The 141,549-nt window shown below is 41.4% G+C and overlaps 14 protein-coding genes and 2 non-coding genes across 33 annotated transcripts in view; 9 read left to right on the top strand and 7 right to left on the bottom strand.

Moving 5' to 3' along the window:
• Positions 1-4,853: 4,853 nt before the first annotated feature.
• On the bottom strand, positions 4,854-5,998 carry LOC108602399 (probable palmitoyltransferase ZDHHC24). Its single transcript, XM_017990510.1, has one exon. The coding sequence runs from the start codon at positions 5,945-5,947 to the stop codon at positions 5,000-5,002; it is 948 nt and encodes a 315-aa protein (XP_017845999.1). The 5' UTR covers positions 5,948-5,998; the 3' UTR covers positions 4,854-4,999.
• Positions 5,999-14,678: 8,680 nt separating this feature from the next.
• Positions 14,679-15,412, bottom strand: LOC108602611. Its single transcript, XM_017990748.2, has 2 exons — positions 15,290-15,412; positions 14,679-15,226 (listed from the first exon to the last, which is right to left on the bottom strand). The coding sequence occupies exons 1-2, from the start codon at positions 15,330-15,332 to the stop codon at positions 14,853-14,855; spliced, it is 417 nt and encodes a 138-aa protein (XP_017846237.1). The 5' UTR covers positions 15,333-15,412; the 3' UTR covers positions 14,679-14,852.
• A 13,937-nt stretch (positions 15,413-29,349) lies between these two features.
• On the top strand, positions 29,350-29,807 carry LOC108602716 (maker216). The gene is made up of 2 exons (XM_017990871.1): positions 29,350-29,430; positions 29,493-29,807. Exons 1-2 carry the CDS (start codon positions 29,370-29,372, stop codon positions 29,777-29,779), a joined length of 348 nt encoding a protein of 115 aa, XP_017846360.1. The 5' UTR covers positions 29,350-29,369; the 3' UTR covers positions 29,780-29,807.
• Positions 29,808-32,971: 3,164 nt separating this feature from the next.
• LOC108604265 (calmodulin) lies at positions 32,972-33,574 on the top strand. Its single transcript, XM_017993659.2, has one exon. The coding sequence runs from the start codon at positions 33,048-33,050 to the stop codon at positions 33,549-33,551; it is 504 nt and encodes a 167-aa protein (XP_017849148.1). The 5' UTR covers positions 32,972-33,047; the 3' UTR covers positions 33,552-33,574.
• On the top strand, positions 33,565-34,308 carry LOC108604263 (calmodulin-A). Its single transcript, XM_017993658.2, has one exon. The coding sequence runs from the start codon at positions 33,688-33,690 to the stop codon at positions 34,189-34,191; it is 504 nt and encodes a 167-aa protein (XP_017849147.1). The 5' UTR covers positions 33,565-33,687; the 3' UTR covers positions 34,192-34,308.
• Positions 34,309-36,556: 2,248 nt separating this feature from the next.
• Positions 36,557-37,150, top strand: LOC108601485. Its single transcript, XM_017989383.2, has one exon. The coding sequence runs from the start codon at positions 36,557-36,559 to the stop codon at positions 37,148-37,150; it is 594 nt and encodes a 197-aa protein (XP_017844872.2).
• A 20,239-nt stretch (positions 37,151-57,389) lies between these two features.
• LOC108602640 lies at positions 57,390-58,211 on the bottom strand. Its single transcript, XM_017990785.1, has one exon. The coding sequence runs from the start codon at positions 58,170-58,172 to the stop codon at positions 57,732-57,734; it is 441 nt and encodes a 146-aa protein (XP_017846274.1). The 5' UTR covers positions 58,173-58,211; the 3' UTR covers positions 57,390-57,731.
• A 226-nt stretch (positions 58,212-58,437) lies between these two features.
• LOC108604648 (nuclear pore complex protein Nup58) lies at positions 58,438-60,227 on the top strand. Its single transcript, XM_017994198.2, has 2 exons — positions 58,438-59,373; positions 59,434-60,227. The coding sequence occupies exons 1-2, from the start codon at positions 58,537-58,539 to the stop codon at positions 60,160-60,162; spliced, it is 1,566 nt and encodes a 521-aa protein (XP_017849687.1). The 5' UTR covers positions 58,438-58,536; the 3' UTR covers positions 60,163-60,227.
• On the bottom strand, positions 60,220-61,767 carry LOC108604649 (developmentally-regulated GTP-binding protein 2). The gene is made up of 4 exons (XM_017994199.2): positions 61,595-61,767; positions 61,282-61,482; positions 60,557-61,221; positions 60,220-60,500 (listed from the first exon to the last, which is right to left on the bottom strand). Exons 1-4 carry the CDS (start codon positions 61,656-61,658, stop codon positions 60,339-60,341), a joined length of 1,092 nt encoding a protein of 363 aa, XP_017849688.1. The 5' UTR covers positions 61,659-61,767; the 3' UTR covers positions 60,220-60,338.
• A 362-nt stretch (positions 61,768-62,129) lies between these two features.
• LOC108604243 lies at positions 62,130-65,423 on the bottom strand. Its single transcript, XM_017993617.1, has 5 exons — positions 65,189-65,423; positions 64,472-65,122; positions 63,153-64,415; positions 62,538-63,093; positions 62,130-62,478 (listed from the first exon to the last, which is right to left on the bottom strand). The coding sequence occupies exons 1-5, from the start codon at positions 65,306-65,308 to the stop codon at positions 62,231-62,233; spliced, it is 2,838 nt and encodes a 945-aa protein (XP_017849106.1). The 5' UTR covers positions 65,309-65,423; the 3' UTR covers positions 62,130-62,230.
• A 2,756-nt stretch (positions 65,424-68,179) lies between these two features.
• On the top strand, positions 68,180-71,469 carry LOC108604244 (glycine receptor subunit alpha-4). Of its 2 annotated transcripts, XM_017993618.1 has the most exons (5): positions 68,180-68,301; positions 69,536-69,635; positions 69,689-70,143; positions 70,200-70,849; positions 70,904-71,191. In XM_017993618.1, exons 2-5 carry the CDS (start codon positions 69,565-69,567, stop codon positions 71,189-71,191), a joined length of 1,464 nt encoding a protein of 487 aa, XP_017849107.1. In that variant the 5' UTR covers positions 68,180-68,301; positions 69,536-69,564. The 2 variants fall into 2 exon arrangements, with proteins under 2 accessions (XP_017849107.1, XP_017849108.1); XM_017993619.1 differs by lacking the exon at positions 68,180-68,301 and having other exon boundaries at positions 69,006-69,635; positions 70,904-71,469.
• A 4,450-nt stretch (positions 71,470-75,919) lies between these two features.
• On the top strand, positions 75,920-78,350 carry LOC108602017 (serine proteinase stubble). The gene is made up of 5 exons (XM_017990020.1): positions 75,920-75,987; positions 76,069-77,483; positions 77,543-77,653; positions 77,708-78,020; positions 78,083-78,350. The coding sequence occupies exons 1-5, from the start codon at positions 75,982-75,984 to the stop codon at positions 78,239-78,241; spliced, it is 2,004 nt and encodes a 667-aa protein (XP_017845509.1). The 5' UTR covers positions 75,920-75,981; the 3' UTR covers positions 78,242-78,350.
• Positions 78,351-79,052: 702 nt separating this feature from the next.
• Positions 79,053-102,084, top strand: LOC108604743 (nicotinamidase). The gene is made up of 7 exons (XM_017994330.1): positions 79,053-79,286; positions 91,753-91,948; positions 92,819-93,005; positions 100,046-100,150; positions 100,886-101,020; positions 101,087-101,527; positions 101,588-102,084. The coding sequence occupies exons 2-7, from the start codon at positions 91,863-91,865 to the stop codon at positions 101,705-101,707; spliced, it is 1,074 nt and encodes a 357-aa protein (XP_017849819.1). The 5' UTR covers positions 79,053-79,286; positions 91,753-91,862; the 3' UTR covers positions 101,708-102,084.
• On the bottom strand, positions 79,675-79,747 carry Trnav-cac. Its single transcript has one exon. It is a non-coding gene; the product is annotated as a tRNA-Val (tRNA).
• Positions 79,909-79,981, bottom strand: Trnav-cac. The gene has a single exon. It is a non-coding gene; the product is annotated as a tRNA-Val (tRNA).
• Positions 102,085-121,339: 19,255 nt separating the features above from the next.
• Positions 121,340-141,549, top strand: part of LOC108603309 (glutamate-gated chloride channel) — a 30,647-nt gene continuing 10,437 nt past the window's right edge. For 10 of the 17 annotated variants that reach the window (XR_001915290.2, XM_017991994.2, XM_017992001.2 and 7 more), the window contains exons 1-4: positions 121,340-121,379; positions 135,516-135,642; positions 136,556-136,668; positions 137,015-137,082. Coding sequence is in view for 16 of the 17 variants with exons in the window: in XM_017991994.2 (XP_017847483.1) it covers positions 135,578-135,642; positions 136,556-136,668; positions 137,015-137,082 (246 nt within the window). In the remaining variant the exon portion in view is untranslated. Of the gene's footprint in view, positions 121,380-135,515; positions 135,643-136,555; positions 136,669-137,014; positions 137,083-139,229; positions 139,298-141,549 lie in introns of all 17 variants that reach the window. The other 7 variants (XM_017991993.2, XM_017991996.2, XM_017992002.2 and 4 more) reach the window with 1 other exon arrangement.

A 141,549-nucleotide genomic window follows, 5' to 3' on the forward strand; every position in this document is an offset into this window, starting at 1 on the left:
CAAAAAGGACAAAACAATGACAGCAGCCATCCGTAAAACGTTCGCTTCTGTTTGCTTCTATTTGGTTTTGCTCTGTGCGTGGTAAGTCGGCATATGAAAATCAAGCAGCTAACAGTTCCCAGCTCCCAGCTCCGAGCTCCCAGCTAGCAATCAGCAGGCACAGCACAGTCAGCGAGGCATAAATCAGCTTTGGCAAAGTGGCTGCTGATGCTTCTACTGCTGCTCCACAGCCTAAAAGGGCCTGCAGCTTGAGCGTGGGAGTCAAGGCTCAACAGCAAGATAAACGATTTCCGCGCTCGCACACACACACGCATATACACACAGACTAACACACACCAACGCATTTTGATTTTGTGCTTGCATGCTAGCGAAAAGAGAAAAAGGTTTCTATTCAAAACAATAACAAAAGTCGCCAACAAAAACTTTATTTGTGCAAAATTTTACATTTATTTTGTAACGAATTCCAATTGAATTTTTCCATCAAGTGGTCCTAAAATACATTCAAGTATTTTCATACGCTTCTTCTTATTGTATACTTGAGCATTGTAAAAAGCAAGAAAGATACCCTCTTTAGCTTGAAGCAAGATCCCAATAAAGTTGAGCGCAGCCAAGTTTCTAATACACTTTGATTAGAATATCGCATACTTTTCGCTAAAATTTGAATTTGTTTTCATTTACTTATTGATTTGCTGAGGAAGATGGAAAAATCAAAAATTCAGCTAGCAAATGTTGTGTCTGTAGCTCATACATATAATCTTTGAGTTCCTCATACAAACGGACAGACAGACAGACGGATGGATAAACAAGCCATAATAAACTCAATTTGTTTTGCTGATCAAATATTTTTTATGGCTCCCCCTTTTGACATTTGCACAGCTTCTTGTTACCCCATTCAATGTTTTATACAAATGCCAAAGTGTATAAAAATATATAACAAACATATGTATATAGACTTAGGACACAAATGTAAAATTTATTATACACACTTTACATATTCATCACCCAGTTTAAATTGAAAATAATTTAAGCTGGTGACAAAAATTCAGTTAGTTAGAAAAACTTTGCGAAAAGCAGAGCAAGCTATTTAAGTTTGAACTGCTTTAAGACTTTTGGCGCATGCTTGACAATTTTTAAAATTTTTTTTTGTTTATTTTCGAATTACAGTATGCCGCTGCTTTAAGCAAATAAATGTTAATGAAATATATTATGCGCATGTATTAGTGACACTGCGCGTTGTTCATAGTAAATCAACAGGATTATTGTCGCAGCATAAACAGCTGCAAATCCATTCAACTTATTGCTGTATACACATACATATATCAATGTGTGTATGTTTGTGTGTGTCTGTGTTCTGCGCGTTGTTGTATAATTAATGCGCTGAGGGCTTAAACAAATGCTGTTCAATTTATAACGTGGGCGCATTTAAAATTAAATAATCAATTCGAATTACTAAATAATATTGGTTTCAATTTGTGGCACTTTAATTTGCTGGCTGGCATAATTTATTCAAATATGTGCGCGATTTGTTATTATTTTTTTGTTGTTTAATTATCAAACAAACCATTGCATAATTTAAGGCCATAGCCTTGCTCATGCTCTGACTCTTGAACTTGTCGTGTTGTTATTTGTTGCCTTAAAGTTGGCAATTTGTATGCGCTGCTATTCAAGGATGGGAGAAATTAATTTACGAGGTGAAACTTATTTGCGAGTAAACCCTTTTTGGCGCAGCGGGCCAGGGCCAAGACCATTGAAGCGTCCAAATTGCTGTCAACAAAAGACAAACAAATAAATAAAAGCCAGAGCCAGAGCCAGAGCCAGCGCCATTGACGCTGTGTTTACGGCCAAGGGTGTAGTACCTAGAAATGTTTTCTGCAAATGTCACAAACAAGGGCTGCAGTGTCAAATGACCCATGGCAACCGAGACAAGACGTGCGCGCAGACAAAATGATTAACACGTCGCCTACAAAGTCAAAAGCTGCAGACAGGCAAATGAGCGCTTTAATTATGTTTAGTTTTTGCTTAAACACTCGACAAATCCCCGATACAGATCTAAGCGACAAAGCACGCACCGTCATAGCATTTTCCCTTTTCTTTTTCTTTAAAGAAAACCTGAAATGAAATTGGCAAACGTGTGAGCAGCAGCTGTGCGGTAGGCCATCTATGGAATGGAAATGGACATTGGCATCGTCGTCGTGTGTGCATGCAAATGGCCAATATAGCAAACGGCATTCAATACACTACGACCCGCATGTTTAATGCATGCCAAAGCCGTCAGCATGCCAAACTCTGAGCAAGAAAAAAAGCAACAGAAGATGCAGATACAGATACAGCTACAGTCTGTGGTAGATGGAGCTACACATATAAAAACACAAGTTGCTAATCCATTGGCACTTTACCCACAACTCGCCAAACACATTTGGGGTTCAATCGACTGTGTGTCTGTGTGTGTGTGTGTGTGTGTGTGTGTGTGTGTGTGTGTGTGCGGCCTTAGGTAATCGCTTGTTGATCCTTTATAAATACCAAACAGCAGCCCGCGTGTCGGGCAAGTACTTTTGACCAGCAACAGCTGCTGATGTTTCGGCCACGGGTGCCATAATCAAATCAATAATTTATGAGTTCACTTTGCTCTAAGCGGATTTACATCGCCTGCACTTCAGCACGTGTCGTTTGGCGGGTGGTGCGGGGTGCTGTTCACAGCATGCGAAATCGAAAGTGAAACTGATATCAATTAGCTGGAAAGTGATAAGTTGCCGGCTGTTGGTGTCTGTCAGTTGTTTGTCTAACTTTTGACTGCCAATCGAATTGTCACTTGGGTTAGAGCATTCGACTCGTCGATGCGCACACTCCACGTGCTGTGGACGCCATTCGCTGGTGGATGCTAAGGCTCGCTGCTAATACGAATCAGCGAAGCGTGGAATCTGCCAAATATATTGCCTGCAGCAGTAACAGCAGCAGCAGTAGGTAGCAGCAACCCTCAGTCACAGCAGCAACATACAATCCAACTACAGCAGGGGAAATAATTGCAAAGCAAACAAACGAAAAGTGACAAAAAGAACATCATTCTCGTAAAAACTGTCGCGGCTTGCTTAGCTGTCCATCAGCCAGCGTCGGCGGCAGCAGCAGCTGCGACTGAGACTGCGACTGCGACTGCGACAGCGACTGAGCAGCTGCAGCCTTTGCCTTGGCGTCACAGCATCTTGGCTAAACCAACAACAGCAGCAACTTCAGTCAATTGCTTTTGTTAAGCTGCCAACAATGGGGCAGCCGTAGACTGCGGCCTGAGACACCCTGTATATTGCCATAATGCGATTTGACTAATTTGGCGTGCTTTCGGCGCACTTTTTGCAGTTATCTCGCCATTTCCCCTTTCAAACTTCAACAGCAACTCACAAAACAAACATTCATTCATTCGCATTCGCAAAGAGGCCAACATTACCGTTATGATTACAATGACCCCCATGATCCCGGCCAGCATCGTCATCTCAGTCTGTTTGTCATGTCCTTTGTGCAGCAGCAGCAGCAGCGACAGTCGCTGTTGGCAAATGCTTAGCGGTAAATTTTCTACTGAAACCCAAAAGGGAAACAAAACAAGCGACTAACCAACCAACTCACTGGGCAGCATCCTCACGGCCCAGTACACAGTACACTGTACACAGCTTGCTTGCTTGGTTGCTATCAGGGACGCACTCTCGACTCTCCAGCAGGCCCGCAGTTTGAAGTTCCCATTTTTCCATACCCGAACGCCAGTCTCACTTCTGATATGCAACGTTTTGAAATAAACGAGTACACAACAGTTGCCTTGCCTTGCCTGCCGCCTGCCTGTCATCAAAGTACTCCACTCCACTCCACTCTGTGTCTTGTCTAGGCTTGGAACAATGCGGCGTATGATTATTTGGCTGCTGCTCGTAATGTGAGGGCAGTTACCAGCCGGTTTGTGGTTAGTTCTTAGCGCCACTGAACCCTTTGCCGCTGACTCATGCCTTTGCCTCTGCCTCTGTCTGCACTTGTGTTTGACTTTAAAGTTGCAGTCCACGTAGCAGGCGGAAGAGTCGCTATGGCTATTGACAGGCGAACGGAAGTTGTTCAATTGACTGTGACGCGCTGCAATCAGCGCTTGCCATTTTGAGAGTATTCTCAGCTGAGAGAAGGTCTAAGCCGGTAATGAAAGCTAAACGCTGCTTAGATTTTTTCGATGCTTGGTGGGTTGATGGGTTGGTAGGCACGCCCATAAGCAAAGCTGCTGATTGGCCCAAAGTGTTGACAGCGCATTTTTTTATTGGAGTCTGGCAATATTTTTTTCCGAAGCCGCAGTTTTGATTAATGGTCAAGCTTAGAGCGAGCGCCATCGACACCGCAGCGCCGGCGGCAACTTTTTTATTTGGCAATTATGTTGTTTAGACCTCGCACAGATTTCGCACCTCGAACATATTTCATACAACGGGCAAACGCCCACTGTGGACTTTGATTTCATGTTTGGGGGCATGTCAGTGACAAGCGGCGTCATTAATTCTGCACCCGCATCCGCTCCCAACGCGCTGCTCTTGTCATTTTTCAACCGATTTTTGGGAGGTTTTTCTGACGTTTGACAAGTGTTTCTGCCGGCGACAAAAGGTGGCCAAAGGTCCAGGCAGTGAGTGAGGCCAAACAATAAACAGAGCCAGAAACAGCGAGCGGAAGCTTGAACTAATTTTATGTAGATGAATTTATTGTCTATGCCTTAAACAAAAATAAATTTCATTGAAAGTAAATAAATTTTAATTAATTTAGCTACGCAACTCATGCATTAAGCTTTAACGTCAGATAATGTGTTGACGCGTATGAGAAACAAGCAAAACGTCTATTGCCCCACCCCGGACACATAACTACGGTCAACTGCTAATCCGGGTAATTAGCACAGGCAGTAGAGAGAGCCATAGTAGGATTAAATGATGTGAAAAACTCAATTTTGTTGAATGCATTAAATATACGTGCGCAAATTAAATATACATATGTGTGTGTGTTAAGCTATCTCTAGCTGCTTGCTCGCCAGCTGCCATTTGGTGCCATCGTGCGGCAGCGGACTGGAAATTGTTGGCGATAGCAGCACCCAGAACATGCGCCGGCCCAGCACTAGACGAAAATTGCGAAGTGGCCCCAGGCTATAGCTGCGATCCCGCATGGTGAACATGGTGGCGCCACGCCAGATGAAAAGATTTTGCATAGTAAAGTGCACGCCGGCGAGAGTTAACGCAGCTATGTTGAGCTTGATGACACTGCTGTTGACCACAAGCCACTCCGTGCTGGTCTCCACATCAAAGGGCATGCCCACAAGCGTCGAGGCCATGGCCACAGCATTCACTTGGCTATTCTGCCACATGGGATGGTGAATGATATGCAGCACATTGTAGATCAGACAGACTAAGCTGCTGGCGGATAAATGAAACAGCAGCGCCAGGAAGTAGCGTTGATTGTTGTGACCAATGCAGGAGCCGGTGAAGACGCAATGATGATCGCGCTTTAGTATGCAGCAGTTGCACAAGCGGCAGTGCCACGCCCTGGGCGGCACCAGCACTTGACAGTGCGTGCATAAATGCCACAAGGCTGCAGCTGCTGGTTCCAACTGCTGCTGCTGCTGTGGCACAAACTTGGAGTGCCGCAGGTGGCAGCTCAGCATGTTGCCAAATATATTGAAGCCAAAGAAAATGGGCAGCAGCCAGTGCAGCTTGTAGCTCAATCCCGCTGCGTCCAGCAGCTCGGGCAGTATAAACATCATCTCATAGTAGATAAACAGCAGCACAACTGCAATCAGCGCGCACGCAGCCAGCGGATGCATCCAGTGCTTGATTTTTGTGCGATGTCGCTTCAGCAGCCGCAAGCCCTCGGCCTCGCCCATAACGAAGCCATTGCGTATGAGTCGCTTCAAGCAAATCCGTAAACGAATTGCAGCAGTCCTGCAGCTAATCCTCATTTTGAATTTACACTAAATTAATTATATATCAAAAAAAAGTTGCCTGTCTGTATTGAGTGTAAACCGAGGGTTGCTATGTTCAGCATATTGCGCAGCTGAATAGAAAATTGTTTTCAAGTGAGCCAGAAAAAAAGGCTGAGCTTAGGAAATGAAAACCAATTTAATATTATGCCTAAGCCGCTTGCCAAATTGATTCATTACACTCAAAGCAGCTCAAAATAAAATAAGCAAACATAAATGCGTACACTTCAAATGCTTTAATTACAGCAATTTGAATTACTTGACGTATACGTTATACACACGCTGCAGCTATTGTCATATTTTTACAACTATTTGCCACAAGCTGCTTATGCTGAGTAATAAGAATTCTCTTATTTATGCAGCATTGTTGTTGCTAAGCTTCGTGTATGTTTTGTTATTTAAACAGCCAACAGTCGTTGCTGCTATGATGGGGCAGCTGTGATGCAGACGTTGTCTATTTCGCATAAATTTTTATGAATTATTAATATGAACTAAGCGCTTTGTTTGCGTACGCCGCTTGTCGTTGACTCGCAGCCAAGCTGTGGCTTTTACCTGCCAGCAAGCCACATTGGCATGATGGCAGTAACTTTACATAGGACTGACTGACTGACTGACTGACTGACTGTCTGTAGTGGCTTGGGTGGTGCGTAATGTGTTTGCGTTGTTCGCAAACACCGGAAGCAAACAAACAGCCATTTTAGCTTGGCAACTTGCCGCTTCGCCATTTCCGGCGTGTCACTCGAATCGCGCGCCCGACTTTGACTCTGACTCTGGCTCTGACTTTGATTGCGCCATGTTTGTCAACCTGTGGCTTTTACCAGCATTCTTTGTCTTGAGTTCATGTCATTTACATACAAAGTTAGTCTCACCCAAAAAAAGGCGAAAAAAGCAGCTGCCGCTCGCATAATTGCAGCAGCAGTTGCTGCTAATTTAAAGGCGCATACAACTTCAACTTGAGCCACGCAACTTGCTGTCGTTGCCTTTGTTGATTTCATTAGCCTGCGTAATGTGAGACGCGCAGCCAGCGCCAAACGAAAAGCTTCTACGCACTGAGACTGAGACGCGCTCTCCTGCTCATTTGCAAGCAATTACTTCGCTACCTGACGGTCTGTCCTGCTGTCTGTGCCGTCCTCAGTTGTAATTGAGTTTGAGAAATGTTTAAAATTAGATGCAAGCAATGAAAAATTTTCGTAGCAGGCGACGCTACTGCGTGTGCAGCATTAAAAATTAATAAAAATACAAGAAATTTAACATGCCCTCAACACACACACACACACATACATGCGTGTCAAATATCTTGCTGGCTTATAAATTCCATGTAAAGCTCAAAACTTTTTAAGCAAAACTTTTTATTAAACAGAATTTTATTTTAAACTTATATTATGCTTAATTGATAAACAATTGAATGGTTTTGTGCCAAAAATAAAGACGCTTTTTATGCTTATTTTGTATGCAAGTAATTGTTTGTTATTATTATTTCAGCGCTGCTCTTGTGTACGCTTTATTTTTGGCTTGATGTGTTTGCGTATTATGCTTTAATTTATATTGCAATTTATCTTGGCCTGCGGTAGACATTAATTCATGGCTGAGATACTTAGCAGCAACTGCTTGCATCATTTATTTCAATGCTATGCACCTGTGCGCAATTTATTGTGCTTCAACTGTTTCGATAACCAATTTGTCGATGCTCTGCTTGCAATCGACGCTTGCGCTACGGCTCAGCGTTGCGTATGAGTGATTTGGCAAAGCAACCCAACAGCAGCTGCTGTGTGACACACAAATATGTTTGTGGCATGTAAAATATTTTGGCACACAATCGTCATTTGAGCAAAATGTTTTCAAAAGTTTCTCGCGCCCAAAAGTTGAGCGCACATTTTTTCATTTCAATCAAGCGTGACACACACACAAATACACTCACAATCAGCTGCATAATATACATTTCCAGCGTATATGTGTGTGTGTCTGTTGTTACATTTATGTTTTCATAAATTTTTCATTTTGTTTGGCAATGGCTTGTGCCTTCGACATGTGTTCGACATTTGCATAAGCTAAGTGACAGCAACGTGACGGAAAATCTTCAATTGGCTGCAGCTATTTTTAAATTGAAGCCACGCCAAAGCGAAACAAGAAAGGTGTAAATAAATAAATGTAAAGTGAGCTTTATATAAACAATGCTAAGCGCTGCTGCCAGCCATTAAAGTGTATAGCGCAGTCGTGTGTGTGCTCATAAATATTTCACAGCTGAAAACTGCAAACTGTAATATTCACTTTGACATCGATAAGAGCCGTGGCTTTTATGGGCTCCCACTACGCATTGGCCTTTTCATTATGTTCATAGATTTATTGGAAAACTTTTTGTGATTACTTTCTCTCTTTTTTTGCTGTGTGTTGGCACTGGTCATATTTAAATATGCCACTGTCGCCGGCAGGCTCGATTGCTGATTGACTTTTGCACGTGGCACAGCTGCGCTTACGAGCGAGCGAAAAAAAAACGGAAAATATTGAAGTGGTAAATGGAAAGTGGCAAGTACATAAGTAGTGTGTGGCAAGTGGGCCAGTCCGCAAAAGGGGCTGCTGCTATTGCTATTTACAGCACTGAGGTCGCATAGTTGCAAACTGAAAAGCAATTAAAAACTAATTACAGTAGCCTTCACATAAGCAGCAGCAGCAGCAACAACAGCCGCAGCGCAGCGCAGTTTGGGGCAGAACGTAAGCGCACAAAAATGCGCAAAACATTTAATAAAAATTTAAAACTTAATTCAGTAAATACCTGGCGAAAGCACAAGGACAACAGCTAGCTGGGTGACAACGCGGATAATTACGAGCAGAGCTAAAGCAAAAGCAAAAGCAACAGCAACAGCAAAAGCAAAAACCAAGGTGCAATGAAAAGCCATTACAATATTTGATAAAGGCGAGTGAGCAGCATAGGGGAGAGAACACAGAGCAGGGCTGAGCTCATAGACTGTTGTTGCTAGTGTTGGCAGGCAACGTCGCGTATGAGCAATTAGTAGTTAATTGTAAAGTTACCTGAGGCAATGCCAGTAAAATGGAAGTTTCCACGCTGCAGCACTTGCGACATTGATGTTGCTGCTGCTCCTGCTGCAAGCAAGATGCATGGCTTGCTAAGCATGGCAAGGGGGGGATTGCGGATGCCAATGCCGTGTAATTAAGTAGCAATTTTTGCTACTGCAGCAGCAGCATTCTTATTAGTCAGCGACACGTACTTTGAACGCGCATGTGTGCGCATGTGATAAATTATCGCAACTAATTAGCGTATCAATAGCGCCAGCTAAAGTGATTAATTACACAGATTAGTAAAAAAAATATTTGAAATAAGTTGTTGGGGCATTAAGTGATTTGAATAATTGTTATTGGTTAGGCGCACACTTTGCTGCAATTATTTAAGCGCTTACTAAGTTGAAATAAATAGATCAATGACAATGCTTAACTAATTGAAACTGAGTGTGCGGACAAAAGTTACAACAGCAACAGCAACATTATCGCAGACAAAGACGATTAAAAGACCAACTAACCGAAAAATAAACAATGCTAAAGCAATATGAAACAAAAAATACAAGTAAGCCAGCCAAACAAGTAAAATGCTGAAATAAATGGCAGAGCTTTTGCAGCTGCTGCTGCTGCAGAGTTTCAGTTTCCTCAGCAGGGCCACTTATGTAAGTAAGATGAAGCGACCAGCTAAACAAGCAACAACAGCAACAATAAAGGACTTCTAGTCGATAGCAAAATGATTCGAATAAATACAAAAAAAAAAAGAAAAGGGCAACGGCCATGGCAAGCAGCGTTGACAAAAATCAAACAATGAAAATGCTGTTCAATAAAAAGCACAGATAAGCAGTGCGAGCAGTGTATACGTTGAAATCCAAGGCGCAGCAGGCAGCAGGCAGCAGGCAGAGTAATGTTGCCAAGATAAAAACAAAGCGAAGCAAAAATGGAAAGTGTGTGTGCCGAAATGAAGTGGCGACAAAAAAGAAAAGGCAAACACATAGCGGGCAAACCCCAATCGAAGCAAAATTGTTCGAGGCAATATTTTGGGCACAGCTCAGCTCGCTAACGAAAACATAACAAAGCAGTAAAGAGTAGCACACGCTATGGCACAAGGACCTGAGGCAGCCAGGCATTCAGCAAGTAGTAGCGACAAATCAAGTGCGAACACTTGACTCAATGGCCACTCAATGCCTATGCGACAAAGTTGTTGTTGCTACTGCTGCTGCTGCAAACTCAACTTAATGCTTAGCTGAGAGAGCGAGAGCGCATGGATATGATTTGAGTGAGTTGTGCATAACATTCAAACGCTCAGCATCCGCAGTGAGAGCATCAGAGCTTGCTGAGCGAGCTTTTGTGCAGCGCCGAAAAGTATGCTCTGCGCGCTCTTTGCTCTGCTCTTAAATGTCTTGCGGCAATTGCTTGTTATTATTGCTGCTTTCAAATGCTAGAAATAATTTCTAGATACGCTGCTAGCGCGAATTTCTTTGCACTGCAAGTTTAACAAATGAGTTAATTATAAAAAGCTATTTGCGTTTAAGCTTGTGTTTTACAATATTTGTTACAATTATTTGAAACAATTGAATTGCCTTGTTTGTTCTGCCTTCAATAAGTTTTCAATAAACGCTGAGCAAATAATTTTATGCTTTTGCTCATTTCATGGCCAACCCAAGTTAATGCAATTGTAGGTCTATTCCTTTTGCACTATCATGGACATACTGAGCTATGGCTGGCTGACTGACTGACTGGGCTCCATGTCCCTAGACTAATCCGTTTTAATTTTGTGCGCGTACTTTGAACTTAGCAGCTGCGCAGCATACACAAACACACACGCACACACACACATATGTGAGCTTGCTGCTTATCAGGGGCACACTCCAACACGCTCGACGACTGAGCAGTAGCAGCTATAATGCCTAAAAGAACGCTTTGTTAGCTTTTCATTATGTGGCAGCGAGCTGGCGTCTAGTCTAGCAGCTAAGCCCCTTGGCCCCGTTTTGCGCCTTTGCCCTGCAGCTTGATTTAGTTTGCTCTCATTTTGGCGTTTGTCTTGCCTCGCTGCCTGCCACTGCATTTTTTTTATTGTTGAAATGAAATTGTATTTCTGTTGTCATGTCATTGACGCCGTCCCTTAGGTCGTGCACTTTGCTTTTGACTTCTTCTGTCCAGGCGACAGTTCACTGTAGCATAAATTAGAATAGCAAAATATCAGTTTTCAATTATAACTTAATGCCGGCCATTATGAGCGCAAATAAGCTGGCAGTGCTTACAGCTAATTATGCCATTGTGTCTTCGCAAGCAGGCGTGAGGCGCGTGGCTTGTGGCGTGTGGCATGTGGCAAGTGGCATGATTAAAAAGTTTATTGTTTGCACAAGTCTTGATAAGTTTATCGATTGGGCGAGCGAGCGAGATGTGTGCGCTGCTAATGAAATCATTTCGCACGCAACGCGTCAAGCCAATATCAAGTATACGCCATATGTCCAAAAAACCATTGACTTCTGACTGCTCACACACACTCAGCGGCATATACATACACTTAAGCGAAATTAAAATGTTTAGTCAACTGTAGCTGACCTCAACAGTCGCCCGCTGGCTGCTCTGCCGCTCTGTTGCCTTCGCCACTGCCATTCCCACTCCACTCCACTCCCACTTCAGCTGTATATGCGCAGTATTAGCAATAGCAAGTGAAACAACAACAATAAGCAGTGGTGCAAAAATAGCACACAACGAAAACCCATTTCTCGTCTATTTTTAGAGTATCCATGGAATCTGGGCACTTCTCTCATGGAAATTTCATTGGCCATAGCTGCAGCAGCAGCCGAGCAGTTCGCAATGGAGAGCTCAGGTTTTTGCAGTTATCTAGCTGCCGCAATTACTCACACTTGACCAAGGCCTCAGCTTGATAACCTGGCCTGTGGCTCTCTGGCCAAGCTGTTTGGCCAGATAAATTGCAATTTGGCCAGCTTGACTAGCAATCGAGCGCACTGTACGAGTTCGAAAGCCCTAAACTATTTGTCAACTGATTTCAACTTTAAGGCTCAGCTACGCTCAGTAATAAGTCAAGCAGTTTAAAATCAATAACTCAGTTTTCGAAGAAATGAGCTGCATGTGCACTAACCAAAGTAACCAAATTAAGTACACAGCATAATACAAGCCAAGAGTTAATTGCAATAGCTACAGGCATTTGCGGTTTCAAGTGTCACAGCTTGATGTGTCTCTGTCTGTGTGTGTGTTACCAAAATTAACGCCAATAAATAAGCAGCGGGCCAATTTTATTGCAGTTCATTGATTAAGTTCTGGTCTGTTTATGGTCAGTTGGAGTCATAATGTCATTAAATGGCTTCCCTGGCTGCTGACCTATAAAGATGCCCACACATTGGGCGCTGGATTATTAAGTAAATGTAACTGGCACAGTTTGTACACACACAAGGATACACACACATACAAACAATACCTTATTTACACTGTAATGGCATATAAAATGGCTGCCGTTGCCATTTCTCGCTCTCCGTACTGATGTTTTTCTTTTTGGGGTTTATTTGCCAGTTTGGTCAGTTGTTTAATTTCTACGCTTTTATTTTTGCCACATTTCTGTTTGCTGCATTCCCACTTAATGGGCGTGGCACACTGCCTGACGCCCCATGCTACGCTGCTCGTTGTTGCTGCCTTATTTATTTTCGTAATAACAATAAATAACATTTTTCTTCGGTTTTGCGCTGTACGTACGTACGTATGTGTGAATGCGATTGTGTGTGTGTGTGTATATGTGTGTGTGGCGCTCATTTGCTAAGTTGTTTTATGCGGCTGTCGCTTGTTTGTGGCTTTTTGACATTATTTGGATTAAGAAAATAAATCCTTGTCAGTGAGCTCTACGTACTGAACTTTTTTAATATGCTTTCTTTATTATTATTTTACTTTTACACACACACACACCGACACAAAGCAACGAATTCGAACTTTACTTTATGACTTCTCTTGTGGTTTATCAAGATAAATGGCAGCTGCAACTATTTTTGGTTTTCAGCAACAAAATGTATTTAAAATTGAAAGCGCCCGAGCAACAACAATTTGGCTAACAAAGCAAAAGGCCGGAAAAATGTAAAAACATAATTAAAATGCTATGCAATCTGTCCAGCTGTGCATGTCGAAGCATTTTGTTTGAGCCAAGAGTCAGCTTAGGGCTGACATTGCAGCAGTTGCTGTAATTTATTTCATATGAGAAATTGAGTTTAATTAAGCAACTAGATAGGCTCGCCCAAATCAAAAGATTTACCACTTGCAAAAGTGAGATAGCTACAAATGCGTATTTTAAAATCACAAATCACAGTCGATGCCAAAAGTTAGCAAATTCAAAAATATTTCTATTTCTTGCTAAAAGCTGCAATTTTCTTGCCACAAGCAAATGCAGTGTGTTGTTGCATAAACAAAAACTGTCAGACAAATAAATTTTTTGTGCGTCTGTCAGTGGCTGCTGCTGCTTTTAGCGCAAGACACTTGTGTGTGTGTGTGTGTGTCACATAACAAGCCACAAACTGTTGTGTGTGCATTAAGCTTAGTTGTCATTTACGAAAAGTGTTGCCTACTTTTGAGGTATGGCAGCATATGGAAAATGCTTAGACTAATAGCTCGTCATGCATTAAAACGCAATTTCAATGCTGCTGCATAGAGTTGCATAGGATTCTGCTGCTGCAGCGAATTTTCGCATTTAACCGCGTGCGCTCTGGCAATTTTGTTAATTTTCCAACTGCTTTGCGCACATTACGCGCACGCGAAAGTTTTAATTAAGCTAAAGCCAAAAGCCATAGCAGTGCAAACGCACGCACGCACACACACACATACACACATACATTTGCAAAAAATTTTCTATTCATTCACACTGCCACACAGTTGTGTGTTGCGCCATTCATTCAGCTCGACAAACAATTCAAAAAATGTGTTACTTTATTCGCTTCTCTCGTTTGCTTTCATCCAATTCGCCCATTTGGCTCACTCTTGCTTTCAATTGCGTTTGTTGGTTGGGCTCTCTGCTCTCAAAGCTAAATATGTTGCGCTTTTCTAAGACCCGATGAATGTGTTTTGCCACATTTTACGCTGCTACTGCTGCTAATATTTCAAAAAAGCGCGACTAGACTAGCTCTGGCCCCACACTCATAATGTGGCTGACTGGCAACGCAATTTAAATGCCGGCGGCCTGTATGCCTAACCGCCATGTTTTATGTTTTATTAGCCTGTCTAATTGAAATATGCGCGTTATGCGAAGCTCATGCGAGCAGCTGTCGACACGCTAAGCACAAACTCAGTTCATTAGGCGGCCATTTTGATGATGCTCTGGTGTCCATTAAGAGCCACGTCACATGAGTAGCCTGCAAAAGAAAAAGGATGAGCTGTATGCAAGCAGCAACTTAATTAAGAATGAAACTTGGCTATAACTATATGTTGCAGTTATTAATAAAACTAATCTATAAACTAAACTAAAATATGTCGCTCGAGTCACTTTTAAGTTTTCAAGTGTCCCCTGTTTTTAGACTTATGTCACTCTATTAATAAATGAGCAATCTATTAAATTATAAATTATACAAATATATTTAACTTACGTATACATTAGCTATGGCGCAGAATTGTTCGCTGTTATTTTCTACGTTATACGCAAATTCAAGTAAAATGTTTTTTTATATTTAAATTATTACAATATAAAATATATTTCCCAATTATAAATTATACAAATATAAACGCTTGACTTATTCGTCTATTATGGCTAAGAATTCTTCGCTAATATTTGTAGCATGACTTGTTTGTTGCTCGCGCATTCAATACGAGCTAAAATATATTTTGAATGCTAAATTATATAAATATATATGTCTGGCTTAGCTAACGACTATGGCTAAGAATTGTTTGCTGATATTTGTTGCACAACTTGCGCTACTTTCTTCGTTGTCTGCGTATTCACGTTGCATTTGCTTATGTTGCGCTTAGATGAAGCTGTTGCGCGCTTGGTGGCGCACTGATAGACATAGTTGGCCACATACTCAGCGGGTGGACTGGCAGTTGTTGCGTATCCTTTATTGTGTGGCGCCACATGGCAGTCAGTTGCTGTTGTTGCTGCTGCTGCTGCTGCTTCAATCGCTGGTCGATGGCAGGCGCTTGCGTCAGCGTCAGCGTCAGCGGGCTGCTGCCACATGTGGTGTGCGCTGACTGACGGGGCTGTGTCAACAGTGGGTGGTGGCGCTCTAAGGCAATGGCCGTTTAGCTGCAACACTGTTGTGGTTGTTGTTTTGGAGTTAGCTGCAGGCTTAGCTTAAGGTACAAGCGGCCACTTACCAAGACAGTTGCACAACCAAATGCAAAGTTGCAGCTTCATCATGCAAAATGCTTACAGTTTATAAATTTGTTCAAGCTGAGCTCGCTTTTATTTTATTTTGGTTTCAGTTTTTTTCTCTCAAGTTGTCACTCATATAAAATTGTATACAAGTTTGTGTAACAACTTTCGACAGTTGTCAGTTGTTGTTTGCACAACTAAATCCATTTCAATTGACGCATTGACAATTGTTTTAGCAATTTTCATTTCGTTTGTTCGCAGTGGGCAGAAGTTTTTTGCCAATGCCTCAGCAGCTTAGTCTATTTATTTGATTCTGTGTTTTTATTTTCAGTTGCTGCTGACAACTGCTATTGTTGCAGCTGCGTGGCATTTGGCTTAAAGTTTGTCTTGCTGCTGCTGCTCTTGATGGTGCTCTGCGTTTTTATATGCTTCTTTACTCTGCTGCTGCTGCTGCTGCAGTGTTTGCTGCTTTGCATAGCTCGAGCGAGCTAGTTTATCAAAACATTTTCAAGTTGAAGTGCGGCTGGAAAAACAATGCGCTCGTGGCATCGATTTTCCCTCAACAAGCAAAGGAAAATTCAACAGAGTTTAGTCAGCGGCGGCGGCAGGGACGCAACAACAAAAGGAAGACAAGGAAAACAACTCAATGCATGGCACTTAAGCAGCTCAAACAACACAACTGCTGCTGCAGCCATCAGAAGCGTCAGCCACTTGCAACGTATTTGGTTCAAGGTGCAGAAACTTTCATGACAGCAAAATGCAATTTGTGTGTGCGTGTGTGTGTGTGTGTGTGTGTGTGTGCATGTGTTCATCAAAGTTTATGCAGCATTTGCTTGCTTCACCGCATCTCATCGCTTGCAACAATTTGCGCAAGGCAGTCAGAGTAAGCGCAACAAAACAACTTAAGAATTACTGAAGTACACACACACAATCACACATGCATACACACACACACACACATGTTAAGTTGCAGCTAACTAGCACTGAGCTTAATTTATTGAAATATAAGCCGCACTTAACTTACATGCAACTGTATCTCTCTATCTCTATATGCTAACTTATATGTTAAATAGACTTAGCTGCGAGCTGTGCGCCTAAATTAAAGCTGGGCCAACATGAAACTCATTAGGCGCACCTCGCGTACGTGTTACTGCATATATATATATATATATATATATCGTACGCTTACTATATCACATGGCCGTAGTGCTGGCGTACTTATCGAGCATCGAGCTCATGTTGGCACGGAAGCAGCGCTTGGCAAACGCCAGGCACGTGCATTTCATATGATAAATGTTGTCGGTGTCTGTTGTCATTGCCGCGCAGTCGCGACTCGCGACGACGCTGATTATGCAACGCCGAAAACTTGCCGCAACTTCCTTTACGCTTAGGTATATCTTTTTATTGCACTCGCAAGCGCTAAAATAAACCACAAAATGCGTTGCCACGAGCCTTGGCAAATGCGAATTTGCTATGAGTCTCGCTCTGCTCCCTTCGGCGTGTACTTTTAGTTTGTATGCGGCATCAGGTAGCTAAAATTTACGCTGACATGAGCTAACTAGCTGTATGTGTATGTGTGTGTGTGCTTGCCACACGTTGTCGTTGTAACTTGCAACTTAAATTCGCACGTGCTGCTGCCGCCGCCGTTGACTGCGCTGCTTTATTGCGTGCACATTGCTGGAAATTAACAAAATCTTGTCGCTCTACCATTTGTCGTTGTTGTATTTGTCGCTGCAGGTGAAACACACAATATGCATAAAGATGTGACGCAGCTAGAACGTAAACAACACAATACAGCCAGACAACACGCATACGCCGCGTTGCCGCACTTAGTTCTAGTTTTGTTGGACAGCGCAATCAACTCGAGCCTCGTGCCATAGCCAAGCAATCAACTGAGAGCGCACTTTTGACTTTCAAGGACAACGGGAAATTGTCAGCAAAAGCATTTTCGACAACTTCAAATCGAAATTGTGCACACAAGAAAACAAAAAAAAAAGAATTGAAAAATGGCAAGAGCAAGCAAATGCGTTCGCTGGCGCCAACATTGCGTCGTCAACATTGGAATTATAATCAGAAAACTGCGCGCAAACAGAAATTGAAAGTCAACACGAGCATGAGAAGTGTGCACTGGTGCTAGCGAACGAAAGAGAGAGCGAGATAGAGAGAGAGATAGCGGTATATCGAAATCAAATCACAGCATCGTCAAATGCATTTAGAGCTATTTGCATTGCATTCCTAGCTGTTGAACTCTGTCAAAGTTGTCGCTGCTGCTGTTGCTGTCGTTGTTGCTATAGCTTTGCGCCTGACTGCTCGCGCTGCTTTGCTATCAGGCATGTGTCTCTTAATTTCACCGCGCTGTCCTCCTCCCAGTCAATAGTGTTGTCGCCGTTGTCATTGCTCTGCTATTTGCATGTCTGGCTAAGAAAATTGATTTTTATTGCTCTGGGGGCGTGCATACGATTCGACTGTCAGTCTGTCAGTTCGTCAGTCACAACAACGTTGAGAACTCTTGTAGCTGCTAAGGACATGCATTTAAATAAATAAATACACAAATAAACGCTAGCGTTTATATCACTTGCTGCTTAACATTATTTTATTAAAACATAAGCCTCAACATTGCAATTTAAGCTGCAAAGCAGTCTGATTATCGCCATTAATGCATATTTTATTATTTCATTTATTTGACATTTAATGCGTTTTAATGTGCTGCAGCTCGTTTGCTTATTTACGAACAATTCATGCGCAGCCTTCATGCTCTTACATTGGATATTAATAAACCCGTTGCCGTTGCCGTTGCCGTTGCATTCAACGCTCTTGTTAATAAATAAATAGCATCAATATTAATGCTTCACACATTTGCAATAACAACAAATAAATAATTAAAAACAATGCAATAATAAACAAAAATAAATATAAATAAAAGGAGCTTATCCAGGCTTATTAAACATAATTAGCTAGCAAGCTAAAATTCTTAGAAAAATTAAGTATACTAAGCTGCTCTAGTGGCTCAACATACTTCAATTTTATATTTGCTATTCACAGCTAAGTCAATTTTAGAAATATGTCGCACTTATTTATTTTTTATACACATAACAATTACATGCATAATATCATTTGCCTCAATATGCCACAACACTTGATAATTAACAGTTGACTGGCGGCCGCAAATAATAAATTAATATTTTTTAATTGCATGCAATTGTGTTATAAATAGACATTTATATTATACAATAACAAGTGTACAGCTCGCATAACTTTGCATTTAATATGCTGCCAACGCTTTACAAAGATTGCGCATACGCTACAGCGTGCAGCGTTTTTTGCTTGAGCAAGTAATTTTGTTTTTCCCAAAAACCTTCGTAGAAAATTTCATAACCCTTTTAATTGTAAATTTTTAATTTATGCATCGTAAAAACAGATTTACCGCCAGCTAGCCCCACAACAAAAAAAAAAAATAAAAGGTATAAACTTTTATGAAAACTTTTTGACTTTTACGAGTGACCCAAAAAATAAAAATTGGTTGCTACAAGAGTGCACAAGGTGTGTGCTCTATATTATCTATGTGTATGTACTGGACTCACTAGTGGGCGAGTAGCATAAACGTAAAGCTTTGTAGCGTGGCGCAACTTTTGAATTTTAGTGCCGGCTGTTTGGTCTATTTTATAGCATTTAAGTGGCCATGAATTTCCTGGTCAGTGAGCAGCGGCTAATTGAACCTCTTGGCCGGCTACAGAGGCAGAGTCTGATGAAAAAATATTCATTCCTAGCACAGGTGCTGCACCCACGTGCCGTAGTAACAACAAGTTTGTTGTTGTTGTTGTTGCTTCGACAATTGAGATTGTTGTGCTCAAAGCCGATAAGATTTTGTAAAAGCCAAACAGAAAAAAACTTGCTGAGAGATTAAATTTGATATGCTTGAAAGCTTGAGCTTAAAACTTTAATATGCTGTAGAATTTACAATCAATTGCAAATACATAAAGTGAATTTATAAACTATAAAATTGCTATTGCATACTTTGCAGGGCGTAGAAAAGAAAAATAATTAAAGAGCTGTAAGCAAAGAGCAGAGTTATTGTAGATTAAATTTTAACTCATATGCTGAGCTGACACAGCCCCTAAATTATATGCTAACTACGCCCATGCTGTAGCTGCTGCATGCATATATAATTAGTCTGCTTGTGTAGAGTGCAAGTTTTATTTGCTCGAGTGCCTTATTTTTCATTCGATTACAAATGATGTGTGTATTCAAATGTAGTGCCTAACAATGCATCAGTCAAGGCAGAAGGCAAAGGAGCGCAGTGGAGCGCAGGCAGGCAGGAAGCTTAGACAGCCAGTTTGCATTGCATGGCCCGACAAGTATTATGAAATGACGAAGATGCATGACTGTCAAGTGCGGAAAAAGGGCGCTGGGCATGTTGCAGTTGTGCAGTTGACAACACAGCCAGACACATGTGTGTGTGTGTATGTGTCCTGTTGCTTGGTGGCAGCTCTCTGTGGATGTCCTGGGCAGCTGCATCAGCTTGTTTGGGATTTTCACATTTGCTTGTTACACTACGGCCTGACGTTGATGTTGATGCGACATGCAACACATTAGACTAATGAAATTTCTTCGTTTTTTGTTTCTTTTACATTCCCCACAGGCTGTGTCAAAGGTGCTCCCTGATCCTGACAAAACATGCTGCTTCAAGCTTAAGCAATGCACTATAAACTCTTCACCTTCAAAATATGTTGATTGCTATGCTTAGGCTCTCACATTAAACTGTAATTGCTGCCATAAATATTTTACCTCACATTAAATTACAAGACTACGCAAACAATTTTCGGCGAGCGTAATTAAATTTTTCACCCTTTAAGCAAAATAATTTCAGAAAGCGTATTCAATGCGCTGCATGCCAATGCTATAGCCTGCGATATTTTGATTTCGTTTCCGTGTCAGCTTACAGCCACGTGCCGACAGCTTGCAAGCCAAGTTGGCCAGCATTGAAAATTAATTTCGCTTTTAAATGGCTTCTCTAATTAAAATTGCGCTCTGTACTTCACAACATAAAGCAGCAAGTGAGTTGCTGAGTGCTCTACGTGTGGCAGCTCTAATATAGGCACTTTGAAGATTTTGTTGCAATGCGGCGTCAATTGTTTGTTCAAGCGCTTTCCAAACTGTCACACTGACTTACTGACTCACTGACTGACTGACTAACTGATGAAGTGCAGCTGTCGCAGTGTTTTGAGATTCGTTTTGCAGGCTTTTTGGCTCAAACTTCAAACTCAACAATTTTAGAAAAAAAAATTTCTTGCTGTCAATTGCTGTTGTACTGAGCGTTGTCTCCAGAGCTTAGCTCAAGCAATTTGGCTTTGTATTATGCAAAGTCTGCCAGCATACACGACGTATGTGTGTGTGTGTGTGTGTGTGGGTCTTACCTGTCCCATTGGGTTCGTTTTGCTACGCTTTGCTGTGGCTATAAATCAACTCAAGTGCCTACGCCCCAGCTGATTTATTTTTGCGCTGCCAAGTATTTCCTTTTTACTGACAATGCGGCAGGCAGGAGGCAGCAAGCGACAGACGAGCAGGGGCGGTTGAGGGCAGAGAGCACGCATTTTGCCTAAAAAATTTAACCGGCACTTGTGCACAACAATTCGAGTTACCATTCGTTCGTTCAGACTGCCTCACTCTCGCCGCTGATGGTGCTGCTGCTGTCGGCCCTTGGCCCTCTTTCCTGCTCTCTGCCTTTTATTTTTATTAAATTCTCAAGTGGCATTCGCAGGCGGATTTCCATTTCTTGTGCCTGCCTTTTCTTTTGCTATTTTCCAGCCAAAAAGTTTCTTTGTCAATATCCCATATAATGCACAATAATGATACCAAAAAGTTAAAGTCGAGCTCTGTAGCATTCAAGTTGAACTTGAATTTACGTTTTGCGGCTCTTTCGCTGGCACAATAGCACAATAATAACAACAACAACAACAACAATAACAAAAACAACAACAATTTGCGGCAAGTGATTACCTAAGGCATTTTGCGGCTCGCAAATTGCGCTGAGCTCAAGGGGATATGCTGTTGTTGTTGTTGTCGTTGTTCAGCCTCTGCCTGCTCTGCCGCTTGTTGTTTACTGTAGTTAAGATTCGTGAACTGGGGGGCTACCCATGCATAACTATAGCTGCTGAAAGATCAGCTACCCACATTCCATGCAGCTGTGAGACGAGCAGAAATTTTAATTTTTAATTTCGTTGCGCATAATAAAAATTACAGCTAAAGGCAATCAGAGTGTGAGAATTGTTTGCAGGCGCAGTTTGGACATTAAATAGGCAAACGCCTACTCCAGCCGTTTAATATGTAAATATGCGAATCCAAACACAAAGTGAAAGCATCGCTTTCAATGTTGTGTTAAAGCCTGTGAGAGAGAAAGCCCATGACCCCTTCATTAGCAATTTCAGAACAAATATAATTGAAATTCAATTTCACACACAGCATTTGTTGCTACTTTGTGTAGCTGCAATTAGCAGCGACATACTAGAGTTTAAATAGATCTGTAAATACGGCAACATGTGTGCTTAGGCTTTGTAGTGGGTGTGTGGTGTGTCTGGTTTCTATTGTAATAACATGGCAGGCAGTTCAATTAGAAAAGCTGTTTACTCTGCTATTCAATGCTAATCACACTGCACAACAAGTAACGCGATAAAGTGAGTGCAGTCCAACTTTACTTAGTAGTTGTCAAATAAGCTTCATGCCGCACAGCTTTGCGGCAACTAGGGACAGAGAGACAGACAGACAGCTTTAAACACATTTTTCGACTAAATAAATAGCTCGGCTTTAGCTGCTAGAGTTGCCTTTGCATATTACTTTACGAAATACTTGCAACCACTTGAAGAAAATAACATAAATATCCGCCTGCTGCTGTTGCACTCACTCTATCTCTCTCTCTCTCTCTCTCTCTCTCTCTCTCTCTCTCTCTCTCTCTCTCTCTCTCTCTGTCAGCCCTTGGCATTTACTCTTGCTTTCTTTGCTTTACTTTTTGCCACACAAACACTTAACTTATTATATGTTTTGCTTTAGCGCTCAGTCTTTGCCTAGCAACAAATGCCAGCACTACTAGCGACTGACTGTTGCAACTGACACAGTTTAGTTGCTGCCCAAGTTGTTGCAGTCGCCGCTCCTCACTCCACTGACAAGCATTGTTTGGCCTTTGTCTTGGCTGCTGCTCAAAGTCTTGGCACAGTGCTCGGGGCGCTCGACGCATTGAAATAAATCTGAGACGCTTCTTTACTGCTAACTTTGGCAAGTAGTCGCAAATCGCTGGCACAAGCAGCATGCAGCGGCAAGTCCGCAATGTTATTTACCTTTTCTCTTTGTACCAGCACCGAGCACGAGCGCCGCCTGGAGACATCGACTGACTGCGTTAAGCTTACAGCAGCCGCCGCCGCCGCTACTGCGTGCAATTGCAACAAAAACAGCAACAACAACAACAGTTGCTCAATGTGTTGCATAATTAAACGATTGTCTGTCGAACTGCAGGCAAGTGCAAAGAAATTTTAATACAATTGTTGAAGATGCTACAGGTTTGTAAGCTGCTGCAAATTGGTTTTGAAATTCAAATAAATGTTGTTGCAACTTCAAGCTTACAGCTTAGTCTTTATAAATGGCATAAGGCATAGCTGTTAAATATCAATTAACAGGCTGAAGCGTAAACTATTTTTAATTATTGATGTTTAGAATAACAATCAATTAAAAAATAATGTGTAATTTTTAGATGTTTAATTTTTAGATTGCACTCTAGCAATTCAATTTTTTTCTTTCTTTATTCAACCAACATTTTCTTCGAAACGACACGAACCTCTTACATTTATATATAATCAATTGATAAACAGACATTTACATCAAAGCCTTATTTTTAACTATATGCAAGCCAAAGCTAAGCAATCACCAAAATAATTGCAGTTTAATTATAAGTACACTTTGAAGATAAAATTAAGACAATTACTCATAGTTATTTATTATGCATTTTAATCGGCAGTATTTCTATATTCATTAGAATATAAGCTATCATTATTATTAATACAAGTTTGACACTAAAACTTAACAAATCGAAATATATACAGTTGCAATAAATAAGTTAACATTGGATTATTTATAGTCTGAGCAATGCAACAGACACGTTCAGTTAAAGCAGCAGCTGCAACGTGTGCTAGCTAAAATTTGAGGCAAGTGTTAGATGCAAAGCAGTTATTCATGCTATGCCACACTCACACACACACACAAACAGATAAATCACAAATGCATGTTGCATGCAAAAGTGCGAGAGAGAGAGTGAGTGAGCGAGAGTTGCGAGTAGTATACAAAACATAGCACGAAATGCAGTTTCAATTGCATTGACGCATTTCCGGTCTGCGTACGGATGTTCCGGTGATCAATTTTCAAATGCGCTGTGTCAGAGCGACTGCACACACTATGCTGTGTGTGTGTGTGTGTGTCTGTCTATGTTGCAAATATAGTAACTATAACTCTGCGAGGGATGGACAGCATGGTCAAACTCCGACCTGTCGCTGTCTCTGGCTTATTCACTTGGCAACAGTTTGTGGCACATTGCAAAATCGAATACAAATTTACAGTTTTGTCGTTTATTCGTTTACTGCTGGCAATATTCTTCGCACACACACACACACATGCGCGCTTATATATGTTGCAGCCATTTTTTTGCGTTAGTTGCTGCTGGCTGCGCGTTGTAGTTGCAATTCTGTTGTTTGGTCAATTGCTAGCCGCACCAAATAAAAAAAAGGATAAAAACAAATACCGTTACCGCAGACATATTAGGGCAGCGTCAGCTACAAAAAGCGAATGCGTCAGCTTTGTGTTAGCTTTGTGGTTTGTGTGAAAATTATCAACAAATAAATGAGTGAATAATAAACATTTATTTGGGTTTACATATCGCACGTGCAACAGCAAATTATTTACACATGGGCCAGGATATTGTGCGCTCCTGACAGCTTTAAGCTGTCAATTTCTGGCAATTTCCGCACACAGCTGTCGACAGTTCAGTTCAGTTTTGTGAACTAAACTTTGCTTGCAAGCTGGTCTCAATTAATGAAATTAATTAGCTGCTAATCAAATTTGCAAACTACAAGCAGCCAACTGCCATTGATGTGATGCCTGCCTAGCTCCCGTTGCTCTGGCATGCTTTCTTGCCTCTCTCTCTGTGTGTGTGTGTGTGTGTGCGAGTGTTTGCCTGTCAATGTCTTGATGCCAGCTAAATTGTTCAAAGTAACCTAATTAGCTTCATTTGGTTAGCTACTTTTAGTTGCTTCTAAAACAATTTGACAGCAGCTTGGCTATTAAATAGCATTGCACTTAAGTCTAGTACTTTGACTTTGAATTCGTATTGCGTATACGCAGCATTGCAGTCATAATAACAATAGACGACACTGTGACTGTCTTCACTTCTGTTTCACTGTTCAAGCAACGCGTTCGGCAGCGTAGCTGTTAGTCAGCTTTGCTAACTTATTTATTTTGCTACTGGCCTTATCTATTTAATGGCAGAACATGTGAAGCTGTGTGACAGACAATTTGGCACCGTTGTACATTAGTTTGGCTTAAGCTCTGCTCGTGTTGCATTCATTTCTAGCCCAATGGATTTTGGCTGTCGGATTTATATCCTCGCTGTGGCAAGTTGCCTAATAGAAAGATTTGAACGTTTGCTTGCTGTCGATTTTGAGTTTATAGCATTTGACAGCTGCACTGCCATTTGGAGTATCTGAGCCAGCGCGTTCTCACTTGCTCTCACTACGAACAAAAGTTTAAGTTCAATTGCTTGAAAGTTGTGGCAAACTTGGACAGCAGCAGCTCGCCCGGCTTGCCTTGCTTACTTGGCTGACAGCTGACAGCGACTATCAGCAAGTAAACATTAATTATATTGCTGTAAGTGCCAACTTTCGATTGCCAATTTAACTTGTATAAACAACTAGCAAACAGACACACACACACCCACCCACACATATGACAAACAATTATAAATTAATTACGCGTGAAATGCGCGGCGAATTTAGTGCATCAGAGCCTCGGGCAATGCACAACCAAAAAGCAAATTAAGCGCATTTATTTCCTAATTGCAGTTGTCATATGATAATCAAAAAATTCCAAACACACACACACACAGGTGAATGCTGCAAGTGAATTGCTAAATAATTTTGGGTCAATATTGACCAAACTGGCAACAGCAGCTGTAATAGAATATTTTACAAAATGTTTCATTATCAAATTGTTATTGGGCATTTATGAAAATTTAAGCTGATTTAAGCTTTTAATTTATTGAGCTCATGGCAGCAGCTTACAATGAATTACAATATAAATTTCTAGAGAAATCAAATTCCAGTTAGGTAAGTTCACTCTAAATTTAATGCCTGAAAATTTAAGAAGCCAACTACAGACGTATACACTTCAGTAAAACGCTGACAATTCAATTGAAATGCAGCAACGCAGTAAAAAATACAAAAACCAAATTAAAAAGAAAACGGCAAGCTGCAATTTTGCAACGCTGTCATCAAAGCCGAAAAAATACCCACAAAATGCCAACAAAACGAAATTAAAACCAGCCACGCCTGTAAAGGAAGCGGGGCCATGCTACGTAGACGTTGCTGTGAAAAAAATGCAAATATATATACGTGTGTGTGTGTGTGTGTGCATGTAAAACAGAAGTTGTAGTTGGAACTGTAGCTGCAGCTCTGGCCTGCAATCCAAAAATCATCATCAACATCATCATCCATTGCAAGCGAGGGAACACAGAAATGGCGCAACAAAAAGCTAAAGCGGAAAAAAAGAATGACAGAGCACCAAATGGAAATGCACTGCAATAAGCTTAACTGAAAAGAAAAGCAAAACAAAAGCGGCTAAGGAGCGTCATAAAACGGATAATATGGATAAACAGATAAATTGCATAAAAAATTTGTTTGTTGTGTTCAAAAAAATAAACAAGATTTTTAATTGAATATTACACAGGACAGTTGATGTAGTAAAAATATTATTTTTTATTTAATTGTGCAATATACAAAAGCTTGTGTTTATATTTTTATGCGCAGAATGGTATGAAATAAATTGTAAACTGCATAAGCTAGCCAATGAAATATATTGATTGTGAGCTCAGCATGCACTCGTGGCGTATGAGTGATGTGTTTTTTTGCACAGGCTTATAAGGCTTATCTACTATAGCAGCAACAATAAAAGGTTAAAGCAAACAAGCCAGGTCAACAATTTATCGTATACCTGCCATATTTACTGTATTGCAGTCTATCTACCTGAAAAAAATCTGCTATAGACAGGCATTATTCAAAGCGTACAAGCGCTGACAGACAGACAGGCGCAGTTCATGCAACATTTAGCCGTTAATTGGCAGCTACACAGCGTGCATAATAAATGCAACATTATTAACATTTTGTAATTATTTGCCTTGTGGCTGGCTTTGCTACATTTTTTTTCCCTAACTTAGCTTAGTGCAGTTTTTTGTGTTCACTTTTGATTAAAACTTGGCCCTTCAACTAGCAACATTTCTCTCGCTCTCGCTTGGCGGCCACACACCTGCGGCGCCATTTTCTATACTTTTTTATTTTTGTTGCCATTGCCGTTACTTGGCATCTTATCATTTATCAGGCGTTTGCAGAGATCAAAAGCAATGCCAGGCAGCCATCAAAATCAGACGCCAACGCATTACTTTTCACGCCCAGCGGTAAGGGGCGGGGGACAAAGCAGCTCAGACGTTGCTGCCATTGGCCCCAGCGTCTTTTTGTAGAGAGATAACGTTAACAGCAAGCTCAAAGCGCAGTTTGTTATGTGGGCTGCTGTCGACTCGAACTGCCAGCGTCATTTGCCTCGAACTGAAACTAATTTTGTTGATTGTGGCAGCCAGCGCGCATTGTTGCCATTGACGATTGATATCCATCGATATAAAACATTCAGGCAAGGCAAATGGGGGCAGGCAATTGTAATTGGAAATTTTAGTCCAAATATTTAAGGTTTGAAAACTAGTGTGCATAGAACTTTAAGTTATGGTTAGAAATGCCAAAGAATGAAAAATTAAAGCGCATTTATTTGCCTGACGTAATCTGTGCCTGGGCAGTCCTTTCAATTCGATGCACCTTTAAAATCTATCAGCAGCTTTAGCTCCACGCTCTCTCACTTGCTGCCTGCTGGGCTGTGGACCATTTGTAATGCTCTTTCCTTTTATGACATTTTATTATACCAATTAGACTGGCGCCTTGGGCCACGTGCATTGTTTCGCTGGCTAGGCTAGGCTAAGTAGAGCGCTCCTTTGTTCACATTGCTATTTCCTTTATTTTTTCAGCTCACACCTGCAGCTCAGCTGCCGACTGCTTTGGAATTTACGGCTCTCGATTGTGTTTTAACATTTATTCATACAATGCGGCAGCATCAGAGGCGGAGAGGCTGAGAGCGAGAGAGACCATTTGGTTGACTTTGCTGCTCTAGTGTGCTGCTTTGCTCGGGCTGCTCTGGGGCCTGTGGCAGCGTTGGGTTGGCTGCTGGCACTTCAGTTGTAGCACATTTTTCAAATGTGCAACACTTGCTATCAGCTCTTGCAGTTGTTGTTGCTGCTGCTGCTCCTGCTTGGCACACAAATGACATTTACATTTCGAGCACATAATGCTGTAGTTGCTGTTGTTGTTGTTGTTGCTAGTGCTGCTGTGAACGTAGAAGTCTAGGTGATAATTGCACACGGCGTCAAGCACAGAGCAGCAACAATACCAACAACTGTGACAACAAGCACTTCAATTTCAACTGAATGTTGGACTACTCTTGCTGCTGTTGTTGTTGTTGTTGTTGTTGTTGCTGCTGTTGAACATTTTGCCAACTAACAACTTCCTGCACTTGCTGGCACCAACAGCCTGCACTTTATGGCTTTAATTTTGCAGCGCTGGCAAACCAATTTGTAATAAATGACTGAGGACAATTGCAATCATAGCACGAAATGAAATCTTGAATCTCTTAGAGCCAAGCGACTTAAAGCCAACTGGCTTAACCTTTTAACAAATAAAAGAGCCCACAACACAGCCAATAGATAAATATAACCCAACCAACAAGCTAGCACTGGGCTCTCGACGTTTAATACACAATGCAAAGGCCTCAAAGCCCTTTACTACAGGTGGCCAACAAACGTTGAACTTATCTAAATTGAAACCCATTGTTAATGTCCTTTTGTTGTGGATCAAAACAAGCTAACAGGATTTTAAATTGACTTACACAAAGCCTAAGGAACCAATATATAAAATAAAGTAAATACCAATGGAAAATTGCATATGCTGTGGAAAGTGTTGGCTTGCAAATTGGCTACAAAATATTTTAGTCTTTAATATTTTACAGTTCTAACGTTGATTTTTCTAAGAATTGCCCAATGTTGGGAATCAGTAATTAAATAAATGAATTTGAATTTATATCAATATGTAGCCCTATTTCAATTAAATAATTTGACAAAGTGACAGTCAGCGCACAATCGATCAGTTTATATAAAGTTATATGTATTATGAGCGTTACTTTAAGACTAATAAAGCAGCTTGACTAATTTATACATTTTACTTCCAACCAGATGTGCTTAAGTATTCTATGCTGCTGAATTAGTCATGCTATTGGCAACTTAAGGCATATATATAAAAACAATAATTGAACTTCAAGCATGGCACTAAAAGCCTTATTTTAAGTCGAATTACGACATGTGCTGCCAATTAAGCTTTTTATTTAATATATATCAGATTATTTTAAAGCTGCATCAAACAGAAATTAATGCTTTTTCAGTTTATTTACAGTACTTGTATTTACATGTTAAAAAACTGCCATTGGTTATATATTTTTATATATGCAATGCAGCTATTAAAATGCTAAATAAAATTGCTTAAGCGGCTTTTTAATATTGAACAAAAAAATGCCAGCAAATTAAAAACTTTACTTATTATTGTGTTATTTTGCTTTTGATTTTTGAGTTCGACCTAGCGTTTTGTTATCCCTGACTATGACCAATTAGCTTTAGGTTTGTTGTAAACAATTCTATAGAAAAATGTGTATTAGTTGGAAAATCAGAACAGTTGCTTGTTAAACGTCATGGGATACTCTACGCTGAAATTATTGCTGTTGATTGCATTGGCAATAACTGTAACTGCAGGTAAGAGTTAAATATTTTAGTACATATATATACATTTAACTGATGCATATTAAATAATATAGACGATACGTGTCCAAGTCAAAGCAGCAAGCAGCGTAAAGCTCCTGAAGCAAAGCCAGTAAATGAGCATAAGCAACTAAATGAAGCACAACCAAAACAACAGGATAAGCAAGTAAATGAAGATAAGCAGAAAGACGCAGAGAAGCTACAAAATGAGGAAAAGCAGGACAGTGAAGAAAAGCCACAAACGAATATTATGAGCAGCATTAGCTCAGTAATATTTCCAGTTTTAAAGATCCTATGGCTAGCAATTAAGGAATTTTTTTTACATTATTTTAGAAGCGTTTAAAACATTTAAAATGTAAAGGTTCAAAATGCACCCGAAGCGTTATTTCTAATTATTTTACTTCAGCCACAGTTACTGTTGTATTTGCATTTGCCCATGTGTGTGTGTGTGTTTGTATGTGATCAAAGTCAACTCGAGTTTTTTTTGTTGGTGTTGAGTTGGCGCTTTGTGTTGATTTTCCAGTCAGTCGCACTTGCTGCATGCTGCAATTTAAGTTATGAAAAACGATTCGCTTTGTTTCGTTATGGTTTGGTTTGCTTAAAGCCCTAACCAACATTGGGCTACTTGGCTTAGCAACAGCTGTAGCCAATTTGAACATAACCAAATCCATAGATTAGCTTAATAAAATGCCAATCAAGACTTGCTAGCTTTATGGGCAATGTGCAATATATGAAAACAATATAGTGTATTACTATTAGTGCACTAGCTTAAATTTACATATTCCTTGCAATTTTGTGCTTTTGTTTTTGTTGTTGTTGCTGCTGTTGTTGTTTTTATTGTTGCTCGTTTGCAATTGCTTTGTTTGGGGCTTGCTTGCAGGCATTGCTCAGCTGCATGCAGATTTACATTGCTGGTGCCGCTTTCCATTTGGTTTATTGCGAATTTTATTGTTTTGCGGTGGTTTATGGCACTGCCAACGTAGCGTATAAATGTTTGCTGAGCACTTGGTTCAGCTCACAGTCCAGTCAACAGCCAATTTTCGCAGACACGCTTAAACATGCAGCAGATTGCAATATGCGCTCGACTATTTCAATCAACGATCCCAGGGCCTAAATTAGTTTCGGCCAGCATAGCATGCACACATTTTTGGCAGTCACTATCAGCGCCCAAAAGCGTTGCAGCTAATTGCGCCGGACCAGTGATTAGCACAGCATTTGGCGTTACTTTGGCAGCAGCGCAACTTTGTCAAAATATTTGCTAAATGGCATGCTTAAAATTTATAAATATACAAACAAAACTTAATTACACTACAGTCGAGTCGAGCCTGCTGCATTGGATGACTGTTTAGCCTATTAGGCAAATGGGCTTTTCAGAGAACTTTGCCAGTTAGCCCCAAGCGCATGAAATGTTGAAGGGTTGGGGGGGGGGGGGGGTGGTCAACAACACTGCAGCTTAACAAGCGTGTAGATATAATGGCTTAATGAACAAAGCGTTGTGTGGGCGTTTGTTGCTCTACGGCCATAGCAAACACAAATAAAATTAACTAAACTCAAAACAAATACTCAGACCCGTGCTCTCTCTCTCTCTCTCTCTCTCGCTGCCCAACGCTCAAGAGCGTGGTACAAAAAAAATCTAAATAAAGTTGAACTGAAAAATAATTAAAAACTAATTAAACGAGCTGCTCAAGTGGGCATGTGGGCGTGTGGGCGTGCGCTTGTTTGTCTGGAGTGGGAAGTGCCAAGGTTTATGTAGGGCGTGTGCCAGGCGTTGGCCAAGCTGTTGTAAAACTTAATTAACTAAATGCCGAAGCAACAAAAACTAACAAAACAATAACAATAACTTTACACAACTTGTCCCTGCCACGACGCACGGGGCGTATGTGTAATTTAATCTTGTTGGCACGAGCAAACGCTTGCTTGTTGTCATCTACAAATGCAATTTGTGTCGTAAATAAACAGCATAAAACTAACATGACTAAAAGCCAATGAGCAATGAGCACACTTGTGTCTCTGAGCGTGCAAACACTTGACAACGCTGAAGTAATGCAATTGACTATAAAACTTGGCTTAGATAAACTTAATTTATTTTAGGCAATAAATATTATAGCTAAGCTCAGCTCGTAGTTTAAATTGTACTCTAGTTAACTTAAGTTGCGTTCAGCACACTCTTCAGTTCCTGTTTCAAGCCATCAATGTGTTTGTCATTTCACTTTGAGCAATTGCTTGCAGTTTTATGGTGCCAACCACCCTTGAAAGGCTTCGTGTCAAGCACTCGCACTCAAAGAGAGAGAGAAGCAAACAAAAATGTCATTGAAATTAAAAGTAGCAACAGCTATAGTAACACAGGTACTGCTCGAATATGCTGGCAGGGGCTTTATGCTGGTTTCGTTTTGCCAAAGGACAATATGCATTGACTTAGGCTTGGCGAGAATGAAGTGCGCGACCAACATTGTGTACCAACAAAGAAAGACACACAGAGTAGAGAAACAAAGCAAAAGCAAAATGGACAAAGTCCATATGCGTTGCTTACCATGATTGGCTATTTTGCTGGGCTCCATTTCATTGTCTGCTCTGCTGCTGCTGCTGCAATTCAAATGAGCACAAAAGCTTCATATTCAATGCGCTTTGGCAGTTAAAATTGCGTTCATGAGCGACTGCTCTGTTGCGAACTGATAGCAGCTGATCAATTCAGTCCATGGTAGCAATGAAGTGCACAACTTGATGAATCACATTATGTTGCATTGAAGCCAGCATAAGTTGAAGTACTAATTTACTCATGAAGCTTAAGAGCTTAAGGGCTTTAGGCTTTATTTTCACACATATGTATGTTGCATTAAATTCTTAGTTTAAATGCTAAACATTTGATCATAGCTGCATATTGAATAAAAATACTGAAAAGTTGTAACTAACAGCTGCTGTTTGCTCAGCCACATTGGGTAATCTTTTCTTTCAGTTCCAGTCTAAATACACCTTGAATCAATATGCGTATGTATCTGCCTTCTCTGTGGGCACGCACAAACCAAATAGCACAATTTATATTATTACCACACTGACTTAAATTCCCACAATCCTTACGCTTGCATACAAACCACAACAACAACAGCAACAATTGCTAATGAGCAGCAAATTCAGTAAATTCGATTGCAGTGCTACGCTCAGTGCTGACAGTTTAGCTTTTTTCCCGACATATTGGGCTCTTTTAAAAATATAGTTTGGCAGCTTTTAAACCAATCTAAGCTAAAGTTAAGTAATTGTTTATATATAAACCATTAGCTTTTAAGCCTTTTGTTGCTTACATTGTAAGCAGCAAATTAGCAGCACAGCTCAAACCTAAAACTTGGTCAGCAGCTTAACACAGTAAACATTTCCAAGCATAGATTATGGTTTGCTTTGTGTAGCGCTTTGGCTTGTGCACAATGAGACAGCAACACAATTATTCCAAGAAAACAGCATTAATGGAATTACTCTGAATAAACATAAACAAAAGCGAAGCATATGTACTTGACTTAAGCTAAGCAGGCCATGCATTTAAATTATTGAGTTGCTTTTACAAAACGTTGAAAAAAACCTTTAGCTTTAAAATTTTACGTTTAGTTTACTTTTGCTAGATCATGGATGATTTTGATTTTGGCACGCCACCGCCGGAAGAGCGCGTTACCATACAAAGGACACACTCGCTGAACGCTGAGCAGGAAAAAGATTTAACGGAAGCATTTTCGCTATTTGATCAAGAGGGCACGGGCGTTATACCCATTAAGCAGTTGGGCGAGCTTATGCATGCCGTTGCGCATAATCCACCAGAGCATGAGATGCAAGAACTGTTTGCTGAATACGATCCCTATAACACTGAGGAGATCAGCCTCAATGACTTTCTGCATATTATGAGCGAGCGCTACAAGGAGCAGACACCTGAGGATGAAGTCATCTTGGCCTTCAAGGTGTTTGACAAAGAACAAAGCGGTTTCATACATGAGAACGAGTTGCGCCAAATTATGACAACCTACGGCGATGTGATGGACGAAGACGAAGTCGAGCAATTTATATTGGACGGCAACTCTAACACTGAGTGCAAAGTAAACTTTGCCGAGTTTGTCATGATGATGGCCGAACGTTAAGCATAAGCAGGCGTCCACACTTAACATTCAAGCGTTAACAATTTAGTTGCTTCACAAAAACTACAAACACATTCGGCAAGTTCAAGTCAAACTAGAAACGCAAAATCTGCTTTAGGGAATTAACTAGTTGGGCATAATGTCTCAGTTGCATCGGCAGAGTGAGTTCCCACCGGAGCGCCAATCGAAAATGAAAAGGTCGGAGCTGACTGATGAGCAAATAGCCGAGTACAAGGAGGCCTTCGCCTTGTTCGATAAGGCGGGCGAGGGCACAATTAATAGCACAGAGCTGGGCACGCTTATGAAGTCGCTGGGCCAGAATCCCACCGAAGCTGAGCTCAAGGATCTGGTTAACGAAGTGGATGTAAATGGCGATGGCCTGATTGACTTCAGTGAGTTCTGCACGCTGATGAACAAGCACAGCAGCGAAGGTGACAGCGATGAGGAGCTGCGCGAAGCATTCAAGATCTTTGACAAGGACGAGGACGGCTTTATATCGCCCGCCGAGCTGCGCTTTGTCATGGTCAATCTGGGCGAGAAGCTAACCGACGAAGAGATCGACGACATGATACGTGAAGCAGACTTCGATGGCGATGGCCTTATTAACTATGATGAGTTTGTCTATATGATCACCCAGCGATAAGCCAGAGAGGCAGAGCAAATTTCAAAACAAACATAACTTGCAGTTGCAATAGTTCAAATTAAAGTTTTAACAGTTCAAGTGGTTCTGCACATTTCTGTGGCTACTTCCATTAACAAAGTTATGCAAACGATGTGTGTTACTTGCTGTGGCTGTTGCCTTGCTTTGAGCTGTAGCAATGTCCGCCTGCTGCCAAGTGGGCGTGTCTCTGGCTAGCCAACACCCATTGTGGCAACTTTGCTGCTTCTAATTTCTATTTGGGCTTGCATTAAAAATTTAATTTCCATTTTTTCGGCTTGCTTTGCTGCAGTTTACGAAACAGCAGACTCGCTTAATTGAAAGTTGACAAAACATTAAAACGAGCAAGCGAGCTGCAGGGCTGCTGTAAAAAAAATAGCAGCAAACACATTCACAGATTTCAATTTCAGATGCGACATCAATAAGCACTTGCAATGGCATAAATATAATATATGTGCACGCATACACAGACAGACGAAGGCACAGGCACATAGGCAATGCTGTTAGCACTACTAGTGGCCCATGTCCTGATTCAGTGCTATGACAACAGCTGCTGCTGCTGCTGTTGCTGTTGCTGTTGGCCGAATGACTGCAGAGGAAATTGAATTTGTGTTCATGTGGCTTTCGCCACTGCCTGCTGTTGTATTGTGCAAATGTTTTCAGTATGCCCCATACATAAGCTAAATTAATTTCAAAAATATATATTTTGTCTGTAGAGCAAATTTAAAGAGCATGGCCAGTTCGTCTCAGCAATTACAGGTGTGTGTGTGTGAGTTTTTTAGCGAGCACTTGACTCGGCATGCTCATGCACATCGATTTCAGGCTGGGTTTCTTTTGCGGCTTGTGGGGGAGGGGCGCACACATGTTACGCCCACACGTAGTGTCATTTGAAACACTTCAGCACATGCACTTGGCCACGCAAAAGTGTGCATGGAACTGACAGCAGCAAGGACGACAGCCAGGCAGCCAGCCACAAGGACAACGCGGCGCTGCAAATGTGCAAATGCTGTGGGCAAAAAGAACAGAAAAGGAAATGTGGCAAGCAAATGAATTTGACAACTACAGCTGCCAATGGCTGCAACTCTGGCTCGGTTGCGGTTGCTCAATGTCCATTTGGCAGTGGCTCAAAGCAAGCCAAAAATTTAAGCTACTCGCTCGGCTTCTAATTGATAGACAGGTAAGCCTTTGAATCGATTTACTCGCAAGACCATCTACACTTTATTAATGCTGCATAACAGTTGCGGTTCAATCAAGACCAAAGCAAGCCCGAGAACCCTTTTGGATTAGCAGATCAACGCATAAGCGCTCCTAAAGCTTTTGAAGCATAAAGGAAAACAAAAGAGCTTAGGCGGCCAGCTAGCAAGGCAAACTAATCTTACTACAATCTAATTGCTGTCTATATTCAAAATATGTGAAATATTTATAACATACAGAAACTGCAAATTGATTTTAAGGTACATGCATAATTAATTTTTCGATTGCTTTTGATTTTTGCCTTTGATCTTAGCTATCGAGTGCTTAAATTTAGATTAAAGCTGAATGAAATGAAACTTAAACATGGTTAAGCAATTTATTATTTAATATTTGTACTGCTCATTAATCTTTATGGCATTTGTTATTAAAAATCTCTAACAAATATAACAAAGACTCAAGCATTAAAATTTATTTTGTAGCAATGTTGTATATTGATTGAAATTGAAGTTCATTTCAAAAATATAACAAAGAAACCTTTTGAAATTCATTAGCTATTCATTTGCTCGTTAGGCTAACAATACAATTTCGTAGAAAATCAATTTAATACGAATTGCATTTGAATTTTGAGCGCAGCACTCATACGCAACGTAGTCCTAGTTGCAATTGTTAAAAGAGTTTTCTTTGAGCACCGCATGCCACTTGGGAGCTCAAAAGCGCAAACTCTTCAAATTGTTACGTTAAATTGCGTGGAAAAGTTATGCGTGAGGACTTGGCATTGCCATTATGCTTTTTGTAGCGCCATTGCTAACAACTTTGTTAAACAATTTTTATTTTATTTTTTATTCTACTCAACAAAGTTGACTTAGCAAACTACTTTAAATGTAAAAAATGCTCAAGCGCCAACTGGAAAAAGAAACTTGCTGCAACTTTGAAGGCTCACGTAATTATGCGCTTTGCACAGCTGACCCAGGCACTCAACCCGATATACCCAGCGCTGTTGCTAACTCTGACGCTAATGCTGCCGCTAAATTCTGCGGCGCAGCCAAATGCAAAGCGAACTTGCAATGACAACAACAGCGACAACGACAACTGCAATCAGGAAGCAACAGCAGCGCCTTGCGGTGTCAACAAACTCAGTTCGGCCAAAGATATTGCTATGGAGGCGGCACAGGTGGCCCAACAGGCGTATGAGCAACAGCAACCAGCCGCAGCGAGTGCAGCGCGTTGGGTCAAGGCCAAGCTGGCGGATCAGGCAGCAAGTGCGGCAATGACAGCTGAAGCGGCGCTGAGCAGCAAAGAGGAAGCGCTGCAGCAAGTGCTAGCTGAAATTTGTGAGGCCAAGAAGACGCTGCGCATGGAAAAGGATTCCGTGCAATGCTATCAAAGCAATTACGAGGCTGCCAAACTGGGCGTAGACCAGGGACGGCAGGTGGTCTGCAGCTTGAAAACAGCAGCTCAGCTAGCAAAACGCTATGAGCACTACGCCAAGAACTCTGAGCATAGCATAAACCTGGCTCTGCAACAGAAGCAACAGCTATTGGCTACTGCCCGAAAATATATTAAACTGCTTAGCAAAAAATTAAATATCGCCCGCCAAGAGCTTTGTGATACCAAAAGAGCAGCCTACAGAGCACTTGTTACAGCCGCAGAGGCGCGTCGAAAAGTGGATGAATATGTTTCGAGGCAAACGAGACAAAGAAGCAACAACGATCGATGTCACAAAAAGCGAGAAAAACTAAGAAGCAATTAGCATCTATTTTGATAGTTGATATTTTAATTAGAATAAATATTTATATATTTGATATTCAAACAAAGCATGATAAGCTTTTCTTTATTTATTATTACTGCCATCAAAGCGGAAGCCTTGGCTGTGAGCAATAAAAACTGCAAATAACACTTAGAACACATCTGTGCTGATTGGATTGGATTTTCTCAAATTACCTAACAAATGTTAGTTATAATTTTCTTTTTAAATAAATAATTGACATTTAAAAAATAATGAAGGCCGCATTCAAAGGTCAAATCAAACAAAGAATTTAATACATTTTTCTTTTCCAACAGTTTACGCTATGTCCTTAAACTTGAAGGGCATTGCTTTGTCGCATACTTTTGAAATATTTGTATTGTTTGCATTTATTTTTTATGTAACTTCTTTGCTAAAACTTTGCACGATTTCAATGATTAGTTTCGAATGGCTTTCGGTTATGCTGGCCAGAAGTGTTGGCCCATAATGACTGCTGGGAAATGTGCAAAGCATTGGGATTATAGATTGAAAGAGCAATAAAGGAATTCTGACGCCACTTAATTGGGTCATCAAATGCGAAATACGACAAGCAAACCGAAACGAAACGAAAGTTCTTGGCAGCACTTAACGGTGTGTGGCGCGAGAAAAACCTTTTGAGAAAATCTTGGGTCATTTGTGCCCTGATCTGTTAATCCCCCTCGAGCTCCATGACCATGGCCAGCCAATGCATAGTGAGTGAAAAAAGAAAAGGGTTGCAGCAAATGCTGGATTTAGCATTTTGATTGAGAGGCAAGTTTTGTTTTCGGCTTTGCTTTTATGCTATGCGTAGCTTTTGTTTTTGGCCCAGTGGCATTGGCATTGGTAGGCAGGCTGAGCATTAAGTCGCTTGTGGCCCAAATCACTAACGGCCACATAAGCCTCCCCAAACCAACCGAAAAATATTTATTTGCTGACACTTAAAGCCCACACAGCTGCCAAGTGTTGATCGCTCAATTGCCAACAGCAGAAGCAGCAGCAGCAGCATCAACAGCAACGAAAACTACTAAAAGTCAGTTCGGGCTTAAATGTTTGGGTTTTGTGGGTGGTGCTGTAGGGTGGTGCGTTCTTGTCAGTCAACAGTATCAGCATAGACCGCAACACGCCCCGTTGTCAACGCCCGCAACCGCCAACGCCTCAACAGTCGTCGAGTCGGGCTCAAATCTCAACGATTTGACCAAAATGTATTCATTTCAGCAAATGCTAACGCACTCATTGTGTGTTGACTGTGTATTTATGCATAGTGCGTGCGTCTGTGTGTGCTTGTGTGTGTGTGTGTGTGTGTGTACGTTAGTGGGTTGTATTTTGGTTTCGCATCCAATTTGCGTATTTTCGGCAACAAATCAAAACAAATGAAATCAATTCGATGAAGCAAATCTAATTTCAGTCGCATTTCCTCGCTTCTTGCTGGACAATAAAAACCCGAACAAAAAAACACACACTCACACACACAAATAGAGCGAATATATGCTTAAATTTGAGCGGCGAAATTGAACCAAATCGAATTCTAGCTCATAGGCTCATATTGCGTATACGCACAGACATTTATTTATGAGCATATTAAAGCGATTTGAAATGTAAGCTGGCGCCAAGAGTTCAGCCCTGAGGTCATGCCACTCATAAAATTTACAGCCACACTCAATACTTGCGTTTCACTGATAATTATTTAATATATATAACATATATATGTGTTAAGCTACTTCAACAATGCCTGCCCAGCATTAATGAACTTCGAACGAAAGGTAAACTGAACAAAGCTGCCGTAGAGAGCGTTTTATCATGACTGCATTGTTGTTTGTTGCTTGAATATTTGCGCATTAATTTCAACTCATTAATCGCTTGGCCTGCATTACAATTCCCCCAGCTGCATGTAGAGATCGTTGTGCTAATTGGAATTGCCGGCCACATTCACCTTTGTGGCCATATTGATATTTATGTGCGCTGGCAAACAACAACAGCAGCAGCAGCAGCAAATGTCGAGAACATAACATTAAATGAATTCTGTTTGTTTAGTTTAATGGCGGTTATTACATTGGCGCCTGATTAATTATGCTTGTGTTGTCATTGTTATTATTGATGCCGCTTAATGATGGCGCCGGAAATTGCTGTTACCAATGCTATTAGCTTGATTAAAGCCTCTGCCAATAATTTCCATTAACAGCCCAGCTAATTAATATATACAGCATAAGCTGTATTAATTTAATGCTGTTTGCTTTGCCTTCAAAACTTTGCGAGCTGCTGCTGCCTCAGCTCAGTTTACCTAGCAATATTTTCTTGGTTGCTGCGCACTGAGCAAACATTATTTGGCTTGGCTTTCGTAGCGCGTATATTACTAACTTTCTTTGCTAAAATTGCGACTGTGCTTGTTTGTAAATTTTAATAAAATCAGCCAACATAAAATGCCAAAACTTTTACCACACCAAAAGCGCCCACAGCGGCGAGTTTATAAAACTAAAAGCAACAAAAAGAAATAATAAAAAATAAAAAAAAAAATTTGTGTAGAAGAGTGGAATTAATTTACACGCTGCTTGAAGACCAACATGGTTCGTTGGTGGCAAGCTGGGGCGGGTGCTTGCCAAATGGCGCCACACTATGAAAACTAATTTAACTACTTAAAAGATATGCAATGTACGCAGCAGCAGCAGCAGCAGCAAAAGAAAACGAAAGAGTGGGAGAGAAACACAATAGAAAATGCAAAACTTGTGTTGACATGACACAGACGCCAGTGCCTGCCAAGATCAGTTTTTACTCCTTTTGTTGCAATACAAAATGCAGTTTGCCTGGCAGCTTACAGTGCGTATACTTTATATAGGGCAAATGCCATTACCTGTGTGTGTGTGTGTGTGCGTCGCGAACGCAGTCACACAAACTTGGCACACACACCAACTTGACGCAACTCCCACTGACAGTCATTCTTAGCCTGATGACGCTTCTTGCGCTAGCTGAGCTGAGCTCTGGCTCTGGGCTCTGTGGCTGCGTTTTTATGTCTGTAACACAAACCTGGTACTTAGTGAAAAGTGAAAAACCAGTGTTACAATGTTGAGCTTTTAACGCTAAATTGTTGCGCTAGACACAAAACTTTTCGCCTTCTTTTCTTCTTTTGCTGCCCTACGTCTTGTTGTTGCGCATGAACAAGAACAAAGCGCAACCGAAGCTGTAAATGGAACCAAACAGCGGTGTGTGCCACGCTGGCTGCGCCATTCGAACCAAAATGTGTCAAGTAAGTGCAATGCTTCAGCTCAAATTTATGCAAAGTGCGCCAGTTTAGATGGATTGAGTTAGGAACGAGCGAAGAGTGAGAGACTGAGACTGAGACTGTCGAGAGAACTCTAAACGCTTCAAGTACATTGTAATTTCAATGGGGCTGTGCAAATTCTCAAGTGTAAACTAAAATTATATAACAAAACTTTTATAAACTAACAAAAATAAAAAATAAGGTATAGCCGAACAGCAATTGTTGGGCTTGCAATTTGTCGCTTGAAGAGTTGCACAACTTAGACATATTATAAATATTTGTTTTAACTCGAACTTCTTTCATATTAAAATTAAAATACATATTAACATTGTAAATAAAACAAACTCTCGCTAAACTGCATAATATAAATAATACAGCCACACATATATTTCTGATATATTATATATTATTTTATTGCTAGTTTAACCTAAAGGGTATAAAGCGTTAAGCGCTTGTCAAGCTTCTTTTTCTATAATATTTTTAAAATATTTATTTTTACACTGAGCAACTTTTAATGGCAGCCAAACGTATCTAGTTGCAGCTCAGCACTTGATATTAAATTTATTTTAAAAGCAGCTGCAAAGTTTAAGTTAAATAGTTGGCGAATTGGCTCAGGCACACGAATGATATTTTTCAAACAGCAGCCAAACTGTTCAGCTGAGTTGAGAGTCCGTTGCCTCTGATGCTTGATGCTTGCAGCTTGAGCTTGAAGAGCGACGTCTTGAATGACATACACGTAAAAGCAAAGTTCATTGTGTGCGTGGTCCGCAGGCCCAACGTTCGATTCATGTAATCGCAGTCGTGAGTGGCAGCAAGAGCAACACCACACCACATCCTGCCAGGATGCCGCCAGCAGCTATAGCAAACTTCTATGAGTAAAGGGCGCGCCAGCTGCCATGACTGTTGCTGCTGCTGCTGTTAGTGTTGGTGTTGTCAAGTGGCAACAAGAATGACGCTGCCTGGCGGGGAGTATTGGGCTCTGTAGCGTTGTCACTTCAGCTTGGGCAATTGACTGTAAGTCACAAGAAGCAGCTCCACTTGGCTGGCTGGCTGGACGTCCATTCGTTTGCGGACGCTGGGATTAGAAGTGTTTATGCAAATGCGGACAACGTTGAGGGATTCAGCGATGGGTGGGCAGCTTTAAATACCGGAAGTCCGCTTGGCTGCAGCTCAAAATTGCGATTTCAAACTAAAAAAATATTTAAACGCTTAACAATATAAAAAACATGTCATAGGGCATGTAAAATGTTAATTGCTTAACAGTCGTTTGTATTGGAAATTCAATTGGTTTTGGTTCATAGCGAATTGCATTGAGAAATTGGCATTGAGTTAATGAACATTCTTTGTTCGATTGTATTAACGCCACACACGCTGCGTATACGTAATGTGTGCTTTATTTATTTTTGTTTTAATTTGTTGTCTCTGGCGTCAATAAAATGTATTTGCGGTCATCCAATTTACTTGCAATTGCAATTAATTTCTCGCGCTTTTAAGTGCCGCTGCAGCTTTTGTCTGCCTTACAAAAGGTTAATTTACCGCCTGACGTTTAAATTAAAAAATACCTTAAAGCAGCAGCAGCTGCTGCTATTGCCAAAATCAAAATGCAACAGAATGCTTGACACGTTTCCCTATCAACAGCAACAATAAGAGAGAGCAAAGCAACACTGAAGCCAAACCGCAACAATGAAAGTCCTTGGCAAAAGTATTTCACTTTCACGCCACAGCCGCAAGAGTCGAGGCTTTGCCTAAGGCTTCAAGCTGCTGCTGTTGCAAGCCAAGTGCGCCCACAGATTTCCAGTAAGTAATTGCTGCAGTTCTTGTATCAATTTTCACATGCCTGCGCCCCTGGCCAAAGTTTGTTGTTTCTTGCTTCGTTTGCTTAATTGTCTGCAGTTTTCTTTTCGCCTGCTAGGCTCAAACAGATTTCTTTCGGTTTTTTTTTTTTTTGCTGTTAGCTGGCTAAAGCTTTAAAGCAAATCAATTAAACTCTAACCACAAGTAAACGAAGCGCAAACAAAAGAGCAGCGCTCAGCTCAGAAGACTGTGGGCGATGTGTGTCAAGCAATTAGAAATTGTTTGTTTTGCTGCTGCTGCTGCCAACATGACTGCTAAGCAAAGTCGTTTAAACGGCAAATATAAGTGAGCAAAAGTGTTTTTCATTAGCTGTCAGCAAATTCAATAAATCATTAGTAAAAATCATTTATAGATTTTATGGACGAGCAACTTTAAATCAAAGTTCAACATTCAATTGCTATGAATTTGTAATTGCCAATCAGCAGACATTTTCTTGGATTTAAAATATGTATGTGTGTGTTGCCTACTGGGAATTCAGTCTGTCAGCAGTCAGCTGTGTGTTGCCATGGATGAGGGCAGGGTGAGGGTGGATAACGCTGACGCTGACGTCGCTGCTGCTGATTAATTTGTGCCAATATGCAATTTTCACACCAACGGGCATGGGCAATGACAGCTCAAGCGTATAATTGCATGGCCAGCGCTTATTTATGTTGCTGTTGCAAGGGCCAAGGGCACATTAAGTATACGAGCCGTATAGCCAACGTTGAGGCAGCGACTTTAAGTGCATGTGTGTGTGTTTGCTGTGTGGTCAGAAATTGAGCTGTCCGTCGGCAAATAAGTTGCATAATTTCATTAAAAGTCATGCATAGTGTTTTTCCATTAATTGCCAGCAGCTTGTGGCAAGTTTTTTGCACAGCACTGCAAAAAATTAAGAATTATGATAAAAACTCAAGCTCTACAAAATGTTATGCAAATTGCTAGAGAATGCTAAGCATTGAAGTTGACTTGAAGCACACACACAACTCTCACTATCTTATGCAGAGTCTATGCACGTGTGCGCTTTATGGCGCACACCAAAAAAGAAAGAGAGAAAAGAAACAAACCCAAAGTAAAATCCCCGCCACGTGTGGCAGCTGCTTTAGCTCGCATTTTGATTAAGTCAACACACACACACGCACGCAGATAGACTCACACACACATACATGCATGCATGCATACATAAGTACATGGCTGTAGTCAACCAAAAACTATAGCATACATATAAGCAGTAGCTGGCAATATTACGTATACGCCGACTGTGTGCGGCTAAGAAATGAAAAGCAAGCGAACGGACAATGCGCAACAACACAGACTGTCAGTTGCAAATTTAACCAGAGACGTGGACAATTTGCCAAGGCGTAAGCAACGCTCTTTGGCTGCGGGCCAATCAACGTCAGTCGACGTCAGTTAGCCCGGATACTCATAGTCTGCTGTCTGCTGCCGTCCTGATGCCTGATGCCTGCTGCCTGATGTCTGATGGATTGCGCGGCATGTGAGTAACGCGCTAATAAGTATAACACCCAGCAACGTCTGCTTATGACAGTCTGCGGCTTCTGCGGTTTGGGCGGCGCTTCCGCATTTGATTACGAAATTTCAACATATTTTTTTGGTTTTTCTTTTTTTGGGTTTTCATTCGGCTGCCTGCTAAAAGAGCCATGAAAACACACGGCTTGACAAATGTTATTTACAGCCAAAGTTAAGCGGCTCGTTTTGTGCGTTCACTTTTTTGTTGAAATGTATAAATTTATTTGTATTGTGGCATGACAACCAAAAAGCAAAGAAAAAAAGGGTTCAGCTGAGAGTGTCCCTTTTTTAGCTGCTGGTATCCTTTTCAACGTGGGGCATAATGAATAATTGTGAGCACTGTGTAGCATAATTTATGCACGCTGAAATAAGTGCCAGCGCTGACAAGGAGTCAAGTGTTTATCCTCTCAAGTTAAAGGCAACTGCACAAGCAGCAGCAGCAATGGCCTTGAGTCTTTGCACTTGACTTTTGCTTTGGACAGCAGCTCGCCATAAATTGTGTGCAACATCTACATGAATGCGTTGTATGTATGTGTCTGCGTGTGTGTGTGTGTGCCAAGGACTCTCGCTCGTTGCCATGCATATTAGCGCAGTTTAACGCATATTTATAACACCTACAGTCTAATGATCAAAACGTGCCACACTCTCATGCACGTAGTGCCCATAGACGATGCCAAGCTGGTAGCCTCAGATTTTTGGTTGCAGCTTTTGGCCAGCGCGCGCAGAATAATTTTGGGTAACATGAATATGCGAAAACACGAAGAAAACACATTAATTAAATTTTCTTTTGAGACCAGCAGCAGCTAAATTCAACTCTTATTTACGACGATGCTGTAGCAAAGAAATGCTGCAAGGCAAATGAGGCAGGAACATAAAGAGAATCATGCGCCACATGGCCCACTCTACAAGCGTTTTGCACCTTTGCCAGTAAATGGGGCATGTGTGGCAGCGACTTTAACAAACTGATTGAAAATTACGAGTAGAGAGCGAGACAGAGATGGGCTGATGGGCGGCCATTAAAGCAGCGTGAAAATCAAATGCGTTGTCTGAATTATTTATCAAGGCTCGGCTCACTCCACAGACCGCAAATAATCAAGGCTCATCAAAATGCCAAGGCGGCGACGGCGACGCCGGCTCAACAATATTGCGGATATAACAAACAAAAGATGATAATGTAATGAGGAAAAAGGCGCAACGCAAATAATAAAAGCAACAAAATACAATTATGTGCGTTAAACAGCAGTCATTAAATATTAAAGTGCTAATGGATAAGAAATAAACAGCATGAAAGGCAAATGGATAAGCGGCGCCCAAGTAGAACGCGTCAAAAGGCAACGGGCAACGGCAACGTCGACGGCAACGGCAACCGCAAAAGCCCATCAAAAATGAAAGAGCAGAAGCTAAAAGGCAGCAACAGTACCAAAGCAAATATAAATACAAATACAATACATAGGCATACATATCTGTGTGTATGTAAGTTGGTAAATTGCTTGCGGTTGTAATCCGGCTGGCCAGGCCGGCAACCAGGACACTTTAACTACAACTATAACAACAACAACAACAACAACAACAGCAGCAGCAAGCATTAATAGCTGGCATACTAACCACACTAGTGATGAACGTAGGCGTTGGTTGGCTCGTGACTTGCGGCTGTACTCACACAATAGATATTTGTTCCTTCGCCAGCTTTTCTCAGAATTAGTCACCCAACTCCTGGGCTGCTTTTGTTTGTTCATGCCCTCCCCGTCTCACAAAAAAAAAAGTACTTACCAGCCATATGAATATACATATATGTGTTTACCGTTAGCGTTACCTTATTTGCAACCACATGACACATCAGGCCATATGCGTTATGTGCTTTTGTCTGCACATCTTTGTGTCCTACCTGATAGCTCTGGCAATGCCTTCAGGTGTTCGCTGCTTGCTGTAGGCGTCAACAAAAGCGCAAAACACACACACACATGCAAACCCATAAACATGCAACTGTTTGCTGCTAGTTTGGGGGTTGGGGGGGTCTTTAAGTTGTTGTCGCGTTAACTTGAGGCAAATTTTACAGCACTTTGATTTCAGCATATGCCACATTCCACATTTTATTACGTCAAAGCTTTTATGCTGCCCTCTGTATGGGTGTGGGACACACACATGTTGTGCTAATTTTACATACGTACATATGTTATGTATAAACATTTCATCAAATTCAATATTATGCGGCTTTGTGTGTTTATTTGAGAGTTTTGAATGCTGTGGTTTGGGTGCTTAAGCTTTAAAGATGCCTTGCTTATAATTTGTGGTTTGACACTCACTTGCACCACTAAGCAGCTTTTAAGACTAATTTGAGTCGTCACTGTAGACAGAGTAAAACTTTTTATACTAATTTTGGTAATTTACTTTATTAAGTTAAGCAAAGTAAAGCATATTTTGTATATTTTATGTATGTAAACATTTGCAGCACGGATTTAAAACAGTAATAAGACTCATAGAGATTTTATTGATTGGTTCTACGATCTACGTATTAGGCACATTTATGTCAAACTACAAAGACACATTCATTAGCTAAGATTAACTTAGGCACCTACGTGCGCTTAAAACAATTCCCGCCTACATCGTATGATGCGCTCTGTCAGCAACAAAGCTGCGACGCTCTCGTCTAGCGATCGAGCGCATACGCAAGAGAGCGGTGAGCAGCACTCCTTTCGCTATAAAGCGATAAGCTAATAACAAAAGCAATGGCCGTCGCTCATGTTCTCTGAGAGGGTTGCGCTCTCACCTTCTTTCTTGCACTGTGATCAATGTGAGGCTGGCAGTTAAGCCAGCAAGAACGAGCTGCTATCGTTCACTCTCTCCAATGACCTCGTGCTCTCAGCTTCTTATTGCATTTTGGAAATGTGTGGGAGGCTGCTTGGTAATGCAGCTAGCGAAGCGCGCTCAGTAGTGTCTGGACTGTTGGCGACACAATTCGCTGTCGCTCACGCTCTCAGAAGGGTTTGTGCTCTCACTTTTTATTCTCACACTGTGATCAATGTGAGGCTGGCAGGTAAGCGAGCAAGCGAGGCCACTTATAGGTCAGTACTGTTTGGAGTGTTGGCGACTACGCACGCAATGAAGGAGCAGCTAGCATAGTGATAATAATAATATTTTACTTAAAAGTAATCTATTGAGCAAGTTGAAACTAGCAAATTTATTCAAATTTCGACATATATTAAATTTGGTAAGTTGTCTGATTATTATGCTAAGCAGTTCACATTATATATTTTATGTTTTTACACAACTGCTGTAAATAAATTGGGTTCAGCAAACTATTATACAAATCTACAATTAAGTTAAACTTCAAATAAGAACATTTTCTTTTATGGTAGCTATCGAGACCACTTGAATAGGGTAGCCTAGGATAATAATAAATAGTTCCAGTATATTTATATGTATGTATATATTTAAGCAACAAGTATTATGTTGACTTTTATAAACAATAACATATATTTTTCGTGAATTTTAATCTTTGTGCTGAGCTGCCAACTTTATTTTTACACATTACAGTTGCTTTTCAGAATTTTTCATAAGCCTCTAGGAAAAAAAAAATATAAACAGCTGTTCGTTGAATTAGCATCCTGCCAATGTATTTACCAATTTCGCTAATTCTCAGTACGCACACGTAATTTTTTGATAAATAACTGAACCTTATCTGCCATTGGTTTGCATTTGCATTGAAGCAATTAAATGCACATCACAAGCAGCGACCGCAGCATAAACTACTCCAAATCAACTGATGTGCAATGTCGAAACCACAGACAGCCAGCCAGCTGGCCATAGCTAAAACAGATTTAAATATGTACAACATGTATTTATAATTGCAATAGTTTTAGTGTGGCAGCAGGTGTTGGCTTAAAAATGGGTCCAGCTGGCCGGCAAATTGTGTGGGCAGCAACACACTCTAAGCTTGCCACATGCTGTAAGCCATTGTCGCAACTTTTTAGCGTAGGTCAGCGCAAATTCAACATTGCCTATATACATATATGACACGGTTTTTGTCAGATTAAAATTTTTTTGTTTCCCTTTTGGTGGCGTAGGTGGCCCACGTTGCGCTATATGCTTTATTTATGCCATGAATAAATGCAAATTCGCCCAACATTGGCGCAGATTTTGCAGGCATCCCTCGCAACGCGTGTCCTTTGCATAATAATAACTTGTAAATGTCATGTAGTACACCAGAAAAAAATAAAAGAAGAAACTTCCAGGTCCCAGTTGTTGTTACACTTTTGGTTTCGGTCTGGTTTTGCTTTAAGATTTTGGGCGAGCGTCGTCTGGCAGCAACATTAGCATTTAATATGTGCCATAAGGCCAAGTGCATTAAAATTGCTAATATACCAGAGCTTCGATAATTTATGAAGCACTCTATTCTATATCCATGAGTGGAGTGCAGTGCAAATGCGTCGAGCTTAGTAAACAAATTACAATGGCAATAATAAAAGCAGACAGCAGACAAATATTTAAATAGCAGCAATGTAGGGCTTGTGTACTAACAATATTTATTATTGATGTGCGCACAAATTGAAGTTAAATTAAATAAGACTAAAGTCTTATTCAAAAACGTACGATCTTTACTCTCTGCTAAAACTGCTGCTGCTTTTTATTGAATATTAAGCTACCTACAACAGCATAAATTCTAAGCCTACTGTCCAACTCATTCCACAAAAATTTATTTTTTTATTTGTCTCTAAAGTTTTAGCATTTATTTGTTTTTGCCTTAAGCAGCTTTAACTTTTGAACAGTCAATCAAATCTTTAAGTAATGAAGTTGTATTTATTTTGTTTATGCCACTAATTGAGCGGAAGCGCCAGCACTTGGGCGTGGGTGTCAATAATGCGCATAAACAAAATGAAAAAATCGCTTTTCTGCCCACTTAATCTATTATCAAGGCTTACAGCTTGATTGGCATTTGCAATAAAAAAAATGTCCACAGCTTGGCATTGAACTGAAGGACGCGCATTAATTTAAGTTAAAGCTGCATCATTTCTGATTACGCATTTGTGCACAAAATTAACTTTGCCTTGAATTCTAATAAAACTTGCTTAGCAAATTTATCTAAGCAGTTGAGTTAGCAACTGCTTAGCCATGTTTAAAGCGCCGTCTGTGGCTGTGGCTGTGTGCCCACAAACTGCATAAACCAGCAATTTGTTGCTTATACACTCACTGATTCGGCAGGCAAGCGTGTTTGCCAGCCGACTGACTGCGTTGGACAGTCGGAACAGTCGGACGCGGCAGCAGCCACTTGTGTGCAATAGTTTTTGTCGAGGCGCACACGCAACAGACGAGAGCGAGAGCGAGAGAGAGATGGAGGCTAGATAAAAGCCATTTGAAAACTATTACGCCCATGAGATTCATTCAAGTTGTACCGCATTTATAACTCAAATGTTGCCTAAAAAGAAAAGCGCAGCGGCTAGAGCCAAAGCCAAGCCAAAGCTGCGGCCAGTGTTGAGTTACAGCAAAGAGCTGAGCATATGTAGCAACGCTTACAAGCACTGAGCATATAATGGCTGTGATTTCTAACGAAAATTTCGCATCTCTAGTCCTTGCAGGAAGCACCGCAAAAAAGGCAACACAAAATGCCGTTCTCAATGCTTGCTTTTTATTAGAATGTGTCCATGGAGACGTGGGCGCCTGCCATTGTCTGCTTAACGCTCTCTACTCGTGCCTCCATTTCTTATTGTATATAGATGTGTATGTGTGTGTGAGTGTGTGTAGTTTGCTGCACATTTCTTAGCACGTAGTTATCTGTATACAAGCGAGGCACAAGCAACACTTGAAACAATAATAAAAAGCTTGAGTAACTACAACAAAAAGTTGGCAGCTCCCAGCCCAAGCATAAAACTTGAAGACCCAATGGCAAAGAAAGGACATTCGATTGGCGCATTTGGGAGACATTCAGCCAAAAAAAAGGAAGTAGAATCTGCTTCAAAAGATACAAAGAGATTAGTGCAACTTATCTTTATGTAAAAAATAAAGCGCATTCAACTGAAACTGAGCGTGAGTAAGCTGGGGGAAAACTCTTTTGCCGCTGCTTAAAGCGAATGTTACTGCTTTAATTTAATTACTTTTTAAGTAATTGAACGTTTTTCGCGAGCGCATGCAAAGCCGCCAAAGCATAATTAGCAACTAATTAATTTTCTTATTAAAAACAAGCCAAATAACCAGCGGCAACTTGAGCCTGCTGCTTCTGCTGCTGTCTGCTGCTCCTCAAGCATTTTGAGCGCAAATATTCTTGCGGCAAACGCACTGTTTATATTTTATTTATGCATAATTTTCTTTTCTTTGCTTTTGGGTGCGTACGCGTTGCACGAACTGCGAACTGGGCGCCAGCTGTGGGCTAAACCGAGTTTCAGCTAATGCACAAATTTATTGTGACTTTTGGCACTGCCGGCAACAGCTGCTGCACATTATGTGAGACTAAACTAACAAGGTTTTTTCTTCTTCTTCTCTGCTTTTTTTTGCGCACAGTAAGGGACTGCAGACTGCTACTGCTGCTGGCTGGAGTAGCTGCCAAAAAAAATAAAAGCAACACTCACACATGCGACTCCTGCCCAATTTTATCTGCTGCGCTGCACGCGGCACATTTGCATAGTTGCAACAGTGGCAGCGGCAGCAGCTCACTTGGATTTTTTTTTTTGCTTTTTATTAATGTGAAAAATGTAATTTCAAGCACTTGCACGATGCAATGCAAACGGGCCCCAACAAAATTGGCATGTGGAAAATTGCACAGCTGCAGCATAATTCAATAAGACTGCAATTGAAATTTATCAATTTAAGCTTTGTTAGACAATATATTTTATTTAATAAATCAAAAGTTTACAATATATACACATCGTCTTAATTAAGCTTATGTATCCCTTGTTGTTGTTGTTTATAGTCTTCCTCATGCTGTTGCTATCGATATGACATAAATTCGTAGACAAATTGGCCAAACGCTTCGTTGCTTCTATTTGCATTTGTCACGCTCGTTAGAGTTTCTTAATTCCCATTAGACAGACCGAATATGCGATATGTTATGGCAGTCACGTGACTGTGGAAACTTCCACTGCCATAGCCATTTCCATTTCTATTTCTATGCCAACTGCAATAACTCGTGCAACTTTAAGTTGAAGTGTATGCTCACCAACTTTTCCACTTGAAAATCGCATACGCTTTAAGCCAACAACTGCACACAGTTTACCAAAGACGCTAAGCTCACAAATAGCATAACATGTGTGTGCGTGTGATTGTGTGTGTGTGTCTGGCTGTAGTTCCATTACGCTTGGCAACGCTTAGCATATAAATTGCTCAGCAAAATGTGCCTTAAACCAAATCCCTTAACTCATCTAAGTAGTCACAAACATATAAAAATGATTTTTTAAAGTGTTTTCTTCAGCGCATGCATTCGAATTTCGAATTGTAAATGCTCGGCACATAGGCTCTTAGCCATGCATAGTTTAGTTTCGAATACAGAAACAATTTTTCTTAATGTGCGCAGCTTCTTTTTTTATGGCTCAAGTAGAAAAGAAATAAAAACAAACCCAAGCGACTTTGGAATACACTAAGGGCAAGAAATTCACGAAGTGGTATTTAAAAAATAAAAAATCTGGTCCAGAGGTTAAGGATTCTTCTATAAAACATGCAAAAATATTGTCATGAAATAAAACAGAAGATAAATAAATTTTCTAAAGAGTTTTATGCTGCGTAAAAAGATAAAAATCTTTGATAATCATTATCTGTTTTTTTTTTTTTTGCTCACAGCTAATGATAATAAGCTTTATAAAATTATTTAGGATTTATTATTTAAATTGAAGAATAAAGTAATCAATTAGAACTTATATTACACATTAGTCTTATTTTTATAATAAAAATTATAACGATTGTGATTCTTAATTCTGTTTGTCTCACTACATTTCCTAACTATAGTAAGTCTACTATCAAATTATTTAGTAGAACTTTAGGTACGGTGTGTGATTTTCACATTTGCAATTATTTTGTGGCAAGCAGAACTAATTGCAAGTCAAAATTAATAAGAAGTGACTGCCAATTATTAAATATATTTAAGCTCACTGCTTATTTTGCAGCATTTATTTATATAACTTGCTAATATTTAAATTGATTAAATATTTAAAGCTTTTTCCAAAGCTTTTTACACGCTAAATGCCCTGGCGCTTATATTTATTTATGCTATTGTTGTAATTGTTATGGTTTGAGCGAAAAAAAGCGAAATATTTAGCGGATGCTAAGGATGTGGTAGTGACTGTGGCTGTGGCTCTGTGGCAGCAACGTTTCACAATCTTTTGGCATTTTATGGTTTAGTCGACTGCAGAAATTCAAATGAATAGTAAATTGTAAGCAGCAGTCCGAATGAAGGCAGGAAACAGTTGTTTCCGTTCATTTTTTTGACCTAAGCGCAGCACGTTGAGCTAAAATTTGTACGTTTAATGCGAATTCAACGAGTTTAGTGTGTGTGCGCTGTATAAACAGCAAGGGCAACTACATATATAGAGCTCGTCAGGTGATGCTAAAAAGCTGCGCACTGTATGTCTTTGGCCTTAGTGCGCTGCTTGGCTAATTTGCTTAATTAACGCCAGCAAAAAAGAATCAAAAGCAAGCGAAAGAAAAAACGCCACATAAATTTAAAGTGCTAAAGTTGGCGCCATACAGTGTGCAAAGTGTAAACGAAATAAATATGTATAAGTTGCCATAAGAATGTGTTGTTAAAACCTATACCCATGCAGTGTGTGCTAAGCGGCGTATGCGTGATAAATAATTTTCAGCAAACTGCATTTTCAATATGCAATGCAGTTATTTAACTAATAGCAAACATTTCCATTTTACTACAAACTACAGGATATATTTTAGTCTTCCCACCCTACACATACAGCATAAAGCACATTATTATTATAATTTTTTTTTGTTTTTTGGGTGCCTGCAACGGAAGTTAATATTTTTACAATTTGCGCTTGGTTTTAATTAAAAACAAACTCGCGTTTGCGTTCACTGTTCAGTGCAAAATTAATGAGCGGCAACATTAAAATTTCGAGTCTGGCAACGCCAAGCGCCCGCCGGCAGCCACGTTGGGCTAATTTCGTATGCGGCCCACACAAATCTCGTCGTCATTATTAAGGCACAAGCCCAAGCCCCAGCCACGCCCAACAGCAAACTCACAATGCGAGCCGCTGCCGCTGCCAAATTGTAACTCTGACTGTAACTGTAGCGGCAACTTTAGCTGCTAAAGTCGGTTAGCGTCTGTTTTTTTGGCTCGTTTGATTTGCTCCATTAATTTTGAGCGGTCCATGGCTCGTCCACTGCAGCAGCAGCAGCCACCAGCAGACTCCCAGCCAGCCCCTTGGCCACTCGTTAAATTTCTGTGACAAGCGCTTTGGCCAAACGCTGTTTGCTTGTTGATTTGTATGGTCGCTTTTCTGGATGATTAAGTCATCCATCAGGGACAGTGGCAGTGGCATTCGCAGTAAAAAGTGCGTTGCTTTTTTCTGCAGCTTCTTGTTGTTGTTGTATTTTAATGAAGCGCAGCGTTGCGGGCGGCCGCATTTACAAAATAATTAGAGGCCTGCGCTGTTAATGCCACCAAAGGGAGTTCGACTGCCAGCCAGCTAGCTCAATATGGCTATTCATTGTAGTAATATTTGCAATTAAAAACGTTTTTTCTTTCACTGGCATTTGTCGTTGTCATTGTGAGACAATTTTGTGCGACGCGTCGTATGCGTAATGTGACATGCATGACTGTACAGCTAGTACGTTGAAGTAGTTGCCTTCCACACTGCGTTTACTCAATTTAAGCAGCCCAGACAGATTTACTAATAAGCCAGCAGCTTTGCTTAATTGGGGTTAATCATCAAGTGTCGCAGACTTAGTCAGAGCAAAGCAATTCGAGCCTCGAGGGAGTCTACGGAGCTGCCTCTGTGGGCGATTTAATGATGAGTGACATAGGTATACTCAGGTATACTTTATGCTATGAATTTATTTTTGTTTGGCTTTTGCCCATATCTATATCTTTTGAAAGTTTGCAGTTTATTCCAAATCGTGCCTACTGCGGCAGTCACAGCTCACAACAAAAAAATTGTTTGAGCAAAGTTTATAGAAATTGTGCAGCAGTTGGCAAAGTTAAAATGTTGCACGGTAAAAGGATTACGACACGTACACGTGCCACACACTTGCACACACATAAATCCTAACGTTGCACGTAGTCTATGTGTGTTTGCATGTATGTGTGCTTGTATTAATTTCAAGCTGCTTGTTGATTCCTTAGCGCTTTTTTCTCTTGTTGTTGTTTTTGTTGCTATTGTACGTGCTTGTGGCAGTTTGTTCATGTGTTGCTGTTACTTTAGATTTTGTTTGTTTGTCTGTGTCCTGTTTTCATAATTAATATGCTTGCCGCTTTTGTTGTTGTCCTTTTTTTTCGTGTTTGTCATCTTTTCTTTTCTTTTTGGCGTGTGTCTTCGTGTTTGTTTTAGTGACACAAATTATTCTTGTTGACACATAAAAATGGTGAACCCTTTTTTGTAATTTTCATCTGCTGCTGCTGCTGCTTCGAATGAATGATGACAACAGATGACAAAATGCGCTTAGTTTTTGCTCAACAAATACACGCACACGTACACTAGTAATATATCCTGCATGTGTGTGTGTGTGTGTGCGCTAGTGCGTGCCAAATATTTGGCAATATACATGCATATCTATATATTTGGCAGACATTGATGTATTTGGGTCAAATTGTGCGAAAACAAGCTGCAATTCGCTCAACAGCTGCCAATACAAATACAAATAGCCATACAAATTATAAACTGCTAGAGAGCTAGCCATAGAGCGAAATTATATAATTAAGCCCGATATATATATAACGACTCAGTTGCATTTCATAAATATAATGCACTAAATGCTAATTGTTATTTTATTTATTCTCAGAGCTCTTTGCATTTTGTTTGCTTTTATATTTTGCAGTTTTGAAGCACATTAATAATATTTAAAACAATTTGTTCTGACTAGTTTTCTAAATAGAATTTTATGTTTAGTTCTTTTACAAATATGCAGCACGGACTAAAAGCAAACCACAATTTTATTGAATTGTTCTACAAAATCGAAGGCATCTCTTTTGGTTATAATTTGTGTATGGACTATTTGCATTTAAGCAAGTAAACAAATTGCTAGAATAATAATAATAAAATTCCAATAGAATGTTTACTTATAATCAATGAACATGTTAGTGTATACCATTTTTTAATTAAATGCATTTTAATTATTTCCAGCGAATGCTTCAGCAATCGCTACGACTCAAATGTACTTACATATTTATTTGGCTCGCTTAAAATTCGTAAGCTTCATTTATTAATGCGCTTAGTGCTGCCTAATTGCTTTTTAATTGTTGAAATTCTTTTGTAGTAACATCAATTTTCGTGCTATTTAGGACAACACATTTTTATGGCACTTGCAAAGTTAAAAGCAATCAATAAAAAGAACTTTGCGCTTCAACAGCCGCCTTATTAGCCTAATAGCATTAAGCATTAATAGCCATGCTAATGAAGCATAGTTCATAACTTGCAGCAGCTTCAATTAGTCCAGGCAGCTGCCTCATGCACTCGTGGCAATTTGGCTTTAAATTTTGGCCCTTTCGGTCAACGTTTGAATAGTGGCCAGTCGGATATATCATTTAACCAACAAGCCAGCCAGGCAGCATAAAAAACGAAAGAGCAACAAAGTTTTTTTTGGATTGCATGCTGGTCAAAACCTGCGGTCACACACAAGAGCTGTAAATTAAAATTTACTCGACATGAAATTGAAGCGTTGTGTCCAGCAGTGAGCAAAGAGCTTAACTTGCAGCCATTTTGTGTGCTCACTTTTTGTCCGACTATGCTCTTTTTTTGCGTGTGTGTGTGTGTGTGTGTCTGTTCCTTTGGCATTGGCGAGTGATACCCCTAACGAGAGGATTGCAGTGGTATGAACTCAGTTTTCTTTTGAATTTTGAGATGTACATAAGTCTAAGCCCACAAAGAATTTTCATAGAAACTTGAAAATTGTTATAGAAAAAAGAGCCTTTGACATTTAAAAGGAAATGATGCATTATGCTAAATATTTCCAAGAAGCAGAACAAACATTTATTTTTAAATTATAGTTAAATAACAAACACAGTTGTTTTATTCTGCAATCACAGTCAAGAAGTAAATAACCATATAGAAACCATAAGCATAAGCAACCAGACAGTAAAAGTAAGAACATTGAGCTATTCGCGTAGCTTGCCTGTAATTCATACCAGTCCCCTTAACCTATTTGTAATCCTTGCCTTTTTGCGCTGTACTATATTTCGACTGCAATTCGGTGCTCTTGTTTTGCTTTTTATACACTTTAACACTTTGTTAAAGGGTATCGAAAGCATGTGCAAATAGGGAGAAGAGATCTTCGATTTAATTAACGTTTTCCATTTTAAACATATTCTGCTTGAAATACAAATAAACTTTGGCGTACCAACTTGCGTGTTTTTGTTTCAGCTACATAGTACAAGTGTATTATAAAGTTGGCAGCGCTTAACTTTACTGCAAGCTTGTTCTATTTTGTGCATGGCTTGTATTGCGGCTGCAGCTGCCCAACGGGCTCGTATTTTATGTGGTTAAAGTTTTACGCTACAACAGACTGACAACCAAAGCTGATTTTTACGCCATGCAGCCAAAACCTTGCTCCTGGGCTTGAATCCTAGCACTGGCACGCATTCAGATTAGGCGCCCCAATATATCGTATATATACATAGATAGACCAGGCAGCAAGGCTCACAATTCAAATATTGCGTTTGTTTTAGTTTTAGCTTGAATAGCAGTTGCCAGCATTTATGATTAATTACAAGCTTAAAATTTCAGCAAGAGCAAGCAAATAAAACATTTTCGAATTTCTATAACTAACTGGCAAATTTAGAGAGAAATAAAATATTTATTATGCTATTTTCATGCATGTAGCTCTTTTCAGCATAAATAATTGCCTTAAAGCTATTGTCTGTGTACAACAATATATTAATTCAATCAATAGATACGTTACCATGTTTAGTTTTTTTCTTTGGCCAGCAATTTGCGTTAAACGGCAATTTTCGCAGCGATTAATCAATGCCAAAATGTAAACCATAAAAAAAAACTACACTAGAAAAAAGCAGCTACTAGACTAGCACAAAAAACTACAACTACTACTACTAAAAAATAAACAAACAAGCACAGTTGAAATAACAGCAGCAGCCACGCCTACACGCTGCGCCCTCCCACACCAGATGCTATCTATGTGTGTGTGTATGTGTGTGTTGTCTATTTAAGTGCATGTGGGAAAAATCTGTTTTGTTTTTACTGCAAATATTTATGTATGCATGTCAACTAGACTGCAGTTTATTTATCAAAGGGACATGCAACTGTCGCCTAGAGCCCATTCCCACCACCCACCGTGGATTAGATGGATTTATTGCGCCAGCAGCAAATAAATTGTGATAACTTTACTTTTATTTTAAGTGCAGCCGTATTATTAAACGTAAAATACACTATAAAAATATTTATTTGTATTTATTTTTACAAAATATTTAAATGGAATGCAAATCAAAAGTAACAATATTTAAACTTAAGCGTATGCTGATAGGCTATGCTACTCTCTCTCGCTCTAGTGAATATGTAAGGTGTACATGATGCCGTTAACCCATTTACATGTGCAACATGTTTGGCTTAATTGAATTTGGTTTGAGAGCACAGCAACAAGGCAGCGAGAGAGCGAGTGATATTTCAAATTAGTTATTGATTTCCCCACAGGGGTCTATTCACCTCAAGTGCATTCACATGCATTTATTTGTTCAAAACAAGCTCATAATGTTCATTAATACGAAGACTTAAAGTGCTTCAAATGCAGCTACTATGTAATTAATACATAATGCAAAAACTTACAACTAATTGTGCGAGTGCAGCTCGACTTTTCATCTTAATGCTGCGACTTTTCCTCTTTCTTAACGAGCTTTGCACCAGTCAGAAGGTATGGGACTGGCGATGCACATGGAGACTGATCTGGATTGTAGACACCTGACTCTAGCGCGTAAAGCTGCGCCACACCCGAACGTGTGCCCACTACGCCTACATACTCGTCTTCATCGGTGTCGCTGTCGTAGAGATCATTCCGTCCGCCAATATTGATAAGCACGCGGCGCAAGTAACGCAGTTCATCTTGAGCATGGGAAACTTCTCGCTCCAGCGCCTTTATTTGGGCTTGCGGTATAAGCGGGCAGCCCAACGCGTGCAATATCTCCATCAATGGATCAACCGGCAGCGGATCTATTTCCACTAAATGCTCCAATATTTCAACTAAGCGCTTCATAACGCCAGTCTTATTTAAATAATCACTGTACTCTTCCGCGACTGAAGACATTTTCAATTTAAACGGGTAGCGAAATGCAAAACATGAAAAACGTGCGTAAATAATTTCCGAAGAAAGATAAAAACATATGATACAAATAACTGTAAATATTCCGCCAATTTAATACAACGTTGCCACTATGTTGAACTATAAACGACGCCATCTGGAGATCGTTACTACGACTCGATAACGATGTATGATTTTTTGTTTTGGTATTTTGCAGCAGCTCTGTGTGTGGTATTTTTTTAATTTCAGTTTTCGGTCACACTGCACTCCGCTGCAGACGTTTATTAATATTTTTAACAATTTACCTGTGTTTTTGTTTTACTCACAGCTTTAAATTTATTGTTAATTAGTGAAGCTCAAGTATTTCACCATGTCCTTTTTCTTCAATACACCCACAACAAACACTGGTCTACCTGCAGCGGCTCCAGGAGCAAATGTGTTTGGTGGTTTTGGCGCGAAGACAGCAGCGCCGCCAAATGCCTCAACTCTTGGCGGCTTGGCGGCCTCAGCAGCGCCCAGCTTCAGCTTTCCAGGCACAGTGAGTGCGGCGCCAACACTTAGCTTTGGCTCTCCAGCGACTGCTGCTCCAACATCCTTAGGATTGCCTGCGTTTGGTGCGTCTACGATGCCATTTGGATCAACAGCACCATCTGCATTTGGAACAACAGCACCATCTGCTTTTGGAACAACAGCACCATCTGCTTTTGGCACAACAGCACCATCTGCTTTTGGAACAACGGCACCATCTGCATTCGGAGCAGCAGCACCATCTGCTTTCGGAGCAGCAGCACCATCTGCTTTTGGTGCACCCCCTCTTGGAACAACAACCGCTACTGTGGCGCCAACGTTTAGCTTTGCGACGCCTGCAACGAGTGCGCCAACCACAGCTCCACCCGCCTTCGGAGCACCAATGACTGGAGCACTAGGTGGCGCTGTAGGAACATTTTCCTTTGCCAAGCCGCAGCCCACAGCCGGAGCTAGTCTTAATTTTAAAACCACCACAACGACGGCAACCGCCCAGCCCTTCACCAGTATGCCACTTGGTGGCTCTGTTTTCGCTGGGGGCACCAGTGGCGGCGTGTTTGGCAAGCCATTAACCGCTGGTGGACAGCCGGCCGCAGCACCACCGGCTTTTGTTGGTCTAGGTGGCATTGATGTGACGGCTATGCAACCCAAGCTAGGCGACAACAAACAGGATGGCATTAAGGTGCGCTAATAAATTGAGAATATTATTGGTAGTTAGTCAACTATGGATTTCTTTCAACAGATTAAGGAGACACAAGTGCCTGATGAGATTGTTAAAACTGTGGACGCGCTGAAAACTTACATAAAGCAACAGAAGACCATATCCTCCGACATTGGACGCACTTCGACGTCCAAGCTAAGCAATGTAAGCCATGAGATTACAAATCTACGTTGGGTGCTACAGAATGTGGCCAATTCGGTGGATGCGAATCATCAGCAAATCAAACAGATACGCAGTGAAACGGCGAAAGCCATACAATCGTTGGAGATGGCACAGCGAACACAAGACACGCCTGCCGCCCTGCAGTTTGAGAACAATGCTCCATTCCAGTACTTCCAGTGCCTGGTGGCCAAGTACGAGGAGGATCTGATATCGTTCCGACAGCAGATAACGTTAACTGAACGCCACATGCATGCACTGGCCAATCCACAGAATATTTCGCCAGACGATCTGAAGCGTGGTTTTCGTCAGCTCAACGAATCGTTCATCTCGCTGGCTGGACGCTTGCATGAGGTGCATCAGCGCGTAGAGGAGCAAAAGGAGCACTATTTGAATCTGCGACGGTATCGACTACGCGATGCAACTAACGTATTTGCCAAGCTCGATAGCTCCCCAGATCAACTGGTAGAACCTTCGCGCATCACCAGTGGCCCCACGCCCTTCTACAATATTTCTGGCATGAGAGCGTTGAACAAAAGTTATGCGTCTGCCACGGCGTCCAGCGCAAACAACACGACTGGCGCCAAATGATTATGGTTATGGTGGAATTATTGTTAGTTGTTATCAAGTAAAGTCTCAATAAACTCTTTTTACCAACCTAGTAGTAGTTTAATAATCAGCATAGGCAGATATAGGTATGTGTATTTCAACTGAACTTGAACACTAGCTTTAGATTAACAAACATGCATTTGCATTTGCGCCTCGCATTATTTTTTGACCACTTGAATCACATCCTCATCGGCCATTATATGAGCTATGCCCACACGCTGCGGCGAGTATTTCGTTGAGGTGCCCCACACCAGGCCGTATTTAAATTGAGCAGCAAGCGTCCGATGTATAGCGTGACACACATGCTCCACACTGACGCCCTAAATGAAAAGACGCTTTTAAAATGATGTTGTTTTCAATAAATTGAGAGACGTACCTTTCTCAGAATAAGGCCATCATCGAAATCTGGCGGTGCGCCAGGCTTCTTAGTGTATACTCTTATCAGCTGCAGTGCCTCCCATAGGGCCTCCAGCATGTAGTCTAGATTTAGCTTCATGTTGCAGCTGACCACAATTGAGTTTGGCTGTCGCGCTAGGCGATCCACCTCCTCTATGGATATTTGATCTATTTTGTTGTAAACATACAAACAAGGCAAGTAGACACGATTGGCAGTCACAACGTCGATGAACTCATCCTCTGTGCAGTCCTCTCGGAAGAGCACTTCCGCATTAAAGATCTTAAACGAATGCAAAATCATTTGAACCATTTTCTCACTACAGCGCGTCAGTGCACACGTGGAGTTGAAGCTTAGGCCGCCGCCCTTTTTTTGCTTGAAGTAAATGTTCGGCTTGCGTTTGTTAAGCCGTATGCCCACTGATTCCAGCTCACGCTCTAACAGCTCGCGATGAACATTGGGTTTGGTGGCGTCCAGCATCATCAGCACAAGATCGGCGGTACGTGCAACAGCAATGACCTGACGACCACGTCCCTTACCCTGTGCGGCACCTTCAATAATACCCGGCAAATCCAGCAGCTGTATATTGGCGCCCTGGTACTCAATCACACCCGGAATGCATGTCAACGTAGTGAACTCATAGTTGGCTAAAAACATAAATATGCATAAGTCATTTACTTTTCCCAAACATACAGTTAGTAGCTTACCTGCTTCCGATTCAGTTTTGGTCAGAGTCGATAACATAGTGGACTTGCCCACACTAGGGAAGCCTATAAGCGCCACACGCGCATCTCCACTTTTCAAAACATCAAAACCTTCACCCTTCTCACCTTTTTTCGCCGGCTCTAACAATTGGGAGCGGTATTTGGCTAACTTGGCCTTCAGCAGACCCAAATGATACTCGGTAGCTATGGAATGAAAATATCAAGTGCATTCTAACCATAAATTCCATTGCCAGCGTTGCGGATTTCGACGCCGCGTTGTCTCTTGCCGGCTTTGCACCTGCCACCAGCAGCTTACCTTTGTTCTTCTGAGTGCGGGCAATTTCCCTCTCAATTTCAGCAATCTTCTCTAGAATTCCCATGCTGACAGCTGTGTGGTTGCTTTTATTGTTCCCAGCATTAAATTAATAACAATATCAGGGCAGCAACCGATGTTTTTTTTGTTGTTTTATGAAGGCACTGCTAATAATTAGTAATGCGTCGCAGCATCGATTTCTATTCAAATAGGTATCGATACCTATCGATGCTTGGAGGCACAATATTTGCACTATACAAAATAAGACCGCAGAATTATTTCTTAATATTTGGATCTGTACATGTATTGTATATTGTATCCTAAAATGTATTCAAAATATTCTGTTTTTCTCTTTTGAATAGTTATCGATACATCTTTAAATAGTCTAACAGTTCAAAAAGAGAGCTGCCACCTTATCTCATTTAAAAGCCACTTAAGTTTGTGTTTAACGTTTATTTTGCGCAATTTACTTTTAATTAATTTTAATCTTGTAAAATAATAAAAATTTACACAAAACACATGTAAATAATGTTACACTTACAAGAAACAGCCATACACACGTAAATATCGGTTTATTACAATAGGTGATTAGAGAGCGAAGGATAGACTTAGTTCTAGTTGAAGCATTAAGTTGCAGTTTTAGTCGGCATAGTACCCATTCCCATCGTTGCCCATGAATTCTGTCCAGCGCTGTATTTCGATGGGATCTAATTCTGAGCACACCTCCCCTGGCTGTAAAGTGCGACAGGTGCACGTGAGGCCAATGCGTGTGACTATCAATTGGGATTCGTACTGTGGAAGAGCGGGCTCCACATCCACGAGACGCTCGCTCAGGCACTGTTTAAGAAACTGCTTACGCAGCACACGTAAATTCTCGGCGGTATAACCTTAAGAGCGCAAAATAGTAAGGTATTAATATTCATATATAAATCGAACTGCAACTCACTTTTATAAGCGCTTATTTTCTCCTCAACGCAACTCAAATCCTGCGGCGAGAACAACGGTGGATATGCCTCAGATTCGCGTATATTGAGCACAAAGGCAAAGTCAAGGGAAGAGCTGGCATTACCTAACGCCTTGAGCAACACACCTGTAGATGAAATGGAAGGCATATACCAGTTAACTGAAGCCATTGAATCTGGCGAGGCCGTGGTGGTTTCAGCTTCATCGCGCCTGCGACGTTGATACTGCGAATCTCTGCTGGAGCTTATTACTGCCGCTGCAGCATCGGCAGCCTGCTCATGCGCCTCATTGTCCAGCTCTAAGTCCCATAGGCTAACTGGAGACTGTGCCGCTGGCGGCTGACTTGTAGATGTAGATGTAGTGAGATCCATGTCGCCACTACGTACATCACGATTGCTGCCACTGGGATATTTGCTGCGCAAGTGTATCGGACGGTCGTTCTGCTCCGGTTGTGGCAACTCATCATTGTACACCAGCTCAAATTCTTCGGGTAAGCGCAGTGAATTTTCAGCAGGCAGCGGCAATGGTTCGTAGTCCCTCTGCAGCGATAGATTATAAATTATTTGTGTTATAGATTTTTGTTTGAAATTAAACTTACAAATTCCTTATAGGGTTCCTTGAGGAAGCCGTTACCAAAGCCATTAAGTTCATCAGCTACCTCTTCTTCTGGCAAGAGATCTGACAACGGACGCTTATGATGCTTGGCATGCTTAGACGTAATTGGCAACTGTTCACTTCGCTCCGTGGCCGCCGCCTGCCTGAGCAGCTGCTCCCGATTGGCAAGCAGTTTCTTGAGTAACTTGGGATGCTTTAGTGGACTCTGCTTACCAGCTGGTGCAGGACGATGCGTGCGATTCAGCTGTACCTCCAAATCATCTGTGCTAAAGAGCACAGCACCAGGTGGCTCAATGTGTCTAGCAATGGCATTAAGTTTCAGCACCGTGGACTCATTAAAGCGCAGCCGACAAGTATCCGCACGTGCCTGTAGAATGATGTCACTATCCAGCACAAATTCATACGCATCTCGTGCGTTGGGCCTGTTGCGGCACTGCAGCTGCCAGTGCAGGAAGAAATCGCCACCGAAGCTTTGCGAAATGGATACACCACCGAGCAGACTGCTAGCGCCACCAGCATCTGTCATAACAGCATTGAGCAAGGGCTGACCAGTGAGTCCACTCAGTATAGTTGTCTGCGAATAATAGTACACGGGAAAGCCTGGACCGGTGTTATACTTCACCATGAAATCGGTGACATTGTCGTGATCAAAGTGTCCAGGCACAATGGCGCTGACACACTCGCTGGCTGGGAAGGTATAGTTCCACATCATGCTGTAGTTGCGACCATCAAAGGCAAAGACGCTGCTATTGAAAGCAGCCACGATGACATCAGTAAATCCATCGCCATTGAGATCAGTTAGCACAGCTGGCACCATTAAACCCGAGGCCGCCTGCTGATGCAGCGGAGTGAAATGCTTTTCGCTGGTGTGCGCCATGAGCGTCAACAGACGCAGACTGTAAATGCCACCGGGTGTGTTTTGCCCTCCAGTAAGCATGAGCAGCAGCTCGGTGCCATCGTTGCGCGTGAGCAGCTGAATGGGCACAAACATCTCCTCACGATGTGGCGTGGGTATGCTGCGCAGCACTTTTCCCGTTTTGCCTGAAATGAGCTTGATGTGCCCGGCTCTGGACTCCTCGCGCTCCTCCAGATGCGCAGCTATAATCTCGGGCACCTCATCGCCGTCCAGATCGCGCAGCACGTTAATTGTATACAAGTCCATGACTATAGGCGAATTGGTCTCCACCTCCAGCTCATGGAAGTTCCAGATGACCTGACCAATGCTTCCACTTATGGCAAATATCATCTGCAAAGCAATCACATGCAATAAAGCTAGAGAGGATTTAGCATGATAATACTTACACCCAGTCTGCCAGCGGCTACGCAGTCGGTGACGCCATCGCGATCAATGTCTACATTGCAGTGTAGTGAGAAAACATTCGCCACACTCCAGGTCTGCCATAATATGGAGCCATCGATGCCATTCAAGGCTACAACGCCGCCCTCGCAGGGCACATCATCGGTTTGCTGCGCGGACTTGCAGCGCGGCAGCGGTATGCCCTCATAATGTATATTATCGTCCACGCCGTAGCCGAAGATGAGCTCCTTGATGCCATCACCATTGAGATCAGCGGCACGCAAAGGACTCTCGCTGTTCATGCGCGGCAGACTGCGCGTCCAAAGGCGCTGCACGCTAATCTGTGTGCAGGGCACAAACTCGCTGCCAAGGCTGCTGCCATATGCGACATTGTCAGCCGGAGCGGCTACTTTCGGCTCGCTCCACCAGTGATTTATGCGCTGCACGGGCAAAGGGAATAAAGTGAGCAGAAGGGCAGCCAGACTTAGAAGAGCACAGAGCACGGTTAGGGCGGCCAAGGTATAGCAAAAGGGCTCGCACCAACGGCAGCAGCGTCTGCGCTTATGTTGCTTCATAATGGGCGTGGAGCTGGAGCCGAGGCTGTGCTTGCGACGTGGCGCCATCAACGGACGCTTGAGTCCTTGCTCCTCGCTGCGCTGTAAGTGTCAAAAAAAAAGTTATAAATAAATAACAAACTTATGTTTTAATAGTCGCAGACTCACTTTGGCGGAACGCGCATCCTTAATAAACACCTCATCATCCACATCATCGCTGATATCCTCATCAATCGAGTCCCGTATGGCAACTCGCTTGGATGGCACATATGGTCGCAGTTTATTCATGTTTTGGCCTTAACAATTAAGCTCTGGGAACGACGAAAACGTCAACCGCCAACCACACGCAGTATTTATTGTATTTAATTAACTAATGTGCTAACTGTATATCATTTTTCTAATATTTTGTGCTTGCAGTAGCAATTGCAATTCAACGATGCGCGTCTTCGTGCTGTGTAAAAATCAATAGCGACGTCACTACCAACCACTCAGCTGTCCAACTGACGAACTGACGCATGCGCCTGCAGCTGCAAACTCTTTGCTTGCAACACTCACCACCAATGTAACCGCACACGTGTCTGGCTACAGGTTTGTTTGTCAACAATGGGGCGACAATGACGTTGTCTCCACCTGAGCTGGCAACTGTTGCTGACTGTGCCATCCCTTTAAATAGGCGCCATCCCCTCCAGCCAATCGCGCTCTCGCTGACAAAAGCAAAAACCCACCACACACAACTCCCTTATTAACAATTTCGAAGTCGGTTCAATGGCCTCGCTGCTTTTGCTTTTTTATGAATGAAGCGAGGAGACTCTCACAGCTTTACTGCTTGCCATTCAGCAAACTTCCGCATGCTGGAAAATCTGTGTCACTAACTTTGTTGTTTGCTTAGCTGTTGTGTGTGCTCTCTGTCTGCCTGCTTATTAATTTTTTAACATATTGATCAAGTCAAGCAAGCTGCAGAGACAAGCTTAGTTTTGAAACATTTCTTCTGCGTTTGACGTCACGCATCAGCGCAACCAAAATTATTTTATACAAATACAAATTTCATTTCAATGACTTTTTGTTTGCAACTTAAAAGCGCGCCAAAGTCAAAACCTTTGCGAATTTTTCGCCCGCCTGCAAGCATCAGCAAAAAACTTAAGAGCACCACTTAGTTGCAACGGCGCAGGTTGTGAGGCGGGGGCTGGGCGAGGGCGAGGGCGAGAAAACTGTGATTTTGGTTGAAAAGCGTGCACAGCCAGCCAAGTACTTAGGTCAGGTCCAAAAGCAGCCACAGCCACAAGCTTGACTGCATTCGAATAAACTATAGAAATATCAGAGGCTTTTTATAGCAGCAGCTGCTGCGCGAATGGTGCGGAAGATGAGAAAGATGAGAGGATGCTGCGGCAAGTAACATAAGTGTGTTATTATCGCATCAGAGATAATTTAATAACGACGTTGATGACGAGTTGCTGTTGGCTGTGGCTGTGGCGATGGCTGCTGCTTTTGCAGGGGCCAAAGGATGTCTTTGCTGAAGTGTTGCGGCCAGGCGTAGAGTGCTCCGGCGAGAGCTGCTGGCGCTTATAAGAGACTACATGGTTTGTTAAACTATACCCATCTACTTATGTACATCAAGGTTAAAAATACATATATCCTTTGCTTTCAGTTGGCGACACTGCTGAATATTTTCATAATTATATTAATGCCAGCTTAGACTGCCGCCGACGTCTTATGCTAACCTGGGAATAGAAATTATTGCAAGTGGCAAGTGGCGGCGTTAAATTCAAGGGCATTTCAACTAGCAACGACATTTATTGATATAAGTGAATAACACGTTTAATTATAATTGGTTATACTAATAGAAATTTAAATAAATTTAACATGTTTAAAGTATTACATGAGTTCAGATTGGGATTAAATTTTCATAAATGTATTTTTGCCTATTTATTTATGAATATATATTATAAATTATATATTAGCTATTAGATATTATATAAATCTTTCAAAGTATTCTGTATATTCTATAATAATATGATTATACTAGGCATTAAATATTTCATAATTCTCTTAATCCATTCTTAGAATTTTGAAAAACAAAACTGAATTTAACCGCTTGGCTATAAATTTTTTTACTTAGAAGCAGTTCAAGGCAAAGGTTCATTGAATTAATTTAATCGATGCATACTTATTAACTAAATTTAATCCTAATGTACTTTTAAGCTGTTTGCTGTTTATTTACAAGAGTTTGGCGCAGCTTAGCGTCAATCAATTGCATTTCATTAGCAATTCGTGTGAAATCCTAGCTTATCCTTTGCCTGTTTGTTACTTTTGCTGCAATAAAATGTCTTATTGTTGCAGCTGTTGGTTTGTCTACTGCGACAAATGCCACTTGGGAGCAGCCACTCTACAAAAGTTTGTTCCGCAGCTACTAACAAGCCAATTGATTGAACAAATTGTGGCGCTAAAGTGACATTCAGAAATAAATGTCAAGAGACAATGCTACTTTTACAGAAATTAAATGTTAATTTGGCAATAGTTTCGTCTGCAACATCAGTGCAGTTGGAACGCTCAGCTGGAGGACGTGGGCTCATCACTGGTGCTGGCGATGATGATGACGACAGAGCCGAGCAGATTATGTGGAAAGGCAATGCCAAACTACTTGACGAAATTATGTTAAGTGACTATGGCAAAACAAACACACAAACACATGCATATATGCATACTATATATACACCCTTTGTATCCTTTTGGCAAGAGATGTGTCTTCGGCTTCGGCATTCGTTCAATGCATGCTTTAAAGAATTCTCCTAGTTTCTACATTTATGGGCTAAGGCCTTTCACTTTTATAGCATGCTAAGGTCTACAGCGTCTCAACAACGCACACACATACACACATACACATGCACACACACATACTTTCAATATAAGCTGTCACTGCATCCTTCGTTGGTGAAATTCGTGTTCGTCTTGTTCGTTTGGCAACGTTTTAAATTCAAATTTGCTCAGCGCCAACCGTCAGTTGTCATCGAATGTGCAAACCGTAAAGACGTTAAAATCAGCCAATCTAAACTAATATCACATAGTTATAATTAAATATTAAAGTGCTGCCAATTGTGCTATAAAATTTAAGACAAATTATAAATTTTAATTTATTACTTCAAATCAACGTATCTCGAATATAATCAAAATGTTTCAAATTTGATTTTGCTTGACAAAATGCTGTCATTTGTGTTATATAATCGCTGTCAGGACTTGTGAAGCGTATTAAGTATTTTAAATCTATCTATAACATATAAAAAAAAGTAATATACTTATAATTTAAACATTATATCAAAAAATATATACAAAGTCATATAGATAGAGAATAACTTCTTTAGTTCTTCAAATATTTTAAAGCACAAGTGCATTTCATTTCCTTTTTTTCACATATTTAGGGCTAGAAATATTCCATTTATTAATAAAACCAACGCCTAGGCAAAAGTTTAAGAACATTATTATATACTTACTGCCACACGCAATTGACAGAAATAGTTCCTTAAGTGCTTAAAAAACTCTTTTCAAAATTAAGGGTTATTTTTTAATTAAAATGTATGCTTAAATACTAAGAGAAATAATTATTAGCGTCTAACATAAAATTTGAGAAAAAGTAGTTTACTTAAAGCCGTATTAAATATTTTAATTTTAATTCATGGATCGTAACTGTTAAAAATAAAAATAGTTTTAAACTTTTCTTAGAGAAAAAATGAATACAAAATTTAAATTTTCTAAAAGAAATCTCTACAAAATATTTTATATTCATTCCTTGTTATTCCCCATATTTTTATTCTCATTTGTATACTTATCACAAAAATTCTGGGCTTTAAATTTGATCGATTATTGTTAATTACACTCGCTGCTCTAATTGTAATTAAATTAAGAATACATATTGGCCTAATTTTGCATTAGTAAAGCAACCAAACCCCGAAGCAAAAGTGCAGTGAGCACTCCTGCCACAACAATCGTCCTTGTCTAGTGCGCTCGTCGTCGTCTTGCTTGCTGCCTTCAATCATGCCGCTGAATGGGGCACACACTGCAGCGGCATCGGCATCGGCAGCCTCACAAAAGGCGCATGGGCCACTTAAAGCCCGTGGTACCCACCGCCCCGAGCGCAGCTGCTGACGCCCGCTTCGAGTGGATTTAATTGTGAATTAAGTCAGTATTGTGGCCTCAGCATACAGAGACTGAGTGGAACTGCATGGAAGGCACGCGCAGAGACGTTGGGCAGGTTGAAGAAAACTGAGAACAGGGTTGCGCCAATGCCGAGGCTATGGCAGCAAGCAAGAAAGCAGGAAGTGAGCTAGTCTATTGTTTCGAAAAGAATTTTTACATTTATTTACACCGTTAAGCAGCATAATTGTTGCTATTTTCATCAAGTTCGAGCCGAGCTCTCGATGCATTGTCAATGCCAGTGACACCGTTCGAGAGTTTTGCTTTGATGCCAACGCAAGGTCGAGTCACGGCCGTAACTGAAACTGTTTTAATTCTTAACTATTGTAGAGCTATCGGCAAGAGCATTAAAGGCAAAGATGGTAGCGCAAATAATTCTAATTGCCATTTGTTTTATTTGCCTTAAACACTACGCCAAGGGTGAATTTCAGTAAGTTGCCTATAATAAGTATTTTGTTAAGCTTAATACTACGCTCTCTATAGACAAAGTCTGGCCATAACTGATATTTTACCGGAGGACATTAAACGGTACGACAAAATGCGTCCGCCCAAGAAGGAGGGTCAGCCCACTATAGTTTATTTCCATGTTACTGTTATGGGCCTGGACTCCATTGATGAGAACTCCATGACCTATGTGGCTGATGTTTTCTTTGCGCAAACCTGGAAGGATCATCGTCTACGTCTGCCTGAGAACATGACGCAGGAGTATCGTCTACTTGAAGTCGATTGGCTCAAGAATATGTGGCGTCCGGACTCGTTCTTCAAGAATGCCAAGTCTGTTACATTTCAAACCATGACTATACCCAATCACTATATGTGGCTCTACAAGGATAAGACTATACTATATATGGTCAAGCTGACGCTCAAACTCTCGTGCATCATGAACTTTGCCATTTATCCACATGATACGCAAGAGTGCAAACTACAAATGGAGAGCTGTAAGTTTTGCATTGCAAACATCATTAAACGCTTATGCTTATTATGCATTATTTAGTATCTCACACTACAGATGATTTGATCTTTCAATGGGATCCCACGACGCCGCTGGTGGTGGATGAGAACATTGAACTGCCGCAGGTGGCGCTGATACGCAACGAGACTGCGGATTGCACGCAGGTCTACTCAACGGGCAATTTCACCTGCTTGGAGGTGATCTTTACGCTGAAACGTCGTCTGGTCTACTATGTATTCAATACTTATATACCCACCTGCATGATTGTAATCATGTCCTGGGTATCGTTTTGGATCAAACCGGAGGCGGCGCCAGCGCGTGTAACTCTAGGCGTGACGTCACTGCTAACGCTTTCAACGCAGCACGCCAAGTCGCAATCATCGCTGCCGCCAGTGTCCTATCTAAAGGCTGTGGATGCATTCATGTCCGTTTGCACGGTCTTTGTGTTCATGGCGCTGATGGAGTACTGTCTGATAAATATTGTGCTCAGCGATACGCCCATACCCAAGCCCATGGCGTATCCGCCAAAGCCCGTAGCAGGTGAACCAGGAAAAAAGGAGGGCGAAGCAGGCGCGGGCACACCACCCGGTGGCAGCAATGCGCCAGGCAACAAGCCAACTATGATGCCTCTGGCTGATGATAAAATTGAAAAAATTGAAAAGATATTCGATGAAATGACCAAAAATAAACGCGTAAGTTAAGTTAACTTCAGCTATTGCACATTTAATGCTTAAATTTGTTTTCAGATTGTTACAACAACGCGACGTGTGGTGCGACCACCGTTGGATGCAGATGGACCTTGGATTCCACGCCAGGAATCTCGCATAATATTGACTCCAATAGTAGCGCCGCCACCACCACCGCCGCCGCCGCCACCAGCACCTGAGCCAGAGCTGCCCAAGCCGAAGCTTACACCAGCCCAGGAGCGGCTCAAGCGTGCTATCTACATTGATCGCTCCTCGCGTGTGCTCTTCCCAGCGCTCTTTGCCAGTCTCAACTGCATCTATTGGATTGTGTTCTACGAGTATCTTTAAGCCAAGCAAATTGCTCGCTCAACTGTACATATGAGTCTAGGCCACCCCCCACATTTACTCTCTACATATTTCGCAATTAAGTGTTAATTGTTCACATTATAATAACGTATACTTAAGCTAACACGTACAAGCTTTAAAGCAACAAATTTTAAACACAGTTAAAGTATAAATACAACATACATATTTAGCTATTATCCTTATAACAATTAATACTAATGGATATGCGAGTATATTTAATTCCTAAATGCTTAATGTTCAAATATTCAGTGGCATTGTAGTTCTAGCTACTAATCTAAAATGCTTTTAATTGTAAATAAATCAAATAAAATATTAGTCAAATGACTACCAAGTTATTTTAAACTTAAGCAGAGTAAGACTTGTATTAAAGTTTTAGCTGCACTGCACAGCTTTACAGTTTGAAACTTTCGTTAGCATTCAATTCGTTATTTAAACAGCTGTTGCTAAACTTTCAAAGCATTGCGCATGCGCAATGTTGGCAAGCTAAGCTTTTTGTATGGCGCTAAATTTGAAATACAATTCAAACGTGAACAATACACACTCTATGCATATGCATAGTATGTATATACTATAGTTGTATGTAAATTCCACTTTTTTATTTTCCCAGTCATTAAGCGTTTTCGTTATTTTTATTAATGCGAACATATGTACCATATGTAAATTATATTTTTTTTGTAACCTGTTGTTGCAGTTTGACTGCTCTTGTTGCTTTTCATTTTAAAGGTGTCAACAGTTGTGCGAACAATAGCGTACAAAAATAAAGAAATGTAAGTAAATACATTTCTATGCGTTCATATGCTGTTCACATATGAATAGTCAATTAATTATGTTGGTCACACGCTCCAGACTTTTGCTTTTCACGGTCGTTAATGACGACAACAAGGCCTAAGCTCTGTGATCAAGTCGGCCTATTTGAGACTGGCTTCTGGGCACATAGCTGGGCTATAAATCTAGACAAGGCGCTACGCGAAATTTCGAGCTTTATTTATTCTTCGAATTGTTCAACAACTGCGAATTGATGTGCGCCTGACCAAAATATTGTAAAATTTTCTATTTACAATTGTCATAAACCAAAAATATATATATTGTATAATTAACTTGAATGCATTATTCAATAATTTAACATTTTTTTTTTTTAGCATTTGTCAACTTTTAAAACTCAAGGTTTTCGGTTGAATTAACAGCAATTCATATGGATTTCCCCTAAGCTGGCTGCGCTTCAAACTCTATTGAACAATACTAAATTGAAGATTTAGTGCTAAGGCCTCTGCTGAAGTTGCTCAGCCTGAACAAAAAACATCGCTATAATCAATTTGCATTTTAAGTGGGCCAAACTGTTGGGGGAAACCATCTGACAATGAATCATTCGAAACAGCATTGAGTGACTGCCTTTTGGGCACTTTGTGGAGTAAACAAAAAAAACATTTAAAAATAAAAACAAATTAACGAAGGTTGCGCAAATTTTTGCCAAAAGCGTGCGGGGTAATACCTGAGGCGCTAAGTAAATATATTTTATGGGCGTGTGGGCTGTCTGGCATTGCGTATAGACAGTTTATTGTGTTTTGTATAGAAGGTGCGCGAAATTATTGTTAAAGCTGTAATGTTAAATAGGAGCAGATAAGATAAACTACTCTTTATACATTTGTGTATAGTTAACTAAACTTGTCTTCAATAAGTACAAAGTGTATAAAGTTTGCGACTTACTGTAGCAGACCTTTCTTTTTAATATTAAGGTATTGCTACTCTTTTCACAAAAGCAAAACGAAACGGAACGAAGTAACAACAACAACAACAAGAGGCCTTCCAAGCTCAGACGACGGTTCAACTTTGAGCGCGACTCCAAGACATAGCATGAGTACAAAAAGTCACTTTGGTTGTTGTCGCTTTGCTGTTGGCTCTGTGTGTCTGCCGTGTCGTTTTGTCTTTTGCAGTTTCAGTTTCAATTTCAGTCGAACTCGGGCAGCAACGGCATACGGAAGCAGCCGCGGCGCAGGCGCAACCAGCAAAAAATAATTCAAATAAAAAAATGCATAACTCTTGTATTTATACAATATAGTGTAGCTAAAATATTAACAACAAAGTGAAATTTAAGTGGCAGCAAAAAATTAAATAAATAAATATTACAGCATTAAATTATAAAATAAATTAACAAGGCAGACAAACTAACTATATATATAAAGTTTGCTGATTAAGATAAACTTTGTGTGTTGAACGCGACGCTTAACACTTTCATTTTCATTGAGCCGACGTTTTCGTTAAGTTCGCTGTCGCCGTTGGCTTCGTTCAGTTGTGTTGAATAACAGTAAACAATAAACGTATATAAAATAAATAAACTCATTTAGTTTTGTTGTTTATGAATACCCAAAACGTTTAGATAACAAATATAAATCTAATAAATTAATTAAACAAAATGCATTGGACTGCATATCTGTTGTGCCTAGGTTAGTATATTCAAAATAAATGTTAGATGTGGTAAGACGCATGCAAAGACATGTTTGTTTATTTATTATTATTGCCGCGATGCTCCAGATACGCGCATAGGCATGCCAGGCGTGTATAGAAAAAAAACAAATAACTTAGGCAACAAACTTGATTTTTGAAATGAAGTATGACTTAATATTTATTATAATTATAGTAACGCGAAATGAAAACCAAACTATTTGCCATTACTCCAAAAACGTGACTAAGTGTGCAACTTTCTTTGTCAAAATCTTCCGCCAACTGAGATGTTTGCGTGTGTGTGTGTGAGTGACGTCATTTTAAAACCTGTTGACTGCGCATTGCACTCCATGTCCAAGGCCAGCAAAAAATTTGCGCCAACTGCCAGCTGGCAAACTAACTGTCCAGCTAATGCCAACTACTGTTCACACACACACACGTGCACATGGGGCAGCACTTTGTCGCACATGAGTATCTTTGGTATTACAGCAACGTGCCGAGCCTATCCTCATATATTATGCAACTACAACAAACGCTGTCGTCTGTCAGCGTTCGCTGCACAAATTGAAACTTTAACAAATATTATTGTTGTTGTTGTTGTTGTTAGTGCTGGCAAAGACCACGAATTGTACAATTTTATGTTATACGTATACTCGTTTGGTATCTTCAGCTTCAGCTGTTTGTCTTTATTATAGCTCTGCCTCTGGCGCTGTCTCTTTCTATTTAAACTGCTCGCTAGCATTGCTCAATGGCTGAATTTTCCCGCTGTGCGCGGCTGGCAATTTAGTTTTCCCAGCCAGTTGGCTGGAATTTTCACTTTCGTTTGGCATAAGCCACAGCTGGCCAACTGCCAGATTAACTTAAGCTGCAATTAAAGCGACTGCAAGCTAAGAAGTGTAAGCTAATTGTCAAATTATTAAATTAGTAAATCATTGATGCATTATGCATATCAAATTCTATACAACTTTGATCTTTCTTTCGGCTGCTGCTAACCTAGTTTGCTATAAGAAGCTAGCACAATCCAATTCAAGCTTTAAGCAACCACAACAAATGCGAATTGTGCCCCATGTGCTCCCAAAAGGGCCATTCACTTTTCAACCGAAATAATTTCTAAATGCCGGCTCAGATACAATTTTTTTTTTTTTTTTTTGCTGTATAATTGGACAATATTTCATTGTGTGCACAACAACAACAACCACAACGTGCAAGAAGCAGAAAAATGGAAAAAAACACAAAAGCATTGCTATTGGTATGGGCAATTTAATTCCAAGTGAAAGTGACAAAGTTGCAGTGCGCACCTCGAAAAATGTTAATGAGCACTGAGACGGCGCATAAAATTTATAAAAAAAGGCAAAAAAACGATAACCAAAACAAAAACAAAATCAGAGTAATACTGTAACAGCTTAACCCAAATCATTTGGCGATAATATCAAACTTTTATGCAAAGAGAAACTTTTTGGTTTTGCTCTCGACTGCGACCTTGAGTTAAGCTGACTCCGCGCAGAGAATATTCAAAAAGGGCACTCTGCATTGCCCTGGTTTGGGGGCTACTCAAGAAGCAGCAACGAACTGTCGGACAAGTCATTAAGTAGCCGCGTAACCAGATTATGTCATAACAGTAAACGCCAGGCAAAGCGCAAAAGCAAATAAACACACTAAATAAACATTAACTGCTTCAGTTGCGGATATGTTGAGCAGCGAGTGCAGCCAAAAGGGCGAACGAGACAGACAGATAGATAGATACGCCATAAGAGACCGACATACTTTCTCACAGATGCGCGTAATAACAATTTGCAGCATTACCCAACTATAACGGGCAGGTTTGCATAAGCAGAAATCAATTGCAGATTTTATATAGAAGTAGTTAGGGAATTGTCAATTTGACAGCAATAAATAATAATAAATTAAAGTAAACATAAAACAATTTGCAGATTTTAATTCACTTAATATACTTAATTTTACTTTATGCTCAATACGCTTTTAAACATTTCCAGGCAGTTGTCAATAATTGTTTTATTCAATATGCAATTGTAATTTACTTTCAATACAACAAATATTTAAAGTGTATTAACATTTTCTATATCAAAACTCAAGCTCAAGCGTTTCAAAAAAATGTTGCTGAGCAAAATATGCAAAACTAGTTTATTTTTAAAATGCTATCAACTTAATGGGCTATTTATATTAATATAATAGCGTTTAAAACTTGTATTTATTTTTAAACAAGTTGCCTTATATAATTAATTTAAATTAATTTATTTTAGTGCTTGCGTCTCGAGTGCAGGCTGAGGGCAACGCTGATGCATATGACGAGGAGCAGCCTACACATCTAACCAATGATGGTAAGTAAAATAAGCTTAGCTTTTAATTAGCTTAAACGGACGTTCACAACTTTAACTATTAAGGCAGCGTCTTTCTTTCAGCCGCAGCTACACGATGCGCGCTTGGGGCGACAGCTGAGCAGCGCACCCGAATATAGCTACAGCAGCAGCAGCAGTAGCAGTGCCAGTGAAGTGGACAGTGAAGATGATGAAGATACCAGTGAATACTACGATAGCGATGAGGAGGAGGAGGAGACAAGCAGCGACAGCAGCAATGACTCGTCGCTGCCACGACTGCTCTCGCCTTCAACCTTTCATCGCATCTCTGAGACGCTGGGCGCACTCAACCATGTGGGACATATGCTAGTGGATATGACTCGCGGCGGGCAAGACAGCAAAACTGAAAATTCTACTAGCAGCAGCAATGAGTCTGTCTCCACTACAACTGAGTCCAGCTCTACAAGCAGCAGCAGCAGCTCCGCTTTGCTGGCCAAGTCTGAGCCGCTGCCCGGCATCTCTGGCAAGATTTTGGATACTACTGCCACACTATCTGCCAATAGTTTATTGCCAGCAGGCAAGCCTGCAAATCTAAGCGCCGTACTTGTAGCCAACAAGCGTGTGGACCAGGAACAGCAGTCGCCCATGTTCGTGCAGACCAAGGATGCCAAGCAGCCGCAGCAGCAGCAGAAGAGGAAGCGCAAGAAGAACAAGAACAAACAGAAGCTAAAGAAGCCCAATGAGGAGCCAACGCAAGCTACATCACAGTCGCTTGAGAAGATTAAAATACCCACAACGCCACGCACCACGCTAAGCACCGCTGGCACCACCAGCATCAGCACTTTGCGTCCACTTGATCAGCTGGCTGTAGCTAGCGAAGATGCCGCCACTGGCAAGGAGGTGGAAAATCATTGCAAGACGCCCAGTGGACGTCCAGGACGCTGCGAGGATCTCAGCAGCTGTCCCGCGCTGCTGCTCAACTTGAGCAGTTTGCGTGAATCGCTTTGCTTCAAGAGTCTCTTTGTGCCTGGAGTTTGCTGTCCGCTGTCTGCTGCCGAAAGCTCCACTACGCTAACTACACAACGTCCACTGAAGCTAACAGCACGCCCTATAACCAGCAGTAGCACTGCCAGGCCAGCTAGCACCACCAGACGCACTACTGCGCGTCCCACTGTGCGACCCACAGCTAGACCCAGCAAGCCCACTAACAGTTTGGTGCTGATACCGCAGCTCAAGCCCTCGACTACGACAACAAGCACAACGACTGAGGTGCCACTGGAACCCGATGAGCTGGAGGATATAGCCAACAATATTGTCGATCCGGATGAGTGTGGTCAGCAGGAGTACTCAACGGGTCGCATTGTGGGCGGCGTTGAAGCGCCCAACGGTCAATGGCCCTGGATGGCGGCAATTTTCCTGCACGGCCCCAAGCGCACAGAGTTCTGGTGCGGTGGCTCGCTCATTGGCTCCAAGTATATTCTGACAGCGGCGCATTGCACGCGTGACTCCAGACAGAAGCCGTAAGTGGGCAGCAACATCATCTAAACTCCATGGGGATTACATTGAATTTGAATTACAGTTTTGCTGCCAGACAGTTTACGGTGCGTTTGGGTGACATTGATTTGTCCACGGATGCGGAGCCATCTGATCCGGTTACGTTTGCCGTCAAGGAAGTGCGCACACATGAGCGGTAAGTCCAGCAGACTTTGCTTAATTGCACTTAACTCAAGCATCTCTTGTTTAGTTTCTCGCGCATTGGCTTCTATAATGACATTGCCATTCTGGTGCTGGACAAGCCTGTGCGCAAATCCAAGTATGTGATACCTGTCTGCCTGCCCAGAGCTGGTCGCATGCCGCCCAAGGATCGCTTGCCTGGGCGTCGTGCTACTGTTGTCGGCTGGGGCACCACCTATTATGGCGGCAAGGAGTCCACCAGCCAGCGACAGGCGGAGCTGCCCATTTGGCGCAATGAGGACTGTGATCGCAGCTATTTCCAGCCCATCAACGAGAACTTTGTCTGCGCTGGCTACTCGGACGGCGGCGTTGATGCCTGCCAGGTAAGAAGCTACAGGCTTAACCCATCCACAGCAAATTAATATGCGTCTATCGTTTATTCCAGGGCGACTCTGGTGGACCGCTGATGATGCGCTATGACTCGCATTGGGTGCAGCTGGGCGTTGTTTCCTTTGGCAACAAATGCGGCGAGCCTGGCTATCCCGGCGTCTATACTCGCGTCACAGAGTATCTCGACTGGATTCGGGATCATACGCGGGATTGAGCAAATCTTAGTTAGTAGCTGTAGCTAGTTTTATGTTCGCGCTAGTCTATATGTACGTTTAATACTCTGCGTTCCCAGCTCTGTTTCTATCTCTCTCTCTCTCTCTCTCTCACTCTCTCTCTATATTTATTAATTTCAAACTGTTGAAATTTGATATTGCTAATTGTTTTTTATTAATTAATCTGTGTATACTTAGCAGTTGTTAATTAAATTATTAAAAAATTCCATTATATCTGTTGTTTATTTAATAACTAAAATAAAATGAGTCTTTTGTCGGCTTGCCAATGGATCTGAGTGAATATTTTTATTTTTTGCAGATTGCCTTGACACCCAATAAATAAATAAGCTAGAGCTTAAGTAATAATAGTGCTCATAAATATTAATAATCTTAGCAAACTTGAAATTATCTAGAACTAATTGATTTTAATTTATTCGCGACTTATAAATTATCTTTAGTAAAAAAAAAACTTAATTTTAAATTGAATGGAATTTAATTCTATAAAGTTTAATCATGGCTTTAGATCCAAGCGTATATTTTAATTAAATTTGCATATATACAGAGTATTTAATAGTCGTATCTTTTTAGCTTCAATACGTTTGTTTATTTTTGTAATCTATGAAGCGGACCAAGCAGGAAAGACTTTAAGCACACTTACACACATACATACACATGTGTACGTATGTACGTATAATTGTTGGCAGCTAGGGCCAGCGCTTGATATACATAAGGTCACTCGTTGTTTTCAAATATCTCTGTTTTTAGTTCTCGCCAAGTTTTCACAGCTGACAGTCGCGCTTTTTTTTAACATTGCCGGCATTACTCATTTGTTGTTGTCTAATATACTATATATATTGTCAATAGTTTGTGTATTTGATAGATACAAAAGTGATAAGTGCTGTGCAGTAGAAAGAAAAAGCAAGCCAGCGTGATATTTGTTTACATTTCGTAGTGCGTTATATGTCAAAAGGTTTTGCATACTAACAAGGAGGTTAGCACAACGAGAGAGCGAATTCAACAGCTGCTAAGAGAGACCTGGCAACCGGCGTAAGTGTGTGTGCGTGTTGAATAACGACAGCAGATCAAATTATTCAGATACAAATTTATTTATAAAATCTATTTTTATTATTAACAATATACTTATCAAACTATTTAAATTTGAACTTAGCTCTCCTTTTATAAAAGCATGCGTATTGATTTAATAAAAAAGTGTGGCCAGAGCTTTAAGCTTATGTTTAGTTGTGACACTTATGCATAATAGCTTTGAAAGCTTTTCAGCATTCGTAGTGCACTAGTAAAAATTACTGATGAGCATTTGTGTACTTGCAGTATTATTTGCATAATTAAGATTAATCTAGAGCAAATATATTGAAAGTTTAAAATATGTCTGCATTTGGTTAATTAAAAATATTTAAATAAAATAAAAAGTAGAAACTGTTCCCGCCCGGGTTCGAACCGGGGACCTTGTGCGTGTGAAGCACACGTGATAACCGCTACACTACGGAAACTTGTTGAGCACTGATGGCCAAAAGCGCTATATGTGTTAAGCCAATATTAAAACGCTTAATATTGTTATTAGATAATGTTTAACAACATTAAAATCAAAGTAACAAGTTTGTATGTTCATAATCAGTAAAATTAAAACAAATAAAATAAAAAAGAAATCAATTGTTCCCGCCCGGGTTCGAACCGGGGACCTTGTGCGTGTGAAGCACACGTGATAACCGCTACACTACGGAAACAGCTGGAGATCGAGTTGCTAAATATGAAACAAAAGCCAAAGCCAGTTGTTTGCTCACTAGAATATGACGTTGATCTGATTGTAAGTGCTTGTCAAACTGTAAATGGGGGCCAGTGTTAATTGGCGCCTTGCCTGACCGCACGTTTTGCACCTTGTGCGCGCAGCAGTTACACACGCCCCGTTCTGCCCCATTGGGCAGAACATTGGCCATGACAGCTCAAGTGGTATTCGAAGCATTCGCATTTACGGCTGTAATGTTTGAGACAGGCACACAGATTATCTGGCAAGTTGCACGGGGAGTAGTAGGAGTGGTTGGGTTTTAAATAAATTTTGCTCACGCTGATCCTTAATTAAAATTCCTATTGTCTAAGCTGGCCTGCATAGATTTCGCTCCTGTTCGCTGCCAAAGCGTTGACTGCTGCTGTTGGCACACAATGAATATGCAGAACAAGCAGCCTTGCCTGCCTCGTCTGCCTGCCTTACTGCTCGCACTTGTTATAATTACGCATTTAAATTGGCACAAAGGTTGGGTTGGGCATGGGCTCTGGCTCTGGCTCTGGCTGAATGCTGAGCTGAGCGGCAGTAAGCTGAAAACTGAAAATGGAAAATGGAGCTAAGTCTGATGCTGTTGCTGATGCTGAGTTAGCCCTGCGCTTGTTGTCTGCGGCCAGGTCCCATAAATTTGGGTCAATGGGAAAAACGTCAGAATTGAGTAATTACAACATAATTTTCAATTTTGCAGTTTACGTTGTAAATTAATTTGCGGTCGACATTTGTGAACCGACGACGAACGCAACGCATTGTATTCGCCTATGCGCTAGCCTCTGGTCCACCACACAGCTCAACACCCCACCCCACCCCCACCCAACCACAATGTGCGCTGATGAAGCGGCTACATGTAGACTGGATGGCTGGGTGGGGGTTCTAAGTGTGCCACTGTACAATAACATGCGTTGGGAGCGAAGGGGGGTTGGGGCCTGGCGGGTAACAGCAATTATAACAACAATTAAGGGGAAGATGTGGATTTTGTGTTAGACTCAATGGGGGGGCCTGAAGTCGTTTTTGTTGTCGTCGTTTGTTGTGCATAATTAATTTGCAGTTATTTTGCACACTCGCGTGTTGTTTTCATTCTCTCGCTATTACGCGCTGCTCTTCTCCCCTCCCCCACCCGAAGGCGGTGAGCAGACAAAACTGTTTACGATTTTATAGTTGAGCGCGTTTTAATTGAAAAAGAACTAAAAGACAAGTCAGTGTCAACAGCACATGCGACGAAGCTAAAGAAGAGAAACAACAACAAGGGCAAGAGCTGGGGCGGCGCCGTTCCGGGTCGGGGCCAATGGACAACAGCTGTAACAAGAAACGTGTGTGTTTGGGTGTGTGTGTGTGAGTGTCTATGTGTGAGTGTGGCGGTTTAACGTTGTGTGGATTTGCAATAAAAAATTGACCCGAAAATGTGTAACAAATGCTGTGACATATTTTCGCAATACTTGCCCCAACCCCAAAAGCAAGCAAGCTGTGCCACCCACTATGCCAATGATCCTGAAAAGAACAAACGCAAAGAGTTACAAAGGACTGCATATGGAAATGGGGGTTGCTTCAAGTTGAGTATAGTATAGCGAAAATGGGTTTCAGGCAACATTTGTTTGGGTCACAGCATTCAAATGGAAACAACAACAAGAAAAAAAAAACTGAATATAACAAACAAGCAAATATATACAAATATACATATATATATAGCAGCAGCAAATCTGTAACAGTAACTGCAACATGGTATGAACTTAATCTGCTGCCGATTGTTTTTTTCTTTTGCCTCATCAGTGGGTGCAGTGGGGGGGGGGGGGGCTTGCTACTGTTGCTCAATTTGTACATTCGAGCAGCAAAACTAAAACCCAAATAACGTGCACTCGCCGCATTTTCAATATTGCGGCAACGATTTTCATCGCTTTGCTTGTATTTGGCAGCGTGGCAATAATGAAAGCAACGATTGGGGCGTACTGCCTTTGGTTGCCGATTGCTTCTGCTGCTGCTGCTGCTGCTGCTGCTGCTGCTGCTGCTGCTGGTGTTTCATTTAATTGAAAACAAGGCATTGGGCATTTGAAATGAAAGCAGCACAAACGCATGGATAGCGTGAAAACTTACATTAATTGCCAGCTGTGCGCACAAATCGACTTGAGATTGCGAATTGAGTAGTTGAGAGCTGAGAGTTGAGTGGAGGCCATAAGCAGCAGATAAAGCGTCTGGCAGCCAGCTTAAGTGCTCCACAGCTAATGAATTCTTTATTGAGTTAAAAATGTACTTAAACAGTTCACTCTGTTCATTAAGCATATTACTACGTTTGCAATGCAATTGTACAAATACCGAGAATTACCAGCATACAAACATTCTCAGAATGCTCACTATCAGCGCTAGGCTAGGTAAACATGGCAAAGGTAAATAGACATGAGTTGATTAGCAGTTTAGAGTACTTTCGAAAAAAATTAAGTATACGTATGCTTGATTTTTGAGCTAACAGCTCAGCAAAATTCGTACTAATAAAAGCTTCAAAGCTAGCAAATTAAATAGACAATTTAATTGAGTTCATGAGCTTATGAATATTCATTTTTATTTTGCAGCATTCTTTCGCATATAAATTTCAATGCAATTTGAGCGATATTAAGAATTTTGTTTATTTTCTTTTATCATATAGACAAATTCCTAGAAAAATAATCAAATTTGCATGTTTTAAATTTCAATTAAATCATTTACATTTTTTAGTTTAGTTTAGCAATTTAAATATTTTAGCTTGAATTGAAATTAATATATTTATTAATTAGAAGAATTCATGCATGGCATGCTTTAAATAAATATTTACCATGCCAGCCAGGCTCGAAAGTATCAGATATTTAATATCCGATAATGAATTTAATAGCTGCTTCAAAAGGTCATATTTGCTGAGCTGTCCAAAAAGCACTCAGGCCAGGACGTTTCACTAAAATGCTCTTATATTTATATCAATTGAAATATGTTGCAAGTGTGAGTGTGTGTGTGTGAAGCTCGTAAAACACTATGAGCTGCCCACAAAGACGCTGAGAGCAGTGGAATATATATTTTTATGCTGAAAGCTGTAACCCAATACTTTAACTCGTTGCCATTGCATTGTGGCGCCACTTCTTTGTGCAACAGCCGCCAACATGTGTTGCACACACACACACACACATACATACATATATGCTTATGCATAGCCCGTTGGTAAACACAGCTGACAAGGACGCAAGAACGCCCAAGCCGACTCCACTCGACTGGGCTTTGTATGCACTGGACATGCCGCTAGCAAGTTGCTGCAACTGCTGCTGCTGCTGTTGCTGCTGCTGCTGCTGCCTGCTTGCGGCTGATGAACAAACAGAGCGGCGGCCAGCGGCAATTGCAACTGAACTTAAACGCATGTCGTTGTTGCGTTATGCCAACCGGAGACGGCGATGGCGTTCACTGCTCTCTGCTCTGTTCTTTTTTTTTTTACTTTCTGTGGCAGCTGCTCAAAACCAATAAGTCAAAAGACCAAAAAGGGCTTAACGGACTATAAAAAGCAAAAGGCAGCAAGAAGAAGAAGAAGCTGAAACTCAGCATAGCACAAAATTACAACAGTTGCAAAATTGAAAGCAAAAAAAAGTGCAAAGCATTGGCCAGCAAGCAATGATTGGCGAACTAAAAATGCTCTGCACTCAATGATTTATGCAAACTTGAATTTTGAAGTGCGCTTGGCTAAGCTTACCAAGTAGTTCAATAGCAAATCCGATTTATCTACACGGCTGCATTGTCTTGGAAACTCTTGTGCCACTTGTAATGTCTTAATAATTTATATAGTAGCGCCGGCTTCATTACCATGCCATAAAACTCTCGGCAAGGGTATCGCCCAGGCTGACGACAACATGTGTTGTCTGCTTGTTGTTGTTGTTTCCGACTTCTTTGTGCTGCTGCTGCTGTGATTGCCGTATAGAAGTCAAGATCTACGAGCTGGCCGTGCTGCCCGTCCGGCCAAACCATTTGTGCCAAGTGTGTGACAATAAAATGTTTACTGATAGCCAACAACAACAACAACAACAACAACAAACGTCCGTAATAGCAACCCGAGCAATTGAATGTGCATGTGTGTGGGCGTTTGGTATGTCTGCCCCTGGTATGGCTGTCATCTATTAAAAAAGGTTAGCAAAAGCAAACTAAATGGCTGGCAAAAAGCAAAGCCGGCGACTATTATAAATAATAAATGCTGACTCTTCGTACGGTCAGTACGCCCAACCCGCTGCCGCTGACGCCGCCGCCGCCGCGTTTCTAATTCTGATTTCAATTCCAAGCTGAGCTGAGTTGAGTTAAGGGCTCTCGTGCTCTGGCTAAATCTGAGCCCAAGGCACAACTTTTGGCGCCGGCCAGCAAAGCAAAAACAATTTGTGCTCTGCCACTGTTTTTTTTTTCCAGCTCACGCGCCCTTGGCTCATAAATCTCAGCCAAGAGTGAAATAAAGCTAAACGTACCAAGCAGATAGAGAACCCAGTAGCAAGCTAAAGGATCTATATGGCTGTGTGTGTGTGTGTGTGGGATCTAGGCACCTGGCAAATTGATTTGTTGGTTTATTTGGTTTGGTGTTTGGCTCTAAGGACGACGTAAATTTAGCGCCGCCTGTTTGTGTCATAAAATACGTTGACGACGGGGCGGCATGTTATATGAAGTGTCCGGGGCCCGAAATGACATTACGATGAAGTGCAGGCAACTGAAGATGCCCATAAAGCAATTTACAATTTATGCTTCGCCGCTGCCGTCGCTCGAGAGAGCGAAGAGCGGAGAGTGTAGTTCGGATCGATTCAATTATATGTCCAGCCACTTAATGCCTTTAATTTAAATCAATCAATCAATCTATGTATAGCCCAGCAGCAGACTCCACCACTCAAATTTATTGTTATTTCTCAGCTTAGGCGATTGGGGATGCTCTGCATCTGGTCAGCGTTTATCTAGCCTTTTATTGTTATTAGGCCTAGGCCCAGGTCAGCGCTTTGTCGCAGGCTTTGTTTAAATTGATTGGGGAGTCAGCCCCATGCCCCAGCAAACAGTTTTGGCTACTGCTGCTGATTATTTGGGACTCTATTTTAAGCAGCTTACACAGTCAGACTTTTGTCTTTTCGTAAGCTACTTAATTTGTTCTTGCCCATTCAGCAGTTCAAGTTTAAAGTGCGCAGTGGCAAATTGAAATCCAATCTGCAAATTTCAGTCACACCTCAAACCAAAGACAGTAAGCAAATTGTTTAAACTCTTTAACTTTCAAAGTTATTTCATGGCGTTTGAATTTGTTTTGGGGCTTAAATTAAATTGCCTGCATGACCTGCATAGCTGCATGTGCTGCCATTTGGTAGCAGAAATCTTTCAATAATTCATGACGCAATCAATAACGTAAACTCACAAAACACGTGCCGTAACAACATTAGTAGTTCAGTTCAGTTAGCTTCGCATGTTGCTGCTACTGCTGCTGATGCAGTTCGACCTGGTGGGAATAGTTGCCATTCTTAACCGTACGCTGACTGGCATTTTGTTTACATTTAGCTACGATTCGTTTCACCTGCATATTTTGCCAATAAATTGAGCTTACAGCTCATGTCCTGCCTGCCTGCCTGCCTGCCTGGCTGCCTGCCTGTTAGCGTTATCCTAACTCCAATTGATGTGACTCAATGTGTGTGTTCTGCCTGCGCCGCAGCGCTATCGAAAAATGTCAAAGTTCAATGTGCAATTTAAATGCAACACTGTGCATTTGCCTTGCCGACTCTTGGTGCTGCTGCTGCTGCTGCAGTGAAAATAGTGCAAACAATTTGTATTTAAATGCGCTACAAATTGTTGTCTGCATGAGTGCAAGTCTGGGTGGACTGCGGCTGTTTTTAATTGGCAAATAAAAATGTGCAGCCAACGAAAAAATATATATTTGATGCGTATATATAAAAATAAAAAGCTGCAAGCTATGCAAACATAAAATGCTTAAAAAATCAACGCAGCGCTCAAAAGTAGGCAACGACTGTTCAAACACACACACACACACACACACACAGAGACAGTGACAGTCACAGGAAACATCGATTATTCAAAACATCCGCAATTGCGAGCGCTTATCAACAATAGCGCCATCTAGCGCATGTATGCGCAGTTTGTCAAATTCATTTCGAGTTTGGCCTTTTTTTTATTCAGCCTTTCAGTTTATCTCTTTTATGCTGCACTCTGCCATGCACAGTGTGATGAGGCTTAGTGTCTATTGTCACACACACACACACAGACAGAGTCACACACACACATGTATCCTTTCTCATTCATATGCATGACGATGTGTCCATTTTTGTGGCTTGTCATTAATGCATAAAAAATGCTAATGGTGGCAACGTTTATGGCGCAAAAAAAAGGTGCAAACTGCTTCATGTCCTGTTGTTGTTATTGGGGCAAATGCTTCTGGTAATGCCTTTTAAATGAAGTTGTGCGCCATTTGGCCATTTGAAGTTTTTGGACTTGCCCGGGATGATGGCCAAATTGAGTTGATGTTGCTTAGTGGTCGACTGCCGACTCCCGACTCCCGACTGCTTTTTGTCGCTTTTATGTGCTGGGGCCAAGCTGGGCGCATAATCTGCAATGGCAGATTAGTACTTAGTTGTAGTCATCGCACTAGTGATGCGACAGCTTACTTCAGGCAGCTTGTAATGCTAAAGGATTTTATGGGTAATTCCCAGCGAATGGCGCTCAGCTTGAGAATATTTAGTGCTGATAATGCCAGCGACGTGTGACTGGTAACCAAATGTATCAGTAGTGCTCGTTAAGTTGCAAACGCGTCCAACCCTAAAGCTGCATTTTTAAATTTCAAAATCAAGCTTAGCATGGCTGTCAGTTCATAATAGTTGTAAACGACACTTGTGTTTGTATATTAGTAACTATTTTAAGTAACTATTTTGCTGCTGTTACTTTTTAGATCTAAACAGTTCTGCAGGATTCAAGCCAATCAAGTTTAGCAAGCGTCCTCAGCATTATAGTTCCAAACGACACCTATGTTTGTATATTAGAATCAATGTTAAAGCTATTTTAGTTACGTTTAAAAGCAAGTTTCAAATGGTTTCTCTTCAAAACAGTTTAAACGACACTGAAGTTGCCGTGTATCCTTTTAGCTATTAAGAATCTTACAGGCTTCAATTCACGCTCAGTTGCTGCATTGAAATCAAATTTAGAATTGTCCCCTTTGAAAAAAGTTTTAACTGACACTTCAGCTTGTATATTCGAATCGGTAGGATATTCCTCGGCTGCGAAACACTTTTTCTATTTACTTGTACTAATAAAACCCTCACTTCGAACACTTTTTAAGTTTATTCTATTTTCATATAAGCAAATATATGTTTTGCTTTGGCTTCACGGTCACAACTTCACTCTCTCGCAGTCGAGTTTCTTACTCTAAATCCGAACATATCGATGATGCCTTCATATGATCATCGATACCTACGAAATGCCCATATAACATTTCCACATTCCTACATTGATATATATCTAAACACTCTTCAATAATGCACTATAGTTTTGCTTTATATATATTCAAGTTTCAATTTATATATGTATATACTTCTTAATTGTCTTCTTGGCTTGAAATGAAAAGAGAGATACAGGCAAACTCCCTCGCTTCTGTCCTCATTTTGCTTACAGTTTTTTCTCAGCATCCATTTTAAAGATATTTTAGTGGCTGTGTTACTTTATGAGCCTTACACGCTTCGATTCAAACCCATTTGTACGGCTTTGCTTTTCGCACTTTTTTTATGCATACCACGCTGCGATTGTCTGCATATGCACACAGCTAACAAAAAAAAAATGGAAGCGTCATAAAAGCCATGCCAATAGCAAAATTCTCTGCAGCTGCATGCGTGTGTGTGTGTGTGTTTATTATGCCTAGGTGTGTGGTTTATGAACCTTTGTGTATGGTCGGTAGTGTGTGTTTCTATCTTATCGCCAGCATCGGCGTCGCGTAGCGCGCACATTTTTCAAACGAACGCAGCAATAATCAACAATATCTAGAGGGGCACATGGCCCTGTGATCCAACATTTGCTGCACATTTGGGGCACGCCCTGGCGGCCCCATTTGCGGCGCGCACTGCGTTCATTTTATGAAGTTTTTTTTCCTCTTTTTTGCTTTGCGCTGTGCCAAGCACGAGCTCGCTATGAAATGAAGCTAGCAGCAAAGCTGAAGTGTAGTGAAGTGGAGTGGAGAGGAGAGGGACGAGCTTGGGTTGAAGGTGCAGGCAGCCTCAGTCAAAATGGCAATTTATCATTTTGTATTTAAGTGCGTGGTGGCAGGTAAGGAAAACGAAATGAAACCAAATTAAATGAAATGAAATGAAAGGCGGCATTTGTGCCACGTATTTTTAGATACTAACAAGTGATAAAAGCTAGCACGCACACACACACACACACATGTCTGACTAGCGAAACTTTGGGGCTGTCTGACACCTAGTGTGGCAAACTGGCAAGGGCAACTGAGCTGAACTGAGCTCTCGCCTCAACTGTTAATGTCAGACCACAAGAAAGCAGCCATTGTGAATACCAAAGGCAGCTGCTGACGTGGCATACCTCACTGCGTATCCATCAATGTCTGTCTTTACTGCCGCTGCCGCTGCTCTTGTCTGCTGCTGACGTGCCTGCATTAGGCAAGCTCCAAAGCACAGGATATCAAGCAAAAGAAAAAATAAAAATCCCAAATAAAAAAAAATTTAAAGGCTTTTTGCACAGAAGCTGCTAAATTTTTTGGCAATTCAATTGATGGCTGACGCAACAACAATTTCCCGCTGCTGCTGCTGCCCTGAAAACTGAGCCCGACCTCGAGGCATTTGCTTTTAAATGTGCCCTGCCACTTAGCGCCTGTTTCCTGCCACGCGGTGCGGCGCGGCGCGGCTCGGAGCGAGTCGCTGCTCGGGTAGCGCGCATGGTTTATTAGCTGATCCCAGTGGCTTGACAAGCCACTTTTGACGCGCTCGCGCTCCAAACAGGATGTCTTAGACGTTAATTTACTTTTCGCTGCTCAACTGCATTATGCAAGACTTTTATGCCCCTCCCCCCCCCCCCTCCCCCCTCCCACGCTTAAGTCTGTCTGTGTGCTGTGCCCCACTGAACATTTAAAGTTTCCCTTGATGAGCAGCACTAAATGTTTGTTGTGTAGTAAAAACTCATAGCATATTGCCAATTGGCATTGCCTTTGCCATTCCACTTTGTTTAGTAGATAGCATTTATGATAATAAAGTTTAGCTGCAAGTTAAATATATAAATTGCTTTGCTTTTAACCTTTTAGTCTCACCTCTGCACTTTGCTCACCTGCCACAGACACAATTCAGACACGTGCGGGATTCATTATTTGCCAAATTGTCAAACTTTTTTTTTGCTTGCTGCCTGCCGTTGCCGTTGCCGCCGCTGCTGTTGATGTGGGCTAAAGTGGCGCAGTGGGTGTGGCAGCTGCTTTGGCAAACTGCTTTCACTTTTATGATGCTTTTTATTTAGACAATGACTTTGACGTCGACAACTTTAATCGAAAACAATTGAAGCCCGCACCCAAGTGAGGGCCACAAAAAAAAAGCTCAAGCAAAAGCAAAAATAATAATAATAATATCAGATAGTCCTGCCAGCAGGCAGGAGTCAGGATTGCAGACAAGGTGTGCGCACGCGTTTTGCTTAATGCCGCGTAAATTGCTTCGCAGCAAAAGTTTTGCTCATTTCGCGTTATACACCATTTACATATTAACCCAAAGCCCTCTTGGGAACTGTGCGAATTGCTAGTTGGTAGTTGGCTTGCTGGCTGGCAGGCTTGCTCCAAAAATAGTTTTCAATTAGTGTTTGGCGTATGCGGCGCAGCGGCGCCTTAGCCAAGACGCCTTCCCCCGTTACCTTGGGGAATTGTACTTAAGTTTATTTTCGGGCGAAACTTTTGTCGAGCTCAGCGCAAATTATGCGCATTTTTATTGCGGCAGCATATAAAGGCCGCAGCATATTCCAATTCATAAGGCACTCCTAACCATACGCCCCGTTGTCCGCACTCTCGCAGTTGGGCCAATGAAAATTTGTTTGTTGCTTGTTTATCTGTTATTTTGCGGCAAAAGTTTTTGTTTGCAAGCAAATTAAAGAACAAGTGCTCGCAGTGGAACTAATTTAAAGCGAGCACTAACAACACAGGGTAGGCCGCTGATCATTTATGCCTTTATGACACCCCCAGCCCCCCAGCTCTTTATGCTGCTGAATCATGCGGGCCACAAAGAGACCCGAGCTGGCCAGCAGCAGCAGCAGCAGCAGCATCAGGCATAAATCACTCGACTCCATTTGTTGTGCAGTATTTTTATTTTATTAGACCCTTTTACCTATACACAAGGCAGGACATACGTGTGCTTTAGCTTTGGCTTTAGTTGCTGCAGCTAAAGTCAGCCCGACTGTGCATAAATCTTTAATATTAAGTAAACATACATATAAATTTAAATTTATTGCATGTATACTTATTGGGCGGCACAACGACAAAGCAAACACACAAAAGCGAACAAAACAGAAAAAGAAAATAAAGCATATAACAACAAGGCAGGGCTTAAAAAAAAAAGGGAAGGCTATGACCAGGCAAAGTCTAAACGTTAAATGGAAATCTATGGCTTTGTGGCTTACAATAGCAACTGCTGCTGCTGCTGCTACTGCTGCGTCTAAAGGCAGCGCCTGAATAGCAAATACGTTAAGGTGAAAGGCATGGCGTATAAATTAGGATTAGACTGTTGGAAAATAGCCTTTGCCTCGACATAGATTAAATGTAAGTAAACGTTGTAACCCTGCTGTGATTTTGATTTAAGACCTGCGCCATATATAGAATCATTGCTGCTTCCAACAATAGAAAGTTGCCAGCAGGCAAATTGAGTAAAAAGGAAAACTAAATTTGCATTGTCACTGCTGTTGCTGCTGCTGCTGCTGCTGCGGCTCTAAAAGCGAGGCCAAGTCTTTGGCAGCAAGGCAGTCAACATGCCAACACACAATTGGCCTTGTTACTCACTCGCGCTGGCAGCTCAAGAACTTCAATTCACATTGCGGGTAGGTTAATCCGCAAGCCCAGCTAAACCTCAGGCGCGACCCACACCACCAACGCCGCTGTATATATGTGTATGTGTGTGTGTGTGTGTGTGTGAGTTGAGCACAACTGTACTTTTGACGCATTTGAAAGTGCCTAGGCTCACTTATGGCGAACACACACAATCAGTTAAGTTTGGAATCCCGCATTGCTAAAGGTCGAGACTTGACTGCAGTCATAGCTGTAGCTTCAGCTTTATAGTTTTCCAAACGCAAACAATAGCAACAACAATGTGAGCACTTTTGATTAGCAACAACAACGACGCCGACAGGTAATCGCTGCGGGCGGGCAGCAACAGCAACAGCAACAGTCAAAGCTACAAAATGCAGGTGGGTGGCAGTTTTTGTTGGGTGGGGCGTGAAATCAAATAAATAAAATAAACCACAAGATGACGTCGTCGCCATGACAATGCCTTTGCCCAGGCGGGGTGGGCGTGGGCGCGGGCGTTATTTTGTTTATTCGATAAATCTATGGCGCACCCAGCGCCCAGCGAGCAGCGCCAGCGTGTGTAGCTCAGTAAGTGGCGGGCGTTCAAGCTGAGCGGGTAAGCCAAGGCGAGGCAACAAGCAAATTCAGCTATCAAAAGAGAGAGAGATCGAGAGTGTGGGATTTGTGCTGTACACTGTTATTATTGATGGCTTCACTTTAACTTGCAGTGCGCTGTGTGGGCTTTTACTCATTAAGTGGCGACCTTCTGCCTGCTTCTGCTGCTAGCGTAAACTTTGTTTGGTACGTTGCCAGAGCTGCTGCCAACGTTGTCGCAGTTATGGATTCACCAACACCGCCAATTGTCATCGACGATTCAAACGGTTCAGCAATGGACGCCTGCTTCACGGCTTTCGACAAGGATGGGTGCGTATTTCATTTCAAATATAAATAACATATAAATGTTTTCACGTATTATATAATTAATTGCATAATGCTTGAAGAGCGAGCTTGAACAAATATAAATTGACTGCATGCTAAAGTTGCGAACAACAAACAATAAATCGTTTGAATAAATTACCCAGCATTAAGTGAATTAACAATTGTCAGTGCAATGGCAAATTTGCGGCCAAAACTCAACTTGCATAAATTATAAATAATTATGGTAGGCAGTAAATAGCAAAAACAAATGCAAAAGTAATATAAAAATGTCAGATTTAATTGCGCCGCCGCACACAACGCGCTCGAGTCTAAGTTTAATTATTAATGCGCTCGGCCAAAGTTGCAAAAAGTAGCAACAGCAACAACAACAACAGCAAACAGCAGCCTGAGCGGAAATATTTACATATTTTGCATAAATTAATTCTAATTGACATTTTCAACAGTTTTATGGGCCCGTCCATTTAAGCGCAAATCAATAAAGGTAATCGCATTAATTTTACCTTAATTAAACGAATTGAAAGCAGCTGCCTTTGGAGTTGGCTGTCGCCGCCTCGGGGGGAGATTGAAGCGAAAAGGGTGCTATAAATAAAATACGTTTGCATTCTGTTCGAAGGCGAACTTACAAGCACAGCCTATGCTACATTGATAAGCAGCCAACCCTCAAAGGCAAAGCAGCAACAACAACAACACAGCTGTCTCGCTCTTGCTCTCACTCAGTGTAGCTTCCACCTTTCGGTTTTGATATTGCCAACTAACTTTATTTTGTTGCCGTTTATTTTCATGCCTGATTCACCTTTTGAACTTTCTCACACACACACACACACACCCACACACACACAATGGAACGTAACGTAGCGATGACCGCCTGAATCTAGATGAGTTTACGCTAATCTGCCGGGCTCTGTTTCGCAATGACAAGGGCCACATCTATGATGTGCCACACGAACGCCTCGAGCAAATATTCGCCGTCTTTGATACAAACAGCGATGGCTTCATCGACAGGGAGGAGTTTAAATTCTGCTGGAATCAATGGATAAAAACGGTAAGCAACCCAAACTCTCGCTCTCATTCTATTTATATGGCATGTAGTACTTGTTGTTTAACTGTCTATCCCTTTGATTGCTGTCTGGGCGGAGCTTGCACATATGTATATTTCCTTTTATGTCTCTGTGTGTGTGTGTGTGTGTGTGTGTCTCGTCACTCAGTGATTCATATCCGGGGACTCATAAAATCATAAAATGTGATAATAAAATATTTGTCAACGTTTTGCCAGCGCGGAAGCTGTCGACACACCCACACACACTCCCACGCACATTCGCTGATTCGCTCGCTCTGTCTGACGCTTGAACCGCAGACAAAACTCACCGTCATTCGCTGCGTTTGCAATCAAAGTGGCCAAAGTCTGCGATTGTGTGTGTAATTCAATCCTGATCAGCCCTTGTTGGTCACACGTCATGGGGCCCGCCGTACGGCGCAGCACGCTGGGCTATCGTCATCATCATCATCATCGTTGTCGTCGTCGTCGTCACCACCGCAGCCGCCTGATGACGGCGCTGCGTATGCAAATGTGCTGCTGCTGCTCCCAGAGTCTCAACGCACGTAAAGTGATAAAAACGCGTGACAAATAAAATGCCGTAGTAAACGAAACGGCGTTGCATTCATTTTGAGCGCTCAGAGCTCAGCTCGCTCGCATTGCCAGCATATTAAAATATAAAGCAAGCGAATCATGATGTAGAGAGAAAAAAAGTTATTTTCAGCAATAATTTTATTGTTGCCTATGGACTCTATGGCTGGCCATAGCTTGGCAACTTCATCAACTGCTTTTCTTACCGCTGCTGCGGCTGCTGCTGCTGAGCGACTTTGTTGCCACACAATCGCCGCCATAAAGCAATGTACGTGATGTGCAGAGTTTCTATATTATTTTTGTACAGGCACGCCCCTTGGCAAGTTTGTAACAATTGTTGTAAATTTAAAGTAACAACTCAAGTTGAGTTGTTAAACTTTTCTCTACTGAAAATTTCAAAGTCATGCATAATTAAATTACAGCAAATCCCCAAAAACATTTTAAATTCAATAGTAAATATTAAAGATTTGAAGTGGAAATCAAATTGCTTAAACTTTACTCAAAGCCATGTACACTTTTTACATTGTATAGCACATACATTACGTATACGCAGCGTACGCTGCTGCCTGTTGAATCGTTGAAGCGTCGCTGCCTCTCTCATTTGTCACGCGACAAATTATTTCACACACAAAAAAAAAAAGAAAATCGTTATATTTGATATGGCGTTTAAGCGCTGCTCCCCCCCTCGCCGCACTTCCCGTGCTGCTTCCTTGTGCTGCCAAATTGTGTAATATTGCATAAAAATTTATTAACGCATATAAAAACAAGAAAAAAATTCCTACAACAGCTGATATCATAATAAAGGGGAACACTTAAAAAGCGGCAGGTCCGCCACGCCCCCAAGTCTGTGGTGTATGTGGTGTTGGTTTGCCAAAAATGGAAATAAAAAAATATAAAATCGGGGCGAAAAAGAAAAATATTGCGCGCCATAAAATTGACTTTTGTTTGTATTTCCGCTTGAATTGCATAAATGGTAATTTTGCAGTTTAATGTTTGCGAGAAGCGCGCGCCGAGGCAAAAACAAAAACAGGCCAGAGGAGCCAAGCGAGAAAAGCTACAGCTACAAACAAAAAAATAGAAGTTGGAGGCACAGAGCAAAGAACAAAATTTGCATAATAAACAAATCAAATGATGGACGTTGGAGAGAATCATGCTTAGAAGCTCTAAAACTTCTGCACCGTGGAAATTAAATAAACGCATAAATAGAACATTAACGCCGTAAATCATTTGCACTGCGGTCTTCAGCGCAAAATGTTTGTCTGTATTCATTTTTTGCGTTGTTGTTGTTGCTGTAAATTGAACCGATTGAAGTTGCGGAAACGGAAATGAACGCAAATTTATGTAAATCATGTGCGCGGACATTCATGTTCATTCATGTCCAACATACAAAAACAATCAATGTAAAGGTGCGCACACACACACAGCCGCTCTCTTGGGCGCAATTTGATGATTTATACGCTAAATTCAATAGCACAGGCATTTCATATTTTGATGCTTTTATTGTGTTTGCATTGCTGCCACTTGTAAAATGCGTAATTTATGTGCTTAAATGCGCAGAAAATGCCTTTTAACCAACTGCACAAAGCGGCGTGTGTCTAGGCGGCTACACAAGGCGTATACGTAATATATATATAAGTGTGTGAGTGTGTGTGTTTGAGGGCAAGTTCTCGAGTGACACGAAGCGTGAAATGCTGCGGTTTTCAGCATCAGCCGCAAAAACCAAACCGTCGTACCCAAACGTAAACGTAGCGACGACCGTACCGCGTTCTTGATGAGGGACCAAATGCACTATAAACTGACCTTTTTACTACCTGTGCTTAAGTGCTGGAATTGAAGGTAGCCAACCATGCCCCGAGGCATTCATTTTGATTTTCAGCTCGCGTTTTAATTGACAAAGATATGCGAGCAGTTCTGATACACTGAATGCTTAAGCTTAAAGCCTTTGATATACTAGCTGAAATTTAAGAGAGTTGAGAAATAGAAACATAAACCATAAATGAAAATTATGTAGCTTAACATTGCTTTAAATATTTGGTGTAAAGATTTATGCAATTGCAGCTTGAAGCTAAAAATAAAACCAACAAATTATAAACATATTAGCAGCTTAGTAATAGATTTAAATATTTGGAATATAAATTTATGCATTTGCCACTCGACTAATATAACCAACAAATTTTAATTATTAGCAGCTTCGTAGACTCTGCTTTATCTAAATGTTATTTAAATGAGCGAGATTTCAATTGATTCACTTGCCACTTAAAGCTAAAAATGTAGCCAATATTTTGCTGTTTATATAACAAATTATTATAAAATTTGAAATGTCAATTTAGATACATTTGTAACAATTAATGCAAAACATTTAATTGGCATATTAAATGCTTATGTCAAATTTTTCGCTGCTTGTTTACACGCAGTAATCTGACTAATTGGCATTTGATGCTCAAACTTGTTGCCCTGTTTTAATCAAGAATTCATGCTAACAGCCTTAACGACTATACAAATTTCTAACGTCAGCTAGCTCAATTTAAGCATCGTATATCGCACATTTATTGCTGTTGGCATTTTAATAGTATGACTTCACCTGCTCTTTGCTATAAAGCAGTCGTAAATTGGCCGTATATTTATACGCTTATGCTGCGGAGGTGCACGCTCGTTGCCAGGGCGGTATAATACATCATAGAAGCAGCGAGAGAGCTCATATAATATAGTTCATTGAACCCCCATACCCGCTGTGAAGGCAACTCAAAAATCTTTAGAAGCTTTAAGTGTCTTACACTGTCTACCGTTAATCTTAGGAGCGCACTTACTTATAACACACACACACACACATACAAAGCGTGTGTAGCTGTGTTGGGGGTCGCGTTGCATCGTTTATAATGTCTTCATTTATGGCACAATGTGGCACAGTTTGGTTTTTTTTTCGAGCTCAGTTACGCACCAACACCGAAAAACACGGCCAACAACACGGCTACAAAGGGAGTGAGAGAGTGAGCGACTGTGTGCGAGAGAGTGAGCAAGAGCTGGGCAGGGGTGCAGCAGAGTGAGTGCCAAATGTCGCCCTACGACTTGTCTGCTCATCGAGCGGAAAATAATATCTTGCTATAAATTTTGCCTCAGTTTTTGTGTCTCTCTGCGTCCAGGACGCTTAATTTTTTTTTCTCTTGCTTGCTCGTATGTCCTTTTGGAATCCTCACCGTGTCGACTGCTGCTGCTGCTGCTGCTGCTGCGACTGATGAAAGTTTAACGACCAAAGTTGACACGCTGTGGCGATTATTTAGAAACTTAATGACTTATAACATACAAAAAGCAGCAACGCAGAGTGAATTAGGAAAAGCGAGACAGCAAGCGTTAGAGCGAGCGAGAGAGCGAGCTAGAGCTTGCCTTGGCATAACAGTTAATTCAGCGTTGGGAGTGTGAGGCGTTGTCAGTTGGTCAGTTTTTGCTTAATTGGATTGGTCAGACATGAAAAATGTTTTCCCAATAGAAAACAAGCTTTGGCCAGAGCATAAATCATTAATAAATCAAATGCAGATTAAGCGTAAATTAAAGTGCGTAACTTTAAAAATGAAGCCAGTTTGTTAGCTTAGCTTAGCTTTGCGGCCAGACAGATTGATGATATGCCATAAATATAGTCGGGACAAGCGAAAATGCGATTATGGCTGGTAAATCAACAGCTGGCTAAATTGAAGAAAATGTATCTATCACCTGTGCTGAGCCTACCTATCGAGGAATTTAAATTGGAATTGCAAAAGTTGCTGCATTTATTTATGGCTTACTAGTTGCCACTACTACGATGAGCGTTGTGGTTGGTCCCAACAATTTCTGCTGCTCTGTTGCCGTCAGCCGCATAAATTGTATAATGTAATTTTGCTGAGCGCCCACAATATCCCACAGCTGTCAACGGAGTGTCGTGTCTCTGTCTAGGCCAGCGTAAGCCAAACTACAAAAAAGAAATATGTGTGTGTTGTATGCATGTGTGTGTGTGTATTTGGCAAATGTGGGCAGGGAGTACGCAGAGCTGCCAGATCCGCCAACTTATGCAACAATTTCAAAACGGAAATTGCTTTAGCACCTGTCCCACACACGCACACACACACACACACACAAGAGTAGGCTTGCTCGCTCACTCACACACTTGTAAGCTTTTACCTTTTGGCACATACTCGTACTTCAATATCACTTTGAATTTCATTCGATTCGTGCGCCTTTCACATTTTGCTGCTTGTCGTTTTCGTTCGTTTAGCTTGGCAACTTTTTTGGCATACTCAAAGACACTGATACACACACACACACACACAGTTTGACAGTTTGTCTGCGGCTCCCAAAACGCTGTACGGCATGAGCCGCAGCAATGTTAAAGCAACTGCAACCCAAAAACGTCGGCGTTGAGGGTTTACGGATTTTGAAATTTATTCGGCTTCGAAATTGACTCGAAAGACGAAAGTTTCTGCAACACACACACACGCACGCATGTGTGTGTGTGTGTGTGTGTGTGTGTGCAGGCAGTAAAGTTATTTCTATAACTTGCTCCTTTTGTTCGGGGCTGACAGAATCGGGTTGAAGTGTAATTTGAATTTAAGATTTGCTGCGGTTACCAAAGGTGCTCTGACTTGCCACAGCCCCCCCTTCCCCGCGCCACACCCTGCCTGCCACACAGTTTGCTCTCTCTCTTGCGGATGTCACATGCACAACGTGTCTGTGGCCCCATTCCCAGCGCTCAATAATTAATTTAGCTGTAACATATTTGCCAAGCAAAATGAATGAACAGCACTTCAGCAGCTGCTGAGCTTGGGCGCTTGGCTTAAGGGCAAGGCAAGCACTTTAATCAAACATTCATAGTTTCAACTTTAAATTAAAACGCCTGGCGCTAACGCAAGTTATGAGTGTAGCCCATAATAATAAGGGTCAGTTGGTCGAGCAGCGTGTTAATTTGCCAACTTGAGTGGAGCAGCTGCTGCCACAAATGCTGCATAATTGAAGTAGCTGCTGCGGCTAAAGCGCAAACAAATTTAAGAAAAACGCACACAGCCTAAATTGCGCACAATTAATTAACACCTGGCCCCAACTTGGGTGCCTTAAGTGATTAATTTTCGTAGACAGCATAACACTCATATTGATACATTAACTATCCTTAGTCGAGCATTATCTACATGAGAGCATAAGCTAAGCAAAAACTATGCTCCAAATGCTTTGCATGCTACACTGCAGGCAAATGTAAATCACTTCCGCTGCCTGACTCTGACCCTGACTACGCTGCTGGTTGCACAACTCCATTGCCGTTGCAACATGGTGAGGCACTGCTAATACTAACTACCAAGCGACGATAAATCATCAGCTGCTTAAGCGTTGTCTGTGCATCAACAACAACAACAACAACAACCACAGCAGCAGCATCAACTCCCCATCATTGCGCCACCTGCTGCTGCTGCTGCTGCTGTTGCAACTCACGTTGGCCGCTTTAAAGCACTTAGCTGGATGACATATTTTAAACGCTCTGCTGCCAACAGTGGCAGCAACAAATCAAAGCTGCCAACTAGTGATGTGCATTTTATTTCAGTCTGTACTTTTACACGCTAAAATAAGCCAATTAAAATTGTTGCCAGCAATTTACGTGTCGTGTGTTTAGTTGCCTTGTTTAGTCGTGCGCGTGTCACGCTGCCATCTGCTGCGCGCTGTTGCTGCTTGCCTGGCACACGCGCTAGCTGCAGTGGCTCTGACTGCGTCTGTGTTTACGCATAGATCATAATCATTCATAATCAGCGTGCACATAAATAACAAATTAAAAGCGCTTCACTAATTTTAAATATGCTCGAACATAATCAGCTTAGACGACGACGACGTCGACGTCGAGAGTAGGACAGCCAGCCAGCCAGCCAGCCAGCCAGCCAGCCATGTTGATGATGCCCGCTCCATTCCGCTTGAGCGTCTTCTTTACTGACTGACTGGCACTGACAGTCAAGATAGCAATGGCAACCTAACGAGCGCTTCTTAGCTCTCCTCTCATGTGTGCGCAGCGTTTTCGAGAGTTTTTACTTTTTATATTCATTTTCATTTTCTTTCGCATTTTTTTTTTTGTTGACTGGCTTTTACTTCATTTAAAACGCATTTATAACAGGCGGCAGGCAGGCAAGCAAAAAAACGAAAATGAAACTCATCAGCGCGCACACACACAGCCATAGATACATATATATTATGTATATGCTTAGGTTCGAGTGGTGTGGGGGGTACGCATACATCTTACTAATGCACACGTATACAAATTTCTTTGTAGCTTTTCATGTTTCTGCTTATGTACTTTTGGCTCTGACGTCTTTTGTGGCGTCTGCTTCACTTACTTTGGCCATACAATTTTCTTACAATTTTCGTGGCTGCTCATGTTTCATTTTCGCTCTCGCTCATACACTTGCTCTATTTGTATCTAACTTAAACTTTCTTCCTTTTTTTTTCTCTCATGGCAGATTGTGCGACCGGTGAACGCGTTTCTCATTGTTGATGTACAAAATGATTTTATAAGTGGTTCCTTGGATATAAGTAATTGCAGTGCACAGCAGCAAGGAGACGAGGTGAGCGCGCCGAGCCGAGCTGCTGGGTGTGGCTTGACGAGCAAAGTGAAGCTGGCAGCTGGTATCTCTGAGTTGTGGCCACAAGCTCGGGCGGCAGCTTAGCAGGTGTGCTGGGTATGCGACGACGACGACGACGGAAAGCCATAAAACGTAACATGAAATGAAAATGGAGGCAGCGAGGCGCAGCGTAGTCCAAGATGAGCTAAAGTCATTGCCGCTGACAATGAGGTTGAGCTGCCTTTAGCATGCTCTGCATGTCAGCAGCTGTACGTGTGTGTGTGTGTGTTGGTGTGTGTGTGTGTGTAAGTCGGAAGCGGATATGCTTTACTTAAGTCGCATCCGCGCTGCGACACACGCCGGATGTCATCGTCAGCGGCAGTGGCAGCAGCAGCAGCAGCTAAAGCAACAGTAAAGGCGCCGACATCTCAGCATCGACTCCATTTGCCCAAATTGCCTTTTGCACTGCGGTGCACTTGGCCAGCCCAGTCGAGCAGCAGAGCTGCTGCTGCCACTTGCCACTTGAGCATCATGAAAATTTGTCAAAATTAATAACACACACTTCCGTCGCTCGCTTTATGGACTCAGCACACTCAGCCAACGTTTCGAATTGCAGACACTTGCGTTGCCAGCTTCACTTACTTTACTAGCTTATCTCTCTTCCTTTTGGTGGGGGGTAGGGGGTCGTAGTCAACTCATCAAATGACAGTAGCGCTTTCTTTTCACACACACACACAGATACTGGAGCCCATTAACAAGCTGCTGGACACGGTGGATTTCGATGCTGTGTTTTATTCTCTCGACTGGCATCCGAGCGATCATGTTTCATTTATTGACAATGTGAAAATGCGACCCATGGACGAGTCCTCAGCGGTGCGTGCTCGATTATTAATTAATTGAATTATGTCTTGGCATTGCTTTTGTGATTTTCCTTTGCAGCTGGATGCGGATTCAGCGCAGGTGTTCGATACTGTCATCTTTGCGGGACCGCCACCGATGAAGCAGCGCTTGTGGCCACGCCACTGCGTGCAGGACTCGTGGGGCGCGGAGCTGCACAAGGATCTCAAGGTGGTGGATCATGGCATCAAGGTGTACAAGGGCACCAATCCCGAAGTGGACTCGTACTCCGTGTTCTGGGACAACAAGAAGCTGTCGGACACCACGCTGAATGCGCAGCTGAAGATGAAGGGCGCTACGGATATCTATGTGTGTGGCCTGGCCTACGATGTGTGCGTGGGTGCTACAGCTGTCGATGCGCTCTCCGCTGGCTATCGCACTATACTGATAGACGACTGCTGCCGCGGCACCGATTTCCATGACATTGAGAACACCAAGGAGAAGGTGGTCACCAGCGATGGCGTCATAGTGCATACCAATGATGTAGGTGCCAACTACGATTACGCGCATAACTTTCTCATAACTCTTTTAACACTTGTCTAGGTCAAGGCTATGGCGGAGGGACGCGATCGTCGCCCCGAGCTGGGCTACAAGCTGGCCATGGAGCTAAAGAGTCCCGATTCGGTGCTGTCGCAACGCAATGGCTTCAGGCCCAGCTACTAAGCAGCTCAGCACACACACACACTTAGCAGGCTTTAAACAATTAATTATGTAGCAAACTAGTACAGTTAGTTAGCGTCTAGTGCGTTTCAATTACACACACACACACACACACACAGCCACAATTAGTATAAAGTGCCTTAGGGGAGTTAGTTGAGCTGTAGCTTTTGCTAAGTAACAAACAATTTACATGAATTAATAAGCATTCGACGATTTTGTCTTTTGGCAAAGCTTAAGTATTAACTTGACAGCACAGCAAACAAGCAAATGTTGTATACCGCACCGACTGTTTACATTAATTGAAACATAATTGTAGCGAATCAAGCCTTCTATACTTTTGTGTTGAAAAGTACTTAATAAAATGCAAATGCTAACATAAAGCAGAAAATTCAACTAGCGCCCATAAACGTTATGAGCGACTAGCAACAAAAAAGAGTTGCAAACAAACCACATAAATGTCCAGACTCTGCCAAAACAAACAATGCAGCCAGCTACTGTTTAACGTTTTTTTTTTAACCTACTGCCAGACTGGACACAAGCTCAACAATAACAATGCATGAGAGAGCGAGAGAGAGAAGACGTTGAAAGCAACTTTCTATTGTGCTGTGTGGGCTCCCTTGCATGTCCACAGTGCGCCCGCCCAATGTTGTCTTTGCCAAGTGAGTAAAAACAAACTTTAAATTTATTAACAGCAGACGCCCATTTCCATTTCCAGGCAAAGAGGCAAAGCCAGGCAGCCCTTCAGTACTTCAGTTAGCAATTGGTGTTTTCATCGAAGCAAAGCGTGCAGTGAATTTAACATAGCTTACTATAAGTGCAAACATTTAAACTTTAATTTATAGTATTGCAATGAAAAATAAAGCTTGCGCATGCTGCTGCTTTACTTGTGAATGACAAAGCTGCAAATAATTGAATTCAACTAGCATTTCAAAATTTCTTTTCAATTTGAAATTGAGTTATGCTTAAATTGCATATCGATTTATTTTTATGTTGCTTTAATTTGTTTCTGTCAGCTGATTGATAATTATCATTTATTTATAATGAATTGTTAGCTTCGCAGCAAAGCTGTTAAGCCGTACAGTAGGGTTTGCTTGTATTGTGCCAAGTGTAAATTGTTAACTGCTATTTTTTGTAATTTTCTTCTTATTTTTATACACATTCATTTTGTTCAGTTTGCCTAGTTTTTCCATTTAGTCTGGTCTGGCTGCTTAGCAGCTTCTTCTCTATTTATGGTAAGTACTTTTAACATGTGCTGCTAGCAGTCTGCGCACAAGTCACAACTATGCTGCGGTTGTTACGCCCGCTGAGCTCTGGCTTTTTGCTCTTGTGCGAGACCAAGTCTCAAATCGTTTACCTTTTTCGAAGGCGTCGACCGTTGCGCCATTTTACAGTGGGTCACACAAAAAACAGAAAAGAAAGTAGCACAAAGTCTGCTAAGCTTTGCATGCGAGTCTCTTAATGCTCTAACAAACTTATAAAAGTTTAGCCCTGGGCGCCAGCTTTGTTTGCAGTTCACTTTTTATGCTCTTGCCCCAGTGTGCGCCTGGCCAGGGATAATAAACTTTTACCCGGCTTGAGCTTCAGCTCCAGGCAACGAACTAAGCACTGCAAATGCTAAAACCGTTTTTCTCTCTTTTTCTTTTTTTCATTTTCTACCTAGAGATTTGCACAAGCTTTGTTGTAACGCTGGCGACAAAGACGTGTGTCCAGCGCGCTGGAATCTGCTCTGGCTCTGGATTGCAGCTGCCGGCAGCGGTTGCTGCTGCATAACCGCAGCAGCAGCAGCAGCAGCAGCAGCAACAAAAATGGGAAGCGTATGTCAGCAGCAGCAGCTGCGGCAGCAAAACCCAGAAAATCGCTGATGAAAATTGCTTGCAAGTGGTTTCTGTTTCTGCCTGCCGCTCATGTAATGGTCGCTCGTTTTGCTTGTAAAACTTTTGGATTATTGTCAGTCACACTCACACACACATACACAGACACACACATTTCAGTTTACATATGCATTCACATGCGCTGGCCAAATGCCAAACAGCAGCGTTAAAAAGTTTGGCCCAGAGACACGGACATTGCCGCTTTTCCAAGTTTCGCATATTTTTCGCAATCTCATCTGCCGCTGCTTTTACTCTCTTTTGCGCTGCGTAGGCTGCAGTGTCCATGGCCTGCAACTGAATTCGACAACTGCAACACCCACTCACCCACTCAACCAGACATATAAAGATTAACATCGTGTGTGTGTGTGTGACAACAGCTACTGCTTGACTTGCTTGCTTGTAAATGGGCGCTAAGCTCATTGTTTGCGTCTTGCTTTGGGGTAAGCTTAAATGAAAGAGAAAGGGGGGCGGAGCGCTTATGCTATGACAATAGAAACTATCTTTAAATTATTCAGCTATAGTTCAACAATGGCCTTGATTAGAGGTTACGCTTGCATATAGTTTACTTTCACTATTAATTGGCTTGCACAAATGGAAATCATGTTCTCGACCAATGCCGATGTAATTTACACGCATTTTAATTGCTTATGCAACGCCTACATTGATGGCTTTAATCAAATTTAATTTTGAGTAAAATTTATTTCAAGATTGAATAACCAAAGAGTGAGGTGACTGCATTTTATTGCCACATCAATTTGTCTCATTGATCAAATTGAGCAGCAAACATTATTTTAACTCTGAGGTTTCTTAAAATGCATTAAACTTCGAAATCGGAGTTTTCGTCACAAAGTTAAAGCCTGTCAAAGTTGGAAATTAAAATCAAAAGCGATTAGGCTGCATTCGCTATGTTGCTAACTTTGCCATAAATTAACCGATTAACCGAAAAACAAAGTTGCATCATTACAATTTGCATTTAACTTCTTTTAAAATTCTTAAACTTTTCGAAATTTAAGCAAGGCGTAAAATCCCAAATATCTTCATATATCCAAATTGGAACGCACTTTTGTTTCAATGCATCTCACGAGTCTAACAAAACAAAAAACTTTCAAATCTGACGTACATTTGGCCAAGTTATGGCTTTTGAAAGTTTTATATTTCCAAGAAATTCCTGCGCTGTTTTACCATTTTGTTTATAACTTGGCTAAATCTTTTTTAAGGCACTTTCTGCACCGTAGCTAAATGCGCTCTTGTTAGTTTCAAGCAAAGTCAATTAACATGAATTCGCTTTTCAGGTAAAAATTATTTTTGGGAAGTTGCATGCGGAACGAGGTAAATTAGTTTAGCGTGTTACGCCCGCGCCTTATTGAAAGCTTAATTTATTTATATCTTGTTAGTGGTGCTAGGTGCGAAGAAGGTTGCCAAACTGTCATAGAAATTGCGAGCGCTGATTAGATTGCTGCCACGGCAAAAGGTTTTAATTATGAATGTGAAAAATTTTGACGGTGAAGCGTATTATAATTAAATTTTTAGCAGCAACGTCCAGGCAAACGAAGGAGCTATTAACAAGCTGTTGTTGATTGCACTTTGTGCATGTTGTGCTGCTTCTTCTGCTGCTGCTGCTGACTGGCTGAAATATTTCAAGTTTAGCGCAGCCCAGCGCAGCACGCGGCGTATACGCAACATGTATATTACATTTAGCTTGCTTGTGCGTGTGCGTGTGTGTGTGTTGCTGAAATTTCGACAAGCATGTATTCTAACACATAATCTATCTTACTCACGCTCTACTTCAATACTATGTAGTGCAAAGTGTAGGACTTAGCGGCTGGGCTGGCAAGTTATAAAGTTTTTGGCTCAACTAGATATGCTCGATGCCATGTGCATATGAGAATTTCATATTTTCAATGTGTGCCATACAGCTGTGTGTGTGTGTGTGTGCGTGTGGCAATAAAATGCTTTACTGATTTGCAAACTTTTGTCATTAAGCACACTTGCTGCTTAACCAAGCGTTGACATGTTGTCCCTGGTCCGTCGTTGTTGTTGTTGTTTCAGTTTTGTGTCGCTTATTTTGCTTTGATTACAGTTTAGAATTTCATAAATATTTGCTAAACATTTAATGTATTCGTTTATTTGTCAGTTTGTTTGCTTTGTTTGCCATTGTTGTTTCAACGGCTGACAGCTCTGAATTGTGTTTAGTTTTATTTGAACTAGAATTAAATATTTTCACATGTCACAAGCACAATTGTGCTCTTGTTTAATAAATCGAGTGGCATTCCGACATATTTATCTTAAGTTTTAAAGCTATAAAATTCATTGCAAGCGCGTGCTTATTTGCTTAATTAAGCAACATGCTACAGAATTATCATCGATGCCGCTTATAAATCGTCAACAAATTATGCCCCGAGGGCACATGCAAATGTTACAGTTGTAACGTATACGTGATATTTTTTAATTACATTGCGTACGCCTTGTATGCGTGTAAAAAATGGTCATTCGACTGGCACCACAGCTGAGTTAAGGCAGCAAATCGAAATTAAAGCACTTTGTGCGCAAACGTGAATATGAGAATTTAATTAAGGCTCCAAAACTAGCACACGGCAAAAGCCAAAGCAAAACCAAACCGCAACAAAATATGAGAGAATTTTCTAACTAATATTGAAAGTACTGCAAAAGTTTGCACACACACACACAAAACGAATATAAATGCAGACACATGCTGCGTATGTGTGTGTGTGTAGCTTAAGTGTCGCAGTGGAGTCATTAGCCGAAAGATGCTGCAAGAGTTTTTGGGTTGCGAAAGTTTTTGTGTACGCGCTAATCAAAAACAAATATGTAAATGTTAAATGCCAAATGGCAATTTGGCTTAGAAGCAGCAGCAGCAGCAGCAGCAGCAAAGTTCAGCGTCGAGCCGCCGCACTACAGCAGTTAAATGTCGAGTCAAATTTGCGGTGTTTGAGCGAAAATGAAATGAAATTAACGCTGCTGTTGCTCATGTTGATGCCAGTGCCGCTGCGAGACAAATGAAAAGGCATTTAAAATGTCAACATGACCGCAACATCGTGTGCGAAATGGTCAAAAAGGTGTACACTGCTTTATGTGTATGCGTGTTGTCTGAATGCAAATGTATGCGCGTGTATGTGTGCCTGTGTGTGTGTGTGAGTAGGACTTTTGCGGTTGCACAAACGTTGAGCAAACGTCATAGGGGCGAGTTAGAGGCTTTGGTCAGGGGTTAAAGCTTAAATGCCTGACCACGAAAAGGCCATTAGAAAATGGCCAACCTCTATATGTATGTGTGTGTGTCTGTGTGTGTGTGTACTCGTATGTTTGTATGCGCCTCTGCAGAAGTCACAAAGTCAGCTGAGGCGGCAGTTGAAATTAAGCGAAACAACAAATCTGAAGCGTAGTAGAAAATAAAGTACGACAAGCCTTGACCAAATGTCACCGCAGAACGTTTGACCAGCACGTGTAAACTTTTTGAATTTTGCAACCTGGGGTAAAAATCTCACAGCTTCATGCTGTGTGTGTGTGTGTGTGGCAGGGTTGGCAAACTTTTCAAGTAGAGTAATTACCACTAAGCAGTAGTTAGTCAGCTGCTTATGAAACTTATGAAGAGCAGCTAAGTTAAAGAGACTTAAAGTTTTATAAAATATTTAAAGAAATAACAGGATTTTGCTATACAAACTTAAGATATAAATTTTTAGTTAGGCTTTTATCAGCTAGGGGCAGCAGCTAAGCCCACATTTCGTAGCTTAAGCTCCGCCCATGTTTATCCGCATAAATTTGATAATCACTTTGCATTTCTTGTTAAATTTAAATGCACAACAGCCGCTGACTGCGTGTCAAGCCACGCATCGTTGCCTCAACCCGAGCACACACACACGCACACACACATGTCGACAGAGTTCAATGTACGCTGTGTTGCACATGTGTGTATAATCTTTGCCGCATTGGCGTTGAATGTGCAATAAAGCCCATGACTTTGGCTTTGGGCTTTTACGTTTGGTGGAAAAAGTTGCGGCTTGCACACCTTAAACCAACAGCTAACAACAAACAGCAACCAGCAATGACAATAATGTGCCACTGCCAATGCCACCAGCCACTGTTGCAGATGTTGCTCATGATGATAATGATAATGATGGCCTGGGATAGTAGCGACAGCAGCAGCAACAATGCGCAGCAATTAAATGTCAAACGGTCACTTTTGATGGCAGCTCAAAATCAGTGGCAGCAACGTTAGCTGACGTTAGCGGCGCCGCTGCCGCTGTCGCCTGCCTCATGTTTGTGTTCAGCTAGTGCAAGTCAGCGCTGGCTGCATGTGAGTGTTGCATGGTCAGGTGGGCACGGCGTTTAAAATGTACACCCATAAACAAAAGTGCAAACAATGACATAAACAAGCAGAGCAAGCAAAGCACGCGACGCCAGGCCAGGCCACGCCACGCCACGCCACGTTACGCCAATGGGCGCCGCTGTCGCCGTCGCTTCATTTATCCAGCTATGCAGGACACGCTGATGTTGCTGTTTGTCGTTGTTAGTTTTGCCTGCTGCTGTTGCTGTTGCTGCTGCTGCATTGTGGCAACCAAACATGGAACGCCATTCAATAGCCTGGGCGACACTTCATTCCGGTCGTCGTCGTTCAGTTTGTTAGCTTTGCTTTGTGTCCTGGCTTTTATGGCAGCTGTTTGCTGACGCTCAACGTGGCTGTGAGCAAGGGCAGCCTTGTTGTTATAATTTTTCTCTCGCTCTCGCTCGCTCGCTCGCGTCTGTGCCATTTTTGCTATTGCGCTTTGTTTTTAATACATGTACGTGGCGCATCATTTATTATTTTAGCACACAGCAGCATCAGCATCGCATCAGCATCAGCCGTCGCATGAGCAACATCAGAAGTTACGCTGCGTATACGCAATGCCATTGCCATTGCCCATGGGTCCATGTCACGCACAACATTAGAAGGTAAACACGCCACATGCCACACGCAACACGCAGCACAAACATTTTCACATGTATATACATAAGCAGGCTAGGCGGTGGGGGGCGTGGTCAACATGTGTGCTGCTGCGGATTAGGAACTAAATTAAATTTTTACATCAACATTTGCGCTTCATTAGAGCAAAAGGTAAAGACGGACAGACAGCAACAGCAACAGCAAAAGCAACAATGCTGCCAAAGTGTTGCTCGAATGTTGAGAGGCACTCGAGTGGGCGCCGCTGGGACACACTGAGCTGCAGAGCAGAGCATTATGCTGGCTAATGACAGGCAGACGCTCTTATTTATATTAACGTGTAGTATGCTTAGTTAATTTGTGGCTAGAGTGCATGGCTTCGCTTCTAGTTTGCTCTAGAGCTATAAGCATAACTATAATTTGAGCTGAACGAGTTTTGTTTGTTAAACTTTAAGTGCAAAATAAGCTGAGACTGCTATTGCAACTATTTCAGTTTTTAGCCAAACCAGACCACGCAATACTGCAGAGCATATAAAGCCATTGCAAGTTTGAAGCAGCAGCAGTGCACAGAACTGACAGCTGGCAGCAACTTATAGCGAGCGAGGCTTCCTGCGCTAGTGGCCTGGGCATATGCTTGGGTTGGGGTTGGGGTTGGAGCTGCTATGTCTGTGCCCTAAGGGCAGCTGCTACGCCAAAGAAAAACATACAGAGCAGAGACAGTAGACAGCGGCAGCCGGCAGCCCCCAAAAAGATACAAAACTTGCGAGCAAAAAAATAAAACGAGCAGTAGCACGAGAGACAGAAAAAAGTTTCAGTTACGTGCCGTTGCTTTTAATTGAATTTTTTTTTCTGTTGAACGCTCAACGTAGTTGCTAGTAACTGGTCGCTGTGGTGAGCCAACGCTCGGCCAGCACATCCGCATCCGTGGCGCTTCCGCCTCGTCTCATACTGACAAGCAGACACCAATAACAACACCAACGCCATAACCAGAGCCAGAGTCAGAGTCAGAGCCAGTGCAGCTAGAGAAACCCAACACTATTTAACTCTCTCTCTGGCAACTCTGACTGGCGGCAGTTTTCTTGTTATTTTGAACGCGCCAAGTCGCAAGTCCTTAAGCGGTTTATTTTGCTTCACACTGATTTGCAGCTTGCTTCTCCATTTACCTTATGACCGTTGCGTAATGCCAATGTTTGTTGCCTCTCTGCCGCTGCAAGTTTTTAATTAAGAAGTTTCAATTTAGCGCTGCGCCTTGCACTTACCCCTTGTCGCTAGCACAATATTAATAATAATACACTAACTCGCTTCAGGGCTGTGCTTTGCTGCTGCTCATTAACAATGCCGCCTTGACTTTGCTCTCTCTCAAGTTTCATTTTCAATTTAACATTTCAATTGAATTTACTGACAACTAGTTATCAAATGAAAGCCAATTATAACGCTAGACAATGCGCACTATTGATGCTCACACTTTGTCTGCTCGCAAGTCTGTGCTCTGGCTGTCGCTTAGTTCGCAAGTCATGTAAGTTTAACACTTTTTGCAATAGTTTTAAATGTTATGCAACTGGCGTTCTTAGCATTGCGGAGCTGCCATAAGATCAAAGGCACTTGCAGGGAGAAATATGCCTGTGAGGACAGTCACATGTCGCACTTGAAAACTAATTGCATTGTGCACCGCAAAGTTTGCTGCCTGTGGACTGCGGTGACTCAGGAACCAAAGAAAAGCAAAGAGGAGCGAATGGCTGTAGAATTCAATTGAATAAGCTTTTATTATAATTATCATCTTAAAGATTTGGGCCAACTATAAACTTGGATTTAATGCGCTACACTTAAAGTTGTATTCATGCTCTGCTGCACTTGGCGTATACTTAATATTTAGCATGTTTCATCAGCGGTAATTAGGCAAATTGTTCCTACAGCCATTGCCTACTTAGCATTAAAAAGCATTTTAGCGTTTTAGCGTTTTAGCTGTGCTGGAACTGGTGCTGACTTAGCCAAATGACGTCATTCTAATCAGGTCAACAGCACGCGAAGCGGCGCAGCCTTCGCTCGTCGCATTGGAGGCTGCATGCCCAAATGGCAACTCACCGTTTACTTGTAATTTTGTTTGCGTTTTGCTTTACCTAGACTCGAGTAGCGGCAGCTTTATGGTCATTAATAGCCAAGATTTCGTTTTATTTTTACTGCTGCTATGGCCGCCTGCTGTGCGCTCAGTTCATTTTCGTAACGTTTTGCTTGCGTTTTTGACATTTTTCAATTTTTGCTGCGTTGGGTAAATTACTTGTAAATTCAGATTATGCGGCTGCCAGCGGGAGTACCTACTGCATAAACGATAGAGCGAGCGAGCGAGCGAGAGAGAGAGAGAGAGAGAGAGAGAGAGAGAGAGAGATTGATAGCCAGAGCCAGGAGCCAGTGCCTGTGCCTAGGGCTGAAGAGTGTGAGCGAATAGCTCTTAACTAGATTGGTTTGGGTAAAAGTGACTGGCATTTGTATTCCCTATATATTGATTGCTTTTTAATGGATTTTTCGTGGCTACTGACCATAAGGTGTCCATTTGTTTGGCTCTCAGCGAAAAAAGCAGAGCAGAGCTCAGAAAGCATCATCGTATTAATTTTATTTACATAGTTAAATGGTTCAATTGTTTGGCTGTTGATTTAGTGCTGGATTCTCCTCAGACAGCAAAATTAATTGTTTGATTTGTGGCGGGCGTAACGCGTATACGACTATTTATACACTTACAGTCGTACAGCAGTCGCAGTCGCAGTCGTAGTCGCAGTCGTATGTAGGTCAGCAGCTGCGTGGGAAAATGCGAAAGTGATTCTCTTGATTTACTGTTTTATTTGCACAGTTTACGAGCATAAATAAAAGCCCAGTGACATCTGATGCGTATGATAGTGGCAGCTGCCACTCTAATCGCATTGCCGCCCAACCAGCCAGCCAGCCAGCAGCCTCTTTAAAGTAGATGCTTGTTTTCAATCAGCACTGCCTAGTGCATTTACCCAGTCAATCCGTCAGACAATTATCCAGTCAGTCGGTTGGTCTGTCAATCAGCAGGTGAAACAAAATGCAACTAGCTATTGTTATTGCTGAGTTGTCTGACAGTTGGCTCAACAAAACAATAACACAAGCTTTACATAAATACTATATACATACATATATATAGTACATATCTAAACATGCGCTGTAAATAAATTCACCACACTGCGCTCTTTTTGGGGCGCAACAACTCTTTGCTGCTGGCTGCTGTTGTCTTGGCAGTTACCTCATTCTCTTGCACGTTACCAACTGGCAACAGCGCGCTCACGCATCGCATAGACACACACAGATACACACACACATACACACACACATACAGACAGACACACGTTTAGAAATGAAAACAACAGCAATGGTAACGTCAGCTTTCATCTTTGTAATGTTTTTGTTTTGTTTTTGCGCTTGTTTTCTTTTTTCTGCAGAGCACACGCGCCTGACTTGCTGCTACGGCTGATCCTGGTGCTGGTGCTGGCTCTGGCGCTGGCGCTGGCGCTGGCGCTGGCTCTAGGCCACCCGTCATGTTGGTCGCCTGTCGACTGTCAAATCAATTTGTCAGAAATCAGTGACAGCTGCTTACAGCCAAAACACACACAAACATGGCCAGGCCGAAGACTCAGACTCAGTCTCAGATTCAAACTCAAACTCAGTTTCAAACTTAGAGCACAGCCCCTGAAGAGTTGTCATTGCAAACACAACATGCAGCGCAACGGAGCAACAGAGCTACAGAGAAGAACATTCGTTGGAAGCAAAAGAGAAAAAAATGTTGCCTGGAGTGTAAATTATTGCGCATATTTCCATTTATTTTTCAAATTGCTTTGCAGATTGCCACCATTTGAAAATTGTCTACGGCGTATCACAAGCGCTTTTGACATTTACAACTCAATGCTAAGCAAAAGTTTCTTTTTGTCGAGTTCGAATTGACAGACAAGCGTCTTTTGTTTGTTAGTGACACACAATGTGCCACCCAGGCGTATGCGTAATTTCTGCAGACAATGACACTGCGGCAAACGCAAAGCAAAGCTCAATGCAAACGAGGCAAAGTTCTAAAGGTCTTTGACGCACGCAAGTCCTGCCCCCTCTAACCTCAAGCGAAATGTGATATTTTTGACAAACACTTTAGTTCAATATGCCTAATTGAAATCTATAGCCAAAGGATTACTTAGCTGGCAAACAAAATTCTATTATTAAAGTGTTGATGCTTAAAGCTTAGAGTATGTTGACTTCGCTAGCATCCACAAATTTTATCATAAAATATATGTATGCATATATTTTTTTTTTTGTGTTAACGCCAGCAGCAGCAGCAAAAAATAAGCTGAGCTACAACAACAACAACAACAGTTGCAAAGGCGAAGCAAGTAAGAGGAAATCAGCAGCATGTTACTGCTGTTGCTTTTGTTGTTTGCCTTTTTTATTTATTTTCTTTTTTCGTTTGTAATCTCTACCCCTTTTTTGTTGTGTCTGCTGCTGCTGCTGCTGCTGTGGCGTTTGTTTTTCTTATTTTTGTTGTATTTTTTGTTGTTTGACCAACTACAACATACAAGCTCATAAATAAGTAGGCAAAAGGCTCGCACAGTGGCCCAATGGGCTCAGCCTACCAAAGTCCGAGAGTCGGCCAGCAAATCTGCTGTGTTACCCAGTTACCCGCACTTCAAAAAGCTGCGCCAACTTTGCTTATGGTTGAAAATGAAAAATGGATTTCTGTGTCAGTTGGTTGCCATAATTTCAGCTCGTTTCGGCTTTGGCTTTGGCGTTGGCTTTGCTCAGTACAGTTCAGCTCGTCCATCCGTCCGTCCGTAGGCCGCTTTGATGCACATTCATCATTTTGTATTCACTTCTCTTATACATTTTTTTCACGTTGTTGTTGTTGTTGCTGCTGCTGCTGCTTGACTCACACTTTTGCTATTTGCTTGGTCATGTCGCGCAGTTTATTTAATTAATTATTTTAAAGATTTGCGCCCTTTTCGGTTTTAATTAATTTATCAAAAGTGTAAATAAAAATTGTTTTCCAAAGGGTCCTTCACATCGTTCATCATTCGCGTGGCGCCGCTCTGTGTCCCTTTCAGTCAATGTTTGTTGTTCGTCGCTGCTGCTGCTTTGGCTTTCATATTTTGTTATAAATAAAACAAAGTTTAAATTAGCCCCGCTTGTTCGCCTCGGCATAAGTGGGGTTAAGCTGCGTGGCGGGTTAAACCAATGCCAAAGCATAAACAAAAAAGTTGGAAAATATTTGTAATTTTTTATATTTGGTTTTCTGCTTTTTGTTTTTAGGCATTGTTTGGTGCTGTGGCTGGTGCGCTGATAGGTCTAATAACTCCCTCGGTTGTTGCTGTAATCCTTTGGGCCACGTCGGCTGCGCCTGCCGCCGAGCGGCTCCTGTTGCAGCCTAATGGACGTGGCAAGTCACGTAAATGACGCTGATGATAATGTTGATGCTGCTGATGATGATGTTTATGCCAGCTACGTGTTCATTGCTGTGACAGCAGACTCAAACAGAGTTGCAAACTTTTTTCCATTGACCGTGTGTGTGTGACCAATGTCCAGTGTACAGTGTCGAGTGACTGACTGGGCAGGCTGCGTATGCGTAATATTCAATGAGTAGTTGGCAACAGCAGTTGGAGCTCTGTCGGGTTGCATTAAATATTAATTTGTGCAACGTTTGTTGCCAACCGAATCTCAAATCCCATGTGACACTTGTCGGCCATGCCGCTTTTTGCCTGTCTGCCCAAAAAGTGAGCGTTCGCTCCTCTGGCTGTGTGTACACGTCCGTTTGCCAAATTGCTATAAACGGAAATTAGTTACAGAAGTTATAATTAAATTCCATCGTGTAACGGACAGCTGCACGTGTGTGTGTGTGTGTGTCTGTGTGTGTGTGTGTGCAACAAACTGTGCATGTAAACAGGGCTTGGTATCTGTGTCCGGACAGCAGCGACGACGTCAGCGCCATAGACAACACTTGAGTGCGCAGCAGTATCCGTAGGTGATGGCAGAGCCAGAGCCCAAAGCCCATAGCCCATAGCCCATAGCCCATAGCCCACAGCCCATAGACTCGAGCCCATTTTGTAGTAGTGTCCGCCCCCGTAGTCTTAATTAGAAACAATTTGAGGCTGACTGATTGTCTGACTGACTGACTGTCTGTCTGTCTGTCTGTCTCTTTGCTGCTGTCTATATACACGCAGACACTTCCCATCTATATATAAATATGTTTATATGTATATAAACTTTGGGATGTATGCGCTTGTCTGGGCATGTCTGGCGCTGAGCACGCGTTTGTGTGGGCGACTGCCATGCACTGTTGACTTTCAGTCATTAGTAAAAACATTTCATGCTTGAAGGCGGCTTTAAAGTAAGGAGTCCTCACCATATGACCATAAATATTTGCATAGGCTTTTCGCACATATTTCGGTTTCAGACGCTGATTGCAGCTTTTCACTTTATCAACAAAACAAATTGTAGCTTCAAATGCTGCCAACTAAGTGGCACTGCGTTGACTCGCGTGCGCCGCTTATTGTAATTGATTTGCACAATTGAATGGCAGGCGCGAACGCGCATAAATCACAAACATCACATATGCATCAATTATTGAATCTGCGGCGCAGCCAAATAGACGCAAACACATAGACAATAAGCATAAATTGTTGTAGCTGGGATCCTAAGCCGACTCAGGATCTGTGTGTCTGTGTGTGTGTGTGCGTTTGGGTCTGGGGCACGCACAAAAGTTTTATTGTTTAGCAAATGCTGACAGCGACTGGCAGACGATTACAATTCTCGTTTGCGATTCGCGCATCGTTGGCGATCAATTATGTAAATGGGCACGACACAAGATATTCAATAATAAAGTGCGGGGTGTGTAACGTTAACGTTAACGTTAACGCAACGCACGCGTGTCACAGCATTTATTAAAAGCCAGTCAAATATTCGTGCAAATTGCGTATACGCCGCATGTAAGTAGCTGCAAATAAAGTTGCCCCGCCCCAGCCGAAAGTTAAAGTAAGTATCTTTAGTTGCTTTTGTCTATTGTTGCAATATCTGTGGCGCTTTATCTTTTTGCCATTACCCACACACTCGCTAGGACTATTTATTTACCTATTTGGCAAACATTTGGCCGCAATTACCAACGCATCCAATTGTAATCAGCGCGCCCATTGTGCCGCTGCTTGTGCCTTGCCTTGCGTCCGCCCCCAAGAGAGCAGCGCGTCAATTACTTGAAGTTTTTGTGTTTATTACCCATGGATAGATGCCGGCAGCTGCTACAAGTCAAATAAAACATATTACAAATGCCTCGACTACCGCAACGTCAGACTCTCGCTCCCACTCCCACTCAAACTGGAGCGAGCTGTAGCTGTCGCAGTCTGTTGCTATTACTCAGACTTAAGCGCCTCGAGATGTGCCAGCAATCTGACAAATTTCGCACAAATTATGCGGCGACCACAAATGATGACGCTGACGATGAATTCGACTGCCTTCGTCTCTGCTCGGGCAGGCGGGCGGGCTGTCCAACAAAAGGGCGACGAAATTATTATTGCATTAAGTGGAATTATTAAATTTCATCGGCAGAGCGGCTGCGATAACGGAAACGAAACGACGGCTCAGCACAAATAAAAATAAATAAATCTAATCAAAAATAAGCACACAAATAAAATCCACAAAAAAAGAAGCAGCAGCAGCAGCGAATCGAAGCTGCAAAATAAATCAATACAAAGAGACAATGACAGGAACAGCGGCAGCAGCAGCAGCTGAGAGGACTCCAGGAGGACTTTGGAGTCCACTCAGACCAAGTTGCAGATCCCGTTTCAGTTTCACTGCTGCTGCTGCTGCGGATCGGGCCAAACTTTGCCGCGCCACTCAAATCAACATAAAGTTTGATATATTGTGCCGCATTGGCACCCAGCACATCCCCTCCACCCACCCCTCGCTTGCGTGCAGTGGCATGTGCTGCGTTGATTTAATGGTCGCCACCCCAAAGAGCATCACTACTACTACAACAACAAGAGCAACAACAACTACTACGACGAGTTCGTCGACGACTACTTATTATGGCGCTGCTTGTCGCCATTGTTGTCAATTTGGTCGTGTCTTTGACAGCGGGCCTGCTGGCCAGCCCAGAGTTTTGTTTGTCTGTGTGTTTGGGCTTGGGTTTGGGTTTCGAGTTGGTGTTGGGGTGTTGGGGTTAGGGCCAGTCAAATTGTAGTCGCATCATCATTTTTATGGCTATTGTGATTTCGGAATTAATTGCTGCTGCTGCTACTGTGGCACACACACACACACACAATCGGCGCCCGCTAGGTGGCGCCAGAGTGCTTAAAAGGATTTGTACATGCTTTGGCCGCAGGGACCCCGCCGCAACAGTTTTCAAACTCTCTGTCCGGGCGGGCGGCTGTGTGGGCAGCGTCTTCGGTTACTTGATTGCCCTCAAAATTATGCAATGCTAATAAATTCCGTTTTATGTGTAGACCCCGCGCGCTCAAATTTCCGTAACTGTCTCGGCTTGTCGCCGTGCCACTTTTATGACAGATCATTAAAATTCCAGCTCGTCTTTTACTTTATTTATTTTTTTTCGGGGGCTTACGCTTAAGTAGCCTGTTTGTCTTATATTTATGACGCCCCCGCTTTGGGCCTAACTGACGCTTCGGCTTCGGCTTCGTCTTCGGCGCTGGCTCTGTGTCAAAGGGTGCATTAATATTGAACTTTATTGTCTCTCTGGGTCAGATCCAGTTACGAACGTAGTCGCACATTGGAGCCGTTAATAGGCAATGTGGTGCTTAGTATTTACCGAGGTTAATCGCCTTATGCTTCGCTAGCGTTTGATCAGATTTGTTGTTTTTTAACAGCAAAGCAAAATGTGAATTTGAATTTAAGCTGCAGTATATTGTGTATTAAGCTTTTATGATGTACGATAAATAAAATGTAGCAAATTAAAAATGTATAAGTCAAATACTTCAGGCTCTATTTAAATTGTGCTTCAAAGTTACGTCTACATTTTGTATTTAAGTTTTTCAGCAAATTGCCTGGGATAAGTGGCAAGTGGTTTGTCTCAATTTGTTACGCATTTTTATGCATGCTGCGTCGATAACAGTTTGGACACTTGCTGCTCGCTTTTTGTGTCTCCGAACGCACCTGACAAACTCACTTCGAATGTGTGCCGAAACCTCGGCAAGGCAACTACAAGGCGAGACCACAAGCAGAAGCTGAGGCCTCATTTTGACATTTGAGTGACATTATTTGTGTCAACAATAAAACACTCAAAAAACATGTCACGCCGAGAGTGAAGCAGCAGCAGTCAGAGTGAAACAGAGAGTGGGAGAGAGAGACAGAGAGCATTTGAAGTGGTAGAGAGACGCAAAGTTGGAGCGAGCAAATATGCAAAAGATGTCAGCGTAGACGACCTAGAAACTGAAACAGACGGGGACAGTTCAATTTACAATTCAATAAAACTTCAATCAGCGCTTCAAAATGTCTCTGTGTGTGTGTGTGTGTGTGTGTGTGTCTTTGTATGCGTGTGGGTGTGTTTGAGGGCTGTACGTGTGTACACATTGGCACACCCAGCAACGGCAGCTCCCAACAATTTAAACAAATTGAAAGCAAGCGCAAATAAAAAACAGTTTGTTGCCACTTTTCACATCAATTACGCACTTCAGCCAAAATAGACGACGATGGCGACGACGACGACGACGTGAACGTCAACGACATTGCCGAAGATGTACAAAACAGAAACGAAGCTGCGCCGTTGACGCTAACGTTGCCGTAAGTACCACGAGACGACGATGTCCTCGTTGGGGCGGCAGCTTCTAGCACAAAAATAACACTTGAAACTAAACGCGCATTCAGGCAACGACGTCGCTGCCGGCGTCAGTGTGTTGCTGTTGCTGGGCGTGCCGCACCCATACACACACAGACACACACACACGCACTCTACAACCATCAAGCCAAGAACAACAATTTTCGCCTGCGTACACGGCGTTTTTTATGCGCCAACTGGCAGCCCATGGCTCTACCTCCAGCCTGCCAAGCGTTCAAACCCAAACCCCAGCAATTTGAATACGTGTACATTGCTATCGCTGTGTATATGAGTGTGTGTGTGTGTGTGTTTGTCTATGTTTTCGTTTGCAAAAAGCGAAAGTAAATGTTTGAAAATCGTAAGGAAGGAAAAATCAAGTAAGCATCAGCGCAAGCAACGCAAAAAAATAAAAACCAACACGACAGACAAAAAAAAGCGAAAAGGATATTTATCTTTGCCGAAGATTACATACCCTTGAGCATAAGCGAGTGCTGTTGATCGAATTAAAATACCCTTTGAATTTAAAGCATGCATCGAATGGCAAAAATTAAGCACAGTCATCAATAATTCAGCTGTAGCACAAGTTCGATTATAAAAACTTTCATGGCGATACTTTGTCAACTTGAAGGCAAAGTGACAGTGCCTTGGCCATGGCTGAGAGTATAAACCAACAAAAAAATCTAGCTTGGGTTTTTATTGCGCGTGATAACAAGCAGGGAGGTGTGGCATGGGAACTACTACTGTAAGTCTGTATGTGTGCCTGTGTGTGTGTGTGTGGGGTGTTTGCTATGGGCTGCTTCGGACAGCGCTGTTTGATGTTATTATAGATGACGATGATGGCGATGACGATGACGACAGCGCAAGGCATAGAAGTCGCTGATGATTTTTGCCTTTTGTTGCTTGGGCTGCCAATCAAAGTCGACACGGCAAATGGCTTGTTCTTGGCCATGTACAGGTTGTCAAGACGGCCTCGAGTACATTCACTTCTCACACACACATGGGTGTGTGTCTGTGTGTGTGTGCTTGTAATTGTGCTCGGCCATTATATTGTTGCCTAGGCATTGCCATTGACAATAATTCTGAATAACTTAACTCGAGAGCTCTGCTTTGAGCACTTAAATCTCAACAGGTGCGGCGCCGAGCGCTTTAAAAGCAACAACTCCTTTCGCCTTTCAATTATACGGCGAACTAAAACTGAACTTGTGCTTAACTTAAATGGTCTTTCGCATTGTTATGGTATTCCCAAAACTTTTATTACATTGAGTCTGCTTTTGTTTAGTGCTGTTTTAGTGATTGCCACCAAAAGTTTCTTACCTGCCGCTCGGCTCGGCTGCTTTGTTTTGCTTTGCGCTTTGCGCTTGTGGCCAAGCACTCGTAAGAAACTGAGCCAGAGCGAGATAGGAATAGAGAGAGCGTCGTCGGTGGCTGCTGCTGCTGCTGTGTTCCATTGCTGCTGGCGCCTAACAATATGCAATAATAACAATTTACATATTCATGAACCGCTCACGCACACAAACAGACTGAAAAACAGGCAGCAACAACAACAACCAACAGCAGCAGCGGCAGTTTGCATAAAGAGCAGCAGCCGCTTAAAAGAAATAACATGAAAAAAAAATAAAAATAATGAAAACAGGTTCAACTCCCTGAGAGCAACCCCCAACCCCCACCACACCCATAGGCAGCCCTTTTGTTAAGACCCTCGAACGTAACTGTAGCTGGCCAAATATTTATACATGGCCGGCTCATTTATTTATTTTCATATTTTTATTATATTTATTTTGGGCCGGTCTTTTGTTCAGCGCTGAGAACTGAAAACAAAAAAATTATTTGTATGCAACTTCTCGCAAGCTACAAGTACAAATTTCTGCTTGACTGAATGACTGACTGACTGAACGACTGACTGATTGAGAGAGCGAGCGAGTGAGTGAATGTTTGCTTTCTTGTTTTATTTATAGTTGTCAACATGATTTTCCAGCTAGTTCCTTGGGGACGTTTCTGGGTCAGAGCCGCTGGCTATAAATTGCAAATGAAAGGCAATTCTCAAAATAGCCGTAGTTATGCGAGTTTTTGAGGCTATGGCCGGCGTCGGGTCTGCTCTTAGCTTTTGCTCTTTGCCAATCTCAGCAGAACCTACCACAAAAATAAATCAAAACAAAGCTGCGTCAACGTCAGCGGCAGCAGCAGCGACAGCGACAGCAGCAGCAACAGCAACTGAGGCGTGGACCATTGCCCCACGAAGAGCGCACGAAGATGTTGGCGCTGTGGCTTTTGTTATTGTTATTGTGATTGCTTTGCAGCATCCACAAACCGAAAGCGACGGCGCTCCATTGATTTTGCGCGCACTCTCACGCTCTCTCGTTTGCTCTCTTTGTGCCTGGCCGGGGCAGCGCTGCGACTGAGCGCAGCCTTTGCGCTGTTGGACTCTGTGGGGTCTTGTCAGTCAGGTGCAGACAGTTGACGTGTACGGTTTGTCAAACGGAAACACGCACAACGCCCCGATATAACTATAGAAAAACCTACACTGCCTGCAAAAGAGTGACAACAACAGCAATAGCAACAACAACAACAGCAACAACAACTATAACAACATCAATAGCAATAGCAGCAGCCACGTGCAGGCAAACACAATAAATACGAGTGCATTAAATGAGTTCAATTGCTAAAATGTGAAATACAGACAGCCAACAATAGAATTAAATCATTTAACTTGCCCAGCAGCAGCAGCAGCAGCAACAACAAACACAATCGCAGTAGCAGCAGCAGCAGCAGCTGCAACAACATAGTTGACCACGACAAAAGTATCGCGCGCGTGTATCAGTGTGTGTGCGTGTATGTGTGTCAGTGTGTAGGTCTGTGTGGCTAAGATTGTGTGCTAGTGTGGGTGCTGCTTGTCACATATCAGCAGAAATACAAAAAAAAAAAGAAAAAGTTCTGTGGAGAACGTTCAACGCAGCGCAGCAGCAGGAAAATTTGTTGGGCAGCAACAGCGGCAGCAGCAGCGGCAACAACAACAACAACACGCATAAGCAACAGCAGCAGCAGCAGCAGCGACGCAAACAGAAGGTAGGGTAAAAAGCATTTCTTATTTTTTTCTACAGCATCAGCATTTGACAAAGCCAGCAGCATACTCACCACACCCTGATCCTGCAGGAGTAGCGGCGGCAACAACAACAATACAGCCGCAGCAACTGCGCATAGAGAAACTCTCATACATAAATGCGCTCTCTTGCTTTTGGCTCTCTTTTCTCTCTCTCTCACTGCTGCACGTGGAGTCTGTGCAGAGCAATTGGCATCCATTGCCATCAAATTTATACAAGTTTTGGTCGAGTTGTCTTTTGTAAATTTTCGTAGCATACTTTTATGCTGCCAGCAAAGCAAAGAGCGCTTCTCATGCTTGCTCCATTTTATTGCCTTGGCAACTTTTACTTAACCAACGCCAAGATGCTGCCAATATTGTTGTTGTTGTAGCTGTGTAGCTGTGTATGTGTGTGCGTGTTCTAATTGTATTGAGCAATTTTAGAAAGCGCCAGCGGGGCATTGCGCCAACGGTTGAGAAATTGATACAATGTGTAAACAAAACTAAACAATTACGCTGAAATGAAATTGAATTTCTGCTTGTACTTACTTTTTGTGTGCGCTCGTGTGTGTGTGTGTGCGTATACTTTTGGCTAAACTCGTGCTCACGCCTGACCTTGTGCAGTGGCTGATATAACGATAACAGGCTGAGTTCTAGCGCAATTAGAGCAAATGCAAGCTATGGGCGTCTTGATGGCCGTCAAGTCGCCTGCCAAGCCAATAAAAATGTAGGATACTGTGTCAGACGCACACACGCATACAACCAAACACACATGTGTGTGTAAAAACTGAGATATTGGCATGCTATGTGCGGCCTGTGTACGTGTAAATGACCGGAAACTGTGCTCAAGTGCTCCACATCCCACACAGCTGAGTAGAGAGTCCCATGGCTACAACAAGATGAGGCTACTTGCCAACGCTTTTGATGCCTAGCCTCAGCTCTTTGCTCTTTATTTTTATGTTTTTGCTGCCGCTGCTGCTGCTGCTGCTGCTGCTGGGAAGCACTTCAATTGTCAAATTGTTCTTGTTTATTCTTGCAATAGTTTTGTTGATGGACAGGTTTGGCTTTCAGCCGCTCGGTCTTCGCTTCGGTATCGTTTCACACACAGTCACAGTCTGAATTTCAGTCTCAGCGCCACCATCAGCTCCACAGCTTGTCTCCTTTCACTTGTTTTTAAAGTGATTCTTGCAGACGTAGTCGCTTTTTATGGCGGTTGTCGTTGACGTCGCTCGCACAAGCAAAACAAAACAATCAACACGGAAGTATTTTTTTTCTTTCTCCTTGCTTGTTGTTTGCTTGTTGTTATTCTTATTCCTATTTTTATTGTTGCTGCTGTACACTCAGCATATGCACGAAGGAGTGTGTGTAAATCAACGTGGCCTAGTGCACTGCTTGAGGTTGACGTGCGCGCGCTTTTGTTTAGCCAGAGCGTTGCGACTTTTATGCACAAGTTGCTTGTGAAGTGTTTTAGCTTTAGCGAGTTGACATTTCAGTTTCAGCACAAACTTCGCAACTGTCTGCAGATTTACTGCATTTAATTGCGCTTTAAAAATGTGCAATAAATACAACATCAAAGTAACTTTTTTATTGCATTAAAATTGCATGAGTATATAATTATATTACGCATACGCCACGTGCCGCAGCCTTTGCCAGTCTGACAGCTAAAGCCAAAGCTTTCAAAACGAATTTAATAAACTACAATTGAAGTGGCGCAGCATTTTGCAATTATTATTCGCAGTGCATTGGCCCAACAAGTGATAGTCCAATTGTAGCTGCTTCACTTACAGCAGCAGCAGCAGCAGCAGCTACAACTATAGCTAGAGAAATGAGATACTTTTGCGCTGGGGCATACAAAGGCAATTATAGAAATAGAGACGATAGCAGCAGCAGCAACAAATAATAAAAGCAACTTGCCGTAGACAATCACAACAACAACTAGAACAAAAAAACAACAGCAACAGCAGCAGCAAAGCAAAGGCTGGCATCGGGCACAAGTAGCTGGAAAAGTTTGACGACGTTTTGCGCATATTAAACAAAGTTGAAGCTAAGGCTGACGTCGACAGCGACTGCGACAGCGACTGCGGCGTCAATTACGACAGCAACAAAGGCAGCGTTCAGTCTCAGCAGCCTCATTATTTATTTGATTGCCCGCACAGTCAATGCTCGAATTACCCCCAGGGAGCGCGCAGAGGCTTAGAGGCGGCGGCCCAGCAAAGGCAGAAGGCGTACATAAAAAAATAAAACACATAATAGTAGCCAGCAGTAGCAGCGGCAGCGGCAGCGGCATAAACGTAATTAATAAGGCAAATTAATGCAAACAATAATATAAATTCATTTTCATGCACAAGCGAAACTAAATTACAGCAACGTGCGCGGCAGCATTGGGCTAAGCAAACGCAAAAGCAAACGCCAACGCCTAAATAGCCGCACAAATCTCGACCACTACTATACTGGGAATTGAATCATTAAAATTACAGTTGCGCACTCTATTCAAGCAAATTCAGCATGGAAATGTAAATGTAAATCAAAAAAATGTTTTAAGCTGCTCACACAAACTTGTTGATGAAATTAACGCTACCCGCTACTCGCTTGAGCTCTCTATGCTCTAAGCACATATAGTTAGGTACAGGCCGAGCAACCCACCCACCCACACACCTGGTGGCTGTAATAAAAACAAACGCAAAACACATCGACAACTAAACAGTTCGTTGAGCATAAAAGCGAGCAAATCTACTTAATCACGTTTAATTAAGGTGAGTTTATAAGTAGCTTTATGTGTATTAGTGCCCAGCGACTAGCATATGCACAAATACTATGTGTGGCTGGTTTTGCGAATTGCTTTTATTGCTTTTGGGCACAGTGAGAAAGACACAAAAGAGCCGGAGCGAGGCGAGCCCAGAGCGAGGCGAGGCAGTGGGCAGGAAATCGCTTGCCTGGGTTCCGAACCCATCAAGCAAACAGCGTTCATGTGCGCATAAATGCAAATTAGGGTTAACTGTTGATGTATGAGTCTGTGTGTGTGTGTGTTTGGATTATAATAATAAGCAAATGCTTAGCATAAATGAATTTATTGGCTGCACATTCGTCAGAAGTCAAATGCTGGCACTTAGCTTGTATTAGTTGCTGATATCAAGCACAAACAATTGATTAGTGTATGTTTATATTAAGTTTGTCTGCTCAGTAATTATGCTTGGGCTTAGGCTTAGTGTTAAATTTACAAACGTTAGTTGCTTAGAGATGCAGCTGCAGGCATTTGACATTGCTCTTGTTTAAGATTCCAAGTACACAAGCTTTGATTTTCCTCACTCACACCAGCAACCATTTGCTGTAATTGTCATTTCTAATGCACATTGTCTTGTCATCAAAATGAAATCGCCAGCCATGTCACACATTTGGTTAATTGAAAAAACATGATGGTTCTCATCATTAGCAAAAGCTTCGTGACTTATGTCGTTGCCCAAGCTCCGCCCCCAACGCCTAGACCGCTGTGCTCTGTTCCCATTTATGTAATCGATGCATGTCAAACACACACACGCAAAAACAACTGTGTGTGTGTGTGTGTGTGTGTGTGTGTGCGCACTACTAACGCTAGCCGGGGTGTAATCTATGACGGCAACGGAACGAGCAGCGAGCAGCACTAAAACGCAGGGAAACAAGTGGCATGGAAAGCATTGCTAGCATATATATGGCTATAGAACTGTAGAGTAGGTAAAGCGGCATACGAAAAGCTATCCTATCAAGTTGTAAGCTCGTTGATTTCAATTTGTGAATGCAAAATGCAGTCGCATTTGCATATTGCTCATACGCCATGTTGCCCAAGCACATACAAAAAAATTGACTCATGTACACACACACACACACACACTAGAGAAAGAGCGTAAAAAGAAATACAAATACAAATGTTTTCTAATTAAGCGTCACAAAAAATTAAATGCCTGCCAACATGAAATCGCATAGGGTTATAGTTTTGTTTTGTTGTTGTTGTTGTTGCTGGCTATAAAACCATTTCTTGCTGCTGCTGCTACTCTCTTTGTTGTTTGCTATATAAACAAAATCCGATGGGCTTAGTCGTTGTTGGCTAAAAAGTACATAAATTTTTAAATAAGTCACGTTTCCGGCTCACACACACACACATACAACACGCTGTCTAAATTTTTGCTTTGTTGTGGCGTCCGCTGTGAAGGAAATCTAAAATCGCTAAATAAAAACAAGAAAGCATTAAAATTGTTAAGGGTGTAGTAAACTTTTTGATACACTTTGACTTGGACAGCGCAGCAAACAGATTCACATATATTCAAAGTCGTTAATGCTATTGCTCTGATTTAGCTTTAGTTAGCGATTTAGTAGATGAAGCTGCTGTGTGCTTAATTAGATTTTTTATAAAAATTTAATTGTCAGTTTTCAGTTTTTATTTTAGATTATTAAGAAAGAGCTTAGAATTAAATTGCTCTAGCTGTTATAGTCTCTGAGTTCTTATTGCTCATACAGAAGTACAAATGAATAAACAGGCGCCCAATCGACTCAGTTTGTCTTGCTGATCAAGACAGTGTGTGATACCCATTTCGATCTCTCATAAAATATCAAAGCGTATAGCAAAAGAATCAAACTAAGTCGCGCTAGAGCAAACAAAATGTTGAATAAAAAGCATTCAAAGCAGCTTTTGTCGCATCGAGCCGTGGAAAGTTGCACGTTGTGGCTGAGGCTCTGACATATTTTATACGCTCTACCTTTTAAGCTGATTATTATCGGTTAGTTAAAAGCAGCAACACCACCAGCAGCACACTCTAGTTATAACTAAACTAAAGCTGTATTGTGTGCTAAGAATGTTTATATTGTATTGCATGCAGTAAATTGAAGTCAAATAGTAAACTATGCAAGTTATTTTTAGCTTTGGGCAATCATTTGGACAAATAATGGAGACCATTGTTTGAGCATTGCGCTGCTCGGCAATTTGGTTTAATTTTATATGCGCAAACAAAGCTCAATATGCGACGTTTGATATCTCTATATAGCACTCTCACCTGACCCCATGCAGCAGCAGCACTCAGCAGCAACCAAGCTGACAGCTTATTTTTATTTGTCGCATTTCACAGAGTTTATTGTGTCGCATTCGGTGCGCTGGTTGGCATTTTTCTTGGATTTATGTGCATACGTTTTTTTTTTTGCTGCTGCTGCTGTTGTTCATTTTTGTTGTTTGTCTGTTGCCCATTATTGTGGAGAGCGTTTGCTTTGCATTTTTACGACTCAAATGTGTTGTCTGTCGCCTTTGTTATTTGCTTGGCTGCAATTTAATTGAATAAGTTTTAAGCGGATTTTGCAGAAAGCCAGCTGGACAGCTGCCGAGCTCTGGGCTTTGCCCACATGGGCAATGTGTGTGTGTGTGTGCGCTATGTTTAATTGAAATATGCAAAACGCAGGCAGCGCCCACTAATTTTTGCATAACAAATGCTTGCGGGACGAGAGCCGGCAGCAACACACAAGAGGTGTTGCAATTTGATTGCATCTCTAAGCGAGCTATGCATTCATAATAAAGTTCATGAATGCTTTATGAGCTTTAAGCTTTGCTTCAACAACATAAACAAATGCATTGATTTGCGAATATATAAAAAGTAAATGCGCTTCTTTAAACAAAAGCCAAATGATGTTCAGCGGAAAGCGGCGATTTCCATTTACAGCAGACAACTGAACAGCGAATTCTATGTACATAAAAATCAAGCTGTTGGCTTTGTGCATTGCATACCTTTGGGCGCTGCACGTGCCACTGCACCGGCACACTCAAGCACCAACACACACACACACACACACACACACACACAGAGTCTACGCATGTCGAAATGTAATTTCATGGGACACAAGTTTTTAATTAAATTTCATGGCAGACGCTCTAGCCAAGGCAGCTGCCTTTTAACATGCAATCAACAAACCACTCTGGCATGCATATAGGGCAGCTATACAAGTGCCTCCTGCCATCGTCATATATGGTACACAAATATAGCTATAAACTTATATGTATATATACATAGCATAATGTACATTCAAATGGCACACAAAACTGCAGCCTTAATGCGTTTTTCAAGTGGCTGCAGCAACGGAAACATCTGCCGTGGCGGCCATTTTGCAGTCAGCCAGCCAACGATCCACATCCGCTGTAGCCCAAGCCTTGGCCAGTGGCATCAGCTACCTTCTAGCCTGGCCAACTCCAGCAACAGCAACAGCAACAGCAGCAGCAGCAGCTGCAATCATCGTCACATAATTTTATTAAGCACTCCCAGTCAGTCAGAACGTATTCGGTCTTGAGTTGCGGTTGCCTGCCAGTTGCCAGCTGCAACATGTTTGTGCCACATCAATTGCGAAAAGTGAAACCACATAGATATGTGACCACATCTAAGAGCCGTGTGCTCTAAAGTAGCTCAGCCACTTGTGAACTGCTATTTAAATAATGAGCTTATCAAATATGCAAGTTAATGTAAAGCGCAAAGTAGAGTCGAAAATTATTCATGGCAAAGTGAAACAGAAGCGCACTTATTTTAAGACTCTGTAGTTAAAAAGTGTACTTAAGTGTTTTATAGTTTAGTTGAATGAGGCAGACAGCATAGAAGAATATAAATGCTGGATCATGTAGGCGAGTTTAGTTGCTATAAATTATATGTTGAAAGTTCAGCAACTATAACTGCAGTAGTAAACAAACTTATTTTAATATTTGAATATTTAATTTCAAATTGCGCACTCTAATTTATTGCATATTAAATTCAGCGCTTGCTTATAAAGTTTCATTATGTCGATTGCAACCAAACTAACTTATTTACTTTTTATTAATTTTGTAGCTGCCTAGCTGGCAGTAAACTCTCAGGCTTTATTCCGGTCAACCAAATTGCATTTAAAGTAGCCATTAGAGCAACCCATGGCATGGCAGCATGCTGGCTGCTTATATTTATTTCATTAACTGTCACTGTCGTTGACGCTGTCGTTTTTACTTGTAAGTCTGCTGGCGAAATCAAACAAAAACGCTTCGTCAAGCTGCTGCCTGGCAAAGACACTTTGACTTTGTTTATGGTAAACAGACAAACGATGTGACCTCGGGCCTGACTGTTGGCGTGGGCGTGGCACCCACACACACACACAGCGACACACATACGCTGAAATTGCAATTCGCTGTCGCTGTCGCTGGCCGTCGTGTCTTTGTTGTTGTTGAAAATTCTTAGGCAGACGACAACCACCAACCCACAAGCTGTCTGTGGCTTCAAGCACATAGCAGACACAAACACACACACAGAGAGACACATACACATGTTACATTATATATAGATTGAAATGTGGAATGCTGTATGAGGTATGTATGTGGCATGGGGCATGGGGTTGTGGACTCCTGAGGGCGCAACAAGTTATGCAGCCGCAATTAGTTGCCTCGTCCCTCGGCAAAATTTCTTGGCACTAATGCCAAAACACAAGCCGCACAAGCGACGACAACGAAAGACAGCAACAGCAACAGCAACAGCAGCAGTGGCAGCAACAACGTAGTCGACTATTGAACTCGGCAAATGCCGTCGCCAGATTTTTGCGGCGTACGTCGCGTATGCGTTATGCAATTTAATGCCCACAAATAAACACATGTGCAATCTAATTATATCTATAACACTGATTGCTGCAATAGCTTAATGAGTGATTTAAAGTCAAGAGCTAAATTAAGCAACAAGATGAGTGTCGAACTTGAATAATTATTTAATCGCAATCAGTGCATTTAAAATATTTACGTATTAATTGTAATGCAATTATCGTTAGCATTATTATGAATTGTCAAAACGACATAAGCAAATTAACAGACTGAATATTTTAATATATATAATGCACTCGGCGTGCCAGCAATTGGCTTTCAGTTTCAGTGTTCACTGTTCAGTGTTCAGTGCGCTTAGTGTTTGCATTTAGAATTTTTAATTTGCCTGTTTAATATTTAAACTCATTAGAGGTGACCTTTTGACAAAGTCTACAGCAGCATGTGCAAATTTTCATTGCATTCATTATGCAAATTCATAAGTATAACATAAAGCAAAGCATTTGAAGGACACTTAATCCCCAAATAATATTTACTATATATAATGCTACGCTTGGCCTGCTTTATATTCTATTTTAGTTTCAGCATGTGTGTATCTGTGTGTGTGTGTGTGTGTGTGTCCGGCAAATTTATGTGGCAATTAACAACACTCAGGGCGCAAAAGATTCAACCCAAAATATTCATTAAAATTTCTATTGTTCGTCGGCAGATTTTGTGGCTTATCGCAAGTGCAATGTGTCTACAGAGTTTATGCATGTGTGTGTGTCAAGTCTCTTGTGTAAATTTAGAAATTTATAGTTATTTAAAAATTCAGACACATACGTGAGAGAGCAGCAGCAGCAGTAAAGATTGTATATGTATGTGTGGCACTTTTGTAGCCAAATATGAATAAATTATCGTGCCATTGTTTGCTGCTTGAAACGTAACCAAAACCAAATTGCCACTGCCCGGGCAGCAGCAGCAGCAGCAGCATTGAAGTTTCGAAGAGTCTTGGCCATAAGCAACACGGATACGGATCCGAAAGCACTGAGGGTATTGTCTTAACCCTCCAACTGACTCACTCCACTCCACTCCACTCCCTGCGCAATGCTGTTGACACGGCTTTTGTCACTTTCTGGTTACGGGCAAGCGAACAAAGCTAAAGCCAGCACTGCGCCCCTCAGGGGGAGGTGAGAGATAGATGACGCTTTGCCTGTGTGACGCTTTTGGCAAACTGGACGTGTAGACGAAACGTGAGCAAACTCTAAGTAAAGTTGTGTGACGAAACTTAAAGCACTAAAGCCATGAAATAGTTTTCAAGCAGTTGCTTAAATTGTTGCAGCAGCTGCAATTTATGCATAGATCGAGCAAAGCAACTGAAATCAAAAATAATTCAGCTAGCAATTATTTTATAATTTAAGCTTGTGGCTTGCTTGACAGCCGTGTAGAATTTGTTTGTTGTTGCAAACGATTTGTAAACCAATTAAGTATATGGCTTTTTGGAATTATAAGAAAACAAGTTGAACGCAAACTAAAAAGCAACTTGAACTCTCGAGTTGGCCAACACTTTTGCAATTGTGCTCGGAAGTTGTCCAAAACAAATGCTGCATTTCAATTAACTAACCAGCAGCAGCAGTAGCACTGAAGATTGAGCGTTCCACTGGGAGTAGAGTGCTGTTGGCTGAAGTGGTGTGGAGTGGAGTGGAGTGGGAGTGGGTGGGTTGGCTTGGGGTTTTGTTGTAGCAAAAGTTTTACAAAAATGCTTAAAATGGATGAGCATGCGGAATACCGACATCGACATTTGGGGCATGCCCAAGTTGCTGCAAACAAAGTTGAACAGCCAAATAGTTGGCGTTGCTCATACGCCCTCTGGCGAGCGAGCGGTGGCACATAAAAGTGCTCAACCAAATGGCCAAATCGTTAACGTACAGGGCAACTCACTTGCCTGGCCGAGGCCAAGATAAGCAAACGAACGGCCAAACAACTGACAGACGGACAGACTAACCGACCGACAGTGTGAGCGAGTGACTGTTGCATTGCATTTCGTTTTCATTGTCAATTGACACTCTTGCAACTGCACTTTGTAGCACGGACGGTGGCACACGCTGCTTTCAGCTGCGCCTTAATGTCTTTCGTGGATGCAGTCCAAGTGGCAAGTGGCAAATGGCAAGTGGCAAGTTGCAGTGGGTGCAAAGTATGGCGGCAGGTTTGTTTTATGGCTCAGTGGCAACTGCTTATTGCTTCCGTTTTGCTTCAATGTGGCAACGTGTCCGCTTACCACTTTGTTTACTTGCAAAACTTTGAGCGCTTTCGCTTGTTGCCGTCAGTTGGCGTTGCAAATTGAAATTGTTGCAAGTTAGCTGGATTTATGTGTGTTGCAGCTGTTGCAACAACCGACACGGGTATACGACCGTGGAATCCGATAGCTTAACTCAACCTTAACTTAGCTCAGTTTACATTACGCCACCTCCAACTCAGGTGTTGAATCAGCGAGTGGGGGAGCCACTTGCACTTCCGCTAATTAATTAGCATAGGAAATTAATATCAACTTAAATGCATTTAGTGTTGATTAATGAATAATGGATTGACAGCAGCGGCAGCTGACGAATTGGCAAGCTGACTGGACTATTGAGTGACAGCTGGGTTGGGCTTAAAAGTAAACTTTACTTCACCTTCTCTCAAGTGAGCAAAAAAGTTGACATTTTTGGCTTCATTAATCATTTAAGCGGGTCGGTCGGCGGCGCAGTCTGTCCCGACAGCCCAAGCTAAGCAATTCTGACCCGTTATTAATTACGGCAAGTTAAGGTTAAATAAACTTAAAGCCAAACAACTTAATGAGAAATGAAAATGTAATAAACAAATATAATACTTTATGTCAATTCAAGCACACAGAACAGTTCGTTGCACTCAGCTCAGGTGAATTGCAAAGAAACTATGCAGCAATTTAATGAAAAATATTTCGTCAAAGGCTGCTCGAGCCTGAGGCTGTACGCATGTACATACAACAACAAGCCCACTCAGTCTGCATAGAAAGTACACCAAAAAGCACTTTACATCCTTATGCCGACATGTGCGCTAGTTATAAAACAAATTCCAGGCCATCGTCACGCAATTATTTACTTTGCCGACTGCCGAGTCGACTATCGCAACAGCCATTAAATGTCCGCAGAGCGTTAGAATGTGTGATTTACACACCGCTTATCTTACTGTGTGTGTGTATGTTGGCTAGACATGGCACACATATGCCAAATGTATAGATTAATGCCCACAACTACGACTGCTAATCACTTTTATCACGCAACTCCTTTGGCCTGCTCTCGAATTTGATCACGAAGCAGCCTGCGGTTTATTGACCCAGCATCCATGTTGAGGCCATAAATTTACGCAAGCTATTTGCTAATTTTCATGTGAGTTAATTTTGAGTTAAAGCTCAGATTTATTCCGGGCCGCTTCAAGTCGTCTTCGAAAATAACCACAAACACAGCCACACACACACACACACACACACACACGTACGCACACGCCCACGCCTGTGACAAGCGCCATGATAGATGGCTTTGCTCTTTGGCTGGGCTAATAATAGCTCATGACGTCTGCACAGCAGCAGGAACAGCAGCAGCAGCGTAGCCACAGGATACCGTGTCGATGAGCAATATACAACTTACACTTTTCATTAGAATCTTCAGCAGCTACAACGCTTGTGCTATGGATATTGACATTTCAATTAATTATGGACCCGAAAGCAAGCGCTGGGCTTGCTAACTTTAACCTTTCAGTTTGTGGCTAGCGCGTTAGCAATGCACTTTGACCTTTGTCAGAGCAATTTCGCAATTCCACGAAGCGTCTAACGTAAAAGTTCAATCTATTTTTGGCTTTGCTGACTTCCTATTGCACATTTTCAGTTTACAGCAGGCCCAACTTTATACAATTTAACGCTGCGGCAAAAGGTGAAGCTTTATGCAAATCCTCACACACACACACACACACGCACAGCTACAGTCTCTAAATGGCAAAATGCTACTAAGCCCACTTACTTACAATTTAGCAAAAACAAAAATGAGCGAAAATAATAATAAAGCGAAAGCGAGAGTGTAAAATTTTTTTGCATATATAGAACAACAACAACAAGTAAATGCAAGAGCGAAAAACAGCAACAAAAAATGAATCCAGCTTTATGGCACTCACACGAGCACGCAGAGCACTTGACTTTATTTCGTTGCTAACAGCGAAAATGCTTTAATAGTGTGCGTAAGCATCTCGGTTGCTGCTCTACGCTTGAGTGTCTATGTGAGCGTTTGTACTACTTTCTCGCCGTTAAACAAGCATTCCGCACAAAATCCAATCAACATAACGAGCTACAAGCGCCGCTGAGCGGCATGAAGTGAAAAAAAATCACAAACATACTTATATAAACACAAATAAATGTACAGTGACACTCATATGCGTGCGTATGTGTGTGCGTGTGTGTGCATGTGTTAGTAAAAATTGAACACAGCATGCATACAACACGCTTAGCTCGGCTCGCTGCTGCTTGGCACCACCAACTCGAGTTGCTGCTGAGCCCGTTCTGAGATGCTAAAACCCAGAGGCTTAGTCCGTTAAAGGGGTAGAGCTTGCATAAAATGATTGCTCAAATGAAATGAAACCTTAAGCTCATCCTGGGCCAAGCAATTTAATATAATACGTTAAATTATGGCCTGGCTCTAAGCAAGTCCTTTTTGCTAAGTTCATGCAGCATAAAAGGATCATAGCTAAATATGCTACGCTTTGACTAAACTGTCAGGACTTCAATGAATAAATATTATTTGCATATATGCATAGCAAAAGGAAAAAGCAGCTAGTGCATTTCGTTTAGCCATTAAATATGCTGCTGAAAACCAAAGAGATACTAAATAAATGTGAATAAAATTCTTATATAAAATATTGGTTTTTGTTTAGTAAATTGTGCAAAGCAGCAGATAAATGTTGATTAGGAAATATAAATATAATATAGCTTTAACTACTTTCAGCTGCAGAGCCTTACTTTAAAAATAATCTTAACTGAACGTTATCATTTGCATATGTGTGTGTGTGTATAAATAGTTATCCAATAACATTGTTGGCTTTTACTTTGTACGCGCGTTCATTCAACTTGTAAACAACAACAAGAGTGTGCGACAAGCAAAGAATCATTAAAAATAAAATAAGTGTGTGAGTGTGTGTGTGTGGCAAGTGTGTAGTGGCAGCAGCTGAAAAGTGTGTCGACTTGGCAACAACAAATGCAGGCAGGCACCAGCAGCAAATGAAATAAAAGTATACACCATTTACACCACAGCCAGAACAAGGATGAGCTGCCAGCAGCAGCACTAGCAGCAACAGCAATGGAGGTTGAGCTGCCTCAGCTTGGCAGTGAATGTGGGGCATTTGGCAGTCGCAGTTGCTGTTGCTGTTGCAGTCACAGTTGCATTGTTAACATTCTTTGACAGTGGGCCAAAACAAAAACAGTGAAAACAAAAAAATTAAACTTATGGGACCGCCCATTGCAGCTACGCCTGCAACTCGGACTGTTAAAAGTTGCTGCTGCTGCTGCTGCGACTGTATCAGCTGCAATACAGTCAACAATGCTTGGCCAGAGGCGCAGCCAGATCAACAACAACAACAACAGCAGCAGCAATAACAATAGCAGGTCTACGAGCATGCAATGGCAACAAAAGCAAGCAGCAGCAGCAGCAAAAAGCAACTTTGTGTATTTATGGCAAAAATTGCAGGCACAGCAGCAAATTAACACAGCACCCATATCCTGGGCAGCCTGTTGGCATTCTGTAAAATTGATTATTTGCTCGACACACACACACACAAACGCACAGACGCTTAAAAGAACGCACGGCTTGGGCCACGGTCATTACAAACACCCAGTGGCAACGCCAACAGCAATTGTTTGTTGCTCTGCAACTGCAACAGCAACTGGCAACAGCAACTGGCAACAGCAACTGATATGCATAAAAGCCGCATGCACTACTAATGGGTGTGGCAGCCGCACGCACTTATCGAGCATGCACAGCACGCCAGCAATGACAGTGGCTGCCCACTGAAGTGCACAAAAATGCTTATAAAGGATTAATTCGATTGCAATATTCTCATTTGCATGGGTAGCAGCAGCAACGGCAGCAAGGCCAGTGCCAATTGCATTGAAAGTCGCTGCTCATTGACAGTCATTGTCAGTCGTCCAAGTTTTAATTGCCACCGAACAGCCACCCACCTCCCTCTCATGCAACAATTTGCTTTATTTTTTTTATTTTTGTTGTATTGACTTTTTTAAAAGCAATTTTTTTAATCGGGTTTACTCAGCAGCAAGTGTAGCACTTGAATGCTTTTATGCAAAATAACTTATTTAGCTGTTGTTTATCAATATAAAACTTTCGTCGAAAACTTTATGCAGCACTTAAGCTATAAGCACTAATTTAATTTATGTGTGTGTGTGTGTGCATTGAAAATTAACACATTACTTCAATAATTATCGCATTAAATTTTAAGCACTTACAACATGTCGAGCGTCTGCTTGTGTGTGTGAACTTTGAGTTTCTTGTTCTAATGCATTACTTTGTATATTTTACAGTTTGCCAGCAGCGATCGGTGTGAGGGATTGTCGAGGCAGCAGACCAGCGCACACTTCTAGCCATGGTGCCCACCAGTCATTACTTCTGGGCCATATTTTACTTTACCAGCCTGTGCAGCGCTTCATTGTGAGTATTGTCCATGCCATGCGCTCAGCTTCAACACACAGTGTAGCTTTAATAACTCTTGCGCACTGACCATAACTTTTTTGTTTTTACGCAGTTTCATATACATTTTAACTTCAAGTGCCGTCATTGGCCTTATTATGTTCAAACAGGACACTCGAAGAGTGCCGCTTAAAATACGATTTGCATACAATTGCCGTTAATTTGCTGGGCCGTTGCACGCCTTTGCCGCCAGCAATACATGCATACGCATATGTGTGTGTGTGTGCATGTTTTGCTGCTGCGTATACGTAATAAACATATGTAGTCTGTCGCCTGTCCTTTAAATGATATTTCAAGTAGTGCTGTAGTGCGAGCTGTAGTTGCAATTTTACGTTTGTTGTGTTTGTGTTCTCAGCCACGCCCATTTTCTCTCATATATATAGAATTTATTTACATAACATGTTATTATGCATTTTAACAGTTTCACTTCACAACATCATTAAAATGTAATTAATTTTCGTTGAAATTTTTTTCGGAGCATAAATTTTGGAATTATTTACGCTCAAGCCGAGGACAGAGTCAACAATTGAGCAATTGAGCCTGACTGTGCCTTGGCTTTTGTTGATAAGTGCGAACAGTGTATAATGAATATGTTCCCGAAATTCCACACACAGAGAATTCAATAATGAAACTGAAACACACACACACACACACAGTTTTTAAAAACCAATTTGAATCAACTTGTAACTTTACATTTTGTGCAAATTCGTTTTGTTTATTTTTTGAGAGCAACAATTTTATGCTAAATTAAACTTTTCACTTTCAAAATTATGCTGAAACTAAAGCAAAGAAAACAGAAAACACAACATTAAAATTAACATGAATATGAGAAATTAAAATTATACGTGCGTACCTATCCATATCCTGATTTCAGAGCAAATAATGCCAAAATAAATTTCCGAGAAAAGGAGAAAAAAGTCTTAGATCAAATTTTAGGTGCAGGCAAATACGATGCCAGAATACGACCGTCTGGAATAAATGGCACAGGTGAGCAATTTGCTAATTATGGACTTTTAACTATATACTTATATAATAATATAACTGCTAGTTTTAAAAATACAAATTTATTATAAACTTATTGTTGAGTTTGTTAACACTTTGCGTTGGTTATACTTTTTGCTTTGAACTTGCTGAATATTGTCGCGAAACAACAACAATTGGTCATAAATTATGCTTATGTGTATTTGTAAGTCTAATTATAAGTACAATAATTGAAATCAACTAAATTAGTTTAGTCAACTGGAGGCGTATCGCTTAGTTTAGCTAGAACAGCAGTTAAGTCACTCAAACCTACTGCAACTAACTCACAATTTACAAAACAACTCTATGCCAGATGGTCCCGCCATAGTCAGAATCAATCTATTCGTACGCAGTATAATGACGATTAGTGATATCAAAATGGTAAGTGCCATAGCAGACGTTGCCAACAAAAAAAAAAAAACAATTCATTCGAATGCAATCACAAACATCTTGGCCAAAATTAGACCCGCTCTACATCTGAAACAGCAAACACACAGCTGACTTTTAGTTTATCCCGAATTCGAAATACTTTTTGGTAGTTTGCAGTTATTATAGCAACAATAACTACTTCTTTAACTACTTGCTATAACTAGTACTTATAAATATAACTATATACACGCATATACATACACATACATAATCACATACATGTTGAAATTATTTAGCAAAAACTACAATTACTACTTTTAAAGAAAACTTTTACACTTTGTTTTGCGTTAAAGTTGTCTCTGTCTCTGCCTCTCTCTCCCTCTGCCTCTTACTCCCAACTTTTTAACCTTACTGCTTTCTTTGAGCCACATACAAATAGCTTTGTTGCTGTTGCGTTTCTTGCGTTTGTTTCGTGTTTCTCTTTTGAAAGCAAACCAATTTAATGGCACATGTATTTGTATACTCTTGTGTGTGCTTACATATATATAAATTAAAACACATGAGAGTATATGCCGAGCTGCTTGTTTTTTCAGCAGTTCTTAGAGCCAACGTTAGTTGCATTTTCATTTCGAGTGCATAGCCAATATTTAGTTCACATCATCAACCCCAAGTCAACAAACACTCTTTGAATGTATAAAAATACACAAAGCAACACGCACACCAACTTACAAAACAAACGCTATTGCCTGCTTTTAGGAGCAGCAATGAAACACAGTCACATTTCGTTTGGCAGCATGTTTTCAATTCTATTTAATTTTCAACAGAAAGAAAATTATATTGTTTTACAATTGGCAATTACGGCGTAAGAATTCGAATACGTCGCTTTATAACAAATGGCAATTAATTTATATGAATGTGCGCATAATGTTTGTAGTTTGTATATATTCCAATTCATTTCATTGATGGCTATATATTACACAAATATTTAATAAAGTTAAACATCTTAAATTTTCCAGTTAATCACTCATACCACTGGCCGTCAATACGCATATTAAATTATAAATAAATGTATTCAGCTTTTAAGAATCCATTTTTTGATGTGCGTATGTGTGCTTGTTTTATTCCCCCCGTCACACTATTCCCCTCTTCATAGCCACATCATCAATTGAACATAATTTATTCTCAATTCGAATACAATAAAATTTTGATTTCATACAGTTCCTACAATTAAATTATTATGTGTAACTCTATCCCTCTCTCGCTCTCTCTCTCTCTCTCACTCTTGGTGTGTCCGTATGTTTTTTTTTGTCATGTTGACTTTTGCCGCAGCAATGGCATCATTAAAATTACAGAAATATCATAAATATTTAAAACAGTGCGACACATTGCAACTCAAATACATTCATACATGCATATATATAAATATATATAGCAGCCAGACTAGTCATTTGTATAAGTAAATAAAGTGAATATTGCCCATTTGTTAACGCGTTGCACACACAGCCCTTCAATTAGTTAATACAAATGAGCGGCCAAACAACAACGCGCTGCTGTTAATCACACTCGATTTAATTTCAAAGCTTGCTACAAACTTTATTTATTAATGTCCAAGCAACCAACAACACTATTTAACACACACAACACACACACACCTCACTCATTTTTACAAAATTTAATGGTGTTAGATAAACAACGGAACTTTCTAAGCACCTTAATCAAGTCAGCAAGTAACCTTTAGCTTAACTTAGCTCTAATATCTTACATAAAGATCATATTTATAAATTAGCTTAGCTGTGTAAGCAATACAACAAAATGTGAGCAAAAGTTGTTTCGCCAACTTCTTCTATAGCAAGTAAGCAGGCATAGTCGTAAAAATAAAACTTTATTACAGCGCCACTCATAAAGCATACGACGATAAGACCTCAACGGCATAAGGAATACGCAAAGGAATTTTTCGGGTTTCGCTCGCATTTGGGTCATTTTAAATATTTTATAGGTTAAGTTTAGTGCAAAGTCAGCAGCAGCAAGCCACAGAGACCGCAAAGTTCCTGACTGTGGACAGTAGTAGTTAAAATTGCTTATTATATCTGAACTGAACTGAACTTGAATTGTCTTGCAAAACGGTATATCTATATGCATACACATATATCATCCTCCAGATGGCCCCGCTGTTGTGCGTGTCAACATATTCGTTAGAAGTATATCGAAAATCGATGATGTAACTATGGTAAGTTCGCGCAACAGAATCTAAAATTCAAATTGCAAAAAAACCAAATAAAAAACAAAGTGAAATGAAATGAAGCTATGTAGATACAATCAGACACATTTAACTTAAACTTAGGCCATGACCATTAAATGTCTCTGTCTCACTTTCCCTGCAACACTTATTGTTAGTGTCTGTCTCTTTCTTCTGTGTCTCTCTCGTTGTTTAGGACTCTGTGTGTCTAAGCAATGCAAGTGATTTAAGCCTCTGCGTGCCAACCAGTGTAATTTAGGCTTATCCCAGCTCCCATCTCAGTCCAATTGTTAATCAGTTCTCGTTAGGCTGAAAATCGTTAAGAAATGAATGTAACTGTCTTTTAGTCTTATGTCTTTACTCTATGCCAATGCGTTGACCAACAAAACACTTGATGAACTACAATCTTATATATATTGAACTCTATACATATTTAAATATAATGAATATTGACTATCGATGTGCTCTAATTTTGTCGATTATATTTTCATTTCTATGTAAGCTTTTATTTGAACTACAAAAAATATTCGTTAGATATTTAATTAGCCTTGCATATCAATTTGATATTTCTTATCATTTCTTAGACTACAGTTTGCATTGGTGAATTTAATTAATAAATTAATTAATTGTGTTTTATGATTTCTTTAACAAAATGTTTTTTTGTGATCAAAAATGTAAAATAAAATACTTTAAACGTTTTCTAGTGAACAAGACAATAAGAAAATGTCTTTTTGGATCTCTTTCCTATGCAACTCTCTCTATCTCTCTCTCTCTCTATCTATCTCTCTCTCTATAAAATAACAATAATTTTTATTTAAAAGCTCACTCTATATTTCCAACATTTCCAACTGTACAACACACTGTGTCTATAACTCTTTTCGTTATCTACTTATATCTAACTCGCTCTAACATTTAACAATAATGTATTTCTCTCAGTGTTAATTATGCGTACTATATACAATAATTAACTTATTATCTTGTATTCAATTATCAATACAAATGCTATTAACGGTCGAAGTGACAAATGCTATGGTCATCTCTGGTCCTTGTGTCTCTCATATGTATAACCTCCATATAATTGTATTGTTTTCAAATTAACATTTTAAATTTATGAAATTTATTAGATATTTTTTAATTACTGCTAATCCATATACTTAGTCTATATTAATTCAAACGTGAAGTGTTAACTTTTGTGTGCTTTGTACGTGCGTTTGTTGCTCATGCCCAACTCCCACCCAACTCACCGAACTTCATAATTTTACAAAATATTTATTAAATTATGATTTCACTTTGGTTTTATATGAGTCGAAAAAATAAAGTATTAATCACACGCATTATATAACTCATTAACAAGGCAAAGGCTGCATTAAATTAATTTAAAATGTGTGGCATGTTATTAAAATAATATAATTTAATTATATTATAATAATACAATAATTGTTGAAAATCGGTAGAGCGATTGTGATGGCACATTCTGATGAAAATTACATATCTCAATGAGATCCACTTAGACATTTCCCTAATCAAGAATAATTAAACATTTGTTTTGAGCTTCAATTGGATACTTATGCGTTTTATATTTATTTTGTTTGCATTAAGTTATTTACAAACATTTCGTGCACATACAAATCATCAATACGTTAAGTTAGTTATGTAAGCCGCATTAGTTTAAGGTAACATAAGCTGCAATTCATGAAAACTGTACAAATACAGAAGTCAGATTTATGCTCAACTTGTTAACTCATGAAGCAACTGCTGCTCGATTTTTAAAATGAACATTTTTAGGCAATTTACCCACACGTGTCCAGGTCAACATGTTTCTGCGCTCGATATCGAAAATCGATGATTACAAAATGGTGAGTCTGGCTCAAGTGCAACAGCAAACAGCTAAACCAGAGCAGATACTACATAAAAAACTATATGTACTATATATAAAAACAACTACAACAAGTACAAATCAAAGCGCTTACTTAAACACCTTGCTATTACCAATATCACTAGGTGTGTGTGCGTGTAAATGTAATGTGTACGAATGTGTGTGTGTGGCTGTGTATAATATTTAAATCACAAGCTTTGCTTATTACAACAATTTTGAATAAACTACTATAAGCTATATGTATGAACACTGTAAAACAAACTTGTATATTACGTATATAATAAAAATAAAATATGTTAACAAATCGCTGGTAATAAACACTCATGTATATTGCAATTTCTACTTCAATGTCAAGTCTGTACAAATG

This window comes from Drosophila busckii, chromosome 3R (assembly GCF_011750605.1).
Source record: "Drosophila busckii strain San Diego stock center, stock number 13000-0081.31 chromosome 3R, ASM1175060v1, whole genome shotgun sequence".
Lineage (NCBI taxonomy): Eukaryota > Metazoa > Arthropoda > Insecta > Diptera > Drosophilidae > Drosophila > Drosophila busckii.

Bases quoted from the DNA above. Each gene is read 5' to 3' on its own strand.
- LOC108604243 (XM_017993617.1), bottom strand. From the start codon at position 65,308: ATGAATAAACTGCGACCATATGTGCCATCCAAGCGAGTTGCCATACGG. The intron at 64,416-64,471 runs GTAAGTATTATC...ATTGCTTTGCAG, and splicing joins TAGCCGCTGGCAGACTGGGT to ATGATATTTGCCATAAGTGG. The intron at 63,094-63,152 runs GTAAGTTTAATT...CTATCGCTGCAG, and splicing joins AGGAACCCTATAAGGAATTT to AGGGACTACGAACCATTGCC.
- LOC108604263 (XM_017993658.2), top strand. From the start codon at position 33,688: ATGTCTCAGTTGCATCGGCAGAGTGAGTTCCCACCGGAGCGCCAATCG.
- LOC108604743 (XM_017994330.1), top strand. From the start codon at position 91,863: ATGGATTCACCAACACCGCCAATTGTCATCGACGATTCAAACGGTTCA. The intron at 100,151-100,885 runs GTGAGCGCGCCG...ACACACACACAG, and splicing joins CACAGCAGCAAGGAGACGAG to ATACTGGAGCCCATTAACAA. The intron at 101,528-101,587 runs GTAGGTGCCAAC...ACACTTGTCTAG, and splicing joins TCATAGTGCATACCAATGAT to GTCAAGGCTATGGCGGAGGG.
- LOC108604244 (XM_017993618.1), top strand. From the start codon at position 69,565: ATGGTAGCGCAAATAATTCTAATTGCCATTTGTTTTATTTGCCTTAAA. The intron at 69,636-69,688 runs GTAAGTTGCCTA...CGCTCTCTATAG, and splicing joins TACGCCAAGGGTGAATTTCA to ACAAAGTCTGGCCATAACTG. The intron at 70,850-70,903 runs GTAAGTTAAGTT...ATTTGTTTTCAG, and splicing joins AAATGACCAAAAATAAACGC to ATTGTTACAACAACGCGACG.
- LOC108604265 (XM_017993659.2), top strand. From the start codon at position 33,048: ATGGATGATTTTGATTTTGGCACGCCACCGCCGGAAGAGCGCGTTACC.
- LOC108604648 (XM_017994198.2), top strand. From the start codon at position 58,537: ATGTCCTTTTTCTTCAATACACCCACAACAAACACTGGTCTACCTGCA. The intron at 59,374-59,433 runs GTGCGCTAATAA...TTCTTTCAACAG, and splicing joins ACAAACAGGATGGCATTAAG to ATTAAGGAGACACAAGTGCC.
- LOC108602640 (XM_017990785.1), bottom strand. From the start codon at position 58,172: ATGTCTTCAGTCGCGGAAGAGTACAGTGATTATTTAAATAAGACTGGC.
- LOC108602399 (XM_017990510.1), bottom strand. From the start codon at position 5,947: ATGAGGATTAGCTGCAGGACTGCTGCAATTCGTTTACGGATTTGCTTG.
- LOC108602716 (XM_017990871.1), top strand. From the start codon at position 29,370: ATGGGATACTCTACGCTGAAATTATTGCTGTTGATTGCATTGGCAATA. The intron at 29,431-29,492 runs GTAAGAGTTAAA...TAAATAATATAG, and splicing joins GGCAATAACTGTAACTGCAG to ACGATACGTGTCCAAGTCAA.
- LOC108604649 (XM_017994199.2), bottom strand. From the start codon at position 61,658: ATGGGAATTCTAGAGAAGATTGCTGAAATTGAGAGGGAAATTGCCCGC. The intron at 61,483-61,594 runs GTAAGCTGCTGG...TTCATTCCATAG, and splicing joins CCGCACTCAGAAGAACAAAG to CTACCGAGTATCATTTGGGT. The intron at 61,222-61,281 runs GTAAGCTACTAA...TTATGTTTTTAG, and splicing joins CAAAACTGAATCGGAAGCAG to CCAACTATGAGTTCACTACG.
- LOC108601485 (XM_017989383.2), top strand. From the start codon at position 36,557: ATGGAGGCGGCACAGGTGGCCCAACAGGCGTATGAGCAACAGCAACCA.
- LOC108602611 (XM_017990748.2), bottom strand. From the start codon at position 15,332: ATGATGAAGCTGCAACTTTGCATTTGGTTGTGCAACTGTCTTG. The intron at 15,227-15,289 runs GTAAGTGGCCGC...CAACCACAACAG, and splicing joins TTGGTTGTGCAACTGTCTTG to TGTTGCAGCTAAACGGCCAT.
- LOC108602017 (XM_017990020.1), top strand. The intron at 77,484-77,542 runs GTAAGTGGGCAG...TTTGAATTACAG, and splicing joins CGTGACTCCAGACAGAAGCC to TTTTGCTGCCAGACAGTTTA. The intron at 77,654-77,707 runs GTAAGTCCAGCA...TCTCTTGTTTAG, and splicing joins GAAGTGCGCACACATGAGCG to TTTCTCGCGCATTGGCTTCT.